Source organism: Lissotriton vulgaris, chromosome 12 (assembly GCF_964263255.1).
Source record: "Lissotriton vulgaris chromosome 12, aLisVul1.2, whole genome shotgun sequence".
NCBI classification, from domain to species: domain Eukaryota; kingdom Metazoa; phylum Chordata; class Amphibia; order Caudata; family Salamandridae; genus Lissotriton; species Lissotriton vulgaris.
The window spans coordinates 750,744,948-750,889,126 of NC_141700.1; positions in this window are offsets into that span (position 1 = coordinate 750,744,948).

Below are 144,179 nucleotides of genomic sequence, written 5' to 3' on the forward strand. Positions count from 1 at the left end.
TTATACAATTTGCACAAGTCAATGAATAAGTAATGGAGGGTCACTTCACACAGTTCATATCATGCCATAAAAGAGGCCAAGCAGGCATAAACGTTCGTATTGGATTTAGAGACTTAATGTTCCAATGAGTATAGGGTGGAGTTAATTACATTGTGCGTTACATTGTGTTTCAAAACCTAATTACAATTTTTAAAAAGCGGGTTACTGCCTGAATAACAAGGTCATTTTCCAGATGTTGCCACTTGAGGAATGCCTCTCTACAAGTGTGGATCCCCAGGCCTTTAAAATAGGTTTCAGAAATACCTCCCTTGTTGTCTGGTAAAATTTACAGAACAATATGCAGTGAATATTTGATTGGAGGGAAATCTCATCGCATGGGCAGGTTAAATTTTCCCCCGACCAAATGTTACACTCAGGAAAGGTGATAAGGCGGAAAAAAGTGCCTGTACGGAAACGAGTCGGTAACATTCAGGCATAACAGCTTTGCTCAGATAAAAGATGCCTTTTAACTTCCTCGCCGATGGTAATTTGCTGGTGAGCTACAACTGTACATTTAACATTTTCCAGGGTCCACCTCTTTTCTGCTAAGTGGTCGAGGACCAACTTTTTTAATGACCCTCTAGACACGATTTCCATGCTTTTAGGCCTCGAAAAAAATTCCGGATGCCCTTTGTCAGACAACTTATCTTTAACATAGGACAGCCATTTGATAGCTACTCCGTCAAGCTTGGGACAGTCACTGATCACGTCTCGGTTCAAAGTTGTCTCTGGGGTAACCCATACCTTGTGCAGTAGTAATACAGGGGAGATGTTAATGGTGTCGGAGATGTATGGTAAGCCCACTTCAGTATGTGCGATATAGGTAGCTGTTGATTTAGGAGCCCCAAGTAAATAACGGATGAAATAGTTTTCACAACGTTGGATCTGTTGTGCATGTTCAATCCCCCAGATACATGCTCCGTAAGTGCCTGAAGATACGTATTTTGCCATGTAGATTTGAATCGGTTCTCTTACCGGTCTCCCGTCTAGCTTAGCCTCAAAGTTGGTCAAAGCACCTGTGGCCCTGGAAAACGCTAGTTTTCTTGCGGTCACAGCGGCGTGCCAAGTGCACTTTCTATCAAAAGTTATTCCCAGATAGGAGAATCTCTGTTGTTTCTATTCTTTTCCCATCCAGAAAAATTAGGCAGGGTGCCCTTTTTATCCCATGCCACAAGCCATGGTGAAGCTTTTTGTTGTATTTACTTTGAGCCCTCTGCCTCTCATGTAGTTGGCAACTTTGACGACTGCCATCTGAAGACCGACCCTTGTCCGTGACATTATGGCGGCGGTGTCGGCATACAGAAATATGGGCACTGGTCTTCCCATTATGGTCGGATAATCATGCTGGAATTCACCAAGATGTTGGCCTATGGAATTGATATACAGGGTGAAGAGAAGGGGTGCTAAGATGCACCCCTGTCTCACTCCCCTCCAGATATCAAACTTATCTGAGCATTCGCCCCTCCTGCCATACCGTACCCTAGCACCCGCGCCCCTGTAAAGTTCTTTAATGAATAGGAGGGTTTGTCGATCTAGGCCAATGTCGCTGAGTATCGACCATGATTTCTCGTGGTCCACACAGTCAAAGGCGGAACTTGGGTCCACAAAGGTGACAAATAGATTACCCTTCTTGGGCTGCTTTTATTTGGATATGACTAGTGCCAGATTGAGTCCCTGTTCTACTGTGCCTTTACCCGCTCTAAAACCATATTGTAAGTTAGAAATAACGTCATTGTCCTCAGCCCATATTTGAATCCTGTTTAAAATTATCTGGCCTGCCACCTTCATTAGCGCTTCAAGTAATGAAATCGGCCGGTAGCAAGTGGGGTCATTTCTGTCCCCTTTTTTAAAAATAGGAACCACGATTGCTTCGGGCCAAGACGGTATAAAACCTTGGTTATTTGCATTATTTAGAACGTTGGTTAGCATGAGTGCCCAAAGACCAATCTCGGTTTTGTAGACGTCGATTGGGACTCCATCGGGGCCCGGTGCTTTGCCTGAGGGGCTTTCTTTGATTGCCCTTTTAACCTCCTCACAGTTGAAAGTAATGCCTAGTGGGAATGACCTGGGCGGATTGTTATCATGGTGTGTGCCTATCTTATCAAGCGACGGATTTCCCGTGTCAGATAGGTAAACTTTGTCATAGAGACTCTTAAAATGCGTGACCCAAGATTCACCAGTGATTGCGAGATCTATGACATCTACCTCCTTATTGTGTAAAAACGGCACGTTAACCTCTTTCCAGAAGGCTGTATTATCTTTTCTATGGAAGGCTTCATGTAGGGCCAACCAGGCCTCCCTCTTCAGTTGTTTTTTCCTCAGCTTTGTGGCGGTTTGGTAGGACTTTCTGGCGTTCCTGATCGCCACAGGGGATCTTGGTGATGCATGCAGTGCCCTTTTTAAGGCAGTGAGTGCATTAGTGCAACTTTGGTTAAACCAGATATGCGCTTTATTTGGGCCTTGGCGGTGTTCCCTAGTCAGTAACTTTTTTGTCTCCGCTAAGATGTTAATGAAGGAGTCCATAACTGTTTAAGGTTCCTTGTTTAATGAGAGACAAATGACCATGTCTTCCTAGGAGTTTATTACTAGATTTTGCAAAAAAGCCACTTGCTCCACTTTGTCCTATTTGATTGAATAGCCATTCCTGCTTGCCAGGTTGATCATGGGTTTATATAGGCCATTTCTTCTTGTAGACTGTTCTGTCTTTAATTTTTAAGCCAAAATGGGGTAATGATCACTGAGCAAGACATCGAGTGTTTCCCATGATGATACTAATCCTGCATGCCCAGTGGATAGGAGTGCAAAATCAATCGTTGAATTGCACCCTCTCCCGTTAAAGGTAGGCTGAAATGGGATATATGGGCTACATAATTTGTTAACATAAGACAAATTGAAGTAAAAAATGAAATTGTTCAAGATGTCGCCAGGTTTGCAATGGGTGAAATGGGTGGGGTTGTCCTCCCTATTTTCACCTATCCCGCAAATGCCGGTCAAACCACGGGGGCAAACTGGACAGTTGAAGTCACCCATCCAGATCAAAACCATGTCTCCAGCCAGCTGGTCTTAGAGGGTGGTGAAACTGCTCATGAGTTTGTTAATTACATAATCCATGGAGACTATAGGGACATTGTTGTAAAAATTTACTAGGATCATCTTTTTTACATGCCCCCATCTGATTCTTAAAATTTGGTAATACTCCGTGGTCGTAAATCTGAGTACATTAATCCCCCCTGAGGTTGAGACATATGTGCACAGGCCCCCTTTATTTCTCCCATGTGGGCTAGCAATGGCGGGTGTATGCAATGTTTGATACCCCGGAATGTGTAACTAGTCTATAGTCCATGTTTCCTGTAAGCATATTATGCTGTGCTTAGTTATTATATCTAGCCGTGGTAAGTGGGACACTTTGTCTGCTAGCCCTGCAACGTTCCAGGATATGATATTGTGGGTGGAGTTTTCTCCTTTGAGAGGAGCGTAATTTGTACTGTGTGCATCTGTCAATCCATGGGAGGATGAAAGCACTATGTTTAGCTGGTGTTCGGTATGAAGCCCGGTCTTATTAAGTATGTGTCCTAGCTGAATCTCTGAGGGGTTTCTAACAGCTGCAGCCTGCCTTGCCCCATCCTTAGAGTACTTCTCAACCCCACCTGTCTGTGCCCTCCCATGTAGCCTATCTGATTCCATCAATAGAAGTATAGTTGTTACTGATAAATTCCGACCGTATGGCTCTTATTCTACTTTTTTATTGGGGACATCTCTATAGACGGGCGCTGTTGGCAGCCCCTACCTTTTGGGTCTTCTGCAGTTCCCGGATAAATCAAGGGACATATGGGCGATAGGTGCTTCTTATGGGGTACTATGTTGTAAGTTACAGGTGTTTTATCTGGATGACTAGACCGCTTGGAAGGCGGTTCCTTGCTGCTGATCTTCCTGGGTATGATTTTGAGCGGAAGGATGTCGAGACCTCCTTCAGTGACAGGAACCTTGGTGTTAGCCAGAAACGGCTTGACTATAAAATTTGTCAACTTCCCTTCCCCAACACCCCCTCCTTGCATTAACCTGTTCAAAGGGTTTCAATCCGGCCAGGGATTTAATATAATCCATTTTAATAGGTGGATCATCATCATCATAGGCTCCCTTGGGGGTGACTAATAAGTCAATGTAATTGGGTACACAATAGTCCTTTTGCTTCACATTATTGAGTCAGTCAACCCCTTTCAACCCAGAGAGAGTGGCAAATTGATTAAAGGTGTTCATGTTAAATCTGAAACCCGCTGCGTTGCTTTCATGTGGAATCAAAGATCTTAATGGTTTAGATGGTTGCGATTGTGGGTTGAAATAACTCAAATCGCCTGTCGAAATCCCTTCCCCGCCTCTCTCAAGATACCAATCTCTGATGTCAGTCAGTCAGTCAAAATACTTTATTTCGATAAATCAATATCAAAAAAAGGCTCGGTACAATAAGTTTACAATATCAATAATTCATACAAAACAAAACACACATCATTCACGATTTAAAATATACTTCAGTGTTTTTTTTTTAAAAAGACAAACATATTAAAAACAAGAGAAGGAATAAACTTTAAAAATACATCACTAGATTCATAAAATAATAATTTATCACAATATAAAATTAATCTCTCCTCCGTTGTCTTTACTCCCAATACACGGTATCCTTTGTAAAACAAGATGCAAACTTCATGAGGATATGGTCAATCTCGCGTTTCTCATAAGCCTGTTCTTTGAACGCACAGCACCCACCAAATAACTGGCTACTTGGAAGATGACACTAGGGTTTTTTAGTAGCTGCAGGTAGAGGAGTGCTGGCCTAACTTGCAAAAACCCTGCCTTTTTGAGGACAGGCACAAGAAACGTTCTCCTCTCCTCTATAAAATGACCACAAAACAACATGAAATGCATAGTATCCTGCGAAGAAAAATTATCGCAGGAACAAGGTAATGATTGTTCAGGCTTACACCATGTTGGATATTGACCTAATATCAGATGTATCATGTTTAGACGGAAGCGAGTCAAAAGGAACCTATGAAAGGGGCGGTTAACCAAGGTAAGATAAAATTATTCTCTGTCAATTGAAGAGTCTGTTGGACCATAGCCCCATAGTGAACAGCCATAGGTGGCAACAGACAGGCACTTAGATTTATAAAAATTCATGAGGGCTGAGATTGGCCTTGCCCCCAATCTTCTGCTAAAGCCCATAATGGCCTACGATGTTCTTACAAGGGCGCTGTTTCTACTTTTTATTTGTGGACCCCAGCTTCCTTTATCCTCAAAAATGATCCCCAAGTATGGAAATGTGGAGACACTGCATAGTTCTTCCTTACAACAATAAAAAGTTTTCACTCTCTTACACCGTGAGCCACCTCCCGTAATCATTATTTGTGATTTTTTGCCATTTATTTTAAGGTCTAGAGAATTCATGAATAGACCAAAGGTGTCTAATAACCATTGGAGCCCGACCCCTGTACGTGACAAAAGCACAGCGTCATCTGCGTACAGGAGGACCGGTACACAGGTCTCCCCTATGCGCGGTATATCAGGGGTCGCTTCCTTAAGCACTGGTTCAAGGGCATTAATGTAAACTGTGAATAGCAGAGGGGCCAAAATGCACCCCTGCCTCACCCCTCTTTTAGATTTAAAATGGCTGGTGCGTCGCCCGTCTGAACTAAGCCTGACTGAAGCCAAAAGGCCTGAGTGAAGGTCCGCCAACAGGTTAACAAGAGCACGGTCAAGCCCTAGATCAACCAGGATGTGCCAAAGTTTAGTACGGTTCACAAGGTCGAAGGCCGAAGATAGGTCCATAAACCCCAAGTACATCGAGCCATCTTTGGCCCTGGTGTATTTGTCCACTAGTAACTGCAGGTTTAGGCACTGGTCCAAGGTACCACGCTTAGATCTGAAGCCGTATTGCATATTGGATAGAACCCCTCTATCATCAAGCCATGTCTGTAATCTATAGAGAATGACCCGCCCCAGGATTTTCACTAATGAATCAATAAGGGATATCGGGCGATAACACGCTGGGTCAACCCTACTACCCTTCTTAAAGACTGCGATGATTGGACTCCTTCCAGGATGCAGGGATGCTGTTCTGGCTCAGAACATTGAAGACCCTGCACAGGACTCTAGACCACAGTTTTGGATCACTTTTAAAGAAGTCGGCTGGGACTCCATCTGGGCCAGGGGCCTTGTTTTTTAGTGTCTGTTCAATTGCCCTCTCAACTTCAGAGACCTCAAAAACTACACCGGGGACCTTCAGAGTGTAAAGGGATGAACTTTGCATGTCCTCAATGAGTGCGCTAGAGTATATTTTTTCAAAATGATTAATCCAATCATCATCCGGGATGTTGGATTCGAGGGAAGAAATATCCTTGTTTGAAAAGAATGGCTGATTAACTACCTTCCAAAACTCAGCGCTATTTTTAATAACCTCAGGGTCAAGTAGTTGCAACCAAGCATTGTCTTTTATCTCCTTTTTCCTGGTTAAGATGGCTTTCTTTTAAATAGATTGATATTAGTGGGCGATCTTTTGGGGTGGCTTTAAGGGCCTTAAGCAGATCAGCATGTGCCCTAGAACATGCACGATCAAACCATTTTCTCCCTGTAGTCCTAGACAATTATTTGCTAGATGTAAGGCTACTGTTAATATGTTTACAAATATTGTCAAAGGCAGTTACTACTTGGAGGTTTGATGCCCTTAATTCTAAACAGGTAATCACATTGCTTTCTGTTCTATCTATGACAGACTGTGAAACATCCTCTGGGACAACACTTGACCATTTCAATCTACGGCCCTGATCCTTTACGACCACATCTTGACCTCCAATCACCCTTATCCCTCTGCGAGTTAAAATAACCGTAGACAGCACCTCTGCTTCTACTGGATTGTGGTCACTAAATACTGAGACCACAGTGATGTAGCTAACCACCTTAGCTAAAATTATTTGACACGTCATAAAAATATAGTCAATTACAGTACCGTCGCCGTTTCCCTTAAAAGTAGAAGTTCTACTTCCAACCTCCCCACAACTTGACTCCTATAAGTTCCATGCTTCCAAGTAACTTTAAAGTGCCTTCCCCGTATCAGAATGCTCAAAGTGCATTACTGTCGAGTGAGGTGGCCCCTCTTCTAAGAAACTGGCGCATGGCTCGTTGCAGGGATGGATATTGAAATCGCCTAAAAGAATTATTTCAAAATTATTTGCTTTAGTTCTATAGTCTGACAAAAAAGATTAAATTAGATCCAAATTATGCCTAGTACATTCATTAGGACTAGAGTTATAAAAATGTATAAATAAAATTTTTGAAAAAGAAAGAGGATTCAATTCAACGATCATACAGTTTGGGGACCCTACATTATACTGTGTTAACACACCTTTTGGGTCAGTTTTAAACAAAGTTAATAAGCACCCCTTTGGTCTTCCTGCCCCACCGCTAGTAGCAGGGATAAAAAAATGTCTGTACCCATCCAAGGAAAAACTGTTCGATAAGTCCCACGTTTCCTGGAATGCGAGAAAGTTAAAGGTTTTCAGCAATTTAATCCATTCTTCATTCCCAGCCTTAGCCCTAATGCCTGCAATATTCCAAGTCACGATGCGGCATGGGTGGCCTGTTGTCCCTGGGTTTTTAGACAGTCACTCATTTTCTCCTAATGATGATAACTGGGAAAACCGATTAAACAGGGGCAAGATAGGTTCAGGTTGTGGATTAGGCCTACACAAATTAAAACATTATACATCCGTAGGCATAGCAAGTTGGAGATTGTGTTGTGCCCTAGGGAAAAAAAAACAGCCTGTGTATGGGATATGAAGGAGTCCGATGACCAGCATGGGGACTAGGGGTCATACTAAGATGGTTGTAAAAGAATCCTAACCGGCGCACACATATTGTCTTCTGTAGCCGATAAGGAAGCGGCCCTTAACAATACAGTGGCGACGTGCTGAGGGTGCTTAAAGTTTACAATAACGCAGTCACCTCTGCATGCTTTTCTCGATGTACCAATCCAGTCAACTCTACGCACTGACAATATGTCATTGCAAAAAGCAGTGGGGAAGCCGCAATATTTATTTAGCCATGCTAATACTTTGTTGCTTAAAGAGTTTGACACTTCCTCCCGTGCTTCAAATGAGTTTGGGTCGACTATTGGGACATTAGTCTAAACCACTGTATACGGTGCGCAATCAGGGGGTAAATTAACTATTAATCTTTTTTTCCCAGGGAACCTCCCAGAATTATTTTCAACTGCCCTGCTGGCTGAGCTATTGTTCCTCAAAGTCGAAGCAGTAGTATCAGACTTTGACACAGACTGAGCTGATCTTACAGATGACACCAATTGTGTCACTTTCTCCCCCCTACCATTAGAGCTCGGGCCATTATAGATGCAGATGTTCCAGCGCTAGCGTTCTCGGGTAGTTTAGTCTGGGACAATTGTGAGGATAGAAGACCCCCAAGTCTAGATACCTCCTTACAGACCTGGTCTAGTTTATCCCCAACCCCCTTGCTATCAACAGCAGCACCTTTATGTATTGTATCACTCGTGTTAACGTTAGTGCTCTTCTTTCCAATTACCGCAGCTGGGGGGGATAGGAGGGTACTTAATCTAGCTACCTCTTTGGATACTAAGTCAACTTTTACCATTAAGGGTTTAATCAAAAGTTCCATTGTGGTGGTCAACATATTAACAAGGAGCTGGATGTGGTCGCCATTTAAGGTGTTCATATCGGCCTCATTTATAGTAGCATTAGTAAGCTCTTTAGTGAGCTCAGGTTGTTTAGGTGGAGACATAACTTTCTTAGTTCTTCTGTGCCCTCCCCGCTTGTTGATCCGCCTTCTGCATGCCCTCACTGGTCTGTGGGCTGGTGATGGCACCGCCGTAGGAGTCAAGGGGATGTGAGATGTTGATGGCAGCGGACTGTCCAATAAAACCATATTGGCTGGGAGGTTAGCAGAAATTGAAACAGTGTCTAAGTCCATCTCCACTGAAGGCAAAGCAACCTGAATAGCCCCAATAGTGTCATCAAGGTTATCTGAGGTAGAAGGTACATTATTAGGTGAAACAGGGGGGCTGATCCTACTAAGTGAAAGGCTTCGATCAGAGTTGATCTTACTGACCACCTTGACCATATAGTTATCCATGGTGCGGGATATTGTTTTTACAGAGTGCGATTTAGCCATTTATACTGTATAGACAGGCAATTTAAACACAGTATATTAAACACTCACAATGAGGAGCGGAGTCCTAGATCTCAGCAGGAAGGATAAGGGTCCGTGTCCCAGCCCAGCCTCTTCCTGCCACGGACGGCCACAGACGGCCCGCCCTCTGCCCGGGCTCAGCCCGGCGCTGCCCGCACGCTTCCCGCAACGCGGGAGGTGTTCCGCGCTGTTAGGCGCTTGCGGGCGCTGCAGGAGCGTCACAGAAGCGCCGGGGTGCCGGGGCTGCTGGGGAGTGTAGTTCTGCTGTGGCCGTTCCCCTCACGGCAATGGAGTGCTGTATGCTGGCCGTTCCCCTCACGGCTGATGGTCCTGGGCGTCGGCCGTTCCCCTCACGGCAAGACAGGTAAGGCTGTATGAGGTCCCCCCTCTGATGTGAGAAGTTACCCTGCAATCCCTGAAATTGACGATTATGACGTCCCCCTGAATGTCTTTAGGTCTATACCCCACCCAGCTTAGTCTTCTCACTTGCAGAATTACACCGTCTATGTTGGTGGGTAATGGCCTGTTGTTTCTCAGCCAGTAAATTACTTTATTTTTAAGTTCAGAATGACCTTCTATTTTCCCGGCTGCCAGTTCAGGGACCCTGGTCAGAACTACAACATAGGGGACCGCTTCTGGCGGCAAATCAATTTGTTATTTAATGCCATTGGCCTTCCTATTATTTGGGGGCTTCCTAGCGGTGTTTCCCTGGTCGTCCATTTAGTCATTAGTTTGTCCAGGGAAACCTTCTGCCCTAGATTATAAAAGGGCACTGTGTTTTCAATGGTGCCAGTATGTTATCATGTAATGGTGGTCCGGGGTTTGCTTTGTTACTTGCATTAGATGGATTCTGCCCTTGGCTTTGCCCTCGTGTGATCTTGTTCTGCGTGTGTGCTACCAGTTCCTTTGTTAATGCAGTGGTAGAAGCTAATAACTCCTGTACAGACCCCAGTAGTTCACCCATCCTTTTCACCCTCTCCAGAAGTGGTAGCATGAGGGACTTCACTAGGAGTTCGATATTCTCAAATAACCCTTGAGTGGAGCAAGATGGGAAGGGTAAATGGTCAGCCAGGGTCTTCCCTGTTCCTATGATTTGGTCTTTCAGAGGGAGGATTTTAGGTGTTTTAGCACGCCTCCCCTGATGACCTACTCCCCCGCGTTTCCTTTTTGGTCTGGGCCCTTGTGCTATTGATGTGACCTGTATGTTGTTCTTTGAGTTAAAACAAGGGATTGTTAATGTTGTGGGCTCCTCCAAAATAATTTCGGGTGAGGTTTCTATACTTGAGTCCTTGTTGCTGTGTGCCTTGCTTATCTCTGGTGATGCTGATGTGTTGTATAGCTGCAAGTGGGTACTAGTATCTCTAGATTGATCTTTTTCTGCGCCATGTGTTGGAGTGGTCGCTAACTGAATGGCTCCCAGAGATGATCGTTTGTTGTGTAGGAGTTCTGAGGACAGACGGCGCTCAGTGATGGCTATCTCACGTTCAAAAACTGAAGCAGCCCTCCTAATAAAGTTGTCTAATGTCCCTCTAACTGACCCTCCCACCAGAGATTTACTTCCTTTGCTACACCTTGAATTCATATCCCTATATTATCCAGTATTATGGGTGTCTTTCATAGATTCACATGCCTGAATCATTCCCCGTCGTCGAGACGGGAGTCTCCGGTACATAGAAAAGTAATGTCCTATAGACATATAGAGAGAAAAGTAGGCCTAAGGGCCTCACCTTAGTAGCCTATCTTTGTCCTTTTGTAAAAAGGACCAAACTCTAGAAGAGAGCTAATCCGCTAACACCTCCCTCTAGAACCTTCCTGTCAGGAGCCTCAGTCTCTCAGATGTTCTACCGCACGTTGTGCTAAGGGAGTCTCCCCTGAACTCTGCTCAGATTCTGTGTTTTTTCACTTCATTACAATAATTTTGCTTTTCTACTATGGATTATCTTCAAATACATTCTTTAAAGAAGGTTTGGTAAGGGGAAGAAAGAAAGAATTTTATTTTAGAGCCTGCGCTTCTTGTTCCAAGAGGTTGCTCTGCTCTGTTCCTCACACTGACAGGCCATAGGCTGCAAGGTATGTTGCACTTTCTCAAATAATTTTTTGAGATGTCGTGAAGAGTGACTTTTAATATGGTTAAGACCAGAAAGGAGGTTTTCTATTTTTTCCAGTTAATGCGATGAGGTGTTGCCCTCAACGTCTAGGAGACCTCAAAAGAGAAGAGAATCTCCTCACTCATTCCTCAGGGGAACGTCCTGAGAAGGCCCTCAAAAAGACCACTCATGGGTCTTCTGGGCGCAGTCCTTCAAAATCTCCTCACTCTGTGGAAAAGGAGGGTAAAGGACTTGCTTTTGGAGAAAAATCAGGTAAAAAGACGACTTCTGAGTCGTCAAAATCACCTCCTCTGGTTATGGGATCATTCAGAAAGGCGTCTTCTATACCTCCTGAGGTAAAGACTAAGAAGCCAACATCGTCAACAGGATTGTCGATGACAAAACCATCATCATTACCTATTACAGTCTCTTCGTCTACGATGGTCTCGTCTACGATGGCCTCATCTACGATGGCTCGTCTACGACGGCCTGTCTATGGCGTCGACATTGGCCTCGTCTACGACGGCTCGTCTGCGACGAAAGCATCGACGATGAGAGCGTCGACGACTACAGCGTCGACCATGAGAGCGTCGACGACAACAGCGTTGACTACTATGAGAGCGGCGACGACGATGAGAGTATTGACGATGAGAGTATTGACGATGAGAGTATTGACGATGAGAGTATTGACGATGAGAGTATTGACGATGAGAGTATTGACGATGAGAGTATTGACGATGAGAGTATCGACGATGAGAGTATCGACGATGAGAGTATCGACGATGAGAGTATCGACGATGTTTGCGTCGACGATGAGAGTATCGACGATGTTTGCGTCGACGATGAGAGTATCGACTATGTTTGCGTCGACGATGAGAGTATCGACTATGTTTGCGTCAATGATGAGAGTATTGACGATGTTTGCGTCGACGATGAGAGCGTCGACTATGTTTGCGTCGACGATGAGAGCGTCGACGACGACTAGAGCGTCTATGACAAGGAGAACGTCTATGACAAGGAGACCGTCTATGACTGCTCGTCTATGACTGCTCGTTTACGACGGCCTGTCTACGGCATCGATGATGGCCTAGTCTACGATGGCTCGTCTATGACGGCATAGTCATCGACGGCCTCGTCTATGACGGCCTGTCTACCATGGCCTAGTCTGCCATGGCCTAGTCTACCATGGCCTAGTCTACCAGGGCCTAGTCTACCAGGGCCTAGTCTGCCAGGGCCTAGTCTACCAGGGCCTAGTCTACCAGGGCCTAGTCTATGATGGCCTCCTCTACAAAGGCTAGTCTACGACGGCGTCGGCGGCCTTGTCTACGACGGATCGTCTACGGAGTCTACGACGGCCTCATCTATGACTGCTCGTCTACGACGGCATAGTCTATGACGGCGATCCTCTTTTGGGAAGTTGTCCTTTCAAGGAAAGGACAGCGGAGATATCAAAATATACGGCTGCTTCTGCAAGAGGTCTGGATTATGCTGTAGAAAGGAGCTATAGCGAGAGTACCTCCTCCTCATAAGGGAAAAGGGTTTTATTCCCGCTTCTTTTTGATCCAGAAAAAAAGATAAGAGGCGGAGACCAATCTTGGACTTCAGGGCCATCAACAAATTCCTAAAGAAAGTCGTTTCGCATGGTAATCCAGAAGGTCTTGCAAACAGGACATTTACTTCCTGATCCCAATTCACAGGAATCGCTAAAAGTACTTACGATTTGCAGTAGTGGGTAGACACTTGCAGTTTCGCGTTCTGCCTTTCGGCCTCAAGTCCGCGCCGCACATATTCACGAAATACCGTTCCCCGGCGGCGGCATATCTCAGACACCAAGTCTTTCAGTATCTGAATGACTGGCTGGTCAAGGCTTCATCCTTAGAAGACGTGTCCAGGTCTTCCAACGCCTGTTTAAAGCTTTCGATTGTTTGGATCTAACCATCAATCAGGAAAAATCGGTCCTAAAACCTTCTCATCACATCAGTTTCCTAGGTGCAACCCTGGACACGCGGTCAGCAACAGCTTTCCCATCCAGAGAGTGATCGTGTATCCTCCTGATTCCTCACTGTCAACTACAAATGAGACCTCTACAGGAGGTGCTCTCGAAGCAGTGGGTCCAATGCACAGGGTCATCCGACGACCACATAAAAGTGAATCCTCACATGGTCGGAGTCCTGCAATGGGGGATATCATCTCAAAACCTGTCACAAGGCTTGTCATTCCTACTTCCGGCTGTTCCTCATGTCGTCACAAAAAGCGTCTCTTTGGAAGGCTCTGGAGTTTTTCTGCAAGAGCTACAGATACGCGGAAGGTGGTCTCCTATGGAGAAGAAACAACATATCAATCTGCTTGAACTGCGGGCGGTCTTCCTGGCCCTTCAAGCTTGCCTGCCAAGAATAAGACGGACAATGGGCTCACCAATGCGTCGAGCAGGCAGAAAACATAGTCACACGAGTGGGAGCTAGACCAACAAATCATTGGCTACATCTTCTCCAGATAAAGCACGCCGCAAATCGATCTATTTGCGACGAGAATGAACGCCAAATGCCCACACTTCGCAAATTGGCAACCCCAGTCAGGGTCTCTAGGGAATGCATCTCCCATCGCATGGCGCAACGTCTTTGTGTAGGCCTTTCCGCCATTCCCGATGCTTCCCAGGGTCCTCAAGAAAATTTTGGTGGAGCCTTGTATTCTAATTTTAATAGCCCCAACTTGGCCGAGGCAACATTGGTTCACAGAGCTCCACCGTCTATCCCTGGAGCTGCCGGTTCACCTGCGGCAGTATCTATCTCTGCTTACAATGAACAATAATCAAGTTCAACATCCGCATCTAAAGTCTCTCAGGTTAGCCGCCTGGCCCCTGAGTTCAGAGTTCCACAATCTGAATATTCCGCAAGACTGTAGACATTCTTGCTAGAGCAAGGGCGGATAGCACCTAAACATATTCCCTGAAATGGAAACGCTTTTGTGTTTGGGGTGTAGATCACGGAATTCGGCTTTTCTCCACATCACCGGAGCAAATATTACCTTATCTATTACATCTGGCACAGTCGGGCCTAGCCCACTCCTCCATTAAAGAACACTTAGCAACAATATCTCGTTATAAAAGAATTTCAACGAGTCCATCGCTCTGGTCAAGCGGGTTGATTAAGCAAGTTCTAAAACGATTATATAGATCTTTCCCGCCTGAGGCGGAAGCCGGGAGAAGAAACCCTCATTTTTAAAAATTGTATCTGTGTCACAAAAGCGCCGAAAATACTCTGTATTTTTTAATTTCACTTCACTCACCCGTTCTCCTCCTGAAGCGGGCTCTGAGTCACCAAAACAGCGACTCCTTCGCTGCAACGTTAAGCGACCAACAAACTTCCCTGCCGCCATTCTCGGCGAGGGAGAGAGGCCACGCCCACTCTAGGCCACGCCCACCCGCCACCACTGGTACTTAAACGCTGCCTTCAGCGCAATTCGCTTAGAATCTTGAAAGCTCCTGAGGCGGAAGCCGGGAGAAGAAACCCTCATTTTTAAAAATTGTATCTGTGTCACAAAAGCGCCGAAAATACTCTGTATTTTTTAATTTCACTTCACTCACCCGTTCTCCTCCTGAAGCGGGCTCTGAGTCACCAAAACAGCGACTCCTTCGCTGCAACGTTAAGCGACCAACAAACTTCCCTGCCGCCATTCTCGGCGAGGGAGAGAGGCCACGCCCACTCTAGGCCACGCCCACCCGCCACCACTGGTACTTAAACGCTGCCTTCAGCGCAACTCGCTTAGAATCTTGAAAGCTCCTGAGGCGGAAGCCGGGAGAAGAAACCCTCATTTTTAAAAATTGTATCTGTCACAAAAGCGCCGAAAATACTCTGTATTTTTTTAATTTCACTTCACTCACCCGTTCTCCTCCTGAAGCGGGCTCTGAGTCACCAAAACAGCGACTCCTTCGCTGCAACGTTAAGCGACCAACAAACTTCCCTGCCGCCATTCTCGGCGAGGGAGAGAGGCCACGCCCACTCTAGGCCACGCCCACCCGCCACCACTGGTACTTAAACGCTGCCTTCAGCGCAACTCGCTTAGAATCTTGAAAGCTCCTGAGGCGGAAGCCGGGAGAAGAAACCCTCATTTTTAAAAATTGTATCTGTGTCACAAAAGCGCCGAAAATACTCTGTATTTTTTAATTTCACTTCACTCACCCGTTCTCCTCCTGAAGCGGGCTCTGAGTCACCAAAACAGCGACTCCTTCGCTGCAACGTTAAGCGACCAACAAACTTCCCTGCCGCCATTCTCGGCGAGGGAGAGAGGCCACGCCCACTCTAGGCCACGCCCACCCGCCCCTTTTTCTCGTACATATAGGATGTGCAACTACCGGACGCGCAGCGGACGCGCCGTCAGCGCGCCGAAGGCGCGCCAAAGGCAAGCCCGTCTGGGCCCGTCCGGGCCCAGAAGGCCCTAGGCCCCGTCACTATGCCTGGCACCCCTCAGGATCGAGTAACGTATACAGCGGACACCTTATACAACCTACGACCTAAGAATACCCTAGCCTGCCACCACTCGCTTACTGCAGGTAAGGCATTTTCTACCTGTTCACAATGCACTCTGATCCCCACCTCCAAACCACCCATTTCTGCTCTGAAACTAGGACTTCTTAATTGCCGCTCCCTCCCCAAACATGCTACCGAAATGAACCTCCTGATTCAGAACCAGGAGCTTGACCTTCTGTTCATAACGGAAACATGGCTCTCTGACAATACCGATTCAGATGTTGTCACGGCCCTCCCCACCGGGTACATCTGTCAAACTCTTAATAGACCAAGAGGGAGAGGAGGCGGGATAGCCATTATCCACAGGGAACAATTTACCTGCCGCATGACCAACGCTGGTATTGAGGACTGTGAGAGCGGCCAATTCTCCATCCAAGTCGCCCCAGCTCTTACCCTGGCAGGACTTCTAATCTACCGCCCACCAGGGGCCCCGGGTAATTTCACCAACGCTGTTGTCGAAACCAGCTCACAACTAGCTTCTTCGGCCCCCAATTTCCTCATACTAGGTGACCTGAACGTCCATTTTCTGGACCCCATGGATCGAGCAGCATCGGACATTAGGATCGATCTAACATCTCTAGACATCCGTCTAGTGAATAATGAGCCTACTCATGATAAAGGCCACCTATTAGACCCGATCCTCACCAACATAGCAACAATGACCTCTGACCCACCGCTGTCCTTACCATGGACGGACCACTTTTTGGTACCCTTTTTTTGGGAAATCTCCACTCGCACTTACTCGATCCCAAAAACCCAAGTCACCGACCGACAATGGCGCAAACTATCTCCGGAGACCTGGGCCGCCTCTCTTGCAGAGTCCACTCCTGCGCTCTCATCTGATCCCAATATAGCTGACAAACAGTTCAGCGACTGGATCACTTCCTCACTGGATACGTTGCTCCCGATAGTTACCACCCTTAAACAACCTAAAAGAATACCACCTGCTTTATGGTACACTCCTGAGCTTAAAACTCTGCGGCAAGAGTGTAAAAAAACCGAACGCGCATGGAGGCGCGACAAAACAGCAACTAACAAAATCCTCTACTCTACTTCTCTCCTGACTTATAAAACTACTATTCATAAAACCAAAAGTATGTTTTTTCAGGAGAGAATAGAGAATGCAGGTTGCTCCAGTAAGGAAGCTTACGTCATCCTTAAAGAGCTGTCTAAACCCCAAGGACAAGGAATAAGACCCATTGCCGACCCTGAAGCAGATCTGAAGAAATGCCAGGAACTGGCCAATTTCTTCCACGATAAAATCAGACTTATTCTGGAAACTATCCCCCCCTCCAGCCCCGAGGAAAACATCGTCTGCCCACACACCTCCACCTACCTGTCCACATGGGGCCAGGTCACGGTGGATGAGGTATCAAATGTGCTCAACTCTATGAAGAGCGGCTCCCCTAGTGACCCTGCTCCTATTCGTAACCTTAAAGAGGTAGCCCCCACTATCATCCCTTCCCTGACCCACTTGATTAATACCTCTCTCCAACAAGGAGCTGTACCCCCAAGCTGGAAGAAGGCGGTGGTAAAAGCCCTGCTGAAGAAACCTACGCTGGACCCCGAGAATCTGGCTAACTACCGACCCATCTCCCTATTGCCGGGAGTAAGCAAGGTCGCAGAAAAATTGGTCAATAGGAGACTCTCTCAGTTCCTAGAGGCCAATAATAAATTAAAAAGCTCCCAGACAGGTTTTCGACCTGGACAGGGCACGGATATCGCCCTCCTGGCTGCTGTAGAGGAGGCAAGAGCACTATTGGATGGGGGAGGATCAGTGGCAGTGATCCTCCTCGACCTCAGTGCAGCGTTCGATACAGTTGACCACCAACTTCTTATCGAAAGACTGGCTAGGGTGGGAGTGAAAGGAACAGCCTTATCCTGGCTCTCATCTTTCCTAGCCCAACGCTCTTACCAGATCTGGGAAAAGAACGCCCGCTCCTCCGAAATGCCCCTCCAATGTGGTGTTCCTCAGGGCTCCTCCCTGAGCCCCACTTTATTTAATATCTATATGTCCACATTGGAGGAGGTTATCATCCCTTTCGGAGTGAGCGTCGTCAGCTACGCCGACGACACTCAACTAGTGGTGTCCCTGTCCCACCCCAAGCAACAGAAAGCTGATCTGCTCAACTGCCTTACCCAGGTCCATCACTGGATGAACAGATCAGCCCTAAAACTCAACGGGACAAAAACCGAGGTCCTTATACTGGGCCCGAAAGGAGCCTCACTTCCTCTGGACTGCTGGCCAGCCTGTCTGGGCCCGCCCCCTGACCCTAAGAAAGAGGTGAAAAGCCTGGGGGTGTGGATCGATTCCGATCTCTCCTTCACCTCACAAGCCAAGAAGGTGGCAGGGACCTGCTTCGGCCTCTTAAAATCTCTGAGGAAAGTCCTGCCCCTTCTCCCCCCTAAATCCCAAAAACTTTTAGTCCAAGGTCTCATAATATCGAGACTGGACTATAGCAATGTGATTTATCTGGGTGCTCCCGAAGCTACCCTTACTAAACTACAGATTATTCAGAATGCGGCCGCCCGGATCATCACCAACACCCCGGCTAGATTATCTGCCAAGCCCGCCCTTAAACTCCTCCATTGGCTCCCCATAAGGGAGAGAGTCAAATTTAAAGCCTTATGTCTCGTTCACAAAACACTGCAGAACCAAGGCCCTCCTGTTCTCAGGAAAATGGTCACTCCCTATAGGAACTCTAGGCCCCTCCGCTCCAATGCAGAAAACTTTACGAACATCCCTAGATTCAGAAAAACCCGAGCAGGAGGAAGACGTTTCTCGGTTCAAGCCTCCCGCCTTTGGAACGCACTCCCCTGTAATCTACGTCTTGAACCCCAATACCTGCGCTTCAGGAAACTGTTAAAAACTCATCTTTTTCCCTAATCCTGTACCCCCCCCTCCCCTCTTGTTGTTTCAGTTTCCCCCTTCGTTCCTTGCCCTTCTTAGTCTCTGGCTCCGTTTGACCTGGTGAATTCAGGGTTCTTCAGCGCTGGGATACCTCCGGGTGACTATCGCGCTTTACAAAAATAAATAATAATAATAATAATAATAATAAGGATGTTGCCACCTCCCGGCATCTCAATGTGATTCTTAACCAGCTCATAAAACATCCGTTTGAACCTGTACACAGAGCTGACCTAAAGTATGTCTTGTGAAAAATCAGCACTCCTCCTGGCGCTCAAATCTGCAAGGAGGGTCAGTGAGCTACAGGCGGTTTTGTATCCAGGATCCTTTTCTACAGTTTATTAGCGACAGAGTAATTCTGAGACCCAATCCTAGGTTTATCTCAAAAGTTCCGTCGAACTTCCACCTAAATGAACCTGTGGTTATGCGTTCCTTTTTTCCGAACCCAAGCACGGCAGCTGAGAGATCGCTGTTTTTTTTTCCTTGGATCTCAAGCGATGTTTACAGTTTTACATTGACAAAACGAAAACATTCAGGAAATCTAACAAGCTATTCGTAGCTTACAGCAGACCTAGGAATGGTCTACCGCTTGCCAAGCAGAGCATCTCCCGATGGATTTCTGCAGCCATTGCTTTCTGTCATGACCAAGTTGGACAGCCATTGCATTCCAAAGTGAGAGCGCTCTCCATGAGAGCTATGTCCACTTCTATGGTTCTCTTTGCAGGGGTGCCAGTCATTAACATTTGCAGGGCGACAACATGGAAGTCGCCGCATACATTTACTAGGCACTACTGCCTGGATACGGAGCTGATGAATGATGCAGCAGTGGGACAAACAGTGTTACGTTATCTATTTCAGTAAGGTGAGCCTTCCTCCGTCCCTCCATCCTACTCTGGTATGCAAATTTCTTAAGTAATATTTACTGTGGATACTTAATGATGGTTCATGCTCGCATGATGTCTTATCTAAGGACTTGTATATGCTGTTCCATCAGAAATGTGCACTCTGCATTGCTTGCTACTCTGATTCAGGCATGTGAATCTATGAAAGACACCCATAATACCGGATAAGAAATGAGTTACTTACCTGTAACTGCAGTTATCCAGTATTGTGTCTTTCATAGATTCACATGCAACCCCCCCGCCTCCCCTGGAAGGACTCACCTATCTCTCTATCAGTGCTACGCCTACTTAGCTTGGTGCGTACGAAAATCTGAGAGACTGAGGCTCCTGACAGGAAGGTTCTAGAGGGAGGTGTTAGCTGATTGGCTCTCTTCTAGAGTTTGGTTCTTTTTTACAAAAGGACAAAGATAGGCTACTAAGGTGAGGCCCTTAGGCCTACTTTTCTCTATATATGTCTATAGGACATTACTTTTCTATGTACCGGAGACTCCCGTCTCGACGACGGGGAATGATTCAGGCATGTGAATCTATGAAAGACACCAATACTGGATAACTGCAGTTACAGGTAAGTAACTCATTTCTTGTGCATAAAATACACTGGGGCCCTTATGTACAGATAATGCAGTGTGCACAATTGGGTGTGTTAGCCGAGTGATGGCAAAAAGAAACAGGGATAAGTACTTAGCGGAAAAATGAATTCTTACTTTCAGAGTCCAAAACCGCTAGCTGTAAAGGGTGTAGCCCTGCCCAGTCTCCTCGGCCCCGGATGGCCACAGACGGCCCGCCCTTTGCCCGGGCTTAGCCCGGCCCCGCGCGCGCCTGCGACGCGGAGGGAGCACCTGTCTTTTGAGCGCCTTCCGGGCGCCGAAGTGGGCGGAGGAAGGCGAAGTGATGAAGCTGAGGAGTCTGGGGGCTGTGGTCCCTCCGCTCGGCAGTCGCGTGATGTTCCTTTAGCGGCAGCGGGGGGACCAACAGCCAGCGGTGAGTTCAAGCGCTGATAGCGCTATGCGAAAGATGAGCTCCCAAAAACAGTAACTGCTGCCCAAAGTGAGTTATTGACAGTCTCCCCAGATGTAGGAGTCATGGGTACTTGCTGGGAACTTGGCCACAATGTCTGTGATTATCGTTTGAGTGTTCTGTTTAATTCAGATACTCTGTCCATCACCACCCCCTTTTCTGAATTGTGATTATGTTGTTGGAATCACAGATTACTTGTACATTGATGGAGTGAGTTGACTTCCTGTTCCTGTATATGCACTCTGTGGCAGCAGGTGGGCCTATAGGGATGTGGGTGCCATCAATACAGCCGATGACGTGTGGGAAATGTGCAATTTGATAAAAATCAGTCTTGGTCTTCAGCAGTTCCGCATGTGTGTCAGGGAAGCAGATGTAATGATGCATCCTCTGCATCATGGCCTCTAGGAACTTCCTGAAGAAATGGGACAGGCAGCTCTGAGACACCCCGCCTGCCACAGCAATGACCCCCTGGTAACTCCCAGATGCAAGCAGGTGTAGGCTACAGAGCACCTGCACATGGGGTGGGATGGCATACAACCTTGGGGTTGGGTGCTCCAATACTGGGTGCAGGTCCCTGATCAAGTCCAGGATGGTTTGGGGGTGTAATCGTTACCTTTGTAACATCTCTGGCCTCTGTTAGTTGGAACAGAGTAATCCTCTGCCTGTAGACTTGCTCCTCCCTCATCCAGACCCTCTCTCCTGCTGCCTGTAGCCTTAGCCGCCTTGCTATCACATAGAATGCCGCCATTCTGGTCACAATGTTGCATTTTGGGTCCTTTTTTATAGCCTGTACCTGGTTACCACCTGCCTCCAATCCATGGTAAATACTGACTCTTAAACGCCGAATTTCATGAAATTCTTTTTTTTTTTTTTTAGAAGTTTGCTACATCTCAAAACTCATTTTTTCCATTTCTTATTTACTGATTCGGTAAATACCGATTCAGTATATTCCGATTCGGTAAATTACAGACTCATATTTACTGAATCTGACTTTTTTGGGCCCCTACATCTCAATATCCAAATACCGGTCGGTAACGGCCGAAATTCGGTATTTTCAGCCGTTACCGATCGGTATTTGGCTACCTACATCTGGCCCAAAGTAAAGTAACATTTAGTGAGAGTACATTCCTTGCAAGGCAAGGGGTTTTAGAGCAAAGTTTAGTATAATCTGACTGATCGAGGGTTAAGGTCTTTGTAGTTATTTGGGTGTCAGACGCAACAAAGTTTCATTTTGTGTTCTGGTCATAGGATAACATTCCACTCTTCCAGGGTATTCAGTCCTTTCTCAATGCATCAGCAGTAAAACATCCACTTGCATTCCATTCTGTTCAGGATGTTTTGAACATCGCCTCCTTTTGTGGTAGGGCGTAGAATGTCAATCGCTTGCCATTGCAGGTCTTGGTCAGAGTTGCCCTTTTCCATAAAGTGTTACACGAGGTGCAGTGGTGACTTGGCAACTGATTCTACTCCTGTGTTGGCCGATCCTTGTCTTCACTTTTTGTGTTGTTAGGCCGACATAGATGAGGTCACAGGGACATTTGATACAATAGATCACATTTGTAGAGTTGCAATTAGAGAAAAACCTTAAATTGTGAACATTGGTGCCGTACTCCAAGGTTTTAGTGTTAGTGGTCATAGGACATGCAACGCAGTTTCCGCATTTAAAGTGACCTAGAATAGGTGGTAGACTAAAGCATGCTTGGATAGTGTTGTGTTTTTTCCCTGGCGTTTTGGCTCGTACCATGTGTTCCCTAATATTCCGGCCACGCTTGAAGGAAAATAATGTTACCTCATTCGATATGTTGAGTGATATAATTAAGGGCCAATGCTTTTTGATTATTTTGGTGATCTTGTTACTTGCGGGGCAGAAGGTGCTGACGCATGGGATGTGCGACATAGTCTTTTTGGGCCTGGAATCTAGGAGGAATTCCCTATGTGAGTACCAGGCTCGCTTCGGTACTCTTTTTACCAGTTTTCTCGAATAGCTTCTGTTGGTGAGTTTGTCGGAAAGGAGGTCCGCTTCCCTGTAGTATTCCGATTCGGTTAATACCGAATCGGAAAGGGAAGAAAGTGATGCCTATGAGTCAGCCAATCGGGTGCTACCACTCCCCCCCTCAAAACCAGGAAGTGGCCAAAAACAGGCAGCTGGAAGCAACTAGAAGCTGAGGGAGAGCAAGCAGAGCTGAGTCACTGAGCCACAAGAAAAGTTTGGTTGTGCTTTTAAACTTTGAAAATGGCAAACATCAGTGAAAAGGAACATCCAGAGAGGAAGAGAAAATTTTAATTTCGCACCATGGAGCTGCAGGTCCTTGTGAAGGAGGTGGTGAAAGAACACCAGAAATTGTTTAGAAAACAGTCCCTGACTGTGGCTGAATCTGCTAAAAGAAAGATTTGGCTGGAAATACTGACAAAGGTGAATGCTGTAGGAGTGACTCCAAGGTACATAGACAACCTGAAAAAGAGGTGGTATGACCTCAGGAGCATAACCAAGAAGAAAATAGCAGAACTCCACAAAGAGGCAAACAAAACTGGAGGATGGAAGAACCGTGCACCTCCCCTGTGGAGTTGGTGGGGTCCACCATTGGACCAGAGAGCGTCTGTGGACTGGGAGATGCAGACCGCTCGGCCAGAGCTGCCGCCAGAAAAGGTAAGACGCATGCACAGCAATCACCCCCACCCCATCACCTTCCCTTTTTCCTATGTGGCAAACTTTACCCCACTGCAGTAGAGGTAGTATTAGACAGGAGCAATGCATCATGGGACATGTAGTATTTGAAAAACCTACCATGTCATACAGCACAGCAATTAAGAAGTTAGGCTAAACATATCAGTCATAATGAGGCAGAGGCAATATGTACAGTGTTTGAGTGAAAAAAATGTATTGTAGAAGCAGGGTGACAGGAGTACAGAGATAATGTACGCGTTTATGTTCACAGGCGAGACATCTCGCAGGCGTACCAGGGAGAAGGAAGGCACAGCACCACAGAGGGATGACAGCCAGGAGGCAGGCACAAGTGCAGAGAATGTCACAGAGGACACTGGTGCACAAACACCACTGCCACCATCCCAAGACCTTGAAATGTGTCCACATCTGCAGGCGTCCCCAGAACGTTCAGGATCCCCTCTGCTACTGTCCTCACCTGAACTTCCTGCGTCACTGCCGCAAACAACACCTGCACCTCAAAAGAGCATAAGGCATGCAGTAGCTCCACTGGTAGAAATGGAGACTTCAGCAGGTGAAATGGAGGGTGAAGACACTCAAACCTTGGCTGGGAAAGGAAGCACTGCCACACAGCAGTCCAGTGCAGAGGTTGGCCATATAGGTATCAGACGCCGCAGGCCCAGACACAGCAGTGCTGCACAACATGTGGAGGGTCCCAGTGTCTTCAGTGGGCTGGAGGGTAGCATGGTTAAGATCCAAAGAATGCAGGGGGAGGCCATCCAGTCTGTGCAACACCAGGTGAGGACCCTGAATACACATAAGGAAAACCTAGAGAAGGGCATCAGTGCACTGGTAGATGAGAATAAAGACATGGCATCAGGTATGAGGGAGATGGCTGCAGGGATGCGGGACATGACACAATCAGTGCAACTCCTGTGCAGTAAACTGGACCAGGACAGGTTAGCAGGGCGCAAGGACAGACAACATGCGCAGCAACAAACTAAGGCTATGAACCGCCTGGCCACAGCCACTTCCCTTCTATGCGGACGATACATCAACATGCATGAGGGACTAACACACAGCAGCAGTGAGGGGTCTGGGGGCCTTGCAAGGGTGACCTGTGCTGCAGAGGTGCCGCTTAATGCACAAACAGCACAAACTGCTGCTCTGGATGTACCGGAAAGTGAGGAAAGCACCAGTAGGAGCAGCATGACAAGCCCCCTGTAGTTGAGACACGGAGGAGCTGCTGGCGCCATGGTGAGCCAACACCCCAAACACCCAGTGAGGACAGCCACCTGCTGTCATCTGGCACTGGTAGGCGTGGCTGGAAATTACTCATACAGCCCACTCTCCATGAACTTAAATGGGGAAGTGAGACAGGACTGCCATTATTGAATGGATTACATTTATGTTGCACAATTGTGCTTTTCAGTACCTGCGTAGTGCCAAATATCAAACTACGTTGGGTGCATACTCCACCTGTCTGTGTGTATTTACTTACTCAAAAAAAGTTCTGTGTGATCTCGGTCTGCCATCGGTTGGTGGCGCCACTCCTGCTGTGTTTGGTTCAGGCAGTGCATGTTCATCATCGTGGTCCTCAAAGTCGCTCAAATCCACCTCTGTGCCCCTCTTTGTGGCAAGGTTGTGTAATATTGCACAAGTTGCAATCATCTTACAGCAGATTATTGGTGAGTACTGCCGTGCCCCTCCACTCTTGTGGAGGCAGCGTAACCTTCTTTTTAAAAGGCCAAAGGTGCGCTTCACAACGCTCCTGGTGGATTTGTGTGCCACGTTGTATCGTCTCTGGCTGCGGGTTGAAGGGTTGAGGTAGGGTGTCAGGATGAATGAGCGGATGGCATATGCACTGTCCCCTATATGTAAATGAGAAAACCATTACTCACATGCACACATACATCTGCTATATTTATCAGGGTGCGTTAGTGTTTTACCTAGCAGGTATCCTTCGCCAAATTCCCCTGCTGTCAGGCGTGTGTAGATCCCACTGTTCTTAAAGATGTAGGAGTCATGGGTACTTCCTGGGAACTTGGCCATGTTGTTGGCATCACAGATTACTTGTACATTGATGGAGTGCTTTGACTTCCTGTTCCTGTATATGTACTCTGTGGCAGCAGGTGGGCATATAGGGATGTGGGTGCCATCAATACAGCTGATGACGTGTGGGAAATGTGCAATTTGATAAAAAAACAGTCTTGGTCTTCAGCAGTTCCGCATGTGTGTCAGGGAAGCAGATGTAATGATGCATCCTCTGCATCATGGCCTCTAGGAACTTCCTGAAGAAAGAGGACAGGCAGCTCTGAGACACCCCGCCTGCAACAGCAATGACCCCCTGGTAACTCCCAGATGCAAGCAGGTGTAGGCTACAGAGCCCCTGCACATGGGGTGGGATGGCATGCGACCTTGGGGTTGGGTGGTCCAATACTGGGTGCAGGTCCCTGATCAAGTCCAGGATGGTTTGGGGGTGTAATCTGTACCTTTGTAAAATCTCTGGCTCTGTTAGTTGGAACAGCGTAATACTCTGCCTGTAGACTTGTGTCTCCCTCATCCAGACCCTCTCCCCTGCTGCCTGTAGCCTTAGCTGTCTTGCTATCACGTAGAATGCCGCAAAATTCTAATTCAAAAAAGCTTTATTCGATTTCAGAAACAATCATAAAAGCTTACATTCTAAAAAGGCAAGAAAATGCCATTTACATTTAAAAGAAAACTATACATTAAAAAAGGTTTCTAGTTTAAAAAGATACCATGATATAGTTATACATTTTGCACATGTCAATGAATAAGTAATGGAGGGTCACTTCACACAGTTCATATTATGCCGTAAAAGAGGCCAAGCAGGTATAAACGTTTGTATTGGATTTAGATACTTAATGTTCCAAAGAGTATAGGGTGGAGTTAATTGCATTGTGCGTTACATTGTGTTTCAAAACCTAATTACAATATTTAAAAAGCGGGATACTGCCTGAAAAACAAGGTCATTTTCCAGTGTGCAACTTGAGGAATGCCGCTCTACAAGTGCGGGTCCCCCAGGCCTTTAAAATAGGTTTCAGAAATACCTCCCTTGTTGTCTGGTAAGATTTACAGAACAATATGCAGTAAATATTTGATTGGAGGGAAATCTCATCGCATGGGCAGGTTAAATTTTCCCCCGACCTAATGTTAGTCAGGAAAGGTGATAAGGCGGAAAAAAGTGCCCGTACGGAAACTAGTCAGTAACATTCGGGCATAACAGCTTTGCTCAGATAAAAGATACCTTTGAACTCCCTCGCCGATGGTAATTGGCTGGTGAGCTCCAACTTTACATTAAACTTTTTCCAGGGTCCACCTCTTTTCTGCTAAGTGGTCGAGGACCAACTTTTTTAATGATCCTCTAGACACGATTTCAATGCTTTTAGGCCTCGACAACAATTCCGGATGTCCTTTGTCAGACAACCTATCTTTAACATAGGACAGCCATTTGATAGCTACTCCGTCAAGCTTGGGACAGTCAGTGATCACGTCTCGGTTCAAAGTTGTCTCTGGGGTAACCCATACTTTGTGCAGTAGTAATACAGGGGAGATGTTAATGGTGTCGGAGATGTATGGTAAGCCCACTTCAGTATGTGCGATATAGGTAGCTGTTGATTTAGGAGCCCCAAGTAAATAACGGATGAAATAGTTTTCACAACGTTGGATCTGTTGTGCATGTTCAATCCCCCAGATACCTGCTCCGTAAGTGCCTGAAGATACGCATTTTGCCTTGTAGATTTGAATCAGTTCTCTTACCGGTCTCCCATCTAGCTTAGCCACAAAGTTGGTCAAAGCACCTGTGGCCCTAGAAAACGCTAGTTTTCTTGCGGTCACAGCGGCATGCCAAGTGCACTTTCTATCAAAATGTATTCCCAGATAGGAGAATCTCTCTGTTGTTTCTATTCTTTTGAAGTAAATCAAAAAAAGACTAGCTTGAAAGGGAGGGTTTTTTTTGTTACCAGAAATTATTAATTTTGGTTAAAGGACTCAAGTATGTTTTGTCAGGGGTTAGTGGCACCTTGTGGGTGTGAGTTGGTGGCATGCTTCATCATCGGGCCCACCCAGTGACACCTAACGTGTCCCGGGTGTGCTTCGACGCCTGATTACAGCAGAGCAGGTATGTAGCTGAGTGTGCGGTGAAGACTGTTATGATAAATGAGATTAAAACGGCTTGGCCGTGGTCCCAGTACCCGAAGGTGAATTAGACTTTAATACCTGGGCCACCGTCAGCGGTTAAAAATAAGGCTGTGGGATGTTAGAGGCGGGTTACCCCCCTCTCACACATAGAAAAACACTTTAGGGCGTGTAAAACACATAGTCTGTAAACACACATCCACTAGTTTTAATCACACTCACATTCACTTTTAATTCGTCCTGAAGAAAGCCAGAATACTCACAAGGCACTGGCTGAAACATGTTGACCAACAAAGTATGTAGGAGGTCGTAACCCGCCTCTAACATCCCACAGCCTTATTTTTAACTGCTGACGGTGGCCCAGGTATTAAAGTCTAATTCACCTTTGGGTACTGGGACCACGGCCAAGCCGTTTTAATCTCATTTATCATAACAGTCTTCACCGCACACTCAGCTACATACCTGCTCCGCTGTAATCAGGCGTCGAAGCACACCCGGGACACGTTAGGTGTCACTGGGTGGGCCCGATGATGAAGCATGCCACCAACTAGGTTGGTGGGTGAGGGCTTCATGAGCACACCCACAAGGTGCCACTAACCCCTGACAAAACATACTTGAGTCCTTTTTACCAAAATTAATAATTTCTGGTAACAAAAAAACCCCTCCCTTTCAAGCTAGTCTTTTTTTGATTTACTTCATATAACTTTGGGGATTTGGACTAGCTTTCTGGTCCTCTCTCTCCCTCTTGATACACGATATTATGGTTTCTATTCTTTTCCCATCCAGGAAAATTGGGCAGGGTGCCCTTTTTGTCCCGATGCCACAAGCCATGGTGAAGCTTTTTGTGTTATTTACTTTGAGCCCTCTGCCTCTCATGTAGTTGGTAAATTTGACGACTGCCCTCTGAAGACCGACCCTTGTCCGTGACATTATGGCGGCGGCTGCGGCATACAGAAATATTGGCACTGGTCTTCCCATTATGGTCGGATAATCATGCTGGAATTCACCAAGATGTTGGCCTATGGAATTGATATACAGGGTGAAGAGAAGGGGTGCTAAGATGCACCCCTGTCTCACTCCCCACCGGATATCAAACTTATCTGAGCATTCGCCCCTCCTGCCATACCGTTCCCTAGCACCCGCGCCCCTGTAAAGTTCTTTAATGAATAGGAGGGTTTGTCGATCTAGGCCAATGTCGCTGAGTATCGTCCATGATTTCTCGTGGTCCACTCAGTCAAAGGCGGAACTTGGGTCCACAAAGGTGACAAATAGATTACCCTTCTTGGGCTGCGTTTATTTGGATAGGACTAGTGCCAGATTGAGTCCCTGTTCTACTGTGCCTTTACCCGCTCTAAAACCATATTGTAAGTTAGAAATAACGTCATTGTCCTCAGCCCATATTTGAATCCTGTTTAAAATTATCTGGCCTGCCACCTTCATTAGCGCATCAAGTAAAGAAATCGGCCGGTCGTAAGTGGGGTAATTTCTGTCCCCTTTTTTAAAAATAGGAACCTTGATTGCTTCGGGCCAAGACGATATAAAACCTTGGTTATTTGCATTATTTAGAACGTTGATTAGCATGGGTGCCCAAAGATCAATCTCTGTTTTGTAGACGTCGATTGGGACTCCATCGGGGCACGGTGCTCTGCCTGAGGGGATTTCTTTGATTGCACTTTTAACCTCCTCACAGTTGAAAGTAATGCCTAGAGGGAATGACCTGGGCGGATTGTTATCATGGTGTGTACCTATCTTATCAAGCGACGGATTTCCCGTGTCAGATAGGTAAACTTTGTCACAGAGACTTTGAAAATGCGTGACCCAAGATTCACCAGTGATTGCGAGATCTATGACATCTACCTCCTCATTCTGTAAAAACGGCATGTTAACCGCTTTCCAGAAGGCTGTATTATCTTTTCTATGGGAGGCTTCTCGTAGGGCCAACCAGGCCTCCCTCTTCAGTTGTTTTTTCCTCAGCTTTGTGGCGGTTTGGTAGGACTTTCTGGCATTCCTGATCGCCACTGGGGATCTTGGTGATGCATGCAGTGCCCTTTTTAAGGCATTGAGTGCATTAGTGCAACTTTGGTAAAACCAGCTATGCGTTTTATTTGGGCCTTGGCGTTGTTCCCTAGTCAGTAACTTTTTTGTCTCCGCTAAGATATTAATGAAGGAGTCCATAACTGTTTGGGGTTCCTTGTTTAATGAGAGACAAATGACCATGTCTTCGTAGGAGTTTATTTCTAGATTTTGCCAAAAAACCACTGGCTCCACTTTGTCCTATTTGATTGAATAGCCATTCATGCTTGCCAGGTTGATCATGGGTTTATATAGGACATTTCCTCTTGTAGACTGTTCTATATTTAATTTTTAAGCCAAATGAAATGGGGTAATGATCACTGAGCAAGACACCAAGTGTTTCCCATGAAGATACTAATCCTGCATGCCAAGCGGATAGGAGTGCAAAATCAATCGTTGAATTGCACCCTCTCCCGTTAAAGGTAGGCTGAAATGGGATATATGGGCTACATAATTCGTTCACAAAAGACAAGTTGAAGTAAAAAATGAAATTGTTCAAGATGTCGCCAGGTTTAGAATGGGTGAAATGGGTGGGGTTGTCCTCCCTATTTTCACCTATCCCGTAAATGCCGGTCGAACCACGGGGGCAAACTGGACAGTTGAAGTCACCCATCCAGATCAAAACCATGTCTCCAGCCAGCTGGTCTTAGAGGGTGTTTAAACTGCTTATGAGTTTGTTAATTACATATTCCATGGAGACTATTGGGACATTGTTGTAAAAATTTACTAAGATCATCTTTTTTACATGCCCCCATCTGATTGTTAAAATTTGGTAATACTCCGTGGTCGTAAATCTGAGTACATTAATCCCACCTGAGTTTGAGACATATGTGCACAGGCCCCCTTTATTTCTCCCATGTGGGCTAGCAATGGCGGGTGTATGCAATGTTTGATACCCCGGAATGTGTAACTCGTCTATAGTCCATGTTTCCTGTAAGCATATTATGCTGTGCTTAGTTATTATATCTAGCCATGGTAAGTGGGACACTTTGGGCTCGATTCCGATCCGGTAAAATGCGCTCCGAATCGTCGTACGGAGCAATTTTCCCCGTACGAATCGTACCCGTACACGTCCCCGTACGTACGACGAAGTACGATCCGTACCAGGAGCCAAAGACCGTACGAGTCGTACAGGACTCCGTACGACTAAAATATCCGTACGAGTCTCACTCGGAACGCGCTGTACGTGACATCGCTACGGGTCGCGGCTGGTTTTTACGACCCAGCAAGTACGATTCGTGTCGGGTACGCAACGTACGAGCCTTTTTTTTACAGGAGCTGGAAACAGCCGTAAACGCATAGTTCGCGCCGAAACAAGTACAGAACGCCCACCCCCGGGGACGCCGCGTACCCCACATGATCGCCGGGGTACGCGCCGTACCCCTGCGATCATGTGGGGTACGCGCCGTACACCCAGCGTACATGGGGTACGCACCGTACCCCATGTACGATGGGTGTACGGTGCGCACCCCATGTACGCTGGGTGTACGGCGCGTACCCCACATGATCGCAGGGGTACGGCGCGTACCCCGGGTATCATATGGGGTACGCGGCGTACGGTGTGTATGTGATTGAGCGCTTTTCCGTACGGATCGCCCTTACCTGACGCGGACCGTACGAATAGCCTCCTGGTCACCCGGTCCGGATCGTACTCGCCGGGTCGTACGGTGTGTTTACGATTCGTACGGAAACGGCTCCGGATACGAATCGTACGGGGATTTTTTTTACCGGATCGGAATCGAGCCCTTTGTCTGCTAGCCCTGCAACGTTCCAGGATATGATATTGTGGGTGGAGTTTTCTCCTTTGAGAGGAGCGTAATTTGTACTGTGTGCATCTGTCAATCCACGGGAGGATGAAAGAACTATGTTTAGCTGGTGTTCGGTATGAAGCCTGGTCTTATTAAGTATGTGTCCTAGCTGAATCTGAGGGGTTTCTAACAGCTGCACCCCACCTTGCCCCATCCTTAGAGTACTTCTTAACCCCACCTGTCTGTGCCCTCCCATGTGGCCTATCTGATTCCATCAATAGAAGTATAGTTGTTGCTGATAAATTCCGCCCCGTATGGTTCTTATTCTTCTTTTTTATTGGTGACATCTCTATAGACGGGGCGCTGTTGGCAGCCCCTACCTTTTGGGTCTTCTTTAGTTTCCGGATAAATCACGGGACATATGTGTTAGGCTCCTGCCCAACCCACACACTGCAGGAACGAGGCGTGTCCCAACCACTTCCCCGACCCACCGGTCACTCTCTAGATGGTACAGATGAGTAAACCGATGAACCAGAAAAGGGGGTGGAAATAAAGGCACCAAACCTTCCACCCCTGTAGAGCGTAGATCCTAATAACACCCTCCTCCTCGCTTCCGCACCTGCATAGACAGGGAAACAAAAAGATACACCACACAATAACTTTCAGTCCCCAATCCTACCTTTGTAACAAAAGACCATATCCAGCAGTTCACCACACATACACTTACCAGAAACAAATGCAGGTTTTGCTTCGAGGGGGTTATTCTTGCAAAAACAAGACTAGTTCTTCGAGTGTTTAGGTTTGGGCGTGAAGGGATTTCACAGGGTAAAAAACATGCCAAAATAACGTGCATGAACAAAAAACCCCTGTGTCTCAAAAAAGGGAAGTGAGGGGGATATCCTAAAATGTTGAGAAACGATAACAACTCGTCTCTCGGGAGAATGAGCGAAATGCAATCCCAGCCGGGATACAGCTCAAACGTCAGATCCGCCCATAACGAGGCGGAACGGTTACCACAAGACTTGTATACAACGTGAACGCCTAGCGTCCGTACTTTATGAACTTACAACGTCTCGGGTACAAAAGAAAAAGAGACACTAAATAGTGTCTGACAAACAGGAGCCCCTGGATGTCGTTGGCGAATCTCTAACAAGAGACGGGGGAAACATAAACAAGTAAACTAACTAACTAACTACAGGGACACGGGAAGGGAAAACAAGGGGACAGAAGGAAGGGAACAGGTAGTTAACAACAGCGGGACTCAGGGCAAGGGAATAGGAAAAAAAAGGCAATACTCCAACGATTCTCACGAGCCCGTGAGAATCAGCAACAACCAACAGCTTCACAGGAACCAAAATAGCGGGAACCCACAGGTTTGCAATAACAAGCAACGACACTATGGTAGGACTCCCTTTTATACAGCTGGCGTGTCATGTGATGGTGAAAACTATGGTCATCAAAAGAGGACTGGGGACCAAATCCTAACAGTACCCCCCCCCCCAATGATCCTCCCCACAGGTCTAGGCTTCCGGGGATGTTGTCTATGGAACAACCTCACCAAACGGGGCGCATGCACCCCTCCAGCTGGTTCCCATGTCCTATCTTCCGGGGCATAACCCTTCCAATCTACCAGGTAATACAACCTACCCCTCCGTCGCCTAGAATCAAGAATGGCCTGAACTTCGAACTCCTCTTCCCCATCCACCACTACCGGGGCGGGAGGGGGCAAGACCTGATCTGACGGAACAAAGGGCTTCAGCAATGAGGTGTGGAATACTGGATGGATCTTATAGTCCGATGGCAATAACAGCTTCATCGCCACAGGGTTGACTACCTGTACAACCGGAAAAGGGCCTACATACCGGGGCTGTAGTTTGCGTGACCCCTGTAGTCTCAGATTACGTGAAACCAACCATACTTGATCGCCCACCTTATAACCAGGGGCCGAGACCCTATGGCGATCCGCCTGTACCTTCATAGCCGCCTTGGCTTCCTGTAACCTGCCCCTAGCCACTTCCCAGATGTCACCCAATCGTTTACACACTTCGTCAATGGCTGGCATGTGCCCAGTGGGTTGGATAGCTAGGGCTCTAAGATGGTATCCCATAGAACAAAAGAATGGTGTCATTCCCAGGGCTGTGTGTATACTGTTATTATAAGCGAATTCTGCTATGGGTAATGCCATCACCCAATCACACGACAGGGACGTAATCAAGCACCTCAGGTATTGTTCCATTGTCTGGTTGGTGCGCTCTGTCTGCCCGTCTGACTGGGGATGATACGCAGATGACAATCGTATATCCATCTTGAGCACCAGACAGAGCTCCGTCCAGAAATGGGACACAAATTGCGCTACCCTATCTGAGATGACTGCTGTAGGTAACCCATGTAACCTTACGATCGAAGTCATAAACTCCAAGGCCATTTCCTTAGCTGTGGGAATCTTCTTAAGTGGTATGAAGTGGGCCATTTTGGTGAACAAGTCCACTACCACAAGAATGGCTGTGAATCCGGACACCAAAGGAAGGTCCGTGACAAAATCCATACTGATGGTATGCCAAGGGGAAGGGGGTACCGTCAATGGCTGCAATATACCAGAGGGCTTACTATGTGAGGGCTTATTGATGGCACAAACAGGACAAGCTGTCACATACCTCTGAATATCCTGTGCCACAGTCTCCCACCAAAACCACCTCAAGCACAACTCCTTCGTCTTACCCATTCCGGGATGTGCGACCGAGGAGGAGGAGTGACACCACTCCACCACCTTCAGTCTCAACTCGGGTGGAACAAACAACCTATCACCCTGATATAACAACCCATCCCCCAGACGGACTGTTACAACGCATTTTTTACAACACAATACTGTTACAACGCATCTTTTACAACGCAGATACTACTACAACGCATACATTTACAACTGATACTGTTACAACGCAGGTACTTTTACAACGCATTTTGTATGATATGTATGTATTTTATTGATATAGTTAATGAAGGGTATTATTGGGTTTTTGTTTTTGTATTATATTTTTTTATTTATTATTATTATTTTTTTATTAGTAATTAATATGGTTATTAATGTTTTTATGTAGTATTATTTATTTAAAATATAATTAATTTGAGTATTTATAATTATTTTTGTTATTAGTAATTAATATGGTAATTGTTAATTGTGTATAAATATAGTTATGTACAATATAAAATATTATTAATAAAAATTTATTTGAGTATTAATTTGGGTATTATAGAACTAATTTAAATATGTAAAAATTAATTTATACATTTATTGTTTTTATAATTAATTTGAGTATTAATTTGAGTATTATTGAACTAATTTAACTATGTAAAAATTAATTAATACATTTTTTTTTAAATAATTTGAGTATTAATTTGGGTATTATAGAATTAATTTAAATATGTAAAAATTAATTAATAAATGTATTGTTTTTATTTATTAGAGTTTTATTTTATTAAGTTAATAATAATAATTAATTTGAGTAATAATTTGGGTATTATAGAACTAATTTAAATATGTAAAAATTAATTTATAAATGTATTGTTTTTATTTATTAGAGTTTTATTTTATTAAGTTAATAATAATAATAATAATTAATTTGAGTAATACTTTGGGTATTATAGAACTAATTTAAACATGTAAAAATTAATTTATAAATATATTGTTTTTATAATTAATTTGAGTATTAATTTGGGTATTATAGAACTAATTTAAATATGTAAAAATTAAATAATACATTTATTGTTTTATAATTAATTTGAGTATTAATTTGGTATTATAGAACTAATTTAAATATGTAAAAATTAATTAATAAATATATTGTTTTTATAATTAATTTGAGTATTAATTTGGGTATTATAGAACTAATTTAAATATGTAAAAAATTATTAACCAAATTTATTGTTTTTATAATTAATTTGAGTATTAATTTGGGTATTAAAGAATTTTAATAATAAAAAATAATTTTCATTTAAAAGAAAATAGATTATATTTAGAAAAATTATATTGGGTATTAAAGAAACAGTTTAATATTTAATAAGTTTATAATTAGAAATGTATTTAAAAGAATATATTTTTGAAAAACGTATTATTATATTATGGTTCCCACGGTTTAACATTGTTTTCAATGGATACATTTGTCCTTCATTTATTTTCATGATACCTTGATATAGGTATAGCGGTCCGGAATTAAAGCAAAGTAAAGTAAAGGAAAGAAACAGAAAATTACGGAAAAGAAAGAAGAAAACAGGTAAGAAAAGAAAGTAGAATTTTTACATAAAATTTGTTATGATAATATACAATGCATTAATTTAATAAAAACGAACAAACAGTGTTTTAGTATGTTGAATTTTTATTTTATAATTCAAGAATTATATTAAAATAAACTTCTGTTTTCTTGAAATTTAATGTATATTTTTGAACATTTTTAATTTACATGAAAATCTATATAAAAAATAACTTTATTCAAAAATAAGTATTAAATATAAATCTACAGTAGTCCTTTGTTTATTGTAGCAGCATATCCTGACGTCATTACGTTTACGCGAGCGTCATCGGCCATTTTGTGCAGTACCGGAGCAGGAAGCAGCAGGAAGCAGCAGGACGCTGATCTACATTCAGGTAGGAAACCACTTAAATATTAAATAATATTGTAAAAGAAACAAAGATTATCATTTATTGTAAGGATAAGTTAAGTTGAGGTTGCTCGAATTGAAAAAATGTAATTAAAACAACATGTCACTACTCGTATTTTTAGAATATGCCTATGTTGGGTCGGAGGGCGGGGGGAAGATCGGTAATTAGATTAATGAAATAATCAGTTGTATTAAATGATGTAAAAGTGTTTTATAATGTATTTATTATACAATAAATATAATTTTGTATGCAATGTGTTAAAATGCATTTTCGAGTGAAAATAAAGTTTTGAAAAAAGATGTTTGAGAAAGTTAGTTTTACGTAATTGTTGATAAAACATTATACGAATGTAAACAGTGATATTTCCAATGTTTTATTCGTGCTTTTTGGAAAAAAATATGTCTTTGTTGGAGATTCAAAGTTTAGGAATATTTGCGAAAAATGATATTATGATTGGTTATATTGTTTGCCATTCTTTTTTAAAATAATAATTTTAATTATAATTCTGCTTGGTCTTTCAACTGTTAAATTTTAAGCAAAAGATTCCTAATTTATTTCTTTTTGGTTTATTACATTTTACGGCAGAATTAATGTTCACGGTTATTATAAAAATAAGGTGAAGCGTATATTTATGGTTCTCCAGTATTAGGGGTGTCTTTCATAGATTCACATGCTTGAATATTCCCCGTCGTCGAAGTGGGAGTCCCACGGTACATAAAATAGCAGCAATATATGCATGTATATATGAGAAATATTATAAATAAAATCTACATACATATAATGCAATAAAAATGTAAACTTAAAAAGTACCATAGAACAGAATAGGCCCATTGAAAAGCCCAAGGGAGAATTCACTTTAGTAACTTATAGGAGTCATTATGTGTTGGTCCACATTCCAGCCAATCAGGCTGTAGCCTCCTCTAGAATCTTCTCCTCAGAAGCCCAAGTCCTCAGATTTTCTACCGCACGTCGTGTGAAGGGAGTCTCCCTGAGCTCTGCTCAGTTTCTTTCAAGTTTCTTCATATTTCTCTTCAAAATGTCTTCTTCAAAGAAAACTCTGTTCAAGGCTTGTCCATCCTGTGGGAAACTTCGCCTTTTTCATGAGGATCCACACAGTAAGTGTATTTACTGTCTTTATCCGGACCATGTTGTCTCTACCTGCAGACTCTGTCGCAAATTTCCTCCTAAGACTTTGAGGGACAGAGAGGCTCGTCTCCTTCTGTGGCTACAGAAGTTGAAATCATCTGATAACATCGTTTCCGATGTTGAGAGTATGTCATCTGGTTTTTCGAAAACCTCTCAGAAGCGTGGGTCTGAGACTGAAGTCCCCTCTCCTTTTCTTAAGAAGAGTAAAAAGTTGGGATCTTCCAAGGATGTCTCCTCACAAGACTTGCTTCAGGGCGCGCCTACGGGACCTGGTTCTCTGGCGTCTCGACCCAAGACCAAGCCCTCCATTTCTAAAATGGGCATTGGCTCGTCGACGGGCTCGTCGACGCGTCCGTCGACGTCTTCAGCGTCTACGAAGTCTGTTTTGGCAATTTCAACGTCGACGACTACTTCTTCCATGTCGACTAGTTCTGCCACGACGATGATCATCTCGTCGACGAGCAGCCAGGAGGTGAGACCCATCTCATCCATTATTATGATCTCGTCAATCAAACCGTCGACGAAGAAACCATCGTCGACGCACCCACCGTCGACGGCTCTCCCGTCGACGAAGACCAAGGCATCATCGTCGACGACCGGATCCTCGTCGACGACAACCCCGTCGACGATACCATCGACGCAGACGATGAACCCCCCGTCGACGGCTGCTCCGCCGACGACCTCCTCGTCGACGGCAAAGACTGCAATTTCGTCGACGGCCTCGTCGACGGCCTCGTCGACGACCAAAAAATCATCGTCTACCAAAAATAAAATTCCTACGCCGGATGCAGCGGCGCCAACGAAAAAAAAACTAGAGGGTGTTAAAGCTATACAACTCTCGTCGACGGGCTCGTTGACGACACAACAACCTCTACAATCTACTACCACCTTCAAGGTGGTTTCTACTTCGTCCCTCAAGTCTGTCCCACTTATACAGTTAAGTCCTATTAGGAGTGGATCTCAACCTCCGGAGAAATTATTTCAATCTGGAGCAGAGGAATCTGGAAATGATTCAGAATTGGATCAACTTTATCAACCAGCAACCAGTCCATCGGAATTACACATAAAGTGTCAGGACTACAGCGATGAGGATGGGTATGCGGATAATACCGTCAAAGATGGGAATGTCCTTTTTCCATTGGATAGCTCACAACAACCAAATTACGAACGCTTTACACAGATTCCTATGTCTATGGTGAAAAACCTGCAACATATGCTGGATGACTACAATCGTAGATTTCCACCATCGCTGCCGCCTTCCCCAGCACCCCAAGTGCAGCGGTCCCAGCCTCCAGCTCCACACCCTCCATCTCCAGTGCCTCAACCACAGTCTCCAGCACCTAGGCCTCGAGCTCAAGCGACTGTTGCTCCTACGTCTCCTTTAGGTGCTGCTCCTGATACAGATAATGAGGGTCAAACTCCACAAAACACTGGAGATAATGACACTGATGATGAGGAAATGCAGGATTGGGACAATTATAGGGCACAGACACCCTCTACTCCACCAACATCACCAAGAACTTCGCCACCAGTGGATATCGCGAGTTTCCACAGCCTTATGGTTCGTGCAGCAAAGAGGTTCCACTTAACGTTGGAAACGCAACAAGCGGAATGTTTTTTGTATGACTTTAAAGACTTGCCTCAATGTCAAACTCATACCATCCCTATCATTGACCACATATGGGAAGAGGGTCTAAAGTTAATGGAACGTCCTAACTCCATTCCAGCCGTTCTGCCTAGACTGGACAAAAAATATAAAGCGCCGCCTACTTCCCCGGCCTGCTTAGTTTCACAGCCTAAAGCAGACTCCGTGATCACTCAGGTGGCACAAAAACGGACTCGAAATCCAGCCATACCCCTGACTTCCCCCCCGGATCAGGATGGCCGTAAATTGGACTCAATTGGTAAGAAATTTACCACAATGGCAGCGACAACGGTAAGAGCTTCCAACGCCTTAGCCATTCTGGGTCGATACGACCGTCAAATGTGGTCCGAGATCGCTGGTCTACTCCCCCAAATGCCCGACTCCATCCGGGATGAAGCACAGGCCATCATTCTCGAGGGAGAAAAGATTTCAACGGAAATAATCGACTGTGCCGTCGACATAGCCTCTACTGGCTTCCGACAATTGGCGGATGCTGCAGTTTTGCGTCGCCAAGGCTGGCTGAAGTCAACAACCTTCCGTCCGGAAGTTCAATCCAGAGTGCTTGATTTGCCCTACGATGGCGAGTCTCTGTTCGGTAAGCACGTTGATGATGCTTTGGAACTCATCAAAAAGGACACGGACACAGCGAAGTCCTTAACAACTCTTCAATTGAGGTAATATAAATTTTTTGGTCAAGTTGTGTTCCCTAGCGAGTACCCCACCGACTCCATGTACGAGTTAAAGTGCATGTAACTTCCCTCCTGTGTCAGCTATGAAGACGCAAATACATTTGCGTCCACCGTTAACATGTCCTCTTTCAGACCCACCATGAATGGGTTGAATGATCCGTTCCTAAATATGCTATGCCAACGTCTTTTTGTAGTGTACTCCTACGTTTTTCAGCCCTGGCTGAAGTAGGCCCTGAATCCCTGCCACCGAGCCTCTCTTCTGGCTTCTGACTCCGAGGAATCTCTGCCCAGGCAGCCCCCGTACCCGTGAACTCTGACTTACTTCTAGCGCGGCCCTCCGTGCTCAGCTCAGCCTGCTGCCTGCCAAGATTGACTATAACCTTCGAGTTATCTGTTTCCCTCCCCGAAAATACATTCCAGCCTGCTAGCTTCAGTAAACATCCTTCCTCAGCTGCGAGGCTAAAGGGCCGACCTGTCTCTATGCAAGTAATTCATAGCTTCTGTTGCCATGCTTTCCATGGAAGGCCCCATGCCCCACGCTTCTCATACAGACACTCAGGCGCTTATACACACACTCACAGTAAGTATAGAATAGCTTCTGCCCTAGAGACCTTTCTGCCCCGATAGCTTAGTTCCTAAACATCAGATATCAGATATGATAGAAGCACAAGTTGATCTGACATGCCAGACTTCTGTCTCTTTCCGTCAGTGTAAATGTCAAGTCCCCTGCACCCCTCCAGTTACACGTCATCCAGCTGCGCACGCATCCAAGCTTTCGATTTCTGCTGACATTGCCACATTTTCTGTTAGTGCCACCCCTTTGTGACACCTATCAGTGACGTTTCCAGAACACACCTCTAGTTCACGCCTCTTGATTACGTACATGTACCACGTGTAATACTGTTATCTTGTCTTCTCTCAGCTGTTACGCCTCTTGCACTGTTACTTATGGAATGAAATAAGTATATAAGCTATGTACTGTTAATAAAGGGTAGCGCTCTATCCCTTCTGACACCCTGTGTGGTGGTCAGAACATGATATCTTGGCCATGACCATTCCTTGTTAAGGAATAAAACCCCTTAGAACTCTCACACCACGGACTCTGTCTTTTTTCATCCGATCTGAGTTATTATTGATTAAGTACTTACCTGCATAGAAATTCAGAGAGTAAATTAATTATTTACGTCACAATACAGAAAGAGGTCATTTCGTGGGGCACGTGGTAGAGGAGGAGGAACCTCTACTTTTCGAGGCACGGGCCAATATCGAGGATACACTTACGACAACAGACAAAGAGGATCCTATCAGTCCCAAAATCGTTCATCCACTTCCAGACCTTACCAGCGGAAGTCCAACTACAGAGGTGGTGCGAACACCAGCAAAAAACAGTGAGAGGATTGTGCATCTTGGAGGTCCAATCTCGAAATTCTTCTGCAATTGGTCGAACATCACCAACGACCGATGGTCTTGGATGTAGTTTCAAAAGGACACACCCTGGAATTTACGAAATTTCCCCCCGCTCGCCCGCCTTCGGGCCCACCTTCTCCCCATTTCAAGGAACTGTTGGCCCAAGTGCAGCTTCTGATCAGGAAAGGAGCCATAGAATTGGTACCGCAATGTCAACGCGGCAAGGGATTCTACTCCCGTTTCTTTCTAGTAAAGAAAAAATCAGGAGAGTGGCGCCCCATCTTGGATCTGAGGGCTCTAAACAAGTTCATCGCGTCAAAGACTTTTCAGATGCTAACCCTGCTTCAAATCTTGAATTTCCTCATTCCAGGAGAGTTCTTTTCGACAATAGACCTTCAAGATGCATATTTCCATGTGCCTATTCACACCAGGCACAGGAAATACCTTCGTTTTACAGTCGGCCAATTTCATTATCAATTCAAGGTCCTTCCATTCGGCCTTCGATCGGCACCGAGGGTATTTACCAAGATCCTAGCCCCGGTGGCCGCTTACCTGCGCTTACAGAGCATCCAGTTTTATCCGTATCTGGACGACTGCCTCATAAAAGCCAGGACTTTCCAACTGACACAAGAACATACACAAGTCTGCATATCCCTGTTCGAAATGTTAGGTTTCTCCATCAATTGCCTAAAGTCACACTTTCGCCCTTCTCAACGAGATTTTCTAGGAGCCTCGCTCGATTCTCGGCTAGGGCAAGTGTTCGTTTCACAGGAACGTCAGAGCCGAATGTTGCAGAAAGTTCAGTTCCTACAGTCAAGGCAGTACGTTTCTGTCCGGATGTACAAATCATTCCTCGGCATGGCTTCCTCGTGCATTCAACTGATTCCCAACTGCAGACTGCACATGAGAGTCCTTCAAGAAGAACTCGACAGCCAGTGGAAGCAGGTATCAGGGTCGTTCGAGGACAAGATCCATCTGACGCCCCGCATACAAAGAGCTTTGGAGTGGTGGGCTCATCCTCCAAACATAGCAACAGGTCGTTCATTCAAGGACGAACAACCAACACTGACACTGACGACAGACGCCTCCCTAGAAGGTTGGGGTGCTCATCTCGACGGAATGTCCGTGAGAGGCAAGTGGACGGCGTCTCAGCGCACTTGGCACATAAATCGCTTAGAACTACTGGCGATTTTCTTGGCCTTGAAGTCCTTTCAAAGAGTAGTGCAGGGACAGACATTGTTGGTGAAGACAGACAATACCACCAGCATGCACTACATCAACAAACAGGGCGGCACAAGATCTCTCGTGCTATCACAGCTGGCACAGGAAATATGGGACTGGGCTCTCCAACGTCAAATACATCTCCAAGCTATCCATGTACCAGGTGTGGCCAATGTGCTGGCGGACGCGCTCAGCAGAGCCCTCTCGGACAACCACGAATGGGAACTCCACCAACCAACGTTGGATTACATCTTCCGACAGTGGGGCCGACCGCAGTTGGATCTCTTTGCAACTGTTCTCAACAGGAAATGTCTAAGGTTTGCGAGCCGGCATCCACACAAGGAGTCGAGTGGGAATGCCTTTTCAATAAATTGGTCGAACGCCTTCAGTTATGCATTCCCTCCTCTGCCGCTCATTCCTCGTCTGTTACACAGAATGAGATTCCAACCATGTAGAATAATCCTGATCGCACCCAAATGGCCGAGACGTCCTTGGTTCTCAGATCTCCTCCTATTCTCTCTGACACAACCGACACGGTTGCATCCTCTGCCACATCTTCTCACAATGCATCAAGGTCAAATATGCCATCCGGATCCAGCATACCTTAAACTTCATGCTTGGAACCTGAGTACAATGAATTTGCACACATGAATATCGACAAAGATTGTAGGACAGTGCTAGCAAATGCTCGAGCACAATCTACTGTCAAAACTTACCAGCTGAAATGGAAGCGTTTCTGCGCTTGGTGTTCCACTAGATCACTAGATCCCATGCGGGCTCAGCCAGAACAAATTTTGCCATTCTTTTTGTCGCTAGCAAAATCAGGACTATCTCACTCCACCCTTAAGGTTTTTCTGGCTATCTCTCGTTTCCGTCATGATTGCATAACATCTTTGTACTCTTCCAGGATCATAAGACAGTTCTTCAAGGGCCTTTTTAGGATGTTCCCTCCAATCCGTCGGCCCCCACCTTCATGGCGACTCAACCTAGTTTTGTCTCAGCTGCTTTTGCCTCCATTCGAGCCCATCCATTCTTCCAATCTGAAGTTCCTCACGTGGAAAGTGGCTCTGTTACTTGCTCTGACCTCTTCTAGACGCGTCAGCGACATTCAAGCCTTTACTATACAGCCACCGTTTTTGCAATTTTCCAACGAGGCTGTTACCTTGAGAACAAATCCCAGTTTTATTCCTAAGGTTCCCAGTTACTTTCATCTCAATGAACCTATTGTTCTTAAGACTTTCTTCCCTGCACCTCAATCTGCAGCGGAGCGCTCCTTACACACTCTGGATGTGAAGCGCTGTCTTAAATTTTACATTCAACGCACAGCTGCCTTCAGAAAGTCTGATCAATTGTCTGTTGCATATGGCCCAGTATGCAAAGGACAACCCGTAACTAAACAGACTATCACCAGATGGATATCGTCTGCCATATCCTATTGTCATCAACGGGCTGGCAAGCCCCTTCCTGCTCCTGCTCGAGCTCATTCCACGAGAGCTGTGTCAACTTCTGCTGCCCTCTTTGCGGGGGTACCTCTAAGACAAATCTGCAGAGCTGCTACTTGGTCCAGCAGCCATACTTTCACGAAGCACTACTGCCTGCAATCAACAGATGCCGCGGATGCGGCAGTGGGTCAAGCGGTGCTGCGGAATCTTTTCCGATAAAGGTGAGCCTCTGTTGCTACCCGCCTCCAGTCATAAAGGTATTGTCATGTTTTGGTTTTTTATTGCTTATTAAGTGATAAGTTATGCCTAAACTTAATTTGTATCTTCCTTTATGACTAATGTATGTTTTACTGCTTTCTATTCTTATTCAAGCATGTGAATCTATGAAAGACACCCCTAATACTGGAGAAGAACATAAGTTACTTACCTGTAAACTGTGGTTCTCCAGTATTGGTGTCTTTCATAGATTCACATGCGACCCTCCCATCCTCCCCTCAGAGGCTCTCTTCTCCTCAAGCATTTATACTTACTTGTGCTACGAAAATCTGAGGACTTGGGCTTCTGAGGAGAAGGTTCTAGAGGAGGCTACAGCCTGATTGGCTGGAATGTGGACCAACACATAATGACTCCTATAAGTTACTAAAGTGAATTCTCCCTTGGGCTTTTCAATGGGCCTATTCTGTTCTATGGTACTTTTTAAGTTTACATTTTTATTGCATTATATGTATGTAGATTTTATTTATAATATTTCTCATATATACATGCATATATTACTGCTATTTTATGTACCGTGGGACTCCCACTTCGACGACGGGGAATATTCAAGCATGTGAATCTATGAAAGACACCAATACTGGAGAACCACAGTTTACAGGTAAGTAACTTATGTTCTTTTTGTTGGAGTTACTATATTTGGATTAAGAAAAACAGGTTAGATTGGTTTTTAACATTGACAAGGCCAGATTGTGTTTCACTTTTTGAAGAAAAAAAAGGAGATTAATATATGTATGATGTATTTTAGTGTCTATAGTTTTTGGATTTAAAAAATGGCTTGATTAGTCCACAAATTAAAAAAACTTTTTTAACCAATATAGAAGATTTTTGAAAAAATATTTATGAACAATATTAAACAAGATTTAGCACTTATTGGTAATTTCATGGAAATATCAATATTTTGCTTAAATACATAGTTTTATCAACAATTGTATGGTTTAGTTTTGAAAGAAGACTTCTGAAAGTTTTTAAAAATGCATTTTTTACATATGCTAAGTAATGTCGAAATAATTAGTAATAATGTCACAAAATTGGGGTAGCAAATATTTTTTTTGCAATTTTAAAAAATGTTTTATTAAAAAAAGTAAAAAAATATTTCTTTCATGTAAGGGGATGATTACACAATTGAATTTAAAAAATGACTTAAATTCAAAAAAAGGTGACCCAACATCAAATTAAATTTTTTTTTTAGTAAAAATGTTTATTTCCAATTTAAATTAGAAAGAGAGTAAATTTAGATAAAAGCAGGAAAGTAATGTGAATAAGTGTTTAAAAAGAAAGGATGTTAGCAAGATTCTCAAGGTAATCTAGAGCCACACACAACGAAAACTGTTGTAAAAGTCCCAATAGTCGTTCTGACATTTCCTTAGTTCTTTGAGTAATCCGTGAGTTTAGACTACCTGTGAGAGTTTGTGATAGTCTCATTTCTTGAAAGCTTTGCTCCTTCTTCAAAGTTTCAAGAAATGAATAGAAATTTGGGTGGGGTTTTCCAATTAAATGATTGAAGGAGTTATGCCATCCCTCAATGGCATTATTTGTTTTAGCCTCTCCCTGTAGGCAACTCGAATAACAGTTCCACCACTCCACATGGAAACGTGGCTTCCTCCTGCGACCCGATCTGCCTAGGTGTCCAATCCATGTGTCTTCCATATAATTTAGAATTGGTGCCAATTTATATTCGTTTGTTAAATAATATTCAGATTCTGTAATGGCAGTGTAGTACTCGTCTACACTTTCGGGAGGGACAAAACAAAGAGCTGTTAATTTTTTTAATTCTACTTGAAGTTTGCTGTCTGTTGAGTATTCTGTAACTAAGGGTGTTTTCTGTAATTTACGCCAGAATGCCTGGGAAAAGTGGAAAAAACACCCTTGAATTTGGGTATCCGTGTACATTTTGGTGATCACATTGATCATGCTCAATTCAAAATCCATTATTATTTTCCTAGGGCTTTGGTTAGTTTTTGATTTAATCACAGTTAAAAATTCTGTGTAAGTTGCAGAAGTCTTATCAGGCAGCAAACTATACACTAGGGGTATTACACTGCTGTTAATTTTTGCGTGTATAGTATAAATTTGAGTGAATGGATGGGGCGTGCTTTTAAACGTCCCATCCATCATCCAAATTTCACTAGTTTCAAGCTTTACAAGGTTACGTGGAGTACTAAAAATTAAAATACGCTTTAGAGGGTTTTCATTATCATGCAGAAGGAAAGGTTCATTAGCAAAAGAAATTGTAAGTTCGTGAGGAATATTGATATCAGAATAGCTATGTGGCGTATTTACTTGAGTATTACTTGCCTGCTTTTGACGTTGTATAATTCTACGCAAATTATGAATAGTTGGAATATTACTAGCAACATGAGTAGGGACATGTTCCTGGGAAGAGTGAGATCAGCTGGAGTCCTAGCTTTTGGCCGTCGGACATGGGCTCGCCCCCCAAAAAATCCCGTACAGTAAAAAGTTTGGGAGTGACTCTTAGTGAGGATCTTACCTTGGTAAGTCAAGTCGGAACTGTGGTCTCCTCGGGGTTTTTTCAACTGAGGAAGATCAAGAAAATAGCACATCTTCTTACAGGTCTGGCCTTAATTCAGACAGTTAGTGCTCTAGTCCTGTCCCACATTGATTTCTCAAACGGCCTCTATCTGGGGGCGCCTATTGGCCAACTTAAAAGATTGCAATACTTGCAAAATCAAGCTGCGAGACTTATTTGCAAAGTCCCTAAGTGGGAATCAATTAGACACGGACTAGAGACCCTGCACTGGCTGCCTGTGGAACAGAGAGCCACATTCAAGGTGGGCTGCATTGTGTTCAAGGCTCTGGAGGGTAAGGGTCCCATGTTCCTTAGATTACTACTGCGCAAATATATACCTTCGCGCAGTTTGAGATCAATCCACAAAGACCTACTTGAGGTCCCCCGTTTCAAAAAGAAACGTCAGGGAGGCAGCAGTTTTCAATTTTTAGCCGCTTCATTGTGGAATTCCCTCCCTTTTACTCTGCGACATAGCAAGGACCTCCTTGCTTTTAGGAAGGCATTTAAAACTTTTCTTTTTTCCCAGGCTTATTGTAAACAGTGATTGTATCTTTTTTATGTATTGTTATGTTTGACTCTCTCACCAGCGCCAAGAAGCCCTTGGGCGTATGCGCGCTTAACAAATAATAAATAACATAACATAACATAACATGTTGTGCAACCTGTCTCAAAATAGATCCTGTGGATTCATTGGAGGTGCTTGCAATAGCTTTCATTTCATTAACTGTTTCTCTAACATCAACTTCCATTGCAGAGGCAGAGTGGTTATGGTCGGTTGTTCTTACAATAATATCATTGACCGTAACCGCTCTGCCGCTGCAACGAGTTGTATGGTATTGCACGCATCTCCAATGAATCTGTGGATAAGTTAACCTATCCTTACAATAAATGTAACCTGCGTGATTAAGTAATTGGTTTCCTTTCCTGGAAGAGATATATTTTGCTGTTGGATGTGTAGACATTTTCTGAAAAGAGAAAAAAAAATATTAAGTTTGTGAATATAAAAGTTTATTCTTTCGATTTGTATGTACTTTTCCTATTGCACCACTATTATTATTGTATAACTCTATATTATTCTGTACTTTCATATCTATAGCACTTACCTAGAGTTGGAATAGTAAATAATATCTTTACTCTATGCAGCACTTTCTCTACTGCAGCACTTACCAGGAGTTGGAATATTATTTTACATGTTTCTTGACTATCCAGCACTTTCCCTACTGTTGCACTTACCTGGAGTTGGAATAGTAATTTACACCTCTAGACTATCCTGCACTTTCCCTACTGCAACACTTACCTGGAGAAGGAATAGTAATTTACACCTCTACACTATCCTGCACATTCCCTACTGCAGCACTTACCCAAAGTAGGAATAGTAATTTACACCTGTGGATTATCCAGCAATTTCCCTACTGCTGCACTTACCCGGAGTTGGAATAGTAATTTACACTTCTTGACTATCCAGCACTTTCTTTACTGTTGCACTTACCCGGAGTTGGAATAGTAATTTACACCTCTAGATTATCCAGCACTTTCCGTACTCCTGCACTTACCCAGAGTTGGAATAGTAATGTACACTTCAAGATTTTCCAGCACTTTTCCTACTGTTGCACTTACCCTGAGTTGGAATAGTAATTTACACCTCTAGATTTTCCAGCACTTTCTCCAATGCAGCTGCACTTACATGGAGTTGGAATAGTAATTTACACTTCAAGACTATCCAGCACTTTCCCTACTGCAACACTTAACTGGAGTAGGAATAGTAATTTACACCTCTAGACTATCCTGCACTTTCCCTACTGCAGCACTTATCCAGAGTTGGAATAGTTATTAGTACCTTTACACTATCCAGCATTTATTTGTATTCATGCTTTATTCATATGTGTATAATGAAAATTGATTTTCACTTACTTTTCTAATTAGATGTTTTCTTTACTGAGATGGGTTTCTGATCTTGTTTTTGGTTTTAGTTGATCTTTTTGAAGATCTTGCTGGGTTGTGTCCTTTAAAAAGAAATGTATGGTAATAAATGTGTGACTTATAACTTGTGAAGAAAGTGACTTTTTACTTCTATAAAGTTTAGATGTTTAGATGCACTTTCCCTACTGTTGCACTAACCTGGAGTTGGAATAGTAATTTACACCTCTAGACTATCCTGCACTTTCCCTACTGCAACACTTAACTGGAGTAGGAATAGTAATTTACACCTCGACACTTTCCTGCACTTTCCCTACTGCAACACTTACCTGGAGTTGGAATAGTAATTTACATCTCTACACTATCCTGACTTTCCCTACTGCAGCACTTACCCGGAGTAGGAATAGTAATTTACACCTGTAGATTATCCAGCACTTTCCCTACTGCTGCACTTACCCGGAGTTGGAATATTATTTTACATGTTTCTTGACTATCCAGCAGTTTCACTACTGTTACAATTAACTGGAATTGGAATAGTAATTTACACCTCTAGACTATCCAGCACTTTCCCTACTGCAGCACTTACCCGGAGTAGGAATAGTAATTTACACCTGTAGATTATCCAGCACTTTCCCTACTGCTGCACTTACCCGGAGTTGGAATAGTAATTTACACCTCTTGACTATCCAGCACTTTCCTTACTGTTGCACTTAGCTGGAGTTGGATTAGTAATTTACACCTCTAGATTTTCCAGCACTTTTCCTACTGCTGCACTTACATGGAGTTGGAATTATTAATACCTTTACACTATCCAGCATTTAATTGTATTCATGCTTTACACCTCTAGACTATCCTGCACTTTCCCTACTGCAACACTTACCAGGAGTAGGAATAGTAATTTACACCTCTACATTATCCTGCACTTTCCCTACTGCAGCACTTACCCAAAGTAGGAATAGTAATTTACACCTGTGGATTATCCAGCAATTTCCCTACTGCTGCTCTTACCCGGAGTTGGAATAGTAATTTACACCTCTTGACTATCCAGCACTTTCTTTACTGTTGCACTTACCCGGAGTTGGAATAGTAATTTACACCTCTAGATTATCCAGCACTTTCCGTACTCCTGCACTTACCCAGAGTTGGAATAGTATTTTACACTTCTAGATTTTCCAGCACTTTTCCTACTGTTGCACTTACCCGGAGTTGGAATAGTAATTTACACCTCTAGATTTTCCAGCACTTTCTCCAATGCAGCTGCACTTACATGGAGTTGGAATAGTAATTTACACTTCAAGACTATCCAGCACTTTCCCTACTGCAACACTTAACTGGAGTAGGAATAGTAATTTACACCTCTAGACTATCCTGCACTTTCCCTACTGCAGCACTTATCCAGAGTTGGAATAGTTATTGGTACCTTTACACTATCCAGCATTTATTTGTATTCATGCTTTATTCATATGTGTATAATAAAAATTGATTTTCACTTACTTTTCAAATTAGATGTTTTCTTTGCTGAGATGGGTTTCTGATCTTGTTTTTGGTTTTAGTTGATCTTTTTGAAGATCTTCCTGGGTTGTGTCCTTTAAAAAGAAATGTATGGTAATAAATGTGTGACTTATAACTTGTGTAGAAAGTGACTTTTTACTTCTTTAAAGTTTGGATGTTTAGATGCACTTTCCCTACTGTTGCACTTACCTGGAGTTGGAATAGTAATTTACACCTCTAGACTATCCTGCACTTTCCCTACTGCAACACTTAACTGGAGTAGGAATAGTAATTTACACCTCAACACTTTCCTGCACTTTCCCTACTGCTGCACTTACCCGGAGTTGGAATAGTAATTTACATCTCTACACTATCCTGACTTTCCCTACTGCAGCACATACCCGGAGTAGGAATAATAATTTACACCTGTAGATTATCCAGCACTTTCCCTACTGCTGCACTTACCCGGAGTTGGAATAGTAATTTACACCTCTTGACTATCCAGCACTTTCCTTACTGTTGCACTTAGCTGGAGTTGGATTAGTAATTTACACCTCTAGATTTTCCAGCACTTTCCCTACTGCTGCACTTACATGGAGTTGGAATAGTAATTTTCACCTCTAGATTATCCTGCACTTTCCCTACTGCAGCACTTACCCGGAGTTTGAATAGTTATTAGTACCTTTACACTATCCAGCATTTCTTTGTATTCATGCTTTATTCATATGTGTATAATGAAAATTGATTTTCACTTACTTTTCTAATTAGATCTTTTCTTTGCTGAGATGGGTTTCTGATCTTGTTTTCGGTTTTAGTTGATCTTTTTGAAGATCTTGCTGGGTTGTGTCCTTTAAAAAGAAATTTATGGTAATAAATGTGTGACTTATAACTTGTGAAGAAAGTGACTTTTTACTTCTTTAAAGTTTAGATGTTTTTTTATTGAAGAAACATATAAATAATGCACAATTTTAGAATTATATAACTGGTAATATACTTTTGATCTTTACTTTCCTTACTGCTGCACTTACCCAGAGTTGGAATATTATTTTACATGTTTCTTGACTATCCAGCACTTTCCATACTGTTGCACTTACCTGGTGTTGGAATAGTAATTTACAGTTTTAGACTATCCAGCATTTTCACTATTGCAGCACTTACCCAGAATAGTGCACAATTTTAGAATTATATAATTGTAAATATACTTTTGATCTGCACTTACTAGAGTATCCTGCACTTTCCCTACTGCAACACTTACCCAGAGTAGGAATAGTAATTTACACCTCTAGATTATCCAGCAATTTCCCTACTGCTGTACTTACATGGAGTTGGAATAGTAATTTACACCTCTATATTATCCTGCACTTTCCCTACTGCTGCACTTACCCGATGTTGGAACAGTAATTTACACCTCTAGATTATCCAGCAATTTCCCTACTGCTGTACTTACATGGAGTTGTACTAGTAATTTAAACCTCTACACTATCCTGCACTTTCTGTATTGCAGCACTTACTGGAGTTGCAATATTAATTTACACCTCCTGACTATCCAAATGGAGTTAATGTTGTTAAATGTTACAGACTAATCATATTTTAAATATATAATATATATTTTTTTTTTAAATTTCGAAATTACCTTTTAATATGATGGTTTTGAGATATGTTTGTTCACAGTTTGAAGTTTTTTTCTAATCTCTTTTCAAGACTTGGTTTTTCAAACTGAAACATTAAAACAATAATATATATTTATCCGTTTCTAGTGCATTTATTTTGGAATAAAAATGCTGTATTTAGTTTGTCACAAATATTTTTATTACCTTTTTGTAAAGATGTCGACACACTTTTTTGGGGCAGTTATGATCCGGAATTTAATCTAGAAGTGATTTTTCTGTCAAAAAAATTTACAATATTTATTTGTAATGCGTCCTTTTTCGAGTAATGCATGATAAAGTTGTTTAATGAATAATGATGATGTACCTTCTTCTAACTTTGAATAACGGTTCGTTTTTTCCAAAATAGTGTTATTTTTTAGGTCTCACGTTTTCTGCGGCTTGGAAGTGATTTCTATGAGTAATATAATAAATACATTTTAATTTTATGGTATTGTACTTAAATTATATGGCGTTTTTTTTTCTACTTATTTAAAATAATTCTATGTTACAATATATATTTGTCGTAATATAATGAAATGTATTTCTTTCTCGTTTATGTTTATTAATTCCCAGTAATATTTTCGTAATATCTAATTAAACTTTAAATAATAAGGATATTTATTAATATTTTGTTCGATATTCACTTACAATAAAAAGAATTTATTTTGTTAACGTTTACTGTAAACGTTACTTACTTGTAAATCGTTTTATTCAGTAGCTCTGTCAGTCTAACTGGTATCAAAGGGTGAAAAGGTCAGAGTTTCAGTTTTCACGTCTGCTCTCTCGGGTAGTTGAGGATCAACTAGTTTCAAAATGGTGTCTGGCTACTATTTATAAGTTTGGTTTAGTAACTCAATTTAATTTCTAAAAATATGCGCTAGAATTGGTTTTAAATTTTACATTTATTTCTGTGTAAACGTATAATTTAAAAAGTAATTATAAGTAATTTACATAGCTTTTTTTGAGCCGTTTTGGCATCCATTTTGGATAATGTGTTGGGGTATTTATTCATTGAAATAATAGTAGGACTAAATATTGTTACACCTTTTCAAAATGGAGTCCATGAAACCTATATATCTGGTTTTCATATCAAGAAAATTACATATCGTGTATATTATTAATGTTTCATTTTTTTTGATTTTTAAAAATGTAATTAGGTAAAATGATATAATTTTTACCAGTCGGAGTATTAATTTAAGTACACGAGTATTAATTTTAATACTCGAGTATTAATTTATGAAATAATTAATTAGGATTCGTAATATTATGGTAGTTTTTCTTAACGATTTTTAATACACTTCCCCACCCAAAACCCCTATTTTCCCTGCATCCCGTGCCAGGTTTTATTTTACAAAAAAAAAATATACATTTTTTTTATGCGTTGTAATGGTATACGTTGTTATATGTTGCGTTGTAATGGTATTTTTGCTAAATAAGTACTATTTTGCGTTGTTATAGTACTCGTTGTAAAAACATGCGTTGTAACAGTATTCGCGTTGTAAAAGATGCGTTGTAACGGTATGCGTTGTAATAGTATGCGTTGTAACATCATATATCCACCCATCCCGGACCACCACCTGAGACAGCTGTAACCATGGGCCCAAATCCATCCTGCGCAACAGATCTTTCACCTTGGAAGCAAACTCTTCCACCGAAGCCATACCCACAATCCTCCTGCTATCAAGCATAGGTCTACTTTCTTTCCCTGATTCACTTCCTCCGGATCAATATGTATCCGAGACAGTGCGTCTGATTTGATCTGCTGAGCAGCGGGTCTGTATGTTATGATAAAATCATATTCGTTGAAAAACAAGACCCAACGCATCTGTCTTGGTGTCAATGCCCGGGCCGATCTAAAAAACTCCAGGTTCTTGTGGTCCGTATAAATCGTGATCGTATGGCGGGCCCCCCACAGATAGTGACGCCATTCTTCAAAAGACAGTTTCACTGCCAACAACTCACGTTCCGCCACCGTGTAATTGCGTTCGGCAGGCAACAATGTCTTCGAAAAATAGGCAATAGGATGCATATGGCCTGTGCCCTCCTCCTTCTGGGACAGTACCCCACCCACTGCACCCGCGGAAGCATCCGTCTCCACAAAGAAGGGCAAAGCAGGATCAGGATGGGCCAACACCGGAGCGGTTGTAAAGGTCTTCAACAACAACCGAAAAGCGCCTTGAGCTTCCTGGGACCACACAAAAGGGACCCCCTTTCACAACAACCGTGTCATCGGCGCCACGATATCCGAAAAGCGAGCGATAAATCGCCGGTAAAAATTGGCGAACCCTAGAAGTACCTGTATGTGCTTCACCGTAGTTGGTACCGGCCAGGTCAAAATCGCCTGTATCTTTTTTGGGTCCATCCATATTCCTTCAGCTGATATTAGGAATCCCAAAAATTCCACCTCCACCGCATCAAACTGGCACTTTTCAAGTTTGGCATAGAGCCGATGTTCCCGCAATTTCTGCAGCACTTGTTGCACATGTGTATGATGTTCTACTCTGGTCTCTGAAAAGATAAGGATGTCATCCAAATACACGATTACAGTCCTATCCAAGTACTCACTCAGGACCTCGTTGATGAAGTACTGGAACGCCGCTGGCGCATTGCACAAGCCAAACGACATCACACAGTATTCAAACAGCCCGTGTTTAGTTTTAAAAGCTGTCTTCCACTCATCCCCGGGCCGCACACGGATCAGATGGTAAGCTCCACGCAAGTCCAGTTTTGTAAACACCGTGGCCTTGCGGAGTTGATCCAGCAACACGGGGATGAGAGGAAGAGGGTACCTATTCTTAACGGTGGCCTTGTTCAATGTCCGGTAGTCCACACACGCCCTCAGGGTGCCTTCCTTCTTTGGTATAAAGAAGATCGCCGAAGACACGGGCGAAGAAGAAGGACGGATGAACCCTAGTTCTAACATCTCATCCAGATATTCTTTGAGGTGTTTCTCCTCCGGTTCAGACAGTGCATAGACACGGCTACAGGGCAAAGGAACCCCCTCCACTAGATCGATTCTACAGTCAAAAGACCGATGTAGTGGTAAACTCTGAGCGCAGCCCTTATCAAAGACATCGGCGTAATCCACATACTGCCTTGGAACCCCACTTTCTTCCATGGCTGCACAGTACAACGGAGGGACCTTCTCGCTGGCCTCGCTATAACAATGCTTCAGACAATAATGCGAATCTAGAGTTACTAGACGCTGCACCCAATCAATCCTGGGATTGTGCTCCTGGAGCCAAGGCACCCCTAAAACCAAACCGAAGGAAGGCGCATCAATCAGATCTAACACCACGCACTCCGAGTGTCCGTTGTCACATACCAACCGTAGAGGCACCGTCTGTCTGGTGATGCACCCAGATGACAACTCTGTTCTGTCAATCGCTCGTACAGGCTCCGGTTGTTTCTAATACTGGCAAGGCACACCTACCTTCTCGGCTAGGGAGATGTCAATGAAATTGCCAGTGGCACCCAAATCTAACAGCACCGATACAGGCACCCGTTTATGTGCTGCCAATAGAAGCTGGGCAGAAATGACAAAATGTCTGGGCGCCAAATCCACTGCCTCAACACCTCATACTGACTCCTTTTATGCTCAGGAAGAGGCGACCTTTCCACCTGTACGTATGCCACCTTTTTACCATATCCTGCGCCTGATGGTTTGGCGGGACACTCCCTTGCGAAATGACCACCCTGTCCACAATAGAGACATAGATTTTTATCTCTTCTTCTTTTCCTTTCTTCAGGAGTCAGAGGCCCCCTTACTCCCCCGATTACCATTGGTTCAGGCTTTGGTTCCCCAAGGGGCTGTTTCACTTCAGTTTTTATGAAGTTTCCTCGGGACACCTGAAAACGTACACGATCCCCGCGTCGCTCTGACAGCCGATGGTTCAGTTTAACCACTAGGTCTATAAATGCGGCGCACTCCTCCGGTGGATCCACTACCTGTGACACCACATCCTTCAGATCATCATTAAGACCCTGGTAAAACAATGAGGTCCGCTTATCGGCTGGCCAATGTGTCTCTGAGATCAACCGGTTAAAGGTCGCTATATATGTCAGGAGATCCTGTCAGCCCTGTCGCAATTTCAGCAATTCGGAGTCACTGGCTTGCATGAATGCATGTTTGGCAAATAACCCCCGCATCAACTCCTTGAAAGCATCATAATCCCGCAACACCTGATCTTTGCCTTCAACTAAGGGGATAGCCCACTGGGCAGCAGTACCAGCCAAATATGAAAGCGTAAAGGCCACTTTTGCCGCATCGTCAGGAAAGGCACCCGGCCTACACATAAAGTGTAACTGGCACTGATTCATGAACATCCCAAATTTCCCACTGTCTCCATAGAATCGTTTGGGTTGAGCCAGGGGAACAGGAACAGGAGATGTCACAGTGATAGCAACAGGGGTACCGCCTCCAGGGTTACTCTGTCCCGCCCCTCCATACTGGAACGGAGCCGGCTGTATAATGGGCGTCGGGCCTCTGGGTTGGACGGGTTCATGCGCCCTTACTGCCCCCAATTCTTGTCTCAACCCTACGTTCTCCTGTCTTAAATCCTGCACCTGGGCCTGTAAGGCGGCTAGGGCACCCATTATGTCAAGCATGGTGGGGCTTCAGCCCCTGCCATGGCTCCTCCATCCACATCCATCCAAGTTCGGGCAGTGTATTTAAACGTGGGCTTGTTATTCTGTTAGGCTCCTGCCCAACCCACACACTGCAGGAACGAGGCGTGTCCCAACCACTTCCCCGACCCCACCGGTCACTCTCTAGATGGTATAGATGAGTAAACCGATGAACCAGAAAAGGGGGTGGAAATAAAGGCACCAAACCTTCCACCCCTGTAGAGCGTAGATCCTAATAACACCCTCCTCCTCGCTTCCGCACCTGCATAGACAGGGAAACAAAAAGATACACCACACAATAACTTTCAGTCCCCAATCCTACCTTTGTAACAAAAGACCATATCCAGCAGTTCACCACACATACACTTACCAGAAACAAATGCAGGTTTTGCTTTGAGGGGGTTATTCTTGCAAAAACAAGACTAGTTCTTCGAGTGTTTAGGTTTGGGCGTGAAGGGATTTCACAGGGTAAAAAACATGCCAAAATAACGTGCATGAACAAAAAACCCCTGTGTCTCAAAAAAGGGAAGTGAGGGGGATATCCTAAAATGTTGAGAAACGATAACAACTCGTCTCTCGGGAGAATGAGCGAAATGCAATCCCAGCCGGGATACAGCTCAAACGTCAGATCCGCCCATAACGAGGCGGAACGGTTACCACAAGACTTGTATACAACGTGAACGCCTAGCGTCGGTACTTTATGAACTTACAACGTCTCGTGTACAAAAGAAAAAGAGACACTAAATAGTGTCTGACAAACAGGAGCCCCTGGATGTCGTTGGCGAATCTCTAACAAGAGACGGGGGAAACATAAACAAGTAAACTAACTAACTAACTACAGGGACACGGGAAGGGAAAACAAGGGGACAGAAGGAAGGGAACAGGTAGTTAACAACAGCGGGACTCAGGGCAAGGGAATAGGAAAAAAAAAGGCAATACTCCAACGATTCTCACGAGCCCGTGAGAATCAGCAACAACCAACAGCTTCACAGGAACCAAAATAGCGGGAACCCACAAGTTTGCAATAACAAGCAACGACACTATGGTAGGACTCCCTTTTATACAGCTGGCGTGTCATGTGATGGTGAAAACTATGGTCATCAAAAGAGGACTGGGGACCGAATCCTAACAATATGGGCGATAGGTTCTTCTTATTGGGTACTATGTTGTAAGTTACAGGTTTTTTTATCTGGATGACTAGGCCGCTTGGAAGGCGGTTCCTTGCTCCTGATCTCCCTGGGTATGATTTTGAGCGTAAGGATGTCGAGTTCTCCAGTATTGGGGTGTCTTTCATAGATTCACATGCTTGAATATTCCCCGTCGTCGGAGTGGGAGTCCCACGGTAAATAAAATAGCAATAAATACTAAATATATAATAATATATAATAAATATATATACACATAATAAGGAAAAACCCAAAAAATGCATACAAGAAGCATCTGGTATCTAACCAAAAAGTTCCACATAGGAATGCATGGGGATAAAGAAGTTTCAATGCAGCCTATCCTTGTCATTATGTTAGTCCAAACTGCAGCCAATCAGGCGCCAGCAGCCCTCTAGAACCTTCTCCTCAGAGCTCAAGCCCTCAGATTTTCTACCGCACGTCGTGTGTAAGGGAGTCTCCCTGAGCTCTGCTCAGTTTTCTTTCTTCAAGTGTTCCAGTTTCTCCACAATGTCTTCAAGTAAGAAGTCTCTCTTCAGAGCTTGTTCCTCCTGTGGAAAGCTGAGATTATTTCATGATGACCCACACAGTAAGTGTATTTACTGCCTTTACCCGGACCATGAAGTAGGCACCTGTAAGCTCTGTAGAAAATTCTCAGAGAAGACTCTTAAGGACAGAGAAGGCCGTTTACTTGTTTGGCTTCAAAGGCTAAAGGACAAGGACAATATACTTTCTGATGCTGAAAGTCTTGTGTCAGGCCGTTCTAAAGCAGCTTCTAAGCGTGGTAGTGTGCAGGAGGTGCCTTCACCATTTCTTAAAAAGAGGAAAGTTTCCCTCGCTTTGACCCCTGCGGTGTCTTCACCTTTACCTACCACGTCTGGGCCCACGAGACAAAGCTCTCAGGCTCCTTCTGCTTCAATGTCCAGTGTTTCTGTGAAGAAAACAGAATTTTCGTCGACGACGGTAGTCCCAGCTCCGTCGACGAGAATGGCTGTCTCTGGTTCCAAATCGACGACGACGGTCACGACGACGCTGGCCTCTGGATCGTCGTCCGCTTTGGCGTCGACGTCTTCGTCGTCGATGAGAGTGGTTCTCAGTTCTAAGACAGTGTCTTCTTTGATCCCAATTTCATCTTCGTCGACGAAGAAAGTTCACTCGTCGACGACCCGGTCGTCGTCGACTAGAAGTTCGAAGACTCTAAATCCGTCGACGCCCTCGACGATGAGCGCACCGCCGACGTCTGTCCCGTCGACGAGAGGGCCTGTTCCATCTGCTCCGTCGACGACCGCTCCGTCGACGATGATTCCGTCGACGACGACTCCGTCGACGACGACTCCGTCGACGAAGACATTGAAAGTGAAGGTTCCCGTCGACGATGGCTCTGACGATGCCAATGAAGATTACTCCGTCGACGGTCTCCTCGTCGACGATGGCTTCCAAGTCAATTCCATCGCAGAAGTCGACTGATGTCATGCCGTCGACGCGTACGCAAGGCACAATTTCCACGCCAGCCTCTTCATTTGCTTCAATGCCTTTACTGCCTTTACAGTCCAGCAAAACTCAGTTCGAGACTTTTACAGAAAGAGAGATAATTAATCCTCCATCTCCGCTGTTTGCTACTGATTCTGATCAAGAGTCTGATGACCAAGCTCAGAGTCTTTCGGATCTGAATATTAAGTGCCAAGAATTCAGTAACGACGAGGAAGATCAGTATGGCCAACATCAAGCAACTCACCCTCAAGTTCCAACTGCGATGTTGCCTATATCAATGATATCGAACCTCCAAAGTATGTTGGAAGATTACAATCGGCGTTTCCCACCAACGCCACAGTTTACAGCTGTTCCATCGGTGTTGAATCCAGTTTCTGACCCGGTTCTAGCTCCTCCTCAACCGGCGTCACCTGTTACTGTTCACAGAACTACATCAGTTCGGGTTCATACTACAATTTATCCAGAGGATGATGATGACGAGAATCCTCCAGAGCGTGAGGATGGTGAAGTTTCTGACGTAGATGAGGATGGTGAAGAACATCTAGCGGAGTGGGATGACTATCGTGCTCAAACACCATCCCCTTCTCAGGTGCCAACAGGGGATTCTCCTCCAGTAGATATCGCAGGCTTCCACCAGTTAATGGACAGGGCGGCGCAACGATTCAAATTACCACGAGCACACAGAGAGGAAGATTGCTTCCTATACGATTTCAAGAACCAGCCCTTGAAACAGATCCACACAGTCCCGATTATAGACTTCATCTGGTCTGAAGGGGAGAAAATAATGAAGACGCCAAACTCTCTACCAGCACAACTGCCGAGGTTAGAGAAGAAATACAAGGCTCCTGTAGGATCTCCAGCATGCCTTACAGGTCAACCTAAGCCCGACTCTGTCGTCACGCAGGCAGCTCAACGAGGTTCAAAGAATCCAGCGTCTACAATCACTGCTCCTCCGGACCGTGAGGGCCGTCGCCTAGATGCTATTGGGCATAAATTTTCCTCCATGTCCTCTACAACGGTTCGAGTAGCTAACGCTATGGCTATATTAGGCCGTTATGACCGTCAGGCTTGGGCTGACATGTCCGCCTATGTGGCGTTACTCCCGGATGCTTCCAAGGCAGAAGCACAGAAAATCCTGCAAGAAGGAGAAAGAACGGCAGAAGAACTTATTGATTGTGCAGTGGATGTGGCCTGCACTGGTTTTCGCCAACTCGCTGGAGCGGCCGTCCTGCGTCGTCAGGGTTGGTTACGCTCAACTTCGTTTCGACAGGAAGTTCAGGCAAGAATCCTAGATATGCCATATGATGGCGAGTCATTATTTGGAGCGCATATTGATGAAGCGCTACAATCCATTAAAAAGGACACGGACACTGCACGTGCTTTGGGTACCCTTCAGTTTAAGAAGCAGCCCTTTCGGGGTGCTCGAGGACGTGGCACTACATCCACTTTTCGTGGAGGAAGCAGTCCATATCGGTCCTTCAACCAAGGTAACCAACGTTTCACCGGTAACCGCCAACAGTCTTCCCGCCAGCAATCTGCCAGAACTTACAGAGGGAAGTCTAATTTCAGAGGACAATCCAACAAACGTCAATGACTTGTCTATCGAACGGAGAATTGGAGGTCAAATCTCTGTTTGGTTCTCAATGGTCCTCCATTACTACGGACCGTTGGGCACTCGACATTGTGAAAAGAGGCCATGCATTGGAATTTGTCGAGGTACCTCCTCCAACGCCACCTTCCGGACCGCCACCTCCGCACCTCAAAGAACTATTTCATCAAGTTCGCCTTCTCATTCAAAAAGGTGCGGTGGAAGTAGTACCAAAGTCTCAGAGAGGGAAGGGGTTTTATTCCCGTTTTTTCCTTGTCTTCAAAAAGAACGGAGAATGGAGACCAATACTGGACTTGAGAGCACTCAATCATTATCTCAAGGATCAGACCTTCCGTATGCTGACGCTTGCAGAGATCTTGCGTTTGCTCTCAGTCGGAGATTTCATGACTACCATCGATCTCCGAGACGCTTACTTCCATGTCCCAATTCTAGCGAGTCATCGCAAGTTCCTGCACTTCAAGGTGGGGCACCTTCATTTCCAATTCAGGGTCCTTCCAATTGGCCTCCGTTCGGCCCCCCGAGTCTTTACAAAGATGTTGGCTCCGGTCATGGCTTTTCTCCGTCTCCAAGGCATACAGATATTCCCATATCTCGACGACTGCCTCCTGAAATTACAATCCCGCTCACAACTTCTACACCATACTGCAGTTTGTCAGACAGAATTCCGTTCCTTGGGTCTGTCCATCAATCTGGAGAAATCTCAATTGCAGCCAACAACTTGCAAGGATTTCCTAGGAGCAACGCTGGACACCAATCTAGCCAAGGCATTTGTCTCCCGGGAACGTCAGCAAAGGATTCTCCGACTAGTTTCGCTCCTTCTAGCAAAGAAGTGCGTTTCAGTCCGTTTGTTGAAGTCCTTTCTAGGGATGGCTTCGTCGTGCATCGCTCTTGTCCCTCATTGCCGACTACGAGCACGACCTATCCAACAGGCTCTGGACAAACAGTGGCGTCAAGTCACCGGTTCCTTCAACAATCAGGTTTCCATCACCATTCCCATGAAGAAAGCGCTCAAATGGTGGGCACAACCACACCAGCTAGCGGCAGGCACGTCCTTTCTGTCCAACACCCCAGATCTGACTCTAACAACGGATGCCTCCCTGGAGGGCTGGGGAGCTCACCTCCAAGACCTGTCCGTCAAAGGGAAATGGACTTTGCATCAAAAGACCTGGCACATCAACAAGTTGGAGCTTATGGCAATCTTTTTGGCCCTGAAATCATTTCAAACAGTGCTGCAGGGAGAGTCAGTTCTCATACAGACGGACAACACGACCTGCATGCATTATATAAACAAGCAGGGCGGAACAAAGTCTCCGGTGTTATCCCGCCTGGCAGAGGCGATTTGGGACTGGTCCATCAATCATCAAATTCAAATCACCGCAGTTCATCTTCCGGGGTTGTCCAACCTCCTGGCGGATTCCCTAAGCAGGTCCCGATCATCCAACCACGAGTGGGAACTCCACCAGCCAACACTCGATATGGTCTTTCACCGTTGGGGATTCCCGGAAATCGACCTCTTTGCGACTCCAGAGAACCGCAAATGCCCCGCTTACGCAAGCTGGCATCCCCACAAAGGATCCCAAGGCAATGCCCTTTTGATGGATTGGTCGAATCTCTTCACCTACGCTTTTCCTCCGATCCCTCTAGTGCCTCGAGTACTTTGGAAGATGCGGAGAGAACCCTGCCACATCCTTCTGATTGCTCCCAGGTGGCCACGACAGGCGTGGTTCTCGGAGCTGCTACTCCTGTCTCAATGCAAACCCATTCTTCTTCATCCTCGAATGGATCTTCTTTCCATGAACAGCGGTCAAATCTACCATCCGGACCCCTCTTCCCTGAGCTTGTCAGCCTGGAACCTGAGCACTGTGAATTTGCACATCTAATCATCCCTCAGGAGTGTCGTAACATCCTCGCTCAGGCCAGGGCTCCATCAACTATAAAGACCTATAAGTTGAAATGGAAACGCTTTTGCCACTGGTGTGCAGACGCCGGAGTACATCCTTTGCGTGCCACGCCCGCTGAGCTCCTCCCTTTCTTTCTCCATCTGGCTCAGTCGGGTTTGTCACATGCTACCTTAAGGGTCTTTCTGGCGGCAATATCACGCTTCCGCCATGATGGCTCCGCCTCCTTATGCTCATCCAGGTTAATACGTCAATTTTTCAAGGGACTCCTTCGGACTTTTCCTCCAGTTCGGCGTCCCCCTCCCGAGTGGCGCCTCAACATTGTCCTATCACAATTAATGACTGCACCGTTTGAACCAATCCATAAAGCAGACCTCAAGTATGTCACCTGGAAGGTTGCGCTTTTACTTGCTTTGACGTCTTCACGTCGAGTGAGTGATATACATGCTTTCACGATCAAACAACCATTTCTGCAGTTTAAACCGGATTCTGTGCTTTTACGCACTAACCCTACTTTCCTTCCAAAAGTGCCTTCAGACTTCCATATTAATGAGCCTGTTATACTGAAGTCTTTCTTTGCCAACCCGCAATCTCCTGCGGAACAACGCTTGCACTCTTTGGACATTAGAAGATGTTTAAAGTTCTACATCAGCAGAACAGCCCAGTTCCGAAAATTGGATCAGCTCTTTGTGGCCTATGGCCGCTTTCAAAAAGGGCGACCAGTCACCAAACCTACAGTAGCCCGCTGGGTGGCTTCGGCGATTGATTTCTGCCATCAGAAAGCGGGAAAGCCTTTACAGTCTGCAGTAAGAGCCCACTCTACCAGGTCTGTGGCCTCTTCGACTGCACTCTTTGCCGGAGTTCCATTGCATCAGATTTGCAGAGCAGCCACGTGGTCCAGCAGGCACACGTTCACAAAGCACTACAATCTGGGTGCCATGGCTGAAGGAGATACCGCAGTGGGACAAGCTGTGCTCCGTAATCTTTTTCAATAAGGTGAGCCTCTGTTCTACCCTCCTCCTATGGTTTCCAGTCTTATGCATGTCTTCTCTATGTATACTTATAGTTGTATAACTTCTATGGCATGGGTTTACACCTGTTGATTCCAACCTTTTCTGTATACATTGCATTCTGGAAACTTTGTGTTCGGATACGGACTGCTTACTATTCTATATTCAAGCATGTGAATCTATGAAAGACACCCCAATACTGGAAAAGAACAATTGTTACTTACCTGTAAACAGGTGGTTCTCCAGTATTGGTGTCTTTCATAGATTCACATGCGACCCTCCCTTCCTCCCCTCAGAGGCTCTCTTCTCTTCATAGACTCTGTGGTCACTCTTGTGCTACGAAAATCTGAGGGCTTGAGCTCTGAGGAGAAGGTTCTAGAGGGCTGCTGGCGCCTGATTGGCTGCAGTTTGGACTAACATAATGACAAGGATAGGCTGCATTGGAACTTCTTTATCCCCATGCATTCCTATGTGGAACTTTTTGGTTAGATACCAGATGCTTCTTGTATGCATTTTTTGGGTTTTTCCTTATTATGTGTATATATATTTATTATATATTATTATATATTTAGTATTTATTGCTATTTTATTTACCGTGGGACTCCCACTCCGACGACGGGGAATATTCAAGCATGTGAATCTATGAAAGACGCCAATACTGGAGAACCACCTGTTTACAGGTAAGTAACAATTGTTCACCTCCTTCAGTGACTGGAACCTTGGTGTCAGCCAGAAACGGCATGACTATAAAATTTCTGTCCACTTTCCTTCCCCAACACCCCCTCCTTGCATTAACCTGTTCAAAGGGTTTCAATCCGGCCAGGGATGTAAAATAATCCATTTTAATAGGCGGATCATCATCATCATAGGCTCCCTTGGGGGTGACTAATAAGTCAATTTAATTGGATACACAATAGTCCTTTTGCTTCACATTATTGAGTCAGTCAACCCCTTCCAACCCCGAGAGAGTGGCAAATTGATTAAAGGTGTTAATGTTAAATCCGAAACCCGCTGCGTTGCTTTCATGTGGAATCAAAGATCTTAATGGTTTAGATGGTTGAGATCGTGGGTAGAAATAACTCAAATCGCCTGTTGAAATCCCTTCCTTGCCTCTCTCAAGATAACAATCTCTGATGTGAGAAGTTACCCTGCGGTCCCTGAAATTGACGATTATGGCGTCTCCCTGAATGTCTTTAGGTCTATACCCCACCCAGCTTAGTCTTCTCACATGCAGAATTACACAGTCTATTTTTGGGGGGTATTGGCCTGTTGTTTCTCAGCCAGTAAATTACTTTATTTTTAAGTTCAGAATGACCCTCTATTTTCCCGGCTGCCAGTTCAGGGACCCCGGTCAGAACTACAACATAGGGGACCGCTTCTGGCGGCAAATCAATTTGTTGTTTAATGCCATTGGCCTTCTTATTAATTGGGGGCTTCCTAGCGGTGTTTCCCTGGTCGTCCATTAAGTCATTAGTTTGTCCAGGGAAACCTTCTGCCCTAGATGTTATAAGGGCGCTGTGTGTTTTCAATGGTGCCAGTATGTTATCATGTAATGGTGGTCCGGGGTCTGCTTTGTTACTTGCAAAGATGGGTTCTGCCCTTGGCTTTGCCCTCGTGTGATCTTGTTCTGCGTGTGTGCTACCAGTTCCTTTGTTAATGCAGTGTTAGAAGCTAATAACTCCTGTATAGACCCCAGTAGTTCACCCATCCTTTTCACCCTCTCCACAAGTGGTAGTATGAGGGACTTCACTAGGAGTTCGATATTCTCAAATAACCCTTGAGTGGAGCAAGATGGGATGGGTAAATGGTCAGCTAGGGCCTTCCCTGTTCCTATGATTTGTGCTTTCAGGGGGAGGATTTTAGGTGTTTTAGCACGCCTCCCCTGATGACCTACTCCCCCGCGTTTCCTTTTTGGTCTGGGCCCTTGTGCTATTGATGTGACTTGTATGTTGTTCTTGGAGTTAAAACTAGGGATTGTTAATGTTGTGGGCTCCTCCTAAATAATTTCGGATGAGGTTTCTATACTTGAGTCCTTGTTGCTGTGTGCCTTGCTTATCTCTGGTGATGCTGATACGTCGTATAGCTGCAAGTGGGTACTAGTATCTCTAGATTGATCTTTTTCTGAGCCATGTGTTGGAGTGGTCGCTAACTGAATGGCTCCCAGAGATGATAGTTTGTTGTGTAGGAGTTCTGAGGACAGACGGCTCTCAGTGATAGCTATCTCACGTTCTAAAACTGAAGCAGTTCTCTTAATAAAGTTGTCTAATGTCCCTCTAACTGACCCTCCAACCAGAGATTTACTTCCTTTGCTACACCTTGAATTCATATCCCTATATAGTGCATAAAATACACTAGGGCCCTTATGTACAGAAAATGCAGTGTGAACAATTGGGGGTGTTAGCGGAGTGATGGCAAAAAGAAACCGGGATAAGTACTTAGCCGAAAAATGAATTCTTACTTTCAGAGTCCAAAACCGCTAGCTGTAAAGGGTCCAGCCCAGTCCAGCCTCCTCTGCCCCGGACGGCCACAGACTCCTCTGCTTAACCCCGCGCGTGTCCTGCGACGCAGAGGGAGCACCGGTCTTTTGAGCGCCTTCCGGGCACCGAATTGGGCGGAGGAGGGCGGAGTGATGAAGCTGAGGGTTCTGGAGGCTGTAGTCGCTCGGCAATCGCGTGATGTTCCTTTAGCAGCAGCGGGGGAGACCAACAGCCAGCGGTGAGTTCAAGCGCTAATAGCGCTATGCGAAAGATGAGCTCCCAAAAACAGTAACTGCTGCCCAAAGTGAGTTAGTGACAGTCTCCCCAGATGTAGGAGTCATGGGTACTTCCTGGGAACTTGGCCACAAAGTTTGTGATTATGTTGTTGGCATCACAGATTACTTGTACATTGATGGAGTGGGATGACTTTCTGTTCCTGTATATGTACTCTGTGGCAGCAGGTGGGCATATAGGGATGTGGGCGCCATCAATATGGCCAATGATGTGTGGAAAATGTGCAATTTGATAAAAATCAGTCTTGGTCTTCAGTAGTTCCGCATGTGTGTCAGGGAAGCAGATGTAATGATGCATCATCTGCATCATGGCCTCTATGAACTTTCTGAAGAAATGGGACAGGCAGCTCTGAGACACCCCGTCTGTCACAGCAATGACCCCCTGTTAACTCCCAGATGCAAGCAGGTGTAAGCTACAGAGCACCTGCCCATGGGGTGGGATGGCATGCAACCTTGGGGTTGGGTGCTCCAATACTGGGTGCAGGTCCTTGATCAAGTCCAGGATGGTTTGGGGGTGTAATCTGTACCTTTGTAACATCTCTGGCTCTGTTAGTTGGAACAGCGTAATCCTCTGCCTGTAGACTTGCTCTCCCTCATCCAGACCCTCTCTCCTGCTGCCTGTAGCCTTAGCCGCCTTGCTATCACGTAGAATGCCGCCATTCTGGTCACAATGTTGCATTTTGGGTCCTTTTTTATAGCCTGCACCTGGGTACCACCTGCCTTCAATCCATGGTGAATACTGACTCTTAAATACCGAATTTCATGAAATTCTGTATTTTTAGAAGTTTGCTACATCTCAAAACTCATTTTTTTTCCATTTCTTATTTACCGATTCGGTATACTCCGATTCGGTAAATTCCGATTCGATAAATTACAGACTCGTATTTACCGAATCGGACTTTTTTGGGCCCCTACATCTCAATATCCAAATACCGGTCGGTAACGGCCGAAATTCGGTATTTTTGTCCGTTACCGACTGGTATTTGGCTACCTACATCTGGCCCAAAGTAAAGTAACATTTAATGAGAGTACATTCCTTGCAAGGCAAGGTGTTTCAGAAGTTTAGTATAATCTGACTGATCGAGGGGTAAGATCTTTGTAGTTATTTGGGTTTCAGACGCAACAAAGTCTCTTTTTGTGATCTGGTCATAGGATAACATTCCACTCTTCCAAGGTATTCAGTCCTTTCTCAATAGATCAGCAGTAAAGCATCCACTTGCATTCCATTAGTTTCAGGATGTTTTGAACATCGCCTCCTTTTGTGCTAGAGCGTAGAATGTCAATCGCTTGCCATTGCAGGTCTTGGTCAGAGTGGCCCTTTTCCATAAAGTGTTACACGAGGTGCGGTGGTGACTTGGCATCTGATTCTGCTCCTGTGTTGGCCGATCCTGGTCTTCACTTTTTGTGTTGTTTGGCCGACATAGATGAGGTCACAGGGACATTTGATACAATAGATCACATTTGTAGAGTTGCAATTAGAGAAAAACCTTAAATTGTGAACATTGGTGCCGTACTCAAAGGTTTTAGTGTTAGTGGTCATAGGACATGCAACGCAGTTTCCGCATTTAAAGTGACCTAGAATAGGTGGTAGACCAAAGCATGCTTGGATAGTGTCTTTTTTTCCCTGGTGTGTTGGCTCGTACCAGGTGGTCCCTAATATTCCGGCCATCCTTGAAGGAAAATAATGGAACCTCTTTCGATATGTTGAGTGATGTATTTAAGGGCCAATGCTTTTTGATTATTTTGGTGATCTTGTTACTTGCGGGGCAGAAAGTGGTGACGCATGGGATGTGCGACATAGTCTTTTTGGGCCTGGACTCTAGGAGGAATTCCCTATGTGAGTACTAGGCTCGCTTCGTTACTCTTTTTGCCAGTTTTCTCGGATAGCCCCTGTTGGTGAGTGTGTCGGAAAGGATGTCCGCTTCCCTGAAGTAGTCCTCTTTCATTTGGCAGTTTCTTCAGATTCTAAGAAATTGTCCAATGGGAAGCCGTCCCTGAGGGCACGGGGGTGTGCGCTTTTATAATGCAGCTGCATGTTGCGTTCTGTGGGTCTTTTATACAGTGTAGTGTAAAGGCCCCCTTCATTGGGTTTGACAGAGAAGTCCAGGTAATTGATTTTGGTGTTGCTTGAATCAAAGGTAAACTTGAGGTCTGGTTGGCAGTTAGGCCAATTGCCAAACAGATCAAGACATTGATGTACCAGTGCCAACTGCGACATTTTTCACCAAAGGGGTTGGCTTGGTTAACCCCTTCGCTGCTGATGACCAGCTCAGCTCGTCATCAGCCACGGTGGTCTTGTGTGGATGGCAAGCTGAGCTCGTCAGGTAAAGCTGCTTTTTAAAATTTCCCGCACACAGCGGGAAAAGCTGCCGCAGCAAAGGTGTTAAGGATGTTTTTTTTTCTGTTGTCTACGAACAGTATTGCAAAATTGCCCCCATGGAAGTTCCTTTGCGTTGTTTATAGAACTTGTCCTTGAAATGAAGTAGTTTTGTCATAGTGCAATCTCCAACAGTGTGATGATGGATTCTGTTAGGACCTTGTGGGGGCGTGGCCTATCATTGAGGTGGGTAGCAATGACTTTGGTGCCTCTGTCCTGCGGGATGTTTGTGTACAGGGATTCTATGTCGAGTATGACCAGAAGCTGTCATCGGATCAAACTGTTCACACTCAATGATGTTGATAAAGTGGGTAGTATCTTTAACGTAGGCCACGGTATCAGTAACCAGGTCGTGGATAAAGAAGTCGATGTATCGACATAGGGGTTCCAGAATGGAGTCCCAGCTAGAAATAATGGGCCTTCCTGGAGGTTTAGTTCGGTTTTTGTGCAATGTATAGATCACCGGTGTGCGAGGGCATTTATTATTGAGGAAGAGGAATTCTTTATGGCTGATCTAGCCTATTTCTTCCGGCTCTTTTGTAACGTTAAGGATCAGATTCTTTATCCTGAGAGTGGTTTTTTTTCTCAGTGGTTCATAGTGAATGGGGTTATTGATTTGTCTCAGGATCTTTGTCATAAGGGGATTTGTCTTGATTGACAATTCCGCCACCCTTGTCACAGGGCTTGATAATGATGTTGTCCATACCTTTAAGTTTAAGGATACTGCTTATTTCTTCCTGGCTAATGTTATAGGGAATGAAGTAGTTTTGGTCTTAGTTTTTGGAGGTCCTGGAGGACCAGGTTTTCAAAGCTGAGAACCTCAGGGGGAAGTGAGCTTGTAGGTGGTCTAAAGGTAGACTTTGGGTGTAGGCCGGTTGTGTCATTTTTGGGAGTGAAATCTTTTTTGAGGAAAAAGGATTTGAGTCTCACTTTGCGGAAGAATTGATAGATTTCCGTAGTTATTGTCAAACCAGTTGGGTTTCTCCGTTAATACAAAGGAGAGTCCTTTGTTAAGAAGGGAGACCTCTGTGGAAGCCAATTGATGAGTCGAGAGATTGAATATGGGCATCATTTCAAGGGAGGGAGTGGAGACTGGTTCCCCTGATCCCTGGGTGTTTAATATTGGTAACCCCATTGATAGAATTTCCTCCATGTCTGGCGTTCCCCTGGTGGGAAGTTGTACCATGGTTTCCCCTCCCTCTGTCTGCCTGGAATGGTTGGCTTCTCCCTAAAAAATTAGTGTTGTGGGAGGTGCTTGCTGTAGCAGTGTCTGATGAGTCCAATTCTGCAGAGGAGTCAGAAAAGGTGACCGATTGTCTGTTCTTGGAACGACCCCAGGTGCCTGTATGCTGTCTGTGTGTTCTGGGGGTTGGCGAAATAGTCTTCCAAAAGATATAGGTGTTTTCTCTTTTTTTTTTTTTGGTCGCCTTTTTGTGATGATCAAACTTATGGAAATCTGCGATTGTCCTGAAAAGTTTTTCTAGGATACTTTTGGCATCCACCAGAGTGTCCAATTCTTAAATGGCTTTTTCAAGTTCTAAGATTTCGGCTAGTTCAATTGTACTTTGTTGTAGGGCTGTGTCAATCCCCAGTACTATCTAGTGGCACGAGCAAGTGGTTCCTATATGGCGAAACCATTTTTAAATTGGGGGTTGTGTATAAAGATAGCTGGAGTGTTAAGGACCTGGAGACCTAGCGGTATTATGTCTGCTTTCTGGTACTCAGTAAGCATGCTAGCATGTAGCTCGGTTTGGATATGCTTCTTTTTTAGATGTTCTAAAACTGAGTGATTGATGTTTGTGTAGGTGTGATGTACGTTTGGGTTACAGGACACCTGTCTGTGTTTCCCAGTTTGCACGACATCTCCCTTTGGCATCACAGTGGACCTTTCATGCAGGATTGTCACCCCAATTTATGGTCCCTGGGGGTAGTGCTTTTGCGGGTCTGTCTCATGCTGTTTCAGTTGATGTTCATTCCAGCTTGTCACATGTCTGTTGGTATCCATCTCATCTCACGATGCCGGACTGCCCTCTAAGGGGTGCACATTTGATGGCTTACTTTTGTGTGGCACTGTGTCCACATCTGTCATTGTGGTTGAGCCACCCTCATGTGTTGTGTAGTTGCCTGGGGATACTGAGACACACACACATGCTGTATGAGATGTGCAGGGTGAGGTTGCCTGTTGGTGTTTGTGCATCTGCACCAGTGCATTTGAATTGCTGTTGTGGGCAATTGTCTGGATGTTGTTTAGTTTATTTTATCTGCTGTCCCAGTGAGTCCTATCTCATCATTTTGCACAATGTTCCTAGTTGTCCTGTCCCATTGCTGCCATAGAATGGGATTCTGTGGACTGACACCTACAGTCTACACAGGATGTATTGCTTTGTGAGTCTTTTTTCGAGATGTGTGTATGCAAGTTCGAGTTCAAGAAATACTTTATTCGGTTCAATTTACAAAAACCATAAAAGTACACAAGCATAAAAAAGGTCCACAAGTCACCAAGCAGCATAACAATGATAAAATGCAGCATAAAAAGGGAGGGAGTACCCATTAAGATATGCAGCACATGGTGGCAAGAATTTAAAAACAGCATATACAATGATCAATAATTAAAAAGATCATTATAAGAGATTGTGAATTAAAAAAACTTGATTAAGGTTACAATGGTCAACATTTGTGAAGAATCGTCTAGGACCAAGTGATCTTTTTACTGAGTCTCACCGCTATGGTTAAAAATTTAGCCACATTATAGATTTCCCATATTTCCGCTAAAAGTTGAAGGTACAGCAAAGCTGGCTCTACTTGCCTAAATGACTCTATGTCAAAATGAATTCCCTTTTGGTTGTTTTAGGAAGAAGACACCAATTCTTACAGACTACTTGACAAATATCATTAACTCTTAAGGACCCTTCAAATGGAGCAAAGCAAAATTATAACAAAAACAGTTCTATAAAAACAAATGGATTCAAAGTGACAATTTATTCATATAAAAACCAAGTTAAAAACAAATATCAAACAAATCATTATACTTTTTTAAAACAAAGAAATAGGATTTGGGAAAACAGACAGTAAAAAAGGAACAAATTAAATACACATTCTAGAACTAAACCTAAGCTATTCCTAAAAGTAATAAGGGAGGTGCAAAATCAAGGTAATAGTTCTACAACAGTTAGAATAATCCTTGTTCATTGTGTATTGCACTTCTCCCCTTAGCTCAACGCGTTTCAACGGACATTAAAATACAGCCGCCTTCATCAGGAGTATATTGGCTGTCTTCCCAAAGTTAATTTCTGAAAATTAAACAAATTGTATTTTTAGATTTAAATTACATAATGGGATTTAATAAAAACAGTACTATATATCACAGAGATGAATCCATAGTAAAAACAGAAATGACAAAGTTAATAAAAACAGTGCTCCAATGTATGTCCTTGTACATCCTAAAAATAAAGGAAGAAACAGTTACCTAGAAACATATCTAGAGTTTAACAATGTAACAGTGACAACCAATAGTATCCTATTTTGTGGAGCAAAAAGGGAGACACCAATACATTGTAAATCATACATACATTAAAGAAACATAACCTATTACTCAAACAGTGAAACGTATACACATATACATCACAAAACATTAATACTTTATAAGGTAGATTTTCAAGCATTTCATTTTAGTGAACAACATTCTCCTATATTTATAAGACATTGTTTAATGTTTCAGTGTGGTTCATACTGGTGAATGGTGTTGGACTCCGTAACCAGAAAATAGCTAGGGCCCCACATATAAACACGGTATTCGCACCACCAATTCTGTACCCCTAAGCAAAAAGTTGAAAATGAACAAATAAACAGATAGGAGTATACCTTATTCCAATACTCGCAGATCTTTCTATGACGAATATCGTCCACACAAGAGTGATCGGTTATTACTTGAGATCTAAAGTAATAAACACAAGAGCGACTTCAATCTGAGTTCTATAAGAATTAAAATTAGCCGCTTCACTCCCTTAGAGTATACTACTCACATTGTCTTGATTCTTTATCGTGATCCTTGCAGTAATAGGCCTACGCTGTAGTTGAATCAGTCGTAGAAGGAAAAGTATCAATCTAGGGTCACAATGAGAGTGACAATAAAATGTCTATTTTGATTTACCACAGTTGACTTCTCTCTAATCATTCACAGAGATAGTACTTACATTGAATTGTCCCTTGCTAGACAGCAATGTGGAGTCAAAAAATCTTTATGGAGATTGTTTATCCAAAAGTTAAACGTCGATAATTAGGTCTGAAATTAAATATATATATATATCTGATTAATGAATACTCCAGATAGGAGTGCAATCTGTATGTGAGACATATAGTATAATACTCACTTGTAAAAAGACAACGAAATATTTCTGCACGCAGTACGAAGGCCTCTTTTGAATCACTAAATGACAAAAAGCACAACGATGGCAATTTAATAAAGAATATAAGTTCTACACTAGAAGTAGCTGAAGGTCTCAGTGATTGTTAAAGGAACTCACATTAAGAGAGCTTCAATAGGTCGGCACTTAATCCACTGTCCGCTTTACAAGGGAGATTAAAACCTCAGCTTCTGTAAATATTTAAAGACAGCAAAGTGTCAAAATCGGGAATGCCGAGGTTTCCTCTAAATCAAAGTGGTCATAGATAAACGCTACTCGAGAAGGGAAATACCTTTCATGTAGTGGCTTGAGGCGTCCCGCGTGCAGTCCAAAACAGTTTCCTTCATAGAGAAACGCGATACAATGTAACCGCGCGTTTAAATACACGACGGAAAATGTTACCGCCCAGATACGTAGCAGCAACATAAACGAAGGACAAGAATTTCGGAATGCCCAAACGATATGAAAGTCGTACTCACAACAAATGTCAAACTCCTATTCTAATATTTCCAATATTTTAAGGAAATATATAAAGTGCGTATTTGAATGCACGTGTTTAGATACATACAACGTACAGTAATTTGAAAGAAACCGAGTGCTGTGATGTTTGCCGTTTTCGATAGGCATAGAAGAAATACTTCACCACGATAACCAGCCATTGGCGAACATTTCAGAAGCCAAAATTATATTAAAAGCAAAAAATAAGAAAGTGATGTATATATCATGTCGAAATAACATTCCTGAAGCTCAACATTGATTGAACAATTTCAATGATGGTTGACGCTTATGCTAAAGATAAGCAAAAAATAGCACACAGAAGGGGCACGCATCAGGAAATTATTCTGTAAAAACGAATTATTCACTAAGACATGACTGATTTATTCTTAACCCTAACGAAATTCATTTATTTAACCAGCATTCTATCCAATATAGTCACAGATGGCACCAATTCCTGTGCCAGGATAAGTGGAAGAAAGGGATTATAAGCACAGTTTACAAGGAGTACAACCAGAGTGTGAAACCAGACCTAAGGCAAATCTATCTGCCACTAACTATTCTCTCCCACTCCTCACGTGAGTTGAGTCCATTCCTCACAGTATCTAAATATGAAATGTACCACTGTTCCCTTTGTTTGCGAACATTGACAATATTACCCCCACGTTTTCCAATCTTTACCCTCTCCAATATGAACCACTTGAAATCGTGTTCACCATGTTTCTTTTCCAAAAAATGTGGTACAATTGCGCTGTTATTTTTTTAGTTTTAATAGCAGACCTATGTTCTTGCAGTCTGATTCACACTTCCCTTCCTGTTTCACCTACATAGTATAGCCCACATGGGCATTCTAAGAGGTAAATCATATTTTTGCTCCTGCAATTATTATGGGTTTTGCATTTAATCAGTTTTTTATTGCAAGTTATTTCAGCAGCCACTATACATTGATCGCAAATATTGCACATCCCACATTTAGTGGTTCCAACTACTCTAGTGTTGTCCAGTGTCCTCTGGTGTTCAACTGTCTCTTTGTAAGTGTGTATCAGAAGGTCACGAAGATTTATATTCTTTTTGAAAGCAAAAAGAGGTTTCTCCAGAGCTGTATCTTCTTCATGGTTTAAAATATGCCAGTGTTTATTCACCACATTCTTAATTTGATTACTGATGTGGGAAAATTTACTAACAAACACTACTTTGTTAAGTGGTTCCTTCACTTTCTTTGAATTCTGAATTAGGGCTTCACGATCATAAAATCTAGCCCTTTTAAGGGAATGATTTAATAGTTTTCTAGGGTAGCCTCTGTCTTGAAACTTTTTCTTTAGAGTGTCTGCATGTTTATAGTAATCATTAATGTCAGAGCAGTTCCTCCTAAGTCGGAGGAACTGGCTAAAAGGGATACTATCTCTTTGTGACTTAGGGTGGAAGCTTGAAAAGTGAAGGAGGGTGTTCTTGGCCATAGGTTTGGTAAATAGTTCGACCAGCAAAACCCCTTCCGAGCTTTTGATTGAAATATTGAGAAAGTCCACTTTAGTTCTACTATAAAATGAAGTGAACTTCAAATTCGGGTCTCCTAGGTTGATCCAGCTAAGGAATTGTTCCAGTGCTTCAATGGTCCCCTCCCAGATGAAGAAAATATCGTCGATGTAGCGGTACCAGCCCGCTACATTCTCGAAGAAAGGGGCCAACTCATTGTCGATATGTTTTGCCTCAAAGTTCCCTACATACAAACAGGCCAGACTGGGGGCACATGTGACCCCCATGCTGGTCCCCTTAAGTTGTTTAAAGTATTGACTCTTAAACAGAAATATATTGTTTGTAAGAACCAAAAACACACAGGCTTTGGTCGATGGTACTGCGCCCCTTTCTGAAACCGTACTGTAGAGGAGAAAGAGTATTAGTCTCCTCTAGCCATTCGGTCAGTTTACATAGGACCACTCTCCCTAAAACCTTGACTGCAGAATCAATGAGGGATATAGGTCGGTAGTTGCCAGGGTCACCCCTATCCCCTTTTTTATAGATAGGGACAATTAACGACTTGGTCCATGACTCTGGAATACCTGTTTTAGAAACTCTGTTAAAAACATTAGCTAAAACTTTGGACCAAAATAAGATATCAACTTTAAAAAGATCAGAGGGAACGCCATCTGGTCCTGGAGCTTTATTACTAGTCATCATACCAATGGCCACGGCCTCCTCATTCACAATCAAAGTATAAGGCAATTGGGAGAAGGCAGTTGTGCCCTCTGCCCCCAAGGTCTCTTGTTCGTAAACGGACCTAAAGTGCGAGTGCCATTTTATCTTCTTGGATTCCACAATCCAATTCATTGTTACTAGGATCAGAAAAATAGGGTTGATTAACCACAGCACAGAACTTGGCGCTACTTTTCAATACATCAGTTGAGGTCAGGTTGGCCCAGGCATCCTCTCTAATCTCACGCCGCCTTCTTTCGATGGCAGTCTTGTATTCTTTCCTGAGAGTGGCCACGAGCGATCTATCTACTGGTTTGGACTTGAGTGCTACCTTAAGTTTATGGTTAGCCGCTGAACAGTTCTTGTCAAACCAGCCTTCCTTCCCTTGTGTTCTACCTTTACCATGACGCGTCAGGTTGGAGAGAATGTCGAGGCAAACCTTTTTATACGCCTCCACTACTTCACTGTCCCCAGCCTGGTCATCCATACAGAGCTTTAAATCCTCCCTACTACTGTGGCAGAGATTACAGAAAAACTCCTCTGGAATTAGCTTACACCATTTGATTCTGCGTGCTTGGTCAGTCAGCCGCATGCCATGTTTGTCTACCAAATTCGGGCAACTTTCCTTGGTAACAATTATGTTCTTAACTTTTAATACGACTGGATTGTGGTCGCTAAAGTGAGACCGCACAACTGAATAGCTACTGATTTGGGCCCCACAACTACTGCTAAGAAAAATATAGTCAATCACAGAGCCGCTGCCATGACCTGTAAACGTGGGGATGTCCTCATCACACCCATTTGGCAGTATTAACCCATTTTCGGCCAACAATGATTCTAAAAAAATACCCTGTTCTGAGTGTTCAAAATGAATATTTTCCTCATCCGGGGGGCCAAATAACAATTTCAATTTCAAAAGTGCTTTATTCGAGTATTACTCATAAAAGCAGACATACAAACATGTAATAAAAAGCAATTAAATTTACAGAGTCATTTAGACACAGCACATTACACAATTTAAAAAACTATAATGCATCATAGATACAGGTGCAAAGTTCATTACTATTAAGAATACCAAAAAATGATAATCACAATGACAGTAAAAAATCCTCAAAAATTCATACCATTAAAATTTCATACCGATGATATATTAAATAAGCGTTTACAGAGAATAGACACAAGTCTAGCAGTCTCTGATCAGCTAAATAAAGATTTACATAGAATAAACATTAGTCTAGCAGTCTCTGAACTATTAGTAAGCATTTACAGAGAATAGACAGGTGTCTAGCAGTCTCTGATCAACTTGACAGTGAGTAATTAGCTTACCAGCAATCTCTGCCTTATAACCCACGCCCACCCCAAGTACTTTGCGGTGGCAATTATGATCCAATTTACAGAAGTGGATTTTACAATACACAGCGCTACCATGCTACTTTTTGTGCCTAAGTTCCTGCACATAGGAGCCAACCAAGCTCGCCTTGGGGCAGAATATGCTGGGCAAGAAAACGAAAAATGACCAAGAGTTTCTTTTCCTACCCCACAGACTAGACAAATTGCTGCACCCCCTGATTTCCACTTAGATGTTAAATTACGGAGGGGGAGCGAACCTACCCTCAATTGGAAGAACAGTTTTCTGTCCATGGGGTTCGATATTTAATCCCAATACATTTCATAAATAGGGTACATCTTAACTTCCTGGAAACTGGTGGTCATGGACCCACTGTTAGTACTGAGCATACTCCTATTAACAACATATTCCCAAAAAATGTTTTTTAAAGTAGACTTAGTGGGAAATGAAGCCCCAGCTGGATCGGTCCATAAAGAATTTAGTCCTAAATCGAACAATGCAATCTTTATTGTTTTAAACCATCTGATTTTGTTATAACGGTCAGCTTTAATAACATCTATGAACCCGTCCGCGTAGTGGGAGAGCTCTGGCGTAGTCCAGAGCCTACGCCAGTATAAAATAGGGCGTAGTTTTGCCATTTCCGAAATTTCTCTCCTACCTAGCTCATAACGCAGGGGCAATAACGGACTGCTCTGTGGGGTACCTGTCAATGACCTTAAGAATTTATTTTCTGATGTTTGGAGTTCCTGGAGATTTTCATGCCCCCATATCTCCGCACCGTACAAAGCAGACCCGATTGCTTTTGCCTCATATATTATCAAGGGTGGTTTGATAGGTTTAGTCAGTGATTTCCTATGTTCCTTGATAATAGTGCCAGCTAGTTGCTTGTGCCTTAATGTAGCAATATTAAGATGTTGCTGCCACTTATTGTCATTAGAGATAAGGATCCCCAAATAAGTAAAGGATTTTACAACTTCCAGAATGCGACCACTCATGGAAATTTTTGATTTAAAATTTCTGTGTGGATTAAAAACCATGAGTTTTGTTTTAGACGCGTTCACCTCCAGTCCGTGATCTACACAGAACTCATCAAATATTGCCAATGCTTTTTGCAGACCACTTGGGGTTTTGGATAAAATTAAAGTATCATCGGCGAACATTAAAATAGGGACTTTTTCACCTGCAAGAAAGGGAGCATCCACTGCCCGAGATTGCATGCGGGAAACAATACCATTGATAAAAAGGGTGAACAAAGTAGGGGCCATTGAGCATCCTTGCCGAACCCCGCGCTCAACGGGGAATTCGGCAGTGTCATTTCCATACCCACCCAATCGAATTTTGGCATAATTGCCCTCATGCAATCGCATAATTAAAGTCAACAAATCCCCAGGGACCCCTAGCGTCTCAAGCACTTCCCACAGTTTTGCCCTTGGTACCAGGTCGAAGGCAGCCCGCAGATCAACGAATGCTGCATACAGGCTGCCTCCGCCTAGCACCACGGTCCTCCACTGGATCAGTTGGAAACGAAAGACTTGATCCACAGTGCTGGTTGCCCTGCGAAATCCAGCCTGGAAGGGAGATAGAATGTTGTTATCATCGTCCCAATCGAGCAACCTATTAACGATTACTCGCCCCACTATTTTTTGAATAGTATCTATTAAACTAATAGGGTGGTAATTACAGGGCTGTGCTCGATCTCCTTTTTTGTATACCGGGATGATTACAGCACCCCGCCAGGTTACTGGGATATCTGCACCTCTGGTGATATAGTTTATTAGCAGATGGATGTATTTGCACCATCTTTCAGTATCATTCAAAAAAACATCTGCTGGAACCCCGTCAATGCTAGGGGCGCGACCACTTTGAACAGTTTTAACGGCAGTCACTATTTCGCTCTGCGTAAAAATGTCATCTTCTGCTAGTAAAAAAGGCAGGCGTCTACTGTCTGATCTCTGGAAGCGTACTGTTCACTAAAGAATTTAACCCAGGCGTCCTGGGGGACATTGTTAGTACTAGCCTCTTCAAGCCTGTCATGTCCCCATTTGACTATATGCCAGAATAACCTAGAATGATTTTGGTCGCTTGCACTTTTTAGCTTATTCCAGTGGGCTTCATCCCAATCTTTTTTCGCTTTAGCTATGCACTGCTTATATTGCTCCTGGCTGATCTAATAACCTCCAAGTTTTTATTCTTAATTGCATCTCCCAAGGAGATTCTTGCCGCCCTACAGTCGTGACTGTACCATCTAGCGGCTCTATAGGCACAGATCCTCTTTTTATTTACCGGTTTTAAAAAGTGGCATTTGATTTCATTAAAGAGATCTTCATGGACCTTGGTAACAATGTTTTTGGCTAGGAGGATGCCCAGCCTCGCCCTCAAGGGCCATTATAGCCTTATTGGTTGCCATACTTATTTTTTCTAAAACCAGCGGATCTGTTCTAACGCTAGTCCACCTCAACCTGCGTAAGTCATTAGTTGGCACAATCAACGGGGGTAAGGAATCAGCACAAATACTAGGAGCAATAGCATCAGACAGCCACCATTTATGGAGAACACATAGAGGGTTGTGATCACTCTCGGGCCTTTCCATAACAACCATATCAGTAACAGATGACCATAGGGGCATACTGCATATAACGTAGTCAATGCAGCTCTCATATCTCCCATTGTTGAAAGTCATGGCTGGTACTCTGTCTGACTTAGTGCGACCATTCAAAGCCCTTAACCCATGTTCAAGGCACATAGCATTTAAACCTAGAATATCCTCGGTCCAGCGAGTTATTGGGGTTGTATCGAGTGCGGGGGATGTCCCAAATCTTATCTTCCTCCGCACCTAAAAAAGCCTCACCAGTGTCTAGCGGTTCAAAAGTGCGGTTTAAGTTGCCTGCCAGTATAATGTTATTCCCAGAAGAGTGAATGTCTAGGAAATTATACAGAGACGATAGGACCACTGATTTTCCTGCGCTTCCACCTCTAGCGTATATATTATAAATGTCAATAGAGGTGGATGAGTCCCTCGTAAGTCTAATGAGCTGAATGTCTTTTTGATCAAGCTCCAGATTTTTTACTATGATCTTCAGGGACTGGCGGACCCATATGGTGAGTCCCCCCATCGGACGCCCTTTGGGGCCCTTAATAGCCGGTACATAAAAATTCAAATACCCCAAAGCAAAAACGGGATCACAGGCCCATGTTTCTTGAAAAATACAGACATCATACTGGCTGACAAACCCAAACCATTCTCCACAGTCCATTTTGGAACAGAGCCCAGCAACATTCCAAGACAATAGGTTCCCGGTGGCATATACCGTATTTGATTCAGAACTGTGATCAGACCCATTCAACATTGCATCATCATTAATATTATCATTAACATTTGCAGAAAATAGTCCTACTGCGGCATCAGGATTACGTGTCTTGTTTTGTGTACCTATAAAACGACTATGCTCCCCTATTATACAGGCAACCGGAGGGATTTGCAACAGAGGCATGCATTTGTTTGTCAATCACAAGCATCTAAGTTGGAGAGGGCAGAGAATCTGTTTTCCAGACCTAGACCCCACTCAACGGAGCCAAAATTCTTACTTCCCCTTTTGGTTACAACGTTCCATTTTGTTCTTAAGGTGCTTGAATTGGGGCCTCTGCCTTTCCGGGGATAGAAAAAGTCTAGAGTCAGTGGAACAATAGAAGTAGATCGTCTCTGTGGAGGGAAGATATTAGGCAAGATGTTTGGTAAGACCTCAGGGTCAGAAAAATTGAGCACGACGCAATCTCCCTTAAACATTTTTTCCCTGTTCCCAATCCACTCAACCCTTCTAGCATTTACCAGTTCTTCAGCTAATTGCTGTTTGCCCCAAGGAGATATGGCCATGTTGTTAGTTAGCCATGATAAGGATTTATTTAGAAGTGATGATGTTGATTCAGCTTCGCCAGGAGCTAGTGGGGGTACATTTGCTAGTACAAGAACTAGTGGCGAGGCTTCCACTACAAGCTCGAATGACCCTTTCGAAGTATTAGGTTCACCATTAAGAGGGGCAGAGGGTACAGCACCAAAGGTGTTATCAGGTGGGTTTATCAGTGAAGCCATTGGGAGGTTTGGCACAACAGCAGGAATCAGTCCGTTGGATTTGCTCGATTGAATTTCACTCACCAATGGCTGAACACTGGACGTGATGACTTCTGGTAGTTTTTCCACCTCCCCCAAGGTTTTTCCAAGTAAACCTTCCAGTTTGCTTACCTCGGCAGATAGTTTGTCAATTTTACTTATCAGAGGTTTAACTATCCCTTTGATTTTTGTGTCCATCAAGCTGCAAAATTTCTGAAATTGGGCGTTTGAAAAGGTCACATAAGTTTCCCCAGTCAAATCATCCTCCATATTTTCCTTGGTGGTGTTGCAACTTTATTTTTAGCTGACCTTAATCCCCCCCGTTTTTGTATAGCTTTTCTTTTGCCCCCTGTAACCCTCGGTGCAGGGATAGGGACAGCAGTGGGGGTGGTGGACTCACTATATGTAGGGGTCACAGTCACTACTTCATTGTCACTGATTTCTTCAGTACTAGCTACTATGCCACTAGGCTGGATAGTAACTGTGTCCTGGGTAGAAGCATGTGCCACACCAGAGAGGCTGCTGTTTAGCAGAGCAAAAGAATCCTCTGCCTCTTTGTCTGCAAGTGGAGATTGTGTAGGTGAGTCTAAGCCCAAAGAAGACCTTCTCTCGCTATTTATTTTCGCCACAACTTGGACAAGGTAGTTCTCCATGGTGTTTGTAACTGGGGTTAACCTTCTTCCAGGCATTTATACCAATGGATAGAGAACTTGGTGCAAAATCTTGGCTCACAAGAAATAAAAGGTGTTTGTTTACCTGGTGCTCGATGGTTCAGGAACACTGTGTCCGTCTGTGGGCATAGGAAAAGTAGGGCAGAGTCCCTGGCCCAACCCAACCTTGGCCGACCTCGGATGGCCTCAGACGGCCCGCCCTTTGCCCGGGCTTCGCCCCGGGCGTCCCGCTCGCGTCCCGCGACACGGGTCTCCGTCTCCCTTTATGCTGCCTGTGAGCGCTCGCTGGCGCGTGTCGCGTCAACTCCACGCGCCGCCGCGAGGCCTGCCGGGAGTTGTAGTCCCCCGGAGCGGCGGCGCGGTTTTTAATGCCCAGGAATGACTCTCGGCGGTGGCGGCTTGGGCGTCAGCTCAGGTAAGTTGCAATTGGCCTGGAATGACTCTCGGCGGTGGCGGCTGATATGTCAGCGCAGGTAGGTTCCTGTAAGTGCCAGGATATGACTCTCGGCGGTGGCGGCAGGTAAGTTAGTCTCCCCCGCTCTGCCGGTCTCCTTCTCCCTTTATGCTGCCTGTGAGCGCTCGCTGGCGCGTGTCGCGTCACCTCCACGCGCCGCCGCGAGGCCTGCCGGGAGTTGTAGTCCCCCGGAGCGGCAGCGCGGTTTCTAATGCCCAGGAATGACTCTCGGCGGTGGCGGCTTGGGCGTCAGCTCAGGTAAGTTGCAATTGGCCTGGAATGACTCTCGGCGGTGGCGGCTGATATGTCAGCGCAGGTAGGTTCCTGTAAGTGCCAGGATATGACTCTCGGCGGTGGCGGCAGGTAAGTTAGTCTCCCCCGCTCTGCCGGTCTCCTTCTCCCTTTATGCTGCCTGGGAGCGCTCGCTGGCGCGTGTCGCATCACCTCCACGCGCCGCCGCGAGGCCTGACGGGAGTTGTAGTCCCCCGGAGCGGCGGCGCGGTTTCTAATGCCCAGGAATGACTCTCGGCGGTGGCGGCTTGGGCGTCAGCTCAGGTAAGTTGCAATTGGCCTGGAATGACTCTTGGCGGTGGCGGCTGATATGTCAGCGCAGGTAGGTTCCTGTAAGTGCCAGGATATGACTCTCGGTGGTGGCGGCAGGTAAGTTAGGGCCAAATAACACATTTGAGGGGCATTTATCCTGACAACCATGGACATTAAAATCTCCCATTAATAAGATGGTACATTCATACTCTACGGACTCTTTGAAGTCAATCAGGAAAGAATTTAACATCATCATGTTACTGACTGGCCTGTCTCTATCAAAAGAATTATAAAAGTTTATAACCAAAACATTATGGTAACCCCTATGGGTAATTAAAACCGCAAGACAATAAGGACAATCAGTAGCTATTTGCGTATATATACCCGGGATTTTAGCAGAGATCAGAATAACCAGGCCCCCTCTGGCCTGCCCCCGCGTTGAACTGATAGCTGGTAGGGAAAAAGTAGTGAAACCATCCACTGTCAGTATGTTTTGAGTGTCCCAGGTCTCCTGTATAGCTATTATGTCCATAGTTCCTATGAAGTCCCTCCAAATAGAATCATCCACTTTATTCTTGAGACCCGCAATGTTCCATGTTGCCAGAGTTATCTCCCGCCTACCCAGTGCCTCATCCGTTTTTTTACACAATGGGGCCCCACCTTCAGCACCCTTGTCAAAAGTTAGAGTTAGGTTTAACACCTGCATGTCCAAAATACTATTTTCATTTTTCAAAGGAGTAGGGGGAATATTTAGCCTCTGTCTAAGTGGTGAGCCCTGTTTTTGTCAATCGACCCAATCCATGGTTGGCAGACATTCATAACGATTAGCAGTTGGGATGTTAAAGTGATTATCGTACCCATTTACAGTCTGATGGTAATAATATGGGTGACTATTCTGAGGCCCTACGGCGAACCCTCCTTGAAGCGGTCTGCCTCTTCTTCTCCTGACCAAGTTCCATTCCTCATCGCTACCCTCATCCCAGCCATAAGGTTGCGCCTCCCATGGGGGGTTAAACCTCTGTCTGGCTTTTTGCTCATGTGGGCCCCTTAACCAGCTCCATCTTTTGTCCACTCGATTCCCAAGTAGGTAGAAATAAGAGAGAGGCCTAGCAGTAACGGTACTTGCTTGATAACGAGAGGTTCCTCTACATATATGTTCTACCACCTGTGTGTTCTCAAAAGTGACCACAATGCAATCCCCTTGTAAGTTTTTTCTGTTCCCGCCCACCCATGGGGTTCTCTCCACCATTAAAATATTACTTGGGATATTCGGCGGTAGGGGATGGTTTTTAGAGAGCCAGTGGCGCACTTTATTTTTCAGAGCCTGGTAGGATTCTACTTCAGGTGGTGAGATTTCCGTAACTCCAGTCAGAATCACTACATAGGGACAGGCATCAGGGGGAAGATGGATGTTTCTTCAGGCCACTGCCTTGTCTCTTGGGGCCGGGTCCAGATTTGGAGTCGGAGGTGTGGGATCTTTGAATTTGACTTGGAGAGTTATCTTGGGTTTGATTGGATTCTCTGTTTGTTTAAGGTCAGGGGTCTTTGTTTTAGCACCTCCCGAGTTTGAGGTATTACTAGGGTTCTTGGGAACATTATTTTTAGCCACAGTGACGCTTTTACCAGCCAAAGATGGCTTGTTAACTGTATTCACTACATGGGGTGCCTTTGTGTTCAAGTTAAAGCTTGGGGCACTTATATCCTTGTGAATATTTTTCAATACAGTTTCTTATCAACGTAGCCTAACCTCTATGGGTTCGAGAAGGGCTTTTAACATTTCAAAGATATTATTGTTTGCCATGCTTAACCCACTCCTATCCTGGCTACATTTGGCTAAATTATTGCCTTCACCACTTAATTCCAGAATTTCCTCCAGATTATTGTCTATAATGGTGTCGTCTGGAAGGCTTAATGGCAGGCCAACTTTTGTCGGATGCGCCCCCCCAGTGTCATTTGCACAGACTGCCGAGTTGTTGTTCAGTTACCGGATCTAAGATGGTTTTGTCCCGGTTGTGGGTAGTTTGTGCTTTCTTCCCTTTATAGGTGGTGGATTTATTAGCCTTTTGTTTAGGAATTGCCCCCTCTTTCAAACCCCTTTGATTTGTAGCACTAACCAAGGGTGGATTATCCAGCTCATTACTGTCTGAGCCACTCTCTGTCAACAAATTAAGATTAGGGGTGGCCTCCAAGTCCTGTTGTGAGCTTAGAACATCAAAATCCCCAGCATTATGTACCATGGCAAGAGTATTGGGGCGGGACTCTGTGTTGGGCGTGCATGCCTGGGCAATGAGGCCTAAAGAGGATCTCTTAGCCATAGCTAAATCTTGGGACACCCTTCTGTCCATTAATACAATCCCCTCATCAATTAGAGCATGGGTGCGAACGATAAAGTCGTCCAGAGTACCAGTTAACTTTTTCGCTCCTGCAACAGCCATGCTTCTGGTCTCGCGACAATTCATGACAGACCCTGCTACTATTCACCAATGGCAGTTTGAAATATCAACACTATGATAACAGGCCCTTGTAATTAGAACTTAGCAAAGACTATAAAAAAACAACCCTGTTGCTTAGAGTGAGATGTATGTAGGGTCTACAGGCTTACAGTTTCTGTGTCCAATAGTCACTGGGCTGAAGGTAATCGGGCAGGGGGTCTGGCCCAGGCCAGGCTCCCCAGGCCTCTGAGGGCCACAGAGGGCCCGCCCTTTGCCCGGGCTTAGCCCCGCACTTGGTCCCGCTCGCGTCCCGCTACGCGGAGGGGGCGTTGCTGTTTTAAGCGCCTCCGGGCGCCTACTTCCTCGTCACAATGCGCGCCCCCGCAAAGGCTCCTGGGGGTTGGAGTCCCCCTGCTCTGCGGCCGCATTGATGGTGAGAGGCGGCAGCGGGGGGGACTCGGCTCCTGCTCCTGCTACCGTGACGAGCTTGCTACCAGACTCAAACTCCGCTTGGCTGAAGGTAGCGTTCTCCTCTGATTGTGTAGAGTTAATAATGGGCTCCCAAGGCGCTCCGGGAGCGCTGCTGTTTTAAGCGCCTCCGGGCGCCTACTTCCGCGTCACAATGCGCGCCACCGCAAAGGCTCCTGGGGGTTGGAGTCCCCCCGCTCTGCGGCCGCGTTGATGGTGAGAGGCGGCGGCGGGGGGGACTCGGCTCCTGCTCCTGCTACCGTGACGAGCTTGCTACCAGACTCTAACTCCGCTTGGCTGAAGGTAGCGTTCTCCTCTGATTGTGTAGAGTTAATAATGTGTATGCATTATGATGGTCAGTTCTGCTTTTTTGTCATTGTACACTGTATGCAATGTCAGCCCCCATGGGTGTTGCTTGTCTGCACATGGCAGAGTGTATGTTGTGTTTTCACAGCAGTGTTTGCCTCACCACGTCTCTGTGGGTATGTGACACAAGCACTACTTTGCCATAAAATGTGTCCTGTTCTGCGACCAGGAATCATACATGCGTTTGGCATTTGCTACTTTTTCCATGATGACCCTTACCTTTCGGTCAATGTGATGGGTGATTTAGACTCTTTGCCACAATGCTCAAGTTCTGCTGCAGTTTGTGTCCACATATTTTACATTGGATCTACACAGTGATGGGGATTTTGAGCACATTGGCACAGTGCTATTGTGAAGCTTGACTTGTGTAGCCCACACTCTGGTGTTGGTCACACATGTGATGGTAGTTACGTTGTGTGTTCTGACGCATATTCACTGTTGGGGATATTTGTCAAACACTACACACTGTTGTCATGATGATATGCTGAATGTACTTGGCTGACATAACGGAGGATGATGTTTGATGGATGTGTGGCTCATCACCCATCCTATAGGTGGGGGTGTTAATATTGTTTGACACACAGACCCCTATGGGTGGGGGTGGCTGTAGTGGTGGGCAACATGCCTCAATGGGTCGGGTGGCAGTAGTGATGGGCAACATGACACATATGGGTGGGAGTGTCTGTAGTGATAGGCAACATGCCCCTATGGGTGGGGTGGCAGTAGTGGTGGGCAACATGATACATATGGGTGGGGGTGGCAGTAGTGGTAGGCAACATGCCCCTATGGGTGGGGTGACAGTAGTGGTGGCCAACATGACACATATGGGTCACGCTTTTGGGACCTTGTAAGTATTTAGTTATGCGGCACAATATCCTTGGTTTAACAACATTAACTGTTGCATGGAAATGAATGCTAACTTTAGCCTATCAGTAGAAAGACGCTTGCATTTTAAAAGTTAAATCTGCACTCTAACCTACTGGGATGTTAAAACAGTGATTACAGACCAGGATAGAAAAAAAAGACAACATTTGGGAGCTAAGTTTTATTTTGCCTTTTATGTGTGCCCAGTGTACTAGGGCATTAGCCATTCCTGGCTTTTCAATAGCCTGTTGCATTGTGGGGTTCATACTTTTCTTTTCAACACTCATTATCGTCTCAAACCTTCAGTGTGCAAAGATCTGCTAAAGTGTAAGAATTATCCAATGGTGTTAAACATGACAGACTCCACATATCCGCTATGTTTTAGCATTTTACAAAGCTGTCTACCTCATGTCAAACTGCTCATCACATAAAGCAAAAGTAAACCCTGCATACACATTTTCTGAGGGCTCACTCTCATTCATATAATGCATTAAAATAAGCATTGGCAATATGGATCGTTTTGCCTTGTATACAGAAAGTTTTTACTAGAGCTTCACAACAAAGGTTAAAGGTCTGAGGCGGTCGCAGTATAACATTCCTCAACAAAAACGAAGTAACTGAAAGGTGGTAGAGGCAGAACGACCACCTCACCATCACTCTTGATGCTACAAACAGGAGTTCTTGTTCTTTCATCATTCTGGGCCTTCTGTCTGAACACAGAACTTTAAGGAAGATGCACAAATATTTAGTGGAAGCGTGGAATAAACAGCCCTGGAGTGTTCCTTCATGGAATCCCACACCGGAGAGTTCAAAAGGCCTAGTCTCTACTATTATGGTCAAAAACACACACAGTGAACTTTAACAATCTCTGCTTTTGCTAGAATGCAGTGTTTCTCAATGGTAGTCCAATTACTTGTTTCACTGACAGTGAACATGCCTTAAGATTACCATACGATACTGGTCAGGTTGGCGTTGGCACATTTCAAAATGATGTCTCTTTTCTCAGCGAAAGTCTCCATTATGCCGCCCGTCTGTCCAAATCATGCATGAAAACCATGTTCCCTTCTCTCTTGGAATAAATAAACCAGGTGGGTGCGATTCTGACAAATGGGAACGAGGCTGGTGCTAATTACAACACTGGTGCTAATTACTACACTTCCTCATATTACTACAAAGCCCTCGTTCATAGTGGGGCCCACAGAGTCAGAAAACTTTAAATGTTTCATGTAATGCAATACATTGCCTGCCGAATGAAACACCAGTACTCATTTGTGATTTGACGCTGGAATCGCGTCGCACACATAAAGTGGGACTCACATAATTTTGCCCAGGGACAAAAGTGCACAAAATCACACTCCTGAAATTCTCTGATTGTCGGGCTGGGGTAATAAGATAGGCTTCCCGCTTTTAGATGACATGAGTTTGCATTCTGGTACTTGTAGTTTCCCCATACTATGCAATGCAAGACTCTAAATGTGAAGCGTATGTGTGTAATAAGCTTTACCTGGGTCTAATAGCTACATTTCTTAACTTCAAATCTCCGAAAGAGCAGCAAACACAACTTTCTATTTTCTCGATTTTGTGCATAAGACCTAAAAACATAAAAACAATAAAGGCCTGGCTGTAATTTTTCTCTCTAAAGACCTGCTTCTGCTGTGGGGATACCTATCTCCACCCGCTCTCTGGCACCCTGTCCAATTTACTGCAGTCCCAGAACTCTCAAGTCAGAAGTCTTAAAAGGAGAACTGCTATCAGTCAGTCCGCAACAAAGTACATCCTCCCCTGCAGCATGTGAGTGAAGGACACTTACTGAAAATAAGTAAAAGAGTGAGAGGGTACCTTACGTATGCAACTCAAGGGACGCTACCAGCAGGTTCTGGCCAGTATGCCCACATATATCATTGGTTGCCCACTCACAGAAACAAAGAGTATATAGTGTCCAATTGAGAGATAAAAGAGCAGAAAGAAAGAATTAACTGTCCCAAAACAAAAACCCTGTGATTTGCAGAGAACCGTGTGTTTCATGCAATTTAAAATTAAGTCTCACTGTTAGGTTGCCCTCTTTATTCGCAATTGTGAGCTTACTCAGATTAAAAACACTGCATGTTGCTAACCTTTTTTCAAGAAGGCCAACCTCTTTCACAGCCATTTCCTTATGTTGTGGCACATTAGTCAGGGAGTGGTGTTCGATCACTCGCCTCAATGGACCATAACTTTTATGTTGCGGATAGGCTGATAAAACATGAAAAAACAGCAGTTCTGTCTTAATAAAAACAGCCCAACCAGATACAGTAATAGCCGAACATCGTGTATATCATTCAATCATGAGTTTGGAGTGATCTATATTTACCAGGTGCAGGCTGAGAGCACTCATACTAGCCTCCACCAAACCATGAGGGGTTGTTTGTCACTATTACCCCTAATTAAAAAGCACTTCCGTTGCTTATCGTTACACCTGTGGAAATAAAATTTCAACATTAGATCAAGACCCTTCATATAATGTGTACCCTTCCTCTTCCCAGAGTACACCATCTTTGTCTCAAAGTCAGAGTCTCTCTGACAGTCTTTTTTCAGGCTGGCTGCTAACTGTTACAGCATTTCACTGTGTACACATCGTTACTCAATGCGTATCTATAGTCATGTGTTTTCACAAGCATGCCACTCTCCTATACTATGTCCTGCCAGCGATTCACGAAGCCTCAGATTAATCGTACCATCTCTATGCGCTAACATGTACACTCCGCTCTCATTACTCACTTGCATGGGATGCGCCATGCGATTTAACAATACTCATCCATACAAGTTAGTGCCACTGTGAGAGCCTTGCTGGTAACTCAGTCCCCGGAGGCTGCACACACACTTACCGCAACCGCTTCTGCAAGGAGCAGTGTCTCTTCCCTGCTTCAAACTATACTGGCGTCAGATAGTATATCTACCCACAGCACATCCGTGTACAGTCCTCGCTCTTTCACCCTCCAAGGCATATTCTATCAAAAAGGGAGTTCTCTTTCCCATACATTTAAGTAAATGTTGTTCCTTACATTTGAGAGTACCTCCGTAGTTTAGCACCCAACGTACTACAAAAGACAGTCGTAGAGCCCTACTGTCTACTAACTTTATTCCACTCAATGTGGTAAAAAAATCCTGTTGTGGTCAACTTTTCAGAAGGTGCGTGGTAAGCTTGAATTTTTTTAATGGTGCTCTTGGATCCGTACCTTTAATTTCCTGGTTGTTAAGCAGATCTACTGTAGCCCACATTGACATGTGAGTCTACATATTACATTCACTGTGTTAAAGTTACAGAACCTATTTAAATACCACATTCTACCACTCTTCAACTACACACTGTTGGTTTTCTCTGTCAGTTCAAACACAGAACTACTACAGCAAGGGTAGTGTCCAGCCGGCATCTTAGTTATCTTTGGTTTCTGTAAAGGTCATGTGTGTACTAATCTGTCTTTTAAATTATTCGCACGCCTAAATGCGAATCTGGGTTGTGGCATTTTTAAATCCCCAGTGGACTGCGACGGCCACTGTTTCCTCATTGCTTGTCTTATCTTTGAGGCTAAAGGGTCGAATGTCATGACAACAGGCAAACATACCCTGTTTCTCTTGTATACCTTTCTAACAGTGCCTCCGCTATATATTGCAAGCTCTTTTATGTGCTTTAACTATTTTCTTGAGATCGGCTGTTTGTGTCAGTTTGCTTGCCAAATCCTCAGCTTGCTGAAAAAAAGTCCCTACAGTGGAGCAATTGCGTCAATACCGAAGAAACCGGCTTACGGGCAAGTTATCCCGCAGGGCTCTCAGAGGGTACAACTGATAATGTAACAATGAGTTCCTATCTGTCCCTTTCTGATGGACCATAGTACTCAATTTGTTCTACTGCACAATGATGTCAAGATCTAAATAGACTGCAAGTTCATTGCTTTTCGTCCAGGTGAATTTCAAATGGGTATCAAGGCTGTTCAACCAGTTCAAGAATCCAAAAAGCATACTCTTCTCCAGTCCATATACACAGCACGTCGTCAATATACCTCTTCCAGAGACCAATGTGTCTCTGGAAGGGGTTTGACGAGTGGTACAGGGAGTGTTCCTCAAACTGGCCCACATAAATGCAGGCCAGACTGGGTGCAAAAGTTGGGCCCATTGATGTACCGGACACTTGCAAGTACAGATCATTTTTGTAACAAAAGTAATTATGTGTAAGAGCGAGTTCAATGCACTGGAGCACGAACGATTGAGAAGTATCGTAAAATTAATCCAGCTCTCCCAGGGCTATAGCTGCTGCCACCAGCTTAGCTTCCCGGGTGATTCTAGTGTACAATGACTTTGTCTATTGTAACTAGAAATTGTTGTGTGGAGTCAAGCTCCAAATCTTTCAGAATATTTAGGATATCCGTAGTATCCTGTACATACGATGGGCTGCCTGAGGATACACTCCCTTAAAAAGATGGTCGCAAATTAAGACAGCGGCCCAAGGATAGATGACACTATCGGGTGTCCGGGGCGAGGGGCACTGTGCTTTATGCACCTTGGGTAATATATAAAAAGCCAGTGTTCTGGGCTTGGTGTTAACTAAAAAATCGGCCTCCTCGCTCGTAATCCAATTCTTGCTCCTAGCCTCCGCCACCATCTTGATGATCAAGTCTTGAAGTTCACACAGGGGATCTCTAGGAAGGGGGTGATAACTCTTACGCTCACCCAACAACCTCAAGGCTTCTGTGTCCTAGTCTGTGGTATTCATAACTACAACTGCCCGCCTTTGTCGGCGGACTTTATAGTTATAGCGTCATTGTTCTGTAGTGTCTTCACTGCCTCCCAATTGTCATGACTCATATTGTTAAACCTGCCCCATTGGTCAAGCTGTTCCAGTTTCAAGATCTCTTCCAAAACCTTCTGTATAAAAAAACAGAACCTCTGGTCCAACAGAGGAACTGGGTGGACAGAACTGGGAGGGGCGTCGCGATTAGTTGAAAATACAGATTGCGGTTCTGCTTCTTTATTAACAACAAATTTCTTAAGTTTGATCTTTCTCATAGTTTAATAAAATTCGGTCCTACATTTGAAGGCATCATATCCTGGGGTGGAGACATACCCCATTCCTTTGTTGAGAACTCGTGTTTCACTAGATGTCAATTCATAGTCCGACAAATACATGACTATATTATTTACAAAGGGATCCTGCCCTGACTGCGTGTTTTGCGTGGCGAGAACATTGGCCATTGTTGTCCCTGATTGTCGAGCACGGCCTCAGCCCTTCTGTCCACCTAGTCTGTTGCCCCTCTGAGTATGTCCTAAAAAAGAACGCAACAAGGCACCTAGATCTTCTTGGACTTGGACAGAGGGTCAAACCTTACTCTACCCAGGTTGGGTGGCTGTGCACCTTCTTCCTCCTCACTTGAAGTGTTATCAAAAGTCCAATTCTGGGGTGTTCTTCTCTGCTGTTGTCTACTACCCCTCTGATAATTAAATTGCAGTGCTTGCTCACTTCCCTGTTGATAATGTTTATCATCCACATAGGGAAAAGTCAATTTGTGAGTATACCGCTCAAGTTTTTTTTTAGGCCCTTTATTTATTTAAGAGTTTGTACCGCGCTAGAATCTACTCCCGAAGGAGTATCTCTGCGCCCAATGCAACATGAGGTAAGGATGGAAGAGCTAAGAATCTAGAGGAGGCACTGAGCCTGGAACAAAAAGGTTTTTAGCAGTTTCCTAAAGGTCGGATGGTCCGTACATTGCCTAAGGGAGTTGGGGAGTTTATTCCAAAGGCCAGGGCCGAGAAAGGAAAAGGCTTTTCCACCCTGTCTTGCCTTTTTAACAATTAGGACTTGAAATAAAGACTGGTTACTAGAGCGGAGGGTATGTGCTGGGTTGTAGGGAATTAACTTTTCCTCCAGATACGATGGGCCTAGTCCATGTGTACCCTTGTGGACCACATAGCAGGTCTTGAATTTGATCCGTTGGCGAATCGGCAACCAGTGTAGTTTTTCTAGCAAGGGGCGTGATGGAGATCTAGGTGGGGCATTCAGGACCAGCCTTGTAGCAGTGTTTTGCACCACCTGAAGCCTGCTAAGTACACCATAGTGTACCGATACCAAGAGCCCGTTGCAATAGTCCAGGCGACTGAGCACCAAGGCCTCGACCAACGTTTTCCTGGTTGTATCTGGAAGTAAAGAAAACACTTTGCGAAGTAGTCCAATTACATGAAAGCAGGACCCGACTGTCTGGTTTACATGGTCCTTTAAAGATCGATCTTGATCCAGCCGCACGCCCAGGTTCTTTACCACCTGTTTAGGGCTAGGGGCGGTGCCTAGATCTGGGGGCCCCCAGTCTGGAGTCCACAGCATTGTGGCTTCCCCAAAAAGCATAACCTCCGTTTTCCCCACATTGCACTGTAGGAAATTCAGGGCCATCCACTGAGAGACCGCCTTCATGCCTTCTGAAAAGGACTGTTTGACCACGGAGCCTAGTGACTTGAATGGAAAAAGGAGCTGAGTGTCATCAGCATATGACACTGGGATAAATCTGTATGATCCCATAATACTAGCCAGGGGGGGGCAACATAGAGGGTAAAGAGAGTAGGGCTTAAACATGATCCCTGCGGCCCCCTCTTTGTGAGCTCTGCAGAGGCAGATCGAAATGATCCCATATTAACACACTGTTTACAGCCAGATAAAAAGCTCCTCATCCAGGCCAATGCCGAACCCTCAAGCCCAACCTCTACCAAACGCCTGAGCAAGATGTCATGGGATATAGTATCGAACGCTGCCGTTAGATCCAATTCACCATTTAGTTCTTATATTCTGCCAGATCCTCTTGGATCCGCAGCTGTTGCTCTTTTTTTCAGTGATGGTTGTCTTTCTTCAGGGTTTACTCTAATTCATCAAACAGCCTTTTCACCGTGTTTATAATTAATAATAACCAGGCTCTTGTGCATTTATTGGCAATATAACTCCAATCTAGTCTGACTTTCTTGTCTTCTAAAAAAATACGTGGTTCAATTCTCACTAGTAAGCTAGCAGGGGCCGCTCTCGCATGGAGATACCGTCAGAGCTCCGTGCAATGCCACCCTGACCTGATGCTTCTTGGTAATACTTAATCTCTCCCATTCGTCCTTCTGAGGAAATAGAAATGTTATGGTCAGGAATGTTCCCTAACGTGTACCCCACCGTCTCCATGTACGAGCTTAAAGTGCATGTAACTTCCCTCCTGTGCCAGCTATGAAGACGCAAATACATTTGCGTCCAACGTTAACATGTCCTCTTTCAGATCCACCCTGAATGGGTCGGATATTCCGTTCCTAAGTATGCCTTGCCACCGTCTTTGTATGGTACACTTTCTGTATTCCTGGCTCTGTGTGAGCTAGGCCCTGATTTCTGTCATCGAGCCTTTTCTTTTAACAAAGCCATCTCTGCCTCCTGAAACTGCAACGTGGGATGCCCCCACGAACTCTGTCCTACTCCCTGCGAGGCGAGCGGGGCCTGGCTCGGCCTGCTTGCCTGCCAAAGACAGTATTTTACCTTCACGTTATCAGCATAGCCAAGCTCAGCTTCCCGAAAACACATTCCAGTCTAGCAGGGTAGATAAACAACCCCTCAGCTGCAGAGCAAAGGGCCCGGCCTTTCTGTCTCCATGCAAGTAATTCATAGCTCCCGTTACCATGGTAGGCCCATGGCCCCCTCGCTTTACACACAGACACGTAGGCACATATGCACGCATTCACAGTCCGTATAGGATAGCCTCTGCCCAAGAGACCTTTCCTTCTAGATAATATGGTTCCCAAACATCAGATATCAGATATGATATAGGAACGAGTTGATCTGACATGCCAGACTTCTGTCTCTTTCCTCTAGTGTAAATGTCAAGTCCCCTGCACCCTCCAGCTTCACGTCAATCACACGTCATGCAGCTGCGCGCGCATCCAGACCTCAGATTTCTGCTGACATTGCAAGATTCTGCTATGTACCCACCCACTTGTGACACTTTCATGTGACGTTTCTAGCACACACCTCTGTGTACGCCCTAGTTCACGCCTTCTGATTACGTATTGCTAACACGTGTGTGTTCTTATCTTGTTTCTCTCAGCTGTTACGCCTTCTGTATTGGTTCTCATTCTGTGTATTAAGTATAAAAGTTATGTATTATCAATAAAGTATGCTCTATCCCTTCCTGAACCCCAGCGGTGTCAGGAACATGATATCCGGTTCTGAACCATTCCTTTTTAAGGAATAAAACCCCTTAGAACTCTAACACCACGGACTCTGTCTCTTTCTTTCCGACTGAGTTATTTTATAGTACTTACCTGCATAGAAATTAGGACGGTAATTAAATATTTACCACATTAATTTGGCGCCCGAACAGGAACCACTCCCTCACCCCACGCGCCGGTAGGTGCGTTGCAGCCTTTGCCCCCTGCCACAGTCAAGACGGACAATTACGCGTACCCGCAGGATTTCCTGTATCTCCCTCAGGCCTACGGAGGTGACGGAGACTGCGATCAGCACCCAGACGAGGCGGTGAGGAGTGCGGAGGATCCCGACCAGAGCCTAGCCGAAAGAAACAAGGTCTGAGGTGTCAAGAGGCCCACCAGTTCCGAAGTATTCACGTATCGAGTCGAGCCGAGTCCAGTCCGGTCCAGTCCAGTCGAGTTGTCCGAGGCCTTCCGTTCCGTGCTTCCCGGTGAGTACCGTTGCTGGGGACGCATCTAGACGGGTGCATTATTATGTATCCGGTAAAGACGGGTTTGGGTACACAAACACGGTCTGCACTGTTTTAGACAGTGTATCTGTACTGTTTAGTAGTATATCAAGTATTCAAGGGTTCAATTTTTTTGTTCTCGTTTTCTAGAGTTCAAGGATAGTCCATATGTGTTCAAAATGTTTCATGTGATTAATGTCGTGGTATGAGTGACTGTTTTGATGTACATTATTGTGTTTTTGTATATTAACTGTGTTCGGGTTAGAGTAAGTAACAAGTATCAAGTATCAAGTACCAAGCAACAGGATGCCATTATTCAATAAATTAAGACAATTAGGAACTAGGAAAGGGATACTAGAGGAAGCGATTCCTGTCCCACCTAGGGACACTCCCGGAAATTTTATGTATCATAAGCATGGCTTAGATGCCATACTGTATCTAGATTTATGGGCCGATTATACCAAGCACCTAGAAGAGAAACATAGCTGGCCTGTTACAGGGACATGGGATGCCGAGTGCATCATGAGAGTAGAGGAAGCACTATGGAAAAAGAAAGCCAGACAATCTCAGAAAGAGCCATAGAATTGTGGTGTAAAGAATCGCATAAACGTGCAGAAAAAGCATTCCGAAAAGCAGAAAAACATAGAGAAGAGTCGGATGAGGTCCGAGAAAACGAATTAGTTGCTGAAGGTATTCGAGTACAAGCAGAACAAGTAGACCGTATACGAAACACTCTTGCAAATGGCATGTATCTAATGGCCGAGGGTTCGCCTAAAGCCACTCCAGAAACACCGAAAGATCTGCCGCCACCATTGGTTCCGACTAAAGTAAGGCACAAGACCACAAAAGACATATTCCTTTCTTCCTATCTAGACGATGTAGCTCCCGCTTATACAAATCCACGTGCCCACATACCGCCTACTGACGGTGACGGAGATGGCAACCTACTCCAAGACAATGCCCAGCCAGTACCGCAACAAGCTACACCCGTTCAACATCCTCTACCACCTATTCCCCCGCCACTTCCCGCTCCTACTATTAATCCACTAAATCCTTTTGGGCCTAATCCTGGTAAAAGACAAGTTCCGTTACACATACAGACTCCACAGACAAGCCATGCTCAAGCCTCCGCCTCAGGAGGTGCGACAGGAGGTTACCAGACCCCGCCACAAACACACAGATTGACCCTTAGGGACATAGCAAAGCAACGTACACCCCGATTACCGAGTTACGACCTACTTAAAGAACCCCTTACAGATTGCAGATACGATCCAGTACCCGGTAAAACCGATAGAATGGAGCTGGCATCTCTACGCCTACGACGAGTTACAGATTATTTAATGTTATTACCAGGAATGACTGATCATCTAGACAGAATATATCATTTTATCCAGACAGGGGAAGGTCCTGAAAGTAATAAAGAGGCCATGGCTCACCAGAAAACTGACACTCAAGGTTGTATATTACGTTTCGTCATAAATTGTCTAATAAGAGAACAAGACAGGCCTGGTGTAGACAAGGACGAGATGGATGCACTAAACAAGTGGGGCCAGAATATAGCCGAGGGAAAGCATGATAAACAGAGCAGTATAGCAAATATGTACAAAAGAATCAGGAAAGCAGTAATAGAAATACATGAAAGAAAGGAACCCGAAAGGGAAGGAGATAGTGACAAGATTGAATCCTCAGAGGAGGAAGAACCAGAGGATAACGACACGACCAAAGAAATGATAGCATATGTAGGAAAGGGAAATTACCTTAAGAAAGGCATTCGTCCAGAAAGCAAGAGAGTTTTTCTCTCTGGCATCTCAAAAACGAGCTCTCCTGAATATCTGTTTCAGGTTACCGACAAAATACTTCAAGAACGAATGGGGTACCATGTACTCAATTCTATGGATGAACAAGAACTAGCCCGGTCAGCAGTACAATGGGCTGACAATCCCAACACATATAGTGATGATACAGTAGCTCAGACATTTTTAAATCTTCCCCCAGACGAGCAGAAATTAGCTGGTATGTACATGATTCAGCATCTCATCACGTTATACAGACATCAACATTCTGATCCAGGTCCCTTACCTGATACATTAGAAGCACTACTTATGAATAGATGGAGAGGCCTAAGTACCAAGTTAATTAAAATAATTCTAGAACAACGGCACAGATATAACGCTTTCTTAGGCCCACAATATGTTTCAGCTCCGCCCCCAGAAAGAAAAATGTTTTACCTCGACAGACAGAATCCTTTACGAGAAGTACATCCAGTAAGAAAAGATGATGACACGCTAGAACGTGTATTTGTATATACACCTTTAACAAAAATGGAATTACTAGAAATGAAGAAACTAGTACCCTGCCACGATAAAGACCCAGCAGGTTTCCACCGAGAAATTAAAGACATGTTACTCATGGGAGATTACACGTATACGGATATTATGAAAATGTTAAAAGTACTGTTGCCCACAGGCATTTACGAGAAACTCAAGGAAAAAGAATGGGTGGTGGGAGATAAAAAGATTATTTGGACTGAAATAGAGGACGAGGAAAAAGGTCGCACTCCAGGGCTAGGCCTTGGGGACAAAGCTAAAGCATTACCAGGTTTAATAGTACAGGTTTTGCCAAGACTACTAACAACTAAAAAGGAAGACTGGGACGCAATCTCAGCCTGTAAACAAACACGATGAAGATACTAGTGATTTCTATTCAAGATTCGAGAAATGTTTTATTAATAGTGGCCTGAAACCAAGTAGCGAGTCATACCCGCACCTTTTTGTAACAAAATTAGTCGAGAATTCCCTGACACAAGTTAAGAATCGTGTATATAAAGTCGAAAGCACTTGGCAAGCAAATACGCCATCCCCGATGTTACAAATGTTACAATATCACCAGAACAGAATTAGAGAAGAACAAGATCACGAACAGAGACGTATGAAAGACACGAAAATGAAAATGCTAGTTGCTCAGTCAGTTCCAGCTGACGGTCAGAAAAAGGGTCAGACACAGACAAGTAATTCAGCGGCTCCCGTTAAAGGGACATGCAACTATTGCAAGCAGCCAGGTCACTACGTACATGAATGTTCGGTCCTAAAATATAATATAGCAACAGGTAAAACTAAAGAAAGACCACGTCAGCCTAGACAAGATCAGGTCCAGCAACAGACTTCCCAGAACATACAGCCTACGCATGCTCCACCTCAGACAGTACAGACCGTGGCGGTATCACAGCCACAGCCTATTGCCGCGACGCAGCAAGTTTCACAGCAGATGTACCAGTATGCCCAATCTGATTATCCCGAATATCAGCGATACACATGAAACAGCCTAGAGAGGGAGGTTGGCTTGCCTCTTATTGAAATTCCTGTAGATCAAGAGGGTCCTTATGTACATAGTCAAGTATTAGGAAAAGACAGAAAGTTTCTAATTGACACAGGGGCAAGTCGCACAATGATCAGTCATGACGAAGTTCCAGGGGCACCCCTCTCAGGCTCACAGAATGTTTCCCTTGGTTTTTCAGGACAGCCTATTGTAAATGAAGTATCAAAACCTGTCCCCCTAGCAGTAGGTCCATTATCACGTGTTACAGACCTGTTACTCACTAAATCATGTCCAGAAAACTTGCTAGGTATCAAGACACTGAAGGCTCTAGGAGCAGTGATATGTTGTTCTCCGGAGGGAGTTAGACTTTTCTTACGAGACTTTAAAGGTCACTATGTACTACGAGAGTTTGATGTCAGATTGGAAAATGTCCCGAAACACCTGTGGGCACAAGGCCCAACCGATGTTGGTTGTATGCACATCACACCATACCGTGTTACACTCAAACCAGGAGTTGTATTACCCCGAATCAGACAATACAAGTTACCACCCGATGCTGTAGTGGCTTTACTGGAAATCATTGAAGAGCTCATTGCCCAAAGAGTGGTCGTAGAAACCGACTCCAACATCTGTAATTCTCCTATCATTCCGATTCTTAAACGTACTGATCCCAATGCACCGCCTGTATATCGGCTGGTGATTGATTTACGAGAACTGAATAAATGCATTGTACCACAGTATCCTGTGGTTCCCGACATCTCATCATTATTGACTGCTATTGATTCAGAGGCGGCGTTCTTTACTGTAATTGACCTCAAGAACACCTTCTTCAGTGTACCCATTGATCCGGAGAGCCAATATCTCTTCGGATTCTGTTTAAATGGCCGAAGTTTCAAATTTTCACGCGCACCTCAAGGATTCACAGAAAGCCCCAGCATCTATAGCCAAGCACTGAAAAGACAACTTGATTGTATCCAAATGCCAGTTAACACTGCCTTACTACAGTACGTCGATGATCTGCTGATCACCGCACGAAGTGAACCCGAATGTGAACAAGCATCACTGACAGTTTTACATTTTCTGGCTGACAAGGGACACAAGGTGTCTCCTTCGAAGCTACAATTCTGTGTTCAGCAAGTGGTGTACCTTGGGCACTTGCTGTCCAAGTGGGGGAGACAGCTCACACCTGATCGCATTCAGTTAATTGCACAGTTACCACAACCCAAGACACAAAAGGAAGTGCGGGCCTTTATAGGCCTCACCTCATACTGCAGACAATGGATTCCTCAGTATGCATTTCTAGCTAAACCACTGATACAGTTGACAACACAGGAGGCAGCGACTTTGACTGTCCTCCCTTGGACTCAGGAACATACACAGGCTTTTGAGGAATTAAAGAAAGCTTTATGTCAAGCACCAGTTTTAGCGACACCATGTTACAGCAAACCTTTTACACTTTTTGTTACAGAGCGTGATGGTACAGCGTTGTCTGTCCTCACACAAGATCAAGCAGGTTCACATAAGCCTTGCGCTTATTTTTCAAGTACATTAGATCCAGTGGCCCAGGCTCTGCCTGCGTGCTTAAAATCAGTTGCAGCGACAGCCCTAGCAATCAGACAAAGCGACTCAATAGTATTAGGACATCCATTGACAGTACAAGTTCCACATTCTGTAGAAGTCCTGCTAAATAGGACACAGACTCAACACCTGACTATAGCACGATTGACAGGTTATGAATTTACGTTATTCCAGCCACACATAGAAATCAGACGCTGTAACATACTCAATCCTGCCACATTGTTACCCTCGATTATGACAGATTCAGCCCCGCATGATTGTATAGAGATCATTAATGCAGTAACAAAGCCCCGACGAGACTTAACAGATGTTGCACTGACTAATCCAGACCTGACACTTTACGTGGACGGTTCATGTATGAGAACAAGCACAGGAGAATTAGTGGCCGCTTATGCAGTGACCACTGAAACTGAAGTCAAAGAAACACACCGTATTGATATACTGTCCGCTCAAGCAGCAGAGCTTATCGCTCTGACCCGAGCCTGTATACTAGCCAAGAACAGGAATGTTAACATATACACAGATTCACGTTATGCCTTCGGAGCTGTACACGACTTCGGAATGTTATGGCAAGAACGAGGTTTCTTGACCTCTCACGGAGCCAAGATCCAACACGGTCCCCTCATTCAAGCACTGTTAGAAGCAATACATCTGCCTTCAGGCATATCCATCATGAAGTGTAAAGCACATACTAGAGTTACAGATTCTATTTCCCAGGGTAACGACCTGGCAGACCAAACAGCAAAACATACAGCATTGACTCACACCCAGACAACTGATGTGACAAAGACAATAGTACCGACACACTGTATGACAGTTAGGGATCCCACACTAGATGTAATTGATATTCAGACACATGCTACTCCAGACGAAATCAAGAAATGGACAGAACTAGGAGGGATCCAGACAGACCAGGGATGGGTGACAAAAGGGAAAGCCACATGGTTTCTCCCCGACTCTATGGTTCAAGTCATAATTAATACAGCACATAGTCCAGCACACTTAGGAGAAAAAGCTATGTTAGACAGTTTACAGAATCTCTGGTACAACAAACATTTACGAGCAGCAGCAAAACAGAAAGTGCGTACTTGCATGATCTGTTGTCAGTTCAATCCAGGTAAAAGCGTCCCTGTAGAGCAAGGTGGATTTCATCCTCCCGATCACCCTTTTGAAGTCCTCCAGATGGATTATATCCAGATGGAACGTTGTCGAGGATTCAAGTACGTCCTCGTAGTTGTTTGTGCACTTTCCCGTTGGACAGAAGCATATCCAGTCCCAGATTACACTGCCCCGACCACTGCCAAGCAGCTGGTTCGAGAATTCTTCCCACGGTACGGCTTGCCTCGTATCGTGTACTCAGATAACGGACAGCCATTCTCATCCGAGCTTATGAAGCAGGTTTCACTCTTGCTAGGATATCAGTGGAAATTCCATTGCGTCCGACATCCCGAGGCAGCTGGCCTTGTAGAGAGGCACAATCAGACACTGAAAACTCGTCTTGCAAAAATATGTAAAGAGAAAGGGGTCGACTGGATAGTCGCCCTGCCAGTTGCACTATTCTATATGAGAATGGTTCCACATTCGAGATTAGGACTATCCCCGTATGAAGTGGTCTTTGGCAGGCCACCAAATATGTGGGGGACACCCATGCCTAAGAAAATAACTGATGTTGACTGTAATATGCTGACAGATTACCTTGCCTCCTTGATGTCTGCACTCCAATCATGTCGTTCACAGGTTGCTGCAGCCTTTCCCGACAACACTGATGTAAAACCACACGATGTCCGTCCAGGAGATACTGTCCTAGTGAGAAATTTCGATAGGAGGAGTCCGCTGGAGCCCCGCTGGCAGGAGCCGAAGCTCGTCCTTCTGACCACGAGGACTGCAATCAAAATTGAAGGCCGTAAGGGGTGGATTCATTCGAGTCATATTAAAAAATGTAATGAACTGTTGCCAGAGACTGACTCTTCCACCCCTTCAAAGGACTGCCCAGATTCTAGTGACTCTAAACTTCCCATGGTAGAGAAAACTCCGCAAGAGGAGTATAAATCAAAGTTGCGGTCTAGCAAGTCAGACAGTTTAATTGTTTAAGTCCTCCCCTAGGTGAATCGGTTAAATAGTTTCTGACATGTATCCCCTAGACCCCAATAGAGAAAGAGATAGAGAGAAACAAATCAAGAAGCAACGATATTGCAAATCTCTCAAAAGTTACTGTATTGTTACCTTATGGATCATGTTTTCTTTAAGTCTTACGATTATTGTCACAAGTGTAATTTTGCATATCTATTTTCCTATTGCTACACGTGCACATCCTTCTTCTAATAACACTGCCGAGCATTCTTTCAGCGAATTACCGCCTCACGAGTTGTCTTACCGACTTGCGCTGCGCAACAATACATTCATTAGTATGTTACATCACTCTCATCAGACCAGCAACGCTACAAATTGTTGGATATGTGGCCGACTCCCCCCCTACCAGAAATATGAGGGAGTTCTGCCCCTTTTTCCGTACCCGTTCACACACAATGGTTCATGTGGCGCATGGTTTAGATTGATTAATTCTTTAGATTCAAATTCCGTAGTTTATCAGGGTAACTGGGTATGGGGAAATCTGAACACAGTTCTGCATAAAGTATGTTATCCTGACAAGGAGGGACTTCCAAAAAGGACAGGGACTGATCTAGAAAATGAAGTATATGGATTAGGAAATTTTACACTTAACCTCATGATTCTGAATGTTGAATCCGAAACCAAGCCAGACTTGCCCACTATGTCAGTATTACCAGTCAAGGGTGAATTATGTGTCAGAAAGAATGGTTCAGTACACCTGGGTCATAGTAAATGTACTACTGTGATCGAATTTAGCGATAAGGGCAAGTCCACGTTCAAAGCTACCCGTCATTCCTACTTCATTTGTGGTCAGACAGCATACATACGTTTGCCACTAGATTGGGATGGTACCTGTTATATTGGATTCTTACTGCCACCTGTTTTCCTAGCTCCACCCGATTATCATAGAAATTCCCGTCTAGTTCACAGACCAAAAAGAGATCTCCCAATTGTCGACTATACTGAGACAGCATGGGAACAGTACACAGATTTCAATAAAGGTTTCTTTCCCTATTTAGGTGCTATCTTTAATAGTAAGTCTATCCGTCACTTGACCAGAACTCTCGAAGCAGTAGTGAAAGAGACTACTTCTGCCCTAGGTAACTTGACCGAAGAACAGTCTGCTACGAGACTTGTCGTTCTTCAAAATCGTCTTGTCCTTGACGTCATACTAGCCGATCGAGGAGGAGCCTGTAAGGTCCTCGGGTCAGCTTGCTGTGTTTTCATTCCAGATAATGCTCCGTCCGTATATAAGGCTATTACCCGTCTCCATAAGATAGCTAGTCAGATACATCAGAACCCAGGCACCTGGACTTGGTCCGGTTGGCTCTGGACTACTATTTCAGCTTGGGGATGGAAAATACTGTCACTCCTTGGAACAATACTACTTGTAGTATTCAGTTGCTGTCTATGTTTACAATGTGGGCCAGCGATTTGCGGCTTGTGCGCCACATCCTGCACTCCCCATTCAAGTCAACGTTCTAAATCCCGTTTGAGAAAGGATGAGCAGATGATGCTCACTACACAGATAAATGGATTAATGAAGATTGATATATCATGAAGGGTCCGTAGGGAACAAGGAGGGAATGAGGAAATAGAAATTTTATGGTCAGGAATGTTCCCTATCGTGTACCCCACCGTCTCCATGTACGAGCTTAAAGTGCATGTAACTTCCCTCCTGTGCCAGCTATGAAGACGCAAATACATTTGCGTCCAACGTTAACATGTCCTCTTTCAGATCCACCCTGAATGGGTCGGATATTCCGTTCCTAAGTATGCCTTGCCACCGTCTTTGTATGGTACACTTTCTGTATTCCTGGCTCTGTGTGAGCTAGGCCCTGATTTCTGTCATCGAGCCTTTTCTTTTAACAAAGCCATCTCTGCCTCCTGAAACTGCAACGTGGGATGCCCCCACGAACTCTGTCCTACTCCCTGCGAGGCGAGCGGGGCCTGGCTCGGCCTGCTTGCCTGCCAAAGACAGTATTTTACCTTCACGTTATCAGCATAGCCAAGCTCAGCTTCCCGAAAACACATTCCAGTCTAGCAGGGTAGATAAACAACCCCTCAGCTGCAGAGCAAAGGGCCCGGCCTTTCTGTCTCCATGCAAGTAATTCATAGCTCCCGTTACCATGGTAGGCCCATGGCCCCCTCGCTTTACACACAGACACGTAGGCACATATGCACGCATTCACAGTCAGTATAGGATAGCCTCTGCCCAAGAGACCTTTCCTTCTAGATAATATGGTTCCCAAACATCAGATATGATATAGGAACGAGTTGATCTGACATGCCAGACTTCTGTCTCTTTCCTCTAGTGTAAATGTCAAGTCCCCTGCACCCTCCAGCTTCACGTCAATCACACGTCATGCAGCTGCGCGCGCATCCAGACCTCAGATTTCTGCTGACATTGCAAGATTCTGCTATGTACCCACCCACTTGTGACACTTTCATGTGACGTTTCTAGCACACACCTCTGTGTACGCCCTAGTTCACGCCTTCTGATTACGTATTGCTAACACGTGTGTGTTCTTATCTTGTTTCTCTCAGCTGTTACGCCTTCTGTATTGGTTCTCATTCTGTGTATTAAGTATAAAAGTTATGTATTATCAATAAAGTATGCTCTATCCCTTCCTGAACCCCAGCGGTGTCAGGAACATGATATCCGGTTCTGAACCATTCCTTTTTAAGGAATAAAACCCTTAGAACTCGAACACCACGGACTCTGTCTCTTTCTTTCCGACTGAGTTATTTTATAGTACTTACCTGCATAGAAATTAGGACGGTAATTAAATATTTACCACACTTCGCCAAACTCGTGTTAGTCAGAGAGGAATCTGGGAACAATGATGGACCTGATAGAATAGCAGCAATCTGATCATCCGAGAACACCAAACAATTCCTGTCCATCACTTCTCTACAAAATCTTTTGTAAGAATATTCCACAGGTGAACCCTAAGCCAAACAGGACGTGCTCCTAACTATATGGAAACACATCTTGTTGGTCCAGTCTATTTATAAATTCTTTTAACGCGCTCTCACGGCCGACCTGCAGTTCACAAACTCTTCACAACAGGGAGCTTTAGAGGGAATACACAAGGCCGCCCTCCTCTCATAAATCATCAAAACAATAAAGGCCTGGCTGTCAGAGAGTCAATTTTTCTCTTAGGACCTGCTTCTGCCGTGGGGATACCGATCTCCACCTGATCTCTGGCACCCTGTCCTGTTTACTGCAGTTCCAGAACTCTCAAGTCAGAAGTCTCAAAAGGAGAACTGTTATCAGTCAATCCGCCACAATGTACATCCTCCCCCTCAGCATGTGAGTGAAGGACACTTACTAAAAATAAATGAGTGAGAGGGCACCTCACGTATGCAACACCGGGGAGGCTACCGGCGGGTTCTCACCAGTATGCCCATGTACATCATCATCAGTTGCCCACTCAAAGAAACAAAAAAGATATTGTGTCCAATAGAGAGACAAAAGAGCAGAAAGAAAGAATTACCTGTCCCAAAACAAAAACCCTGTGATTTGCAGAGAACCGTGTGCTCCATGCAAATTAAAATTGAGTTTAGACTCACTGTTAGGTTGCCCTCTTTATTCGCAATTGTGAGCTTACTCAGATTAAAAGCAATGCATGTTGCTAGCCTTTTCCAAGAAGGCCAACATGTTTCATTGCCATTTACTTATGTTGTGGCAAATTCATCAGGACGTGGGGTTCGATCACTCGCCTCAATGAACCATAACTTTTACGTTGCGAATAGGCTGGAAAAACAAGACCAACAGCAGCTATGTCTTAATAAAAAATGGCCAACCAGATACAGTAATAGTCAAACATTGTGTATATCAATCAATCATGCAGGCTGAGGGCACTAATACTAGCCTCCACCAACACATGAGGGGTGGTGTTTGTCTCTATGAGCCCTAATAAAAAAGCACTTCAGTTGCTTATCGTTACACCTGTGGAAATATTGTTTCAATATTAGATTAAGACCCTTCATATAATGTGTACCCTTCGTCTTCCTAGAGTACACCATCTTTATCTCAAAGTCTGAGTCTGTCTGATATCTTTCTCATGCTGGTTGCTAACTGTTACTGAGCCCTCCGATCCAGCCTTTTTCACTGAGTACACATCCTTACTCATTACGTATATATTGTCATGAGTTTTCACAAGCATGCCACTCTCATATACTATGTCCTGCCAGCGATTCACGAAGCTTCTGATTACTTGTACCATCTCCGTGTGCTAACTTGTATACTCCACCCTCAAAACACACTTGCACGGGATGCACCATTCGATTTAACAATACGCATCCGTACAAGTTAGTGCCACTACGATAGCCTAGCCGGTAACTCAGCCCGTGGAGCCTGCACACGCAGTCTTACTGCAACTGCTTCTGCAAGGAGCAGCCTTATGTCCCTGCTTCAAACTATACCAGCGTCAGATAGTATATCTACCCGCAGTGCATCCGCGCCCTTGTTACGTCTGATTCACGTATCAGCCGATATTGTGCAGATCAACTGGTTCTCCCCCATCAACACAGCAGCCATTTTAAAACAGGCAAAGCTCTGTAAAGGTTCATTCGTTTTATTTCCCTTATTACCAGCTGCACTATAATATTCTCACTCGACCACTCCTCATGCATGGATATTTTTCAGCGTTCATTAGTTAAAATGTCATTGTAACCAGCTGCACTTTGATATCATCCGCCCACTCCCTGCGAATGGAAACTTTTCTCAATGTTGCTCATGAAATGTTGGAGAAGGACTAAATCTATTACTTATTGTGTGTTCTTAGTTTAATTCTCAAGATATTGTGGCATTCTTCTCAAGGACACTGCTACTAGCTGCTCTCTATTATTCTATTACAACTGCGCTTCCACTCATGCTAGATTTTATTTGCAATATTCTAGAACCATTGTTGGGAAAAAAGGTTCTATGTATACCTCATGTATTATGTCCTTGTTCCTCACACTAGTGCACACTACTCTGGGCTGTATAGTTCTCGTTCTTTCACCCACCAATGCATATTCTGTCAAATAGTGGGTTCTCTTTCCCATATATTTAAGTAAATGGTGTGTTTATCCCTTACATCTCAGAGTACCTCCGTAGTTTAGCACTCCACTTAGTACAGAAGTCAGTCATAGAGCCCTACTGTCTACTTACTTTATTCCACTCAATGTGGTCATTTAATCCTGTTCGGTCCACCTTTTCAAAAAAGATCCAACTAGCCTCCTTTGTTGCCAGTACTCTTTCTATGCTGTCACTGCCGGCTATTACCCTCTCTAGGACAATCCATTTAAGTGCTCGAAGATCATGTTTATATTCATAGAAATGCTGTACCAGGCGCGTGGTAAGCTTGCCTGTTTTGATGGTGCTCAGGTGCTCTTGGGTCCGTACCTTTACTTTCCTGGTTGTTAAGCCGATTTACTGTAGCCCACACTCACATATGAGTCTGTATATTACATTCACTGTGTTGCAGTTAGAGAACTTATTTAAATACCATGTCCTACCACTCTTCAACTGCACGCTGTTGGTTTTCTCTGTCTGTTCACATACAGAACTACTACAGCAAGGGCAGTGTCCAGCCAGCATCATTTTTATATTTGGTTTCTATAAAGGTCATGTGTGCACTAATCTGTCTTTTAAATTATTCGCAGGCCTAAATGCAAATCTGGTTTGTGGCATTTTAAAATCCACAGTGGACAGCAACGGCCATTTGTTTCCTCATTGCTTTTCTTATCTTTGATGCTAAAGGGTCGAATGTCATGACAACAGGCAAGCAGTCAAATGTTTCTCTTGTATTCCTTTCTTTTTTGTAAAAGTTGTTTTTATTGACATTTTTGAAAAAATTAAACCACAGAAAGCGACAATCCCGCTTAACTTCCCTCGCAGGGGGGTACAGTGTGGGTATACAGAAGTCGTTTAACTCGGCTGAATAGTAGTACTGGCCCAAGGACCGCAAACTGCGCATCGATCATGGGAACAAGGTTCAGATCGTACTCAAGGGGCTCCAGGCCCGCAGCAGGCTTCAGTTCAGAGCGGCGCACTGCTAGCTCACCGAGTAAATAGATTGGCAATCATAGTCTGCATCCCTTACACTTCCGCCAAATTATTGTGCTGTTGTCGCCAAAACTCCCCCCAACAGTCCCGCCCACCACCCACCCCTTCCCACCCCGCTCCCCAGTGGTGGTAACATAGATTCACTCACAGAATCATACAGTCAAAACAACTCAGGTCTGAAATAGATGAAGGCTACGCAACGAGGGAGGGCACACCGCAGAGGGCAAGCCGCTGGATAGAAAACAGACCAGGGGGCCCCAGCGAAAGGCGAAGTTCTTAAAATCGCCACGAAAAATGTCCGCTATTCCTTCCATACTTAGTAGCCTCCAAAGTCTCGCATGCCATAGAGCGATTCACGGAGCCTCTTTTTTCTTCCATGCCGCAGCCAAGGTCAACTTGGCAGCGCCCTTACATAGCCAAAGAATCTTTTTATCAGCCCGTGTCTGGTGTTCGAGATCAGGGGCTCGAAGTCCTAACAAAACGTTGTCTAGCGTGTCCTTGATAGGGTAGCACAAGATCTCTTTGATGTGGGAGAGGATTTCCGCCCAATAAGGACGGATGACCGGGCAATCCCACCATATGGGGCGAAAGTCGCCCAGCATTCCACAGCCTCTCCAGCACCTATCCGAGGAGTCCGGAAAAATCCTCCTCAATTTGGAAGGGTACATGTACCAGTCCATTGTGGTTTTAAGATGAGCCTCCCGGAGGTCCAGCGAGTGGTTGTGCCTTGCGATGGCATGCCACAGATGAGTCCACTCTTCGTCAGATATGTGGTGGCCCAGGAGGTCCTCCCAGAGACCCATATATCTTTGCCTAGGAGATAAAGAGGTGGAGAGCAGGAGGTCGTACAGAAAGGAGATGGTACCTCGCATGCTGGAGGTTCTTGCAAGGAATGCCTCAAAGACCGTGGGCGGCCTGGTAGGCGCGTCTTTGACTGATGGTGACAATGCCCAGTGAAGCATCTGGGCGTGGCGGAATTGCTCGAGTGGCGGGACCGAGTAGTCTCGCATGCAATTGGCGAACTTGAGTGGCGCATGTCCACGAAAGAGATGTGTAACGGTGTGGCAGCCCCCGGTCCTCCAGACGTTGAAAGGGCCCTCATGTTCCGCAGGGGGAAAGGCGGGATTAAAATGAATCGGTGTGTAAGGGGACGGGAAGGACTTCCACCGCTCATCATGGGAGACCGAGTCCCAAACCTTCAGGGTGGTACTTGTGGGGGTACTGACATACGCATTCTTGGGCCTATCCTTTTTCGGCTTCCATGCTAAGTCCCAGATCGTCCTCCCCGCCACTGAACTGAATGTAGCCAATGCTTCTCAGACATGGGCTGCGACTACTCTACAAGGACCCGGAGTTGTGCCTCCTTGTAATACAACTGCATATCCGGAAGGCCCACTCCTCCCTGGTGGCCAGCTCTAGAATTTACGCTGATAGTTAACAAGTTTTGTCCCAGATGTAGCTGCAAAACAGCTCATGTCTGACATTAACTGGTGCAAAGAGTATAAATACTGAACAGAACTGGGTGTTTGTCTGATCAACATTGGAGGTCTGACCTCTTATGCAACTCAGCGATGAAAAGATGGAGTAAATGAAAAAATTAACATTCTTGGTGTTGGTTTATCCAGTGTCCTCATGATCATCCAGGTCTTTAGCATGATACTGGAGTGGAACACCAGCTTCCAGGGGGCTTTATTATCGGCCTGGCATCTGCCTATTCAACTACTAAAGTCCAAACACCACTTTGGTGCAAGCCAGTTTTCTGTGCCAGGTTTGAGCGGAATGCAGTATATGGGACACATGAGGTCCGAGTTCTCAACAGCCCTGTCTGCTGCTGAATCCAGTTGGTCACTGCCACAGTCCAGGCCAGTTTAAGGTGCATTTCAGAGCTCAAAATTGGGACCCAAAATAGTCTCTTGCGCTGTTCACAGATAATGGATGTTTGCTGTAAACAGTTTCAGTGCTACTCATGTTATCAATCTCGGGAATTGGAGCCTGTGTTCATGAATGGGAGACAGATCCCTACAGTGGCTGCATTAGTACACACTGATCCACAAGGTGACAGGTAGGCCATCAGCCCATTGAGCTATTCACAAAAGATTTATGTGACCTGAAAGGTTTTTGTGCAGTTTTATATAGTGCAAACTCGACCTAAAGGCACTGGAGTGCTTTGTGGGTGTGGAGATAATAAATGATTTGACCAGAATCACTGGGTGTTTAGTTGGCACCCAAACTTTAACCTGATACCCCAGTTGCCAAAGTTGGAAGATCCTCTCCCTGTTTTATGGTGTGGCTTTGCAGGAGGCACATTAACCCTGTTCCCCACTTTAGGATGAGTTGCAGCGATAGGATGCCGGCAGGTAGACCTGCTGTTCTAGCAACTTAATTTGAGAGCTTCTTACACTCCAAGCACATCATTTTGTGTCCATAACAGCAGCAGAGTAAATTAATGCAGGACTGTCAAGCAGGCACATGACTGGTCGGGAATCTCAAAGAAAGGAAGAGTTGGAGCAAAGATCAGCAACGGATTCATAGGACTAAGCCCCCAACCCCTGTAGGGCCACCCCACTCCCTGTGTGTAGTATGTTTTCCTGAGCAGGCCCTTTCTGTATCATTACCTGCATGAAATGCAATTTGCTTTGCACTTTGGGCACCACTGATGCACAGGAGTGGGGGCGGGGGGGGGGGTCTGTGACTCAGCAGTCTCTTCATTCTCTTGCTGATGGGAATCTGTGGTGTGAATGTTCAAGAGAAAAAAAGCTGCAATGATCCAACATAAACAAAGATGAAGAAAATGCAGAGAAGCTGTGAATCCAATGGAAATTAGTGGGTTTACAGTACTTTGATCTGTTCAGTTACCCAACTGGTGTGCAGCCTTTTTGATTGGCAAGTGTTTTGAGAATCTTCGATTAGTGGAAGAAAAGTCTCTATCTTTGGAAAGAAATACTGCATCCACATACAACATGCCTAGAAACAATGAGAGTGGTCTATTGGCTTAAACCTACTCATGGTGCAGTAGGCCATCCAAAAGGATGCAATGTTTGATTTGTGCACAGCCTTTTCTTTACGGCGAGTTACTCCTTTTAATTGATTTAAGGGTGCTGCTGAGGTAACGCCTAGTGTCCCGGGTGTCTCCTAAAATTAATTAGATATGTGGTTCCAGCTAACAGTTGGTCCCATCCCTCCGTGCACACCTTCTTGTGCCTGGGTGTGTTTCCCAAGGACTCCACAACAAATGTTCTTTCAGTTTTGATTCAGTAAAGTTTTATTTCATGAATTAGAATCCTAAGTTTTTATGTTCGTTTCACATAATTTTATCCATATAGATACATCTGGCGTTAATTTCTCCTATGCATTTCGGGCATAGTGCACTTCATCAGGGAACATTACTAGGGAAGAAGATAAAATAAAGATCTTTTATAATCTCATTGGGTAGCTTGTGAACATTCTACAACATATATACATTCTCCTCTTTGTCGTAATTAGCAAGTGGTAAACAATACATTTCTATGGCTCAAGAATCAGCCCGTTAATGGTGAGTTTGGCATCGTAACAAATAGTAAAAAATTAATACTTCAAAACTTACATGCCAGACTTCTAGGTATTATGGGTATGTTGATGGTGACATAACTGCAAACAAAAAATATAATGAGCGTATCAAACAATAGTAAACACGTATTGCTGACACTCTTAGAAATCTAAATCTAACTTGGCTCTTCGACATTCAAACGGGACACTTACTCGTGAGACGTAAGACTCTCTTATGTCCTTTCTCTCTCTGAATGCGCGCTGGTGGCTGTTACCTCGCGAGCTCCACGCTCGTGTTGGTGTAAACATCGCAATGTGACGCACCCTGATTGGGCGTCCACGTTCAACGTAGCTAGTGACGAAAATATAGAAGACTGACTTTCATCTTGTTACATCGGAAGAGTATTCTGTGATGTTGTGAATGTATAGTATCAATGTGCTCTATACTGTGCTATAAATTGGGCAGTGGAACTTAAACATGAAATAGTTTCCGGAATATACCTGCTGTCGATGATATCATCATTTAACTTCGGCTGGAAAAATATATACATCTCTATAAGGGACAAACACATTATGTATTGCTATACATCAATGCATGTTACACAAGTTCATTCATAAGTAACAGGAAAATTCAATCCGTTCATTAAGACCATTGGGCTTTATCGAGTTCATTTTGTGTATCCAGAAGTTATCTCTTCTCAACAAGTGTTTATTAATGTCTAATCCTTCTTTTTGGGTCGCAGTTTCCAAAATGATAAATTTCAGTTGGGAGACATTATGGTGAGCTTCTGCAAAATGTACTGCTACAGTAGATTTTTGATTCTTAGTTCGTATATTGGACTTATGTTCATTCAGTCTTGTTTTAATTTTCCTTTCTGTTTTTCCAATATACACTTTCCCACATGGGCATTTCAGTAAGTATATCACATGAGTGGAATCACATGTTGCATTTACTTTCAGTTTTATGTCTTGGCCTTTCATGGGTTGAGAAATCACTGTTCCCCTAATGATATTATTACAATTTCCACAGTGTATGCAGGGACGGGTTCCTTTATATGTTACCGTTTCATCAGTTGTAGTTTTTAATATTTCACCCAAATTCTTCCCTCTTGTGTAGGCAAACATTGGTGGCTTGATGAAAGATGTTTTGAAATCAGGTTCTATTTCTATGATTGGCTAATGTTTTTTTATATTCTTTTTTAATTGTGTGCTGGCAGTTGAAAATTTCGAGACTAGTACCATTCTTTTTTTCTTCAGGTTTTTTAGCTTTAGTTAACAGATCAGTTCTCAGGATGAGAAACGATTATCAATAAGGCTAAGGAAAGAGTGAATCAGGCAGTGTTTGTTCGTCGTCATGGTCCTCATAATCAGATAATTTCACCTCGGTGCCCTTCTTCATGGCAAGTTTGTGAAACATTGCACAGGTTGCAATCATCTTGCAGCAGGTGACTGGTGTATACTGGCGTGCCCCTCCTCTTTTGTGGAGGCAGCGGAACCTGCTTTTCCACAGCCCAAAGGTGCACTCCACAATGTTCCTGGTAGATTTGTGTGCCCTGTTGTATCTCCTCTGGCTGGGGGTTGAAGGATTGAGGTAGGGAGTAAGGATGAAAAACCGGACCAGATATGCACTATCCCCGATTTGTAACAGAAAAAGACATTACTCATCCACACATACACATACATCTGCAATATGTATCAAGGGAGTGTCACACAGTGTTTTACCTAGCAGGTATCCTTTGCAGATTCCCCCGCTATCAGGCGTGTGTAGATCCCACTATTTTGAAAGATGTATCAGTCGTTGGTACTTCCAGAAAACTTGGCAACTATGTCCGTAATGATGTACTTTGCATCACAGATTACCGGTACATTTATGGTGTGGATAGACTTCCTGTTCCTATAAATGTACTCTGTGGCAGCAGGTGGACATATTGGTATGTGGGTGCCATCTATACAGCCAATGATGTTGGGGAAATGGGCCATTTGATAAAACTCTGTCTTGGTCCTGAGCTGTGCTGCGTGCGTTGCAGGGAAGCTGATGTAATAATGCATTCTCTGCATCATGGCCTCTAGGAATTTCCTAAAAAAACGGGACAGGCCGCTCTGGGACACCCCACCTACAGCAGCAACCACACTCTGGTAACTCCCAGAGGCAAGCAGGTGTAGGCTACATAGCACCTGCACATGGGGTGGGATGGCGTGCGCCCTTGGGGTTGGGTGCTCCAAAAGTGGGTGAAGGTCCCTGATTAGCTCCAAGATGGTTTGGGGGTGTAGCCTGTACCTTTGTATGATCTCTGGCTTAGTCAGTTGGAGTAGGGTGATTCTCTGCCTAGACCTGCTCCTCCCTTCTCCAGACACCCCTTCTGCCTGTAGCCGTAGCCGCCTCACAATCACGTAGAATGCCCCCATTCTGGTCAAACTGTTGTATTTTAGGCACTTTTTAATAGCCTGCACCTGGTTACCACCTGATTTGAATTAAAAGTGACACCCGTACACTCCCGTCTGCTCTCTATGGTCAGTGGCCATCGAGGAAGCCCTCACCGGATCCCGGTGTCTTCACTGAGCTGCCTCAGCCCCCCGCCCGCCGCCGGTGACCCGCCAGGCATGCCCCGGAGCCGCTCCCGCTCCCACCGCAGGGAGCGCCGTCGCTGCTAGCCCAAGGCCCGCCGCCGCAGCCGCTCCCAGAAGCCGCCCCGCCGGGCCCGCGCCACCTCCAGCTCACCGGCGCGGCCGGCCAAGAGCGAGGCGCGGCCCCAAAGCCGCCGGCCAAGAAGGAGCTGACGGAGAGGACCTGGAGGGCCGCACCGAGGAGGAGATCGAGATGATCAAGATCATGGGCTTCGCCGAGTTAAACTCCACCAAGGGCCGCAAGGTGGAGGGCTCCGTCAACGCCTACACCATCAACGTCAGCCAGAAGCGCAAGTACCGGCAGTACATGAACCACAAGGGCGGCTTCAACCGCCCGCCCGACTTCGTGGCCTGAGCCAGGGGCAGGAGGGGGCTGGGGGGGAGCGTGAGGGGGCCCCAGGAGCCTGAGCCCTCCACCCCCCACCCGAGTGAGGAGCCCCGAGGAACATTGTGACCCAGGCCCAAGGGGAGCATGAGGGACCACCCAGGAGGAGCTTGAGGGGCCCCCGGGAGCCTGAGGACCCCTCCCCCAGCAGAGGCCCCATGACACTGGACTCTGCCCCCACCAGCACACGGAGGACATCATTCCAGACTGATCGTGTTTGTTTTGTTTGTTTGCTCTTATTTCTGTATGAAAGGTCCCGTCAGGCTCGACGGCGTCAATAAATACATGTGTTCAAAAAATTAGAAGTGAAACAACTGTGGCTAACCAAAAGGTTCGCACTTAAGCTTCAATGTAGGAAAGTCAAATGTGCACGTGACATCCAGAGCTAGCCACATAGAAACTCCACTGTCAGGACAGATACCAAATCGTATATCAAATGGATGGTGCACCAAAATAAGTCCGCAACAGGTATAGTAGTTAGAACAAGTTCCTTTATTATTGTAAATCTTTAAAAGGCCTCAGCCAACGCATTTCGTCCCTGTAGGAACTTCATCAGGGCTGAAAAGACAGAGATAAACCACTAAGAAACAGGGACGTACATATAAAAAATATATATACAGAGACATGTTCTGTTTTTGTGACAACACTACAAATAAAACACATTGATAACTTCATGCAAACAGTACAAAATATACAGAAAATAAGGACGACACGGGAGATCGAATCAATTATCATAGGTTATTGTAATAACATGGGAAAAGTCAGTACAATAACCACCACTAGACTGCAGTTACAGAGAACCGAACAGAGACTATAACATTCATGAGAAAACTAAGAAAATAACAGAAAGAAAAGTGAACAAAACTAAGGAGAAAGCAAAGAGACAAAAGTGGCGGAAATGAAAGGAAAGGTAGAGAGAAAAGAAGTGAAAAGGGAGAGAAAAAAAAGCAAGAAATAAACAGCGAAGGGGCACAGCTACTCGACTAGCAATTAGCAGATTGATTCATCATATATGTTTATACATAGAGTTCGAAAATTACCAAAAACCTAATTTCATTAGAAAGAAAAAACATAGCATCTGCCTCTGTGCAAAACACCCCAAGACCACATGGCACAAAGAATCACTGAACTCACCTATAATATTTAGCCAGTCATAATTGGCTTTATTTCGATATAAGGAATATCTTTAAAAGCAATACACAAACATAATAAAAAGATAAAAGAGCCAATCCATATAAAATAGTCATACAAAATAGAGTATGAATGGCAACAATAAATTACATAAAATAGTCAGACATAGAGACTAAAAATTAAGCAATATACATAAGCCTTTTTGATCTGATTAGCCATTCCCAGCTTAAAAACTTCGCCATACCTTAGACAATTAGGAGCCGTGTATCAGATTTCAATATTCGCGAAGCTTCACTATAATATCTGGTACCCAGCTCTTTGCACAAAGGTTTAAGCCACCTGTGACGGGGAGCTTTGTAGGCGGGGCATTCAAATAGGAAATGGGGGACCGACTCAGTCCTAAAGCACAGAAAGGCCAAAGCTTGGTGGTCTGTGCCGGGATCTTCCAACGAGCGGTCAGTTCACCCAAAGGAAGCACTCTAGGTTTTGAGATAGCATCAAGATACGGTTCACATAGGGTTACTTCCTTTACTATTAAAAATTCTCTGGTAGTTCCACACAGATTAGGGTCAGTATTTCTTTTATTCATTACTGTAAGCGGGGTGATGGGGAGAGGCAAGAGACGTGTCTTAGTTACCACTGGTATAGGTTTTATTTTTGACAAGAGCTGGTCTGTACTTTTTAGTCTGACACTAGATTTCCTCGGAGAGCGACTTCTCTCGGTCCGGCTCTTGGAAAGGACTCCTTCTGTCCTTCTTTTCTTTAGAGTCCTCCTTCGGTCTCCAGCGTCTGGCTCCGTCGTGTCGTCCTCCCAGTCGGTGTTTATGCAAAGAAATCAGGAAACGCACGTTAATATCACGGCCTTTCTGATAAGTGCCCACATCACCCGGGCGGGGGAAGTGCAGTAAGGTTCGACGAGTGAACCCAACAAAAGGTAATGACAGACAGTGATTCTGTGCACTAGAAGGAGAAGTGAACACCCAGCACAATCCCCTTCACCAAATACAGGGATGAAGAGCTCTTGCGCCTCACCCTTCTCCCTATCCAACCCGCTATACGGGAACGTACCTCGTGAAGCCACGCCCCTCCGGGGGAGTGGCTGGGCGAATCGCGATGCCGGTGGCCTCCTGGCTCCGCTGCTGCCTCCTGTCTCCCTCTGTCAGCTTCAGGCTGTCTTTCGCCGCAGCTTTCCTCCGCTCGCTCCTCACAGACGTCGGCCCCGTCCTCTCCGTAACCTCCCTCTGGCCTCGCCTGCGGTCTCTCTTCTCAAGGTGTGCTATCCCACGAGCTCCGGTCCTGCTCCGCGTCGGATTCGCGCCTGCCTTCCGGGTGTGCCGCCTGTCTCAGAGGATCTTCCCGCATCCGCTGAAATTCCTGGATAGTCTCCTCTTCCTCCATTCTCTCACCCTGGGGGGTCCGTTGCTGAAGTCTCCAGTCAGGCGAATCGTCCTCCCACCACTCGCCGTCTTCTTCGTCCTTGCTCCACGCCGCACCGCTCCTTCCACAAACCGCTCCTCCGGTGTAAAGACACACCTGGTCTGGCGCACCCTCCTCTTTTCTAGTTGAGTCCGGCCACTCCCCCTCAGAACCAGGTATCCACTTAAAGGGGCCACCGTCCAGATCCTCCTCATCGCAGCTATAACGTTCCTCCACTCGGTGCCACGATGGAAGCTCCAGGCTGGGCTGTGGAAACATAAAGGGGGGTTCACAGGTTACTTGGACACCAGGGGGCCCCTCGGGCACCCCTTTACACACCTCCCCCCCTGAACTCTTCCGTTCGGGAAGGGGATAGCGAGAAAGAAAGTCAGCCCCAACATTGTCGGTTCCACGTTTATGTACCACAGTAAAGGCGTAGGGCTGTAGGGCCAGGAACCAGCGCATCACCCTGGCGTTATTCGCTTTGTTCCGGGCCATCCACTGTAGTGGAGCATGGTCAGTATACAGGGTAAACGGTCTGCCCTCCAGGTAATAAGAGAGTTTTTCAACCGCCCACCGAATTGCCAGACACTCCTTCTCTACCGTAGCATACTTCATCTCCCTGGGGAACAGTTTTCTACTAACGTATAGTATAGGGTGGTCTGTCCCCTCCTTTGACCTTTAGGATAGCACCGCCCCTATCCCATATTCCAAGGCATCCGTGTGCAAAAAAAAAGGCTGTGAGAAATCTGGGGATGACAAGACCGGAGTGGAGGTGATACACCTTTTCAAGGCAGTGAATGCCTCTTCCATCTCGATCGTTGGATGTAGTAGAGTTTTCTCCAGGGTCCTACTTCTCAACGCGTCAGAAAGGGGGGCCGATATCTGTGAAAACAAGGGTATAAACCTACGGTAATAACCTATCAACCCCAAAAATGCTCTCATATCTTTTTTTGTTTTGGGAAACGGGGTCTCTGCGATGGCTCGAACTTTTTCTATCTGTGGCTCTATCATCCCGTGACCTAAGACATAGCCCAGATACTTTACTTTTTGATAGGCCATTCTCGATTTCTTGGCATTGATTTTTAAGCCTGCTTCTCGCAGAGTATCTAACACTCTCTGAAGATGAGTTAAGTGGGTTTCCCAGTCCGGACTGAAGACGACAATGTCGTCTAGATATGCTGATGTAAAAGAGGACAACTCTTTCAGTACAGTGTTCATCAATCTCTGGAAAGTGGCTGGGGCACCGTGTAGTCCGAATGGTAGAACTGTAAACTCATAATGACCGTCGTCTGTAGAGAAGGCTGTTTTATGTCGGTCGTCCTCATGGAGAGGTACCTGCCAGTATCCCTTGGTCAGATCGATGGTACTGATGTATTTGGCCTCTCCTAATTTCTCGATCAACTCATCAATACGGGGGATCGGGTAGGCGTCAAACGAGGAAATTTCGTTGAGTGCTCGAAAGTCCATGCAGAATCTTCTTGTTCCATCTGGTTTAGGGATCAATACTATCGGACTAGACCAGTTGCTCTTTGAGGGGCGAATTACGCCCAGTTTCAACATATCCTGAATTTCCTGTTTGATCCCTTGTCTTCGGGCCTCGGGGACTCTGTAAGGCTTTATCTTCACGGTTTTTCCTGGCTCTGTACGTATCCGATGAGTTCCTAACGTGGTTCTTCCGGGTATATCAGAGAACACCCCTGCGTTTTTCTGTAAGGTGTACATCAGCTCTTGTCTATCTTTGTCCATCAGGTCTTCATTCACTACTAGTTGGTCTATAGTACTAGGGGACTTGAGGGGGAGATCTTCCGTCAAGTGTACCCCTGTGGGAGGGGGTCCTAGCCATTTCTTTAGTAGGTTGATATGAAAGACTTGGGTCTTCCTTTGTGAGAGTTGCAGTTTATAGCTCGTTTTTCCGATAGTGCTTATGATTCGAAAAGGACCTCCCCATTCTGCCTTAAACGTTTGAGTGGAGGAGGGTAGGAGTACCAGAGCCCAATCCCCTACCATCATCCTTCTCCATTTTTTTCCTTTATCGTAAAACATCTTTTGACGTTGTTGGCTTTTTTCAAGATTAGCATAGGCTAATTCTCTCAGTTTTCCTATTTTGGATCTGAGATTTCTGGCGTATTCTAGGGTCTTCAGCGTCTCTTCTGGGGTCTCCTTCTCCCAAGCTTCTTTGGTCATTTCTAAGAGGGATCTGGGTTGCCGACCATACAACAATTCGAATGACGAGAACCCCAAACTGCTTTGTTTCTGACCCCGGATGACATACAAAGCCAGAGGCAGTACTTGATCCCACTCTGCTCCGTTGATCTCCAGCATTTTCCGCAGGGTTGTTTTCAGGGTTCTGTTATAGCGTTCCACTAGTCCGTCCGTTTGGGGGTGGTATACAGCAGTTCGGATTTGTTGTATGTGTAGGAGCTGGCAAACCTCCTTCATTAGACGCGATACAAAGGGCGTTCCCTGATCTGTGACGATCTCTTTCGGAAACCCCACTCGAGAAAACATTTCCAGCATCCTGTCGGCTATTTGTTTGGTAGTGGTGACAGTCAAAGGATAGGCTTCTGGGAAGCGGGTGGCGTAGTCCACTACTACTAATACGTACTGGTAACCCTTCCGGGTTTTTGGTAAGGGTCCTATCAGATCCATCCCGATCCGCTCGAAAGGAGTCCCTATAATGGGCAGGGGTTGTAGAGGTACCGCAGGTGGTCGGGTCATGTTCTTTTTTTGACATACCTCGCACTCCTGACAATACTTTACAGTATCTTTATAGATTCCAGGCCAATAGAAGTGTCGGAGCAGATTTTGCGTAGTTTTTTCTGCTCCGGTGTGTCCGGCAACCAAATGGGCGTGGGAGTAGAACAACACCTGCTCACGGAAAGACACGGGTACTAGTAGTTGTTCGGGATCATCCCTTTGGCCCTGGCGATAGAGCAAGTCATTTTTCACCAGAAATCTGGGATATTGAAAGGGATGTTGGTCCTTGTCTCTCTCTGCCGCCTCCCAAGCGTTGGAGAGGGTAGCGTCATTGCATTGAGAGAAACGAAAACTACGGTCGAGCACCCATGGCTCTGTAGTCACTAAGGCCGGGACGTTTCCCTCACTCTTTTTCGTTTCTGAGGGGGGGCCTTCCTTGTATAGGCTATGACTAAACATACTTATAAAACCTGGGTTGTCAGTCCCTATTATGAGGTCCTCGGGGAGAGTGGCCAATACCCCCACCCTTATCGTGTGGGGGTTCCCACCCAGAGGTTCTATGGGCAACATCGCCACCGGATAGGCCCTAACATCTCCATGTACACAGCGTATATTCACCTGATTCTGTCTTACTATCTGGGAGGGTCTTACGAGCCGTGCGTGTACCACTGACTGGCGACAGCCAGAGTCTAACAGGGCCTGGAGGGAGGTGCCGTTTACCCCAACACAAGCTTGACCCATTTCACTGGAGAACATCACCGCCCTTGGAAGATATCCGACTTCCATTGGTTCTTCCTGCTGCTTCCGTCGGGGACACAGGCGGGCTATATGTCCCCACGTGCCACAGTCAAAACATTGCGGCCCGGCAGGCAGGGGCCCCTCCGTTCTCCATGTTCTTGTCCTCGTGGTCTCTGGAGGTTTCACCGGCTTCCTTTCCGTTTTTCCTAATGGTTTGTGTTTCTCGCTCTCCCAGGCCTGGGAGACCCTAGGTTGAACCCTTGAAAACGTGGTCGCCATATCCACGGCTTTTTCGGTTGTGAGATGGTGGTGCTGTCGTAACCACCTCTGCGTGGCGTAGGGCAAGGCCTCCAGGAATTGTTCTAGATATACTCTGTCCATGATCTCTTCCTTAGTACTGACACTAGGGGTCAGCCACTTGTCGGCTGCCATCTTTAGTCTCACAAACAAGGTCTTTGGGGACTCGCCGGGTACTCCTCTCTCTTTTCGAAACCTGAGTCTGTAAGCTTCTTGGTCTAGACCTAAGTGGTCTAGGATTATCCGTTTCACCTCGGCATACGCTGTATCACCCGTGGGGTTAGCCACCTGATAGGCCGCCTGGGCCTCTCCTACTAGAAGTGGCGCCAGAAAAAATGGCCACTTGGGCACCGGCCACCCACAAGCTCGGGCCGCCCTCTCAAAGTTAAGAAGGAAGGCGTCCGGATCCTCACCCGGCTGGTACTTTTGCAGGGACACCCCGCTGATATGTGGGCTAGATATGGAAGCTGTGACCGGTCCGGTCATAACTGGATTTTCCATTACCCTGGCGGTCACTGCATTCTTCATGGCTTCTCTGTCCGCAGCCGCTGTGATAATCTGTTGCTGAATAGCCCATTCAAGTCTCTCCTGCCCCTTGACCAGTGATTGTACCACCTCATCCATCTTGGGGTTACAGATGGTCACACTGCACGCATTCTCCACCAGTGTAAGCGGGGTGGTAGGGAGAGGCAAGAGACGTGTCTTAGTTACCACTGGTATAGGTTTTATTTTTGACAAGAGCTGGTCTGTACTTTTTAGTCTGACACTAGATTTCCTCGGAGAGCGACTTCTCTCGGTCCGGCTCTTGGAAAGGACTCCTTCTGTCCTTCTTTTCTTTAGAGTCCTCCTTCGGTCTCCAGCGTCTGGCTCCGTCGTGTCGTCCTCCCAGTCGGTGTTTATGCAAAGAAATCAGGAAACGCACGTTAATATCACGGCCTTTCTGATAAGTGCCCACATCACCCGGGGGGGGGGGAAGTGCAGTAAGGTTCGACGAGTGCACCCAACAAAAGGTAATGACAGACAGTGATTCTGTGCACTAGAAGGAGAAGTGAACACCCAGCACAATCCCCTTCACCAAATACAGGGATGAAGAGCTCTAGCGCCTCACCCTTCTCCCTATCCAACCCGCTATACGGGAACGTACCTCGCGAAGCCACGCCCCTCCGGGGGAGTGGCTGGGCGAATCGCGATGCCGGTGGCCTCCTGGCTCCGCTGCTGCCTCCTGTCTCCCTCTGTCAGCTTCAGGCTGTCTTTTGCCGCAGCTTTCCTCCGCTCGCTCCTCACAGACGTCGGCCCCGTCCTCTCCGTAACCTCCCTCTGGCCTCGCCTGCGGTCTCTCTTCTCCAGGTGTGCTGTCCCACGAGCTCCAGTCCTGCTCTGCGTCGGATTCGCGCCTGCCTTCCGGGTGTGCCGCCTGTCTCAGAGGATCTTCCCGCATCCGCTGAAATCCCTGGATAGTCTCCTCTTCCTCCGTTCTCTCACCCTGGGGGGTCCGTTGCTGAAGTCTCCAGTCAGGCGAATCGTCCTCCCACCACTCGCCGTCTTCTTCGTCCTTGCTCCACGCCGCACCGCTCCTTCCACAAACCGCTCCTCCGGTGTAAAGACACACCTGGTCTGGCGCACCCTCCTCTTTTCTAGTTGAGTCCGGCCACTCCCCCTCAGAACCAGGTATCCACTTAAAGGGGCCACCGTCCAGATCCTCCTCATCGCAGCTATAACGTTCCTCCACTCGGTGCCACGATGGAAGCTCCAGGCTGGGCTGTGGAAACATAAAGGGGGGTTCACAGGTTACTTGGACACCAGGGGGCCCCTCGGGCACCCCTTTACAATTACCCACTCAATAGGCTTTTTTTAAGACTGCCTTAGGGGGTGCAGACATAGACTGCCAAGCCTCACTAAATCCCAATTCTCCAAGCAGATGCTTAACATCCCCTAACCATCCTATTTCACACCAACCAGACATCGATAAGACCTCCTTTAACTTTTCCGCGTAGCTGGCAAGTTCATGGACTCTCCATAGGTGAGCCTAGAGAAGAAGGGGTTGTAGTCTTGCCTGGTCTTTAATAGTGTGGCAACCCGTGTCTAAGAGCAAAGGTAAAGTGGGGGTATTATACGAAAGACCCATAAGTCCTTCAGGATTTTGTTCTCTGAGCAAGATAGCTGATCAACATTCTGTGCTCCCCAAAGCTCTGCTCCATAAAGCGCCGCACTAACACCTCTCGCCTTGTAAATGTCTAGCACCGGGGCGATAGGTTTGAGAGTAAAAAGCCGCTGTTCTTTAAGTAGGGCCCACACCACCCTTTATGGCTCAATAACCTCTTTTGAAGATGGCAGTTCCACTTCATGGTATCAGACCGGCGAATCCCTAGATAATCAAACACCTTGACCCTTTCCAGGGACACCATATTCAGTAATGGTGGCCGACCATGCTTTTTCGTGGGATTCAAGACCAAATATTTGGTCTTTTCAGTGTTAATTTTCAATCCCTGAGACTCCCAGAAGGATTGAAAACTATCCAGAAGGCTCAGTAGCCCAACCGGGGTTTTAGAAATCAAAAGGGTATCGTCTGTAAATAATAAAGTGGGTATTCTCCTGCCCGCCAGGGAAGGAGCATACGAGGGGTATTTTAAAATATGCTCCACCACTCCGTTGACATACAATGAAAACAGAGTGGGGGCAAGAACGCACCCCTGGCGGACACCCCTATTTACTGTTATTCAAGCGGTCTTTTGGCCCTGTTTACCCCACCGCACCTGCGCAAAGTTCTCAGCGTGGAGCTTAATTAGTAATGACAATAAATACGGGGGCATTCCCAAATCAGACAGTACCCTCCACAGGCAACCACGGGGCACTAGGTCAAATGCAGTCCGCAGATCAATAAAAGCAAGATACAGACTGCCTTTGCCTATTACAACCACCTTCCAATAGAGCAACAGCAATCGAAAAAAAAGACTGCTCAATGGTCCCGGTGCCTGACTTGAAGCCCGTTTGAAAGTCAGAGAGGATCCCATTGTCCTCTACCCACTGGAGCACCCTCCCAAGGACCACCTTCCCTGCAACTTTCTGCGATGAGTCTATCAAGCTTATGGGTCGATAGTTTGCATATTATTTAGCAGTCTCCCATGGAGTAACCAAGGAAACGCAGATCACAAAAACCATCCACGTTGTGGGCAAGTAACCCTCTAAATCTATTGAAAGAAGACAACAAGCATTCGTAATCCCACAAAGCAATGGCATACATAAATAAAGAGCTAATACAAAGTCGATTATAAGCTGACAAAGAGACTGTCCCCTCACCTTCTAACTATTGAAAAAGACGTGGTCAGTCGGGTAGCAGAAAATCACAATTGCATCAAGTATGCATAAAAGTGGTAACAGTCCAAGTGAACGAAGAGAAATAATATTCTGTATATGAACAAAAAGAGAAAAGTGGAAAAATGAATAATTTCGAAGTTCCACATCATACATGGGAACCAAAAGCCCCCTTCCCCAGCGGTTCTCAGACTGGCCTAAAAGGAGGAGAGAAGACCCAACCACCCCATCAGATTAAGTGTCACTCAGGTAGAGTGTAAGGGCGAGTCACAAGAGGAAGTGGTTACAAATAGGGCCCTCCTCAATAACAGGCAAAACCTTTCTAGACACGTTATCAAAAGAGAACAACATCAACATGACATTTGAAAAGCACTACATAGTCGTGCTCACCCAAAGCAGTTAGACATTGGATCAAGACTGCAGGTAGGTTGATCAGTGGGCCATATATTGGAGGCACAACTGCTAAAAGAGAAAAATAGAAACGTCGTATATGGGTATAAGACAAATAGTAATCATAAAAAAATGAAATAAACATAACACCAGAAGGGTATATACACATATCATTTCAATAGTTACAAACACACCTGTATAGTAACGTGGATACTCCGCATGGACTGCGACCATATCAAACATGAAAGGTTTAGGACAATAAATCTGGGGGTGAGCACTAATATCAAAGAAAGGGCATTTGAGAAGTTGGCCTGGTATATGATGACCACTAATTCTAGTGAGCACCTTGTACCAGTCCAAACGACCCTTATGGTGATTGGTTGTAAGTCAACCTTATAGACCAGCTATCCTAATGGTAGCGTGGACAAAGCAGTCTTAGGCTAAACTCAAGAGGGCATGTGAAGCCAGCTGTTTTGCCATATGCAATCCCTTTTAATACCAAATGAAAGGACACCACACATGTTATATATTATAAAATATATGTATTTATTTCAAGAATAATCCCCTTAACTCTTTATGAGCACAGGAGCACAAGTGTTAAACAAAGAGCACAGTATAACATATAATAAGCTGCACAATTATGGATAGGCCGCTCAAACCATATATTAAGAAAGTGGTATAAGTACCACATCACGAACAATGAATAGGCCTAGGGCCTTGGGAATCGCTGGGCCTACACTGGACTAACAAAGGTTAGGTCGGGAGATGCCCACAGGATACGGGTGCAGAGTCTATAGGCACCCGAGTTTACCATACAAGTCAATGGTGCGTAAAAATCAGAAAGTTATAGGTTTAGGAGTCTTCCGACTGGACTAGAACTTAACCACTTAAAACTAGGACACTAGAGGTGTAACCCCTATGGGTGCACCGGAGTTAGCTCGTTACCTCACCCACAGGAAGCGGGTGCATAGGTGCCAAAGTGTGTCGGGTTTCGTCGTGGGGTTCTATGGAGCCTGTGGATGAAGATGCTGCAAGCGCCCGGAGAGAAGAGTCCGGTTGAATCCAAGGGTGGATCAAAGATTTAGAGTACCTGAAAACAGAGGGGACAGAGTTCAGGTCACTAGCCAGTGACCAGCGAGGAACCAGGAAGGAACCAGGCGATGTCAGGTTGCAATCGGGTGATGTCAAGGTGTTTGTCTCCGCTGCCACGTGGACCAGGAAGGATCGAGGAGGTCCAGCTGGTGAACACGAGCTGTCCCACAAAGGCTCTTGCTGTTGACGGTGTCGGTACTCGATTCAGAGTCACCAAACCTTGGCAAAGGCAACCCATGCAGGATTCGAAGATGTCTTCTTGATCGGACCGAGAAGGTCAGATCGATGGCTCCTTTTCAGGGGAGCTGGGGCCAGTCTGGAGCAACCAGACCAGCAGTGTAGTTTTGAAGTTTCATTGTCACAGAGGCCACTAGCCAACGCGCAAGCGACCGGACAATGCGTCAAGCAGGAAAATGCAAAAGGGCCCCACGCAGCACTCCGCGAGTGTGGAGAGGTGATCTTTGGTGCAAGAGCTGCTCGGGGCTGGGGCTTCTCAAACCCCAATGCACAGCTTCGAGGAAACCTCAGAAGCTGCACAGGAAGCACTTCGTTGACTTTCCAAGATGGCTGGTCCCACGTCTCACGTCACCTCCACGGGTCTAAACTTTGCTAGGACTGTGGATCGGGCTGTTGGAAGTCAGGGAGTCAAGGTCTTGTTGGTCTCTGTCGTTTGAGCTCCGGTGGGAGCAACGGCAAAGAAAGTCTTGTCTCGCTGATGGTGCCTGCTTGCACAGGGTGGCCACTCCTTGACAACAAGGGAGATTCTTCAGTCTTCTATGTTGAGTAGGATGTCGAAGGGTCCAGATGTATGTTTCAAAGTTTCAGTCAGGATGATCTAAATCGCATTGCACAGCTCCTACCTTTATTCTAAATCAAGGGGCTGGATCACCTTCTAGATCCCTCCTATGGGTGGAACCTGGGAAGGGGGTGTTACAACCCTTTCCCTTTGTCCAGTTTGGTGCCAGAGCTGGGGCTGGAGTGCCCCAGCACCGGTTTGAACTGGGCTATGCACGGGACGCCTTTTGCGCCCCAGGCAGTGTCTAGTTTCATTCAACCTTCCATGCTACAATCCACTATCTCCTGTCTGGGGTGGTGTAACACCTCCCTGTGACAGGATACCATTTGTCCAGGCCTTCCCTGCCGGAGTTTCGGTCAGCAGCAGGAGGCCAGACTTGTGTCTGTGGCAGCAGCATCCATTTTGTGATGATGGTGCTCTGGGTAGATTTAACCGAGTTTAAGCAAAGTAACATGTCTTCTCCCTCTAGAAGGGTGGAATGCTACCCCCGTTGCCAGGACTGGTGAGGGGGTAGTATTCCAAAGCGTATGACACCTTACACGACATGTTTTGATAAAGCCAAACCAAAGTTAGCAAGTAACCGCGAGGATTATAATGCACTTAAGAGTATGTGGTATGACAATATCCCGGAACAGCTAAGGGAGTTGGTCCCGACAGCTGCAGACAGGCTCAGCTCATGCTAGAGCACCATCTCACATAAAACCAAGCACTCTGCTCCAGGATTGATAAGGCCTGCCATAGGAGTGACTATAGGTGTATGTGTCCAGATATAGGTTTAGATATAGGTATACTATATTTAAGCAAGGGGTGATTACACAACCTTGCCCCAGCTGAGTGATCAGCCTGTTGTGTCAGTTTGGATAGCCAGCCAGGGGTGGCAAAAGATATGCTGCATCCCCTAGTAGGCCTTGGATACACCTATGCCCTGGGTACCTATAGTACACTGTACAGGGGCTGATAAGGTGACCCAAGATCCAATTGGGTATGCACCTAAAGTACATGGATGTGAATTTAGAGCGAGAACAGCAGGCTGTGGGTCGGATTAGCAGGCCCACAGCCACATTAAGTCGAAAACCAGTGAAGCAAAAAGCAAAAAATGGGGTGACCATTGAAAAGCAGACCCTACTCTCCTACAGGGCAGACACAAAGTAAGTATTCCATATGACAGTCCATATAGTCCTAATATTATAATCATCTGGATACAATAAATATGTATGTATTCAATGCATAAAATCATTACATGCAAATGAACAAAGATCAAGGTAGGATGAAGCATTTATAACTCCTAATCACCACATCAGTAAGGTACTCCAAGTTTTGTAGGTATTTACTAATAAACGGAAAAGCACAAATTCATGCCAGTAATAGATACAATACGCTAACTAGGATGAGTACAGTCACACCTAGTACAATCGGCTAGTGTATAGACGTCCTATATGTCCCATGCACAAAGTGGCATATTATCAGTATAACGTGCATGGAAAATAGCGCCAATACAATTTTAGAAGGTGCCAGAAAAAACATCCTGACCCATATGATAATATATATAAATTTGAACGTATGGGGATCAGACACACAAATAAATGCCTCAATGCGGGATTACTAATTTTCTAGAAAGGAGTAATGCACTAGATGGTCAAGGCTCAAATACAATAATGTGCGCCGGGATCACGAGTGTCGCACTATTATTGACAAACTGATAGGGCTAACAGTGCTTCTCTGAAAGGCAAACGGGCCGACTCGAAGTTAAAATAGAGAATATGAGAAGCAGCACGGTAAATGGGTAGCTAGTATTAGTGGAACGCCTCCAAACAATAAAATGAGTGATGGAACAATTAAATATACAACATGATTCAGCTAGGCTTGTCCAAACAAAGTCACATCCTGAAAAATGTACAACTGAGCATGCCGCCTAAGTATTTGAACGTTGAAAAGCTGCTCGGCAGTTCGAAAGTCAAAACAGACCCCGCACCTCGTTTCTATCATTAGCAAAAACACCAAACCCTCATCTTACCTAGATTCTGCGTGGCCGCGTCCGGACAAGCGGAAATTAAAAAAAGCCGCCATTGCCGCTTTACTGGTTAAAATACACCCACACTACTCATGTGAGGCCTGCATCATGTTTCCTGCAACGTATACATGAATGTCGTACCCACCACCGGCGCCATATTTAAATGTGCAAAGAAGACGAAAGTTCTTAATAAAACGCAATAAAACACCGAACGTGTAAGACTGCCTGAGATACCAAATATTGTAAATAAACACCATTCGGAATTATAATCAAATCCTGATAAAATTACAATTTAACAATATATCGAGAATCAATTGTTGTCTCCATGATGACGGGTACACTGTTTGAGTGAAGACAGGATAGTCACACAATAAACCACGAAAGGAAAAAGAAAACTATAAAAGGACAATTGTGACCCAAAACCTAAAAACGAGACAGCCAATACCACATATGATAAACCACATTTGGCATTAGTTATGACCCACGCATCCAGTGAAGATTAGAGATAAATACTTGAAAAGAACAGAGAGAAAGTTCTTGCAACACATGGAATAGAGAGCTCATAATATGAAGCATGTTTAGTATCAGTAAACATATGTATACAACTTAGCTGCAAAAACCGCAAAATCAGACAATAACTAATAATCAATAAACGTAAACAGAACAAACATTAAAATCAAATTTAAGCATACATATATCTACACAATTTCAGCAACATCACACTTAAAAGCTAGTTTGCTAAGTATATGCATTTCTTGAATGGAGACCTGACCGTACTGAGCCCAGCATGGTTCATAACCTCATGGGTTGTAAGTCTCCAAAACGAAGGCTAAAATTTAAGTTGAGACATACATATCGTGACTGAATACGTGCAATTTTACATTTTGAATCTAGTATACTAAACATAGTTTTTTATCTGTTTAGTCTCTAAAAAAGGAACAAATGAAATGAAATGAAAAAGAGACTTGGTAAAGCGCACTGCGGCCAAGCGGCTTCCTGGCGCTGAGGACTCATCAATACTTACAGAGGGAACCCAAGGGGACTAGCTGGGAAATGCCTGAGAAAAGAGAAAGGTTTTGAGGGCCTTACAAAAGTGGGTGTAAATGGGAATAGAACGGATAGAGAGAGGAAGACTGTTCCAGAACTGCGGGGCAAAAACTGAGAATCGGGTGCCCCCTGTGCGTGATTTATGGAAGCGAGGGACGGGGAGGAGAGAAAGTGATGAAGAGCGGAAAGTGCGACTAGGGGCGTGGGAGGTGATGAGGGAATTGATGAAATGCGGGGCGGAACGAGCGTGCGCCCGAAAAGCCAAGCAGGCTAATTTAAAGTAGGATCTGGGATGGACCGGAAGCCAGTGAAGGGACTTGAGAGCAGGGGTGATGTGAGAGGATTTGGGAAGGCGAAGGATAAGGCGGGCCGCCTGGTTTTGGATAGCCTGGAGGCGACGGGTTTCGTAGGCAGGGATGCCTACGTACAAGCCGTTCCCGTAATCCAGGCGAGAGGTGATAAGGGACGTAATGATGGTTTTGAGAGCATCTACAGAAAAAAAACTGGAAATATTGCGGATTAAACGAAGGGATAAAAAACAAGAGGACACAACGGAACTAATTTGGGCATGCATGGACAGATCATTGCTGACCTTGATGCCCAAAGTCCGAACAGAGGAAGCTGGTGAGGGAGGAGGACCAAAGGAAAGGGGCCAGTGTGACGGGGACCAAGGGTTAGAGGCACCTCCAGTGAGGATGAGCTCTGTCTTGTCCGCATTGAGCTTCAAATGATTGAAGCTCATCCACTGGGAAATAAAAACTAGAGTGGAGCAAAACTTAGGAAGGGAGTCAGCAGGGGATGAAAGATCAAAGACGAGCTGGAGGTCATCTGCGTAGTTGTACACAGAAACCCCCAGCTCGAGAAGAGATAAGAGGGCGGATATAAAGGTTAAAGAGAAGTGGGGAGAGGGAGGAGCCTTGGGGGACCCCACAGGTGACAGGACGGGGGGAGCGGAAAAACCAGAGAGGTGAACTGCTTGCGATCTTCCTTGGAGGAAGGACGCGATCCAAGAAAAGGCAGTGCCTTGGATGCCCGCTGCGCTGACACGATCGAGAAGAATGGCATGATCGACCGTGTCAAACGCAGCGGACAAATCGAGAAGGACCAAAGCTTGGGGGAGGTTACTATCGGCTTTCCCCTTGAGTTCATCCAGGACCGCAAGGACCACTCCCTCAGTGGAGTGGCCAGGGCGAAAGCGCGCCTGGTGGGAGGCCAAACGTGATTCTCCTCGATGTAAGTGGAGAGGCAAGATGTTACGTGGCTTTCAAGGATCTTCCCTAGATAGGGGAGCAGAGAGATAGGCCTGAAATTAGTTAGGAGAGAAGGGTCAAGACCAGGTTTTTTCAGAATAGGGAGAACTATAGCGGATTTGAATAAAGAGGGGACAGAACCCGAAGCCAGAGAAGCATTGCGGAAAGTGAGGGGAGGGACAGGGCAACTAGTATAGAGAGTTCTAAGAATCCGTGCGGGAGCGCAGTCCGCAGGAGAACCAGACTTGAGCAAGTCAAGGAAGAGCTCAGATGAAATAGGTTGAAAGTGATCCAAAGCGGAGGAGGGCAAAGGAAGGGAACCAAAGAGTTCAGGTTGAGGCACAATGGGGATGTTGGCCTTAATGTTGATGATCTTGTCGATGAAGTAGTCATTCAGTGAAAAGCAGAGAGATTGAAATGGAGGGGGAGAGGAACAGGTGCGATCGGAAGTGGCGAGGCTATCAACTAATGAGAAAATCTCTCGAGATTTATTGGCAGAGAGGGCCACTCTCTCGGTGAAATATTTAGTTTTGGCCGCTAGAATGGCTTTTTTGTAATCGTTGAGAAGAGCTTTATATTTGAGGCGGAGGGTGGGGCAGTAGTTCCGTCTCCAATGACGTTCCGAGCACCTAAGATCTAATTTAAGGGATTTGAGGTCGCTAGTAAACCACTTATGCGCATCATAGGGGCGGACAGATTTGACCTTTTTAAGTGGGGCGACCTGGTCGCAGGCGGAAGAGAGCCAAGTGCTGATGACATCAGCCTGACTTTCCAGGGATAGGTCAGTCAGGTCAGGGGCAGATGAAGTCAGGGAAGAAGAGAGAGCATTAAGGTCGGTCTGGTTCCAACTTCGAGCCAGAATTTTTTTAGGCAGAAGGGCTTTCTCAGCTTGACCCAAGTGGATTGAAAAAGAGATCATGGATTGGTCCGACCAGACGCAGGGGAGAATGGAAGTAGATGAGAGGTTACAGCGTGAAGACCAGATTTGGTCTAGGATATAACCCTGGATGTGGGTGGGGGCCGAGACGTGAGATGAGAAATTAAGACACTGAAGTGTAGCAGAGAAATCTTTAGATGAAGAGTCCTCCCTAGGGTCGCCCGGCCAAAAGTTGAAATCGCCAAGCAGTAGCAGCGAAGAATTATTAACCACCAGTGTGGCAAGGAGATCCTGCAGGATGGACACAAACAATGGCATAGTTTGAGGGGGGCGATACATAAGGACAACGGTGAGAGGTGAAGGGAGATTTAGAGAACGGGCCTCCAGGAAGTCTACATTGGGTATGGGAGGGTGAGGGAGAAGTTGGAATTTCATGGAAGAGCGAATTATCATCGCCACACCCCCTCCAATCTTGCCGTTTGGGTGGTCTGCTCGAAGGGCATAGTAGGTATTGGGAAGGATAGCCAAGAGGTCAGGAAGAGAGTCCGAGGAAAACCAGGTTTCAGTGAGAAACAGAAAATCAGGGGAATCAGTGTTGAGAAGATTGAAGAGAGCTATTTGATTTTTGGCAGCAGAGCGGGTGTTAAGCAGAATAGCAGAGGCTGCCAAGAGACCGGGAGAGGACCAGACAGACCAGAGCAAAGCTGAGTTGATAGTCTTATAAGACCTAAGAATCGAAGTTGGTTACACTAGAGGGAGGGGAGTTATTCCAAAATTCAGGGCCAGATAATTTTACAATATCCTCTTTTGTTGTATCTCCCATCAAGCCACAAAATGGAGGTACAGATTCAATGCATCAAAATGTATCATATCATAGGAAATAGTGCATCTCCCCATCCGTATTGTGTCCTAGGTCGATCGCCCTCAGATTACAAATCCACCGTGACTTTCTGCCTCAAGAGCAACTCCCTGTTTCCTCCTCTCGTGGGTATTTGAACATGGTCAGTTGCATAGAACCAGAATAAAAGATCATCTGGATGTTCCTTAATGTAATGTTCCATGATTGGATATCGGGAGACCCTAGTCTTGATGGCACGTCTATGTTCTTGTATTCGAATTTTGAGGCAGCGAATCGTACTACCCACGTAAATAATCCCGCATTTACAGCCTAATACATAAACTACATGAGTAGTATTGCAATTGATAAAATAACCAATATTATATTGCTTTTCGGTTTTATAACTGAAAGTAAGGGTTTTGTTCCTTCCTATTGGGCAAATACTACACATGCCACAAGTAAAGAAACCTTTGGGTTTTGCCAGTAGCCAGGTGTCACCAGTCTTGGTGGTTGTAACATAGCTAGGACAGAGTGTGTTTCTCAAGGCCTTATCTCTCCTATAAGTAATAGAGGGTTTGTTCTTGATTGATTTCTTAAGGCCAGGTATCTCAGTCAAAAGATGCCAGTGCCTACAGAAAATGTTGAAGATATCCCCACTGTGTACATTGTAATGAGTGATAATACTTGCTTTGGGGTTCCCATTATCCCTTTTAGGCTTATCTTGTAGGGACACTTCCCTAGTCATGTTGCAGATTCTGTTCTCAGCTTTTTTAAGGATCTTTTGTTCATAGCCCCGTCTAGTAAATCTATCAACAGTTTCCTTGATGTGGGTACTGAAAGTCCAGTCCTCACTACAATTACGCCTAATTCTTGTCATTTCACCATAGGGGATGTTGTTGATCACGGATTAAGGATGTGCGCTTGTGGCATGTAATACTGCATTGCACATACTTTCCTTCCGAAAAAGCGTACTTTCTATTTTGCCTGATTTGACATAGAATTGAATATCTAGAATGTTGATGTTGTCTTTATGATATGTCATGGTGAATTTAACGTTATACTTGTAATTGTTATAAATAACATCGTCTATGTACCTCCTCCAGTACACAATGTTATTGGTCCAGGGGGAGGCACCTCTGCTCCAAGCATGCTCCTTCTCAAACCACCCCATAAAGAGGCAGGCGTACGAAGGAGCAAACTTGGAGCCCATCGCTGTCCCACGTAGTTGGTGGAAACACAGTTTGTCAAACAAAAAATAGTTGTTGGTGAGGATAATCATGATCATGGAGATAATCATCTCATCAAAGTCAAATAATGCGGCACCATATCTGTCAAGAAATGATCGGATAGCCTTGATGCCGTGGTCCTTGTCGATGCAAGTATACAGACTAAGCATGAGCGGATTTTGCGGATTGGCAATCCGCGAATTTTGCGGATTTGCGGATTCGCAATCCGCAAAATCCGCGAATTTGCGGATTTTTTTTTTTTTGTGTTCGCCCGTGTTTCTGCCAGTTCGCGAGGGTTTTTACAATTTCGCAATTTGCGAACTTACCTGTCGGGTCGCAAGTTTTGCGAACTTGTTGTTTCTACGTGTCCAGCCTGTTTGGGACACTCTTCTTCATCACTGCCACTCTCTGTCACCACTGCCACTCTCTGACTACTCATGCCACCCTCTGGCCCACCCATGCCACCCTCTGTTTCATCACTACACCCTCTGGTTGTCCAGTGTACATTATTTTCGGCAAAGCAAAGCACACCTTCCCTGCCTCAAGTGACCTGAATTAATTTGGGGCTGATTAATGTGTCACAGAATATTTTTTTAGCTGGCACCTGCTTCCTTAGTGCGCCCTGATTAGTGATCTTTTGCACTTGCTAAGTGCTTTCATTGTTGCAAAATTAGTTACAACACCTGCCCTGCCCCAACTGACAATAATGAATTAGGGGCTGATTAATGGATTTTAACTTCCAGCCTGGCTCCTGCTTGTCTCCCTTAGCTGTAATTCAGGACCTTTGTGGCATATGTGTAACTATTCTGAGGTTCAGAGCAGGGTCACATAATAGTTTCAACTGGCAACTGAACTCTGGAGGGGCCCCTCAGGAAGCACTGCAGGAAATGGCTACTAATGATGTGCCTGAACTTTTGAACCTGGTAAGTAGTTACTTTCAGTTTTGCCAAGATCGTATTTCTGCAATTTCGCACTTATTCGCGGGGCGCGAACTCACGCTAACAGTGCGAGCAGTGCGAGCAAAATCCGCTGCTCGCGGATTTGCGGATTTTGCGGGAAATTCGCAAATCTCGCGGATTGCGGATTTCCCGAAAATCCGCAAAATCCGCGAGCGGAACGGATTTTCCGCCCACGCCTAATACAGACTCGCCACATCAAGAGTAACAAAAATCAAGTCATCAGACCATTCAAAGTCCTTTAGTTTGGTAAGGATGTCTTTACTATCCCTTACATAGGAAGGCAAGTTGGTAACATAACCCTGTAACTTCACATCCACAAATTGTGACAATTTTTCTGTGGGAGACCCCACCCCCGATATTATGGGCATTCCAGGTGGAAACTGTCCCTTATGAACCTTCAGAAGTACATAAATACAGGGAAAGGATGGACATTCAACCCAAAGGTACCTGCATTTATCTTCCTTGAGGAGCCCTGTTTCCTTCCATTCACCAAGGTGGGCATTAATCAACTTAGTACTGTCTGCAATAGGGTTATGGGGTATTTTCCTATAAAAGGACTTGTTTTCCAATTGACGTGTGATTTCTTTCATGTAATCACTGAGGTTCATTATGACGATGTTACCGCCTTTGTCGGCTTCCCTAATTACAATATTTTTGTCTTCATTTAGTCTAAGTGCCTGCCTCTCTGCAGGTGTGATATTGTAAGACATCTTAGTAGTAAACCTCTTTGGTTTCTCTAAATCATAGAGGTTCTGAGTGATTTTATCATGAAAGACATCAATATTCCGATGGTAAGAGTGTGTTGGAACAAATTTGGATTGTGAGTGAAGACCAGTCTCTGTGTTATTGGTCTGTGAAATGTTCAGATCCCTGAGCAGCATTGGAATATCAAGCTTTCATCATCATTCAAGGTCATGAGACCGTGTACCCCACGTACATCCCCTATGGTATGGGAACTTACGCTGGGTTGATCTAACATTTCCCTTGCATCGTGTGGTCTATTTGCAAAGTAGTCTTTTAGCTTCAAATCCTCACAAATTTGAAAAGATCTATGTGAGTACTTGTAAAATCTCCCTCCTGTGTTGGGCAAAAATTGTGACCTTTGCTCAAAATCTTATCTTCCTCCACATCTTTATTTGACAGATTTATAATTTTGAGATCTGTACTGGCAGATGACAACAACATAGTATCAAAAGTATCACAGTTAGTCAAAACATTTACTTTTTCGATTTCATTACCACATTCGGATTGTTCCCTGGTTTCCCTCTTGTATCTATTTTTGGCTCTCCTCCCGCGGCCCGCCCGCCTTGTTTTTTTTGTTTCTCTTTTCTGTTGCAGGCGGTTGCTTATATGGAATTTTGCCAATTCCGTTTGAAAGGAAGTGGCATCTTCCCCTAAAGGGACATCCGGAACAGTTATATTAGAGGATAAACTACTTTGTGAAGAGATAGAAAAATTACTGTTAGAACCCATATCATCACTTTCCTCTCTGGCGTCCCTTGTTCTTTTCTTATTCAAATCAAATTCAAAAGCTTTATTCGACAGCAAGTCATAAAAGCAGTTTCATCCTACCTCTACACAATAAATACTAAACTTGCAGTTCATATAAATCAATTGTTTAAAACAAACATTAAACACTTTGTGCTGTCATTTAGAATACATGATATACAATATTTCATCTAGAATTACTATAAAAACTGAACATATGTAAAAACCATGGTTACAATAATTCATTTGGCTGCATCAAGTGATTGTAAACTACGGGTGCGGATAGTCCAAGCCCAACCTAAAAATTTTGCAACAGCGATCGCAAAGTAAGGTGTACAATCTGTTTCCTGTATTCTAAGCGCCTCTGTGTGTCTGCGTGTCCCTAGGTTAAGACACACTGGTTTTATCCATTTGCGGTGTGGGCAGTCATAGAGAGGGCAAGCAAACAGTAAATGGGAAACATTCTCTGTTAGATCTTTGCAATAATGGCATTTCTCTTCTCGGTTTGCATACCAGTTTTGTGTAAATGCGTTTAAGGGAAGAGTTCCAATTCTAAATTGGAAATACAGTTTCCTATCAAACGGCTTTTCAATGGTATCCCAGTAGGGTTCACATGATGGTACTGTTTTGATGTCGAGAAAACGCCGGGTTAATTTGGAATTGGATCCAATACAAGAAACTGATAATTGAACCATGTCCCAATACATTTTCTTCAAAATAGTCTTTGATGGAAAACATGATACATTAGTGTTAGCCCATAGATGGTCGAGGCCTAGCTTGGATAATAGGCCCCAAATTTCTTTAAGCCACAAGATGGTATGGAAGCGGTCAGCATTAATAATGTTTGTTAGCGCGGCAGCATAGTGAGCTAGTTCCGGGGTTGTCATTATCCGTCTCCAATATAACAGAGGGCGTCGGCGAGCTAGGTCCACTATACTTTTCCAGCCAAGATCTAGCAGCAGAGGAACAGTAGGAGTACTTTGTGGTGCCCCAACTAGGCCCCGCAAGAACCTCTTCTCTGCCAATGACAAGTCCTTCAAATTAGAGAATCCCCATAACTCTGAACCATACGGTGAGGCACTTATCACCTTCATGTTGTAAATTTCTAAAGCAGGGGTGATTGGTTTAGTCAGTGAGGCTCTATGTTTGAGCCCTACCACACCTGCAAGTTGGTGGAATTTTAAAATTGCCATGTCAATGTGACTATTCCATCTCTTATTACCCTGGAGGGATATTCCTAAATATGTAAAAGCCTCTCTAGGGGGGTACCATTAAAAGTAATTGAGCCTTTGAATGCCTTCCGTTGATTCATAAACATAAACTTCGTCTTAGAAGTATTCAACTCTAGCCCATGGATCTGGCAAAACTCACCAAAAGCATTAACTGCCTTCTGAAGCCCACTAGGAGTTAGTGATACTATTAGCGTATCGTCCGCAAACATGAGGACTGGCACACGAGCCCCTGCTAGAACTGGTGCATCGGTGGGGAACCTTCTTAAATGGTCCACAATACCATTAATGTATATGGAAAACAGTGTAGTGGCCAGGACACACCCCTGTCTAACCCCATGTTCCACAGGGAAAGGATCAGTCACTTCACCCTGTGCCCCCCACCTAATTCTAGCAAAGTTGTTTTTGTGTAAGCAGACAAGCAGCGTTAGCAATTCTGAACTTATACCAGCTTCAGCAAGTACACTCCATCATTTTGGCCGGGGGACTAAATCAAAAGCTGATTTTAAGTCAACAAATACAGCATACAGCGGGCCATTAATCAAGGTCACATTCCTCCAATTGAATAAATAAAAAACATGGTCAATTGAACTGGTCAGGGGACGGAAACCAGCTTGGTAAGGAGACAGGATATCTTTTTCAACCATCCAAGATTGAAGCTTGTTCTGTACTAATCGACCCATCAGTTTTTGTGCTGAATCTATAAGGCTGATGGGTCTATAGTTACTGGGTAGCGTTTTGTCGCCCTTTTTAAATACTGGAATTATTTCCGCACCCTTCTAAGAAGTGGGTATAGGAGCACCCTGAGCCACAGAGTTGGCTAGCCATGAAAAATACTGACACCATGTTTCCTGATCTCTTAGAAGCACATCAGCAGGGATGCCATCCATGCTTGGCGCTCTTCCCCCTGTAACACAGTCTAATGCAATGCTGACATCTTTTGTGGTAAATACTTGGCAGCTATAGAAGACCGTGGGGGGTAGGGGATGACAATCTGCAACTAAGTTACAGGCATACTGAGGCTTAAAAAAATACTATCCACTGATTTTTGGCAACATTGTTTTGAGGTGCCTCTGGTGACCCTCCTCTATTCCACTTAACAATTGCCCAAAATTGCTTGTGATTTTTGGCGGCACAAGCAGATTTCAAGTCATACCAATGATCTTATCCCACTGTTTCTTAGCTTTTTTTTATGCTAACCTATATATATATCCCTGGCCTTCCTTACTCCTATGATATTCCTAGACCTAAGCTCGGTTCCTAGATTCTGGCGTGCTAGTCTACAAGATTGGTCGTACCATCCTAGCTTAGGAAGCTTTTTCTTAGCCTTATTTTGCACTACTGTTTTCAAAAAGAACCCCTGGAGTTTAGTAAAGAGATTAGGGTAAAATTCAGCCATAATTTCAGGGAAGTTTGGTTTATGACTATGTGGTTTCAAACTATTTACTTCCTCAGCCACCACTCTCTTAAGATCCTCGATCTGCTTAGGGTCTTCTATCAATCTACCCCATTTTACATGGCGCTGATTGTTTGAGGAAACTATATCTAGGGTCACCTTGCCACTCCCAGGGCTTATTTCTCTCACCCCTAGATTAATTAAAAAATCCATGCAAAGTGGGTTATGATCACTTTCAATTCTACTTTTTACAATCATATCTTGCAGCCTATGCCAATCCCTAATATCCACAAGAAAGTAGTCTATTCGGCTGGTTGTCCTTCCATTATCAAATGTATTATTCCCTTGACGATCAGATGGGGTGCGGCCATTTGCTGCTCTGAGACCCCTTGCTAGGCATAAACTCTTTATTTGGATGGCCACAGCAGACCATCTCTTGACCATAGCCAGTTCAAGCTGGGCACCTCCCCATTTGTTATCCTCATCTACGGCCAAAAACTGGTCCTCTTGTCCTAAAGGTTCAAAGGTGGTATTTATATCACCCCCTACTATTATAGATAACTGTGATGGCAAAATTTCAAGCTCTTGATTAAGGACAGATATTACTTCAGATGTATTCCCCCCGACCCCCCCTGGCATAGATGTTAAAGATAGCCATCCCTTGGTCATTGGCCCATGTAATGTTCACTGGTAGTATATCATGCGACGTGAGGGTCCTTTGTTGGATTTTACAGTGTAACGATTGACGTACCCATATAATCAAGCCTACGAATGGGTGACCTTTGGGGTTTTTAGTTGTTCAAATATGAAAATTAAGAAACCCAACCAGATAAACTGGGCTCAATGACCATGTTTCCTGAAACAAGATAATATCATATTGGTCAATAAAGTCGCACCATTCCGGGGAGATCAGTTTATTAGCTATCCCAGCGAGATTCCAAGGAAAGACAACCTCGACTTATCTGTAGGTAGACATGCCTGCCCTGTAGATGACAGCCTGTCTAGACTTACGGATACCAAATCAGCTTCAGGATCTAGACTAGTAGGGGGATGGTCTAATATTCCAGAAGAAGAGACTTCAAGCCCAAGACCAGTATATCTCTCCAAGTTGCTCACATTCAGCAGTGCAGGGACTTCCCTGTTGAGCCCTTTTTCTTTTAGATTTAGTAGTTCCCTCCTTCTTACTAGGGCACAGTAACCACATTACCCTTATCAGCAATAGTACAAAGGTCATCAAGCCCTGTTAAATCATAGAATTCAGTACTTTTACCACACCCAAGTCAATCGCATTTGTTAAGATTGGATAGGGCTGCGAACCTATTTTCAAGACTCAGACCCCAGTCACAGGTTTGACCACCCCTAGCCCTTCCCTTTGACACCAAATTCCACTTAGTCCTCAGTATGCTTGAATTCAGAATATTTCCCTTTCTAGGGTAAAAGAATTTAAGAGTAAGTGGGATTATATCTGCAGTTCTACGTTGAGGAGGAAATAGGTTTGGCAGGATGTTATGGAGAACTTCAGGCCCTGAAAAGTGCAACACTACACAGTCACCCCCGCATTTTTTGGGGCTGTTCCTTATCCAATCAACTCTTCTTGCCGTCACTGTTTCCCCTGCAAGCTGCTGCTTACCCCATGGGGATATAGACATGTTATTGGATAGCCAATGTAGTGCTTTACTTACTAAGGACGGTGTAGTTTCCATCGGGCCAGGCTTCAGAGGTGGTACATTAGCCAAGACCAAAAAAAGGGGGGAGGACTCTACAATGAGCTCTACAGGGCCTTTCTCTGGACACGATGTAATTTGTCCCGCTAGCCTTGCTGAGGAACCGTCCTCAGATAGTACATGGTCCCCCGCCTCTTGATAGTGACCAGGGGGAGGGTTAGGTACTGTTTTCTCACCACCCCCCAACACCGGCCCCACAGGTGCTATTTTTGACTCAACTCTACATACCACTTGGTTCGGAATGTCTCCCACCTCCTCTATAGTTTTCTTTAGAAGCCCCCCATGTCTATGAACCTCCTCTGTAAGATGGTCAATTTTTGCTACTAATAGTTTAATAATGCCCTTCAACTTTGAGTCGAACATGCTTACTAATTTCTTAAGCTGGGCATCATCCAAGGAAATACTGCCCTCGTTCTCCCCCCTTCCTTCAGCTGTATCACATTTTTTAGGTGGGGAGGCTGGACGTTTTCTACTCTAACGTAGCCCACCTCGTTTGGGTTGGCCCTTATTACTCCCTCTGGTGATTCTAGGTGCAGGCACGGGCACTGGGGGAGGGGATTGTTCCTCTACTGAATGTAGAACATCCTCAGCTACCATTTCAGTCACGGCGTTTGCCGATATATTCTGTACAAAAATATCATTATTAGTCTGGTCAGCCACAGGAGCCTCGTTACTAGTATCCAGCTCCAGTAAATCTCCTCAAATAGGTTCAGACAAGGGGAAAATAGGGGTCTGGCTCCGGCCCAATGAGGATCTTCTCTCATTGTTGATTTTTGCAACAACCTGTACAAGGTAGTTATCCATGGTATTAATAGGTGCAATAGTATTCTTTAGTTTAGACATGACAACCTATGCTAGTATGTAAGACCACTAGGCACTGTATGGTTTAAGCCCCAAGAATATAGTAGAGTCCTAGGTTAAACATATAATCAATTTGTCCACAAAGCTGCAACAGTTTTCGGAGTCTAACAGAATTGAAGATAGTGCGACTCACGCTATTTTCGGGCATAGTTCTTAGCCCAGTCCAGTCACGTCCTGTCTCGGACTGTCTAAGACTGTCCGCCCTTTGTCCGGGCTTCGTCCCGTGCTCTGTCCCGTGCTCTGTCCCGTGCTCTGTCCCGTGCTCTGTCCCGTGCTCTCTCCCGCGCCTGTCCCGCTAGCGCGTTGGGGTTGTTCCTCTTAAGGAGGAAGAGCTAGAGGGGGCGGGAAGAGGACCAGCTGCGGCCGATCTGCGCCGCTGGGTAGGCTGGTCCTCGCAGTCCCGCCTCTTTCCGTGCGTGGGTAGGTGGTGCAGGCAGTAAAAAGCAAGGCCTCTGAGTCCCCCGCAAAACGTAGACAAAGATCCTGTGGCAGCTCGCGGCTCCTGCGAAGCGGGGACCACGAGAAGTGGCGAAGTGGCCGGAATCAAGTCAGGCGAGTAGAGTCAGTATCTCCAGCAGCAGCCCTCCAAAACAGCAAACAGCAAAGGCACCCCATTTCTTATTGACATCTGTGATTTGTATACCATCAAATTTCTTAGCGAAGGTGTAAACCCTTAATTCTCTATAATCTTTGTCATCTCGTTTAATTTTCATATTTTTGTTTTTTAAATAGATCTGATGCTTATCCATCACATCCTTCAAGATAGCAATTTTTTTTTCAATTAAATCTTTTTCTGGCATCTCATTAATTTCTTTTTCAAGGGCTTCGATCTCAACCTGGAGTTTCTTACCTTTTTAAGCAGCATGTCTGACCAGGATTTGCATCATCGTAGTAGATGCTCCCCCTAAGTTACACTCCCATTCTTTTAAAAGATCGCTACTCAGATCCTCAAACGTAGGGAAAATAAGGATTCGCAAACCCCGCTGTATCTTTCCATTTTTTATGTATTGCTGTAATGTAACCCCATCCCACCATCTGCTAAGATCCTGTTTATGAAGGCGTTCTAACTTGAGGAACATACCCTTAAGACTTAGTGTAGTAGTAGTAGTGGTGGTGGTGTTAGTTGTAGGTTTAGAGCTATCGGCCCCAAACGGATCCTGGGCCAATTACTCCCGTTCATCCTGAAAACTAGGCATAATAAGTATAGGCTATTCGTGATCTAAACCATAAAGTAAAGAAACCATCAACCCTTGAAGCAAGTGCAGAACAGTCCAAAAGTCCAATTAAAAGTGAAACAACTGTGGCGGACCAAAAGGTTCGCACTTAAGCTTCAATGTAGGAAAGTCAATAGAAGGCTGTGCATGTCGCATCCGGAGCTAGCCACATAGAAACTCCACTGTCAGGAAAGATACCAAATCGTATATCAAATGGATGGTGCACCAAAATAACAAGTCCACAGCAGGTATAGTAGTTAGAACAAGTTCCTTTATTATTGTAAATCTTTAAAAGGCCTCTGCCAATGCGTTTCGTTATCGTTGGAACTTTGTCGGGGCTGAAAAGACAGAGATAAAACCACTAAGAAACAGGGACGTACATATAAAAAATATATACAGAGACATGTTCTGTTTTTTTGACAACACTACAAATAACAGAAAAGATGATCAGAGGTGCACTCGAGTATTGAATATACTTAACTTATACTTAAACAATTTACTCCAAGGGTGCTACACTACAAAATTGTGTTGGCTACACAATATGTGAAACGAAAAGAACAGTAGTTAAGAAACTACTAGTAGTGAGCACTGTTCCTGACGGAAACAAGAACTGTTTTCCAAACTATTGTTAAACTACTGAATCAAAATTTGATTGAACTTTGTATACATGTGTAGGATTTTTTTTATTTTATGTAGTCAATTGTATTTCACAGACATACAATTTTTCTCATTGTTAACAATCAATCAATGTCTTGTACTATAAAGATACACATAGCCAACATATATCAGTGTATCAGTCAATGGATAGTGATACTAATACATATGTATTCTGATGAAATACATTCACTGTACCACATATGTGAACAAATTCCTAGTCAAATGTTCATAATTAGATCACCATATTTTCAAAATCATTTGTAGTCTTCGGCATTGCCCAATGCATTTCGGGTCCCTTACGTACCCTTCGTCAAGGGAAAAATCCTGTAATGAAAAACATAAATCACACATCTATATCTACAAATACATGATTAAAGATACATAAATGCACTACATTCATACACAAAACATTTGACACTCAAGGGGGAGTGCTTCCAAGGAATACCTATTAATGAGCAGGGAAACTAGAAGTGAGAGAGACCGTAAACAGTCTAACTGTAACAATGCTAAATCAACAAGTCAATTAATCAATCCCTAATTAAAATACATTTATCCAGTA